General features: G+C 50.6%; 4 protein-coding genes across 4 annotated transcripts; all 4 read right to left on the reverse strand.

Annotated features, from left to right (window-relative positions):
- Positions 1 to 27162: 27162 nt before the first annotated feature.
- ADAM33 (ADAM metallopeptidase domain 33) lies at positions 27163 to 59257 on the reverse strand. Its single transcript, XM_054172270.1, has 25 exons — positions 59067 to 59257; positions 56188 to 56270; positions 47962 to 48038; positions 45542 to 45617; positions 45018 to 45094; positions 44226 to 44412; positions 43432 to 43497; positions 43239 to 43310; positions 42573 to 42739; positions 42380 to 42464; positions 41492 to 41634; positions 39302 to 39479; positions 38681 to 38770; positions 38290 to 38485; positions 37791 to 37899; positions 37073 to 37277; positions 35076 to 35153; positions 33566 to 33674; positions 33095 to 33245; positions 32382 to 32472; positions 32152 to 32154; positions 31206 to 31451; positions 30149 to 30312; positions 29374 to 29391; positions 27163 to 27995 (listed from the first exon to the last, which is right to left on the reverse strand). Exons 1-25 carry the CDS (start codon positions 59188 to 59190, stop codon positions 27944 to 27946), a joined length of 2847 nt encoding a protein of 948 aa, XP_054028245.1. The 5' UTR covers positions 59191 to 59257; the 3' UTR covers positions 27163 to 27943.
- An 8173-nt stretch (positions 59258 to 67430) lies between these two features.
- LOC128898436 (centrosome-associated protein ALMS1-like) lies at positions 67431 to 74686 on the reverse strand. Its single transcript, XM_054172253.1, has 4 exons — positions 74507 to 74686; positions 74228 to 74291; positions 72347 to 72446; positions 67431 to 67521 (listed from the first exon to the last, which is right to left on the reverse strand). Exons 1-4 carry the CDS (start codon positions 74616 to 74618, stop codon positions 67477 to 67479), a joined length of 321 nt encoding a protein of 106 aa, XP_054028228.1. The 5' UTR covers positions 74619 to 74686; the 3' UTR covers positions 67431 to 67476.
- On the reverse strand, positions 74636 to 107008 carry ALMS1 (ALMS1 centrosome and basal body associated protein). The gene is made up of 13 exons (XM_054172092.1): positions 106814 to 107008; positions 102798 to 102912; positions 99803 to 102005; positions 96881 to 97040; positions 95190 to 96584; positions 94341 to 94471; positions 88049 to 89789; positions 87239 to 87364; positions 82819 to 84014; positions 79055 to 79172; positions 76886 to 77008; positions 75388 to 75632; positions 74636 to 74677 (listed from the first exon to the last, which is right to left on the reverse strand). Exons 3-13 carry the CDS (start codon positions 101699 to 101701, stop codon positions 74636 to 74638), a joined length of 7176 nt encoding a protein of 2391 aa, XP_054028067.1. The 5' UTR covers positions 101702 to 102005; positions 102798 to 102912; positions 106814 to 107008.
- Positions 106971 to 120497, reverse strand: LOC128898417 (centrosome-associated protein ALMS1-like). The gene is made up of 6 exons (XM_054172093.1): positions 120384 to 120497; positions 111644 to 111769; positions 109335 to 109530; positions 108649 to 108712; positions 108283 to 108367; positions 106971 to 107015 (listed from the first exon to the last, which is right to left on the reverse strand). Exons 1-6 carry the CDS (start codon positions 120426 to 120428, stop codon positions 106971 to 106973), a joined length of 561 nt encoding a protein of 186 aa, XP_054028068.1. The 5' UTR covers positions 120429 to 120497.
- Between the last annotated feature and the right edge of the window lie 11207 nt (positions 120498 to 131704).

Here is a 131704-nt window from a genome sequence, read left to right on the forward strand (position 1 = left end):
TTTTGTAATAGGAATGGTGAACGGTACGCATTTGGTACTTGTGGGTGGTTAATACATAGCGATTGTGCTAAGGTATGAAGATTTGTTATTTAGAGTTTTGCTAAGTTTTGTAATAAGAATAATGAATAGTAAGCATTTGGTATTCACAGGTACTTAGTACATAGTAATTGTAGCAAGATATACCTACTTAGTAATGAGTTCAAATTATAAGATTTCTTTTCGGTTCGAACCTTAGTTGTGTGCCTTGGCATTTCAAAGGAGCTCCATGTAATATTGTAATAATGTTAAGGTTTGTAGTGAATAGGTATTCATTTTCTAAGGTATTCTTTAGCTAATGTAAGGTTTTTAGATTTCTTTCTTAGACATAGACTACAAAAAAAAAAGAAAAAAAAAAAAAAAAAAGAAAAAAAAGGGTGTGAAAAAAAAAAAAAAAAAAAAAAAAAAGGGGTAACAAGTGCAAAGAACAAAAAATTTTAAAATGGTAAACAAAAAGGTGACAAGTGCAAAGAAAAAGTTTAAACACACGAAAAATAACAGGTACAAAAACTCTGGATACAAAAAATAGAGTACTAAATAACAGAATAAAGTACTGAATACCAGAATAATAAACAAGAAGAGCAACAGTAAAAATAAAAATATTAAAACCAAAATATGACAAGCTAAAAAATCATAAGGATTGCTGACAAAATAGCTGTTAACAAAAGCATAAGAATTGCTAGTAATTAATAAAAAATAAGGATTATCAAGACTACTAGATTAAAACAGAAATTCTATAAAAAAAAAGGAAGACGTCAAGAAAGTTAAAATGCACAATAATAATAAAAGGAATTAATAGAAAAGCAGGTTACAAAATATAATAAAAAAGCAAAGATACAAAATAAAAATAGAAAATAGATTAAATGAACTAAAGATGCAAAAAAAAAAAATAAAAAAAAAAAATTGAAGAATATAAGATCAAATAAAATAAAGGATTAAATACTGGATTAGAAAAAAAAAAGGGGTTAAAATAAAAGGTGATTAGAATAACAAATTAAAATACAGATTGAAAGTTACAATGACAAAATACAAATAATAATTAGGAAAGTAAACAAGAAATAAATTTTAAAAACAGATGACAAGTAGGTCGCCTCAAGCTTTCTTTCCTGCTACCTGTGATCATCGCAATAAACAACGGCAGAGGAATCAAGACCATGAGGACACAGCATCTCCCATGAAGCTGAACATCGATCATCTGGGATCACAAACGCCATTCAGAAGAATGTACCATGGCACCATGTGAATTAGGACTGAATATTTTGGTTGTTTGATAACTTTGTCTTCTCTCTTGTTAACTAGGGATAAAGTTTCATCTTTACATTTCGCCAAAAAAAAAAAAAAAAGGGGGGGGAAAGAGAGAATACCCCCACAGCAGAAAAAATTAGCTCATGGTAACCCTAGCAATGACCTCAACGACTGTCACGATGATCCAAGACGTCAACAGAAAGCATCTAACTTCTGAGTGTCGTGACTGCTTAACTGTTGTGTGAATGTTAAGAGATTAGAATTACTAGGATGAGCAAAACCACCTTATTTTGTATAATTTTATATTGGGCAAGCAATGAAGCTCTTTTTGCTCTTGCTGTTTTCCTGCAGATTTCTGTCTGTGAAGCTAGAGCCTGGCCAGATCTACCTTTACAGATTAAAGAAATCTTGCTGCCATTAAACAGTTGATGATTTTTGACCATCCTAGAGAAAATAAAGATGCAACATACCCCTAAAGCAGATTGTAAAAAATAGTGCTAAGGATTGCATTTGTGTCTTAATCTCTGTGTGCAATGTGTTCAGGCATAATCAAGTCTTCTCTGTCAATAAGTGAAATGTAAAGACTGGAACTATTAAGATCTAAGTTCTTCTTTACAATGTCTGTTATCTTTGACCATGGATTATGCCAACGCTGTTAGAACATTCTAACTAGTTCAACTTAAGCACCGTGCCTTGTATGAGTGACATGGGCCAACATGACAGGCAGTAATAAATTTTGTTTGAGCTTATAGACAGTGGGTTATACAATTGATAGAAGTAGTTTTAAGGTTTTTAGGTATCATTGTATTAATTTTGATTATTGATAAGCCTGAATGTATTGTGTAGAGTTATATAAGGCCTTATTTCTATTAAAGAAAACGGGGGAATTGTTGAGGAATGGCTTGTAAAGACATGGTTCTATGGAATTATGGTTTGAACAAGAGCATGTAGGCCGCACTCCATCTTGTTATTTACTGCTCACAGTAAGCTAGTGTGTTGATGCAGCCAGGCCACCGTGGCCTTGTAGCTGTGCTTGCAGCTGCCTGCAAAGGATAACAGGATACCAAAGCAAGGTCACTACGCCCTTACAGGAGATAACAAGTAAAGAAGAATGTAAAACAGAATTCTTGTGATTATCTCATCAGGATGGGAAAGCAGGATGTTTAACCGCAGAAGGTGGGATCGGCAGCTAGGCTACTGTATATAAGAAGTGTCTGATGCTCAATAAAGTTGGATTTCGTGGATCATATTGATCGTTGCCGACCCCTTCTTGCGACATTTAATGAGCCCACATCCACCATCCAGAAGACCTCAGCCACTGCACAGATCTATCTGGCCTCATGGGGTGCCCAGGCCTTAAGTGACATGCAAGAAACAAATCTGAGAAAAGGGAAAGCCTAAGAAAGAGCTGCAAAGCTCATGTGCCACCAGGATGTACAGCACCAACACCACACCAGGATATGCACCACCACCACCACACCAGGATATGCACCACCAACATCACACCAGGAGATACAGCACCAACATCACACCAGGATATGCACCACCAACATCACACCAGGAGATACAGCACCAACATCACACCAGGATATGCACCACCAACCCCACAACAGGAGATACAGCACCAACATCACACCAGGAGATACAGCACCAACACCATGCCAGGATATGCACCACCAACATCACACCAGGAGATACAGCACCAACATCACACCAGGATATGCACCACCAACCCCACAACAGGAGATACAGCACCAACACCACACCAGGATATGCACCACCACCACCACACCAGGATATGCACCACCAACATCACACCAGGAGATACAGCACCAACATCACACCAGGATATGCACCACCAACCCCACAACAGGAGATACAGCACCAACACCACACCAGGATAAGCACCACCACCACCACACCAGGATATGCACCACCAACATCACACCAGGAGATACAGCACCAACATCACACCAGGATATGCACCACCAACCCCACAACAGGAGATACAGCACCAACACCACACCAGGATAAGCACCACCACCACCACACCAGGAGATACAGCACCAACCCCACACCAGGATGTACAGCACCAACACCACACCAGGAGATACAGCACCAACACCATGCCAGGAGACACAGCACCAACCCCACACCAGGATATGCACCACCACCACCACACCAGGATGTACAGCACCAACATCACACCAGGAGATACAGCACCAACACCACACCAGGATATGTACCATAAACACCACAGCAGTGTCAGGAAAGGACAAGAAGCAGAGACATGACCATAAGCACAGAGGCCAGCACCAAGGGAGCCAATTCCACCTCATGGGTTGGCATCTCAAGAAGCAGATCACCCGTTGGTCACAGATTTGATGTTAGGTAAGGGTTTGGGGGAGCTTCTCTCAGCTTTGTAAGGGGAGCCTTTGGGATCTCTGTCTTACCAGGTGGGTCTGGACATTGTGGGGGTCAGGGCTTTGGCTGCCTGGGGCACCTCTGAGTCACTAAGCTGGGTGGGGTCAGGCCAGTGGGTGTCCTTGTGCTGCATTCTGGTGCCTCTGACATCAGAAAGGACACATCACAGGGGGGGAACCAGTAGTGGCAGTGGGCAGCAGTGCCCCAGTGCAATTTGCTGCAACAATGACTGTGAGTGCTGGGGGAGGCTGGGCTGGCCAAGGGATGGGGTAGAAAAGCAGGTCGCTGGGGGCTGGGGGTGTCACCCTGCATCAAGGGAGCAGACATGATGGGAATGCCTTGGGCAGGGCATGCTGCCACTGCCACCAGTGCTGGGCACAGACCTCCCTGTCTCTCTCAGCTGCCTGGACCCTTCCCCTACCTGGCCCCAGATCCCTGCAACTCCTGTGCCCACTCCACTCACCACCAGCTCCCTCCCTCCCAGACTCACTGAACCCTTAGCTCTTCTTCCTCCTGCAGGTCATGCCTGCCAAGCTGTTCCTTGCTCTGCTCCTGCACTTTCTCATCCTACACCCACGGATGGTTGGGTATCATCTGGATGAGGCCACGCTGGACAGAATGAGGCTGCATGAGGAGCAGCTGAACAAAGAACTGACTTGGCTGCCACAGGAGCTGCAGCAGAGGAGCCAGGCACCAGTGACCCTGGAGAGGATGACCCGGAGGCAGACCCCGGCGGCCTGGGGGGTCCTGCTTGCTGTTCTCTTGCAGCAGTTTTCTTTCTGGGTCATTATTGCAATCCTGCTCCTGCCTATCAGGTACAGGAGGCATGATCCAGACGCAGCCAGCAGCGAGGAGGAGAGCTCTGACGCGAGCTCAGGAGAGGATGAAGATGGTGCCGATGAAGATGCTGCTGATAGGAGGCCTCCGGTCAGGCTTTCTGCGAAGTGCATCCTCATCAGAGTGGAGAATCAGGACTTCAGGAGACAGGTAGTGGAGCAGCTCCACAGCTTCTGAGAGCTCTTGCAGATGGCTTCATCCTAGTGCTGCAACCAGCCATGGGGGTGGGCAGTGCCTTCAAAGGTTGGAGCCCCTGTGAGGGAAGCTGCTGGCTGCCTGCTTGCACTCCTGAAGGCTGGCCCCTCGTGTGCCACCTGGAGCTGGGCACCACAGCGGGGTGCTGGCACGGAACTCCACGTGCATGTGGAGCTGGAGTGCACCTGCCCAAGGGAGCAGCTGGTGGACTACATGCTGTGCTTCCTCCCCCATGCAGAGGTGCAGAGTTGCCCCCTGGAGGGCTGGCCACAGAGAGCTGTCCCATTCCACGTCTGTGTGTTCAGTGGGCTGCAGGTGGAGAAGCTGCACCCCTAAACACACCCCAGGGGGCTGCTGCCACAGAACCAAGCACACAGAACACGGAGAAGACACTGCTCAGCTGGCAGTGGGAACTGCTGCCAGGCTTTTCCTCCACAGCAAAAGCACACTCTGGGGAAGAGGCAGAGCCCCACGAGGCTGAGGAAGCTGTTGCAAGGAGGCTTGTCTTAGAGCCGCCCATTATCACCCCAACAGTCACTGCCCTCACCTCTTCCCAGAGGGTCCTCTCCTGGAGCTTTCCTCTGTGTGAAGTTGCCAATAAAAGGTGTTTGAAGAAACGCTGCTCTGTGGCTGTGCAGGCACTGGCTGCTGGCTGCTCCTCTGCCACCTGATCTGGTGGGCTCTGGTTCCACCAGTCCTGTAACTAGGGCTGCCTGACCCATCTGTGCTCCAGATTGGAGCAATGGGAAGAATTTGTCCCCTCCACAGGTGTGCATGTTGCCTGTGTGCCATTGGAGCCACCTTATGACCTTAGGAGCTTCCTTATGACCCCAACAACATTGTGCTTGGGTGACCCCCATGATGACTTACATCAGCTGAGCCTTCAACATGTTTCTCCTCTGAGGTACTCCTCAGCTATAGCTTCTCTTTCATTAGATGCTTTCTTCCAGGCCCCTATCTTCTTGTACACATTTTGTAACCTCTGACACCTGACAGTGGTGGAAGGCCAGTGCTGGATCACTTGTTTAACTGTCTAGGCTCATGTGTAGCTGACTAGGATCACTTGTTTAACTGACCAGGACCACTTGTTTGTTTAACTGACCAGGGCATTTGAGATTTGGTTCTGAATTACTGGGGGAGATGACTGGGGAGAGTCTTGCACACCCATTAAAAGGCTCAGCCCCTAAGATCCCTGAAGAATGGAATGGAATGGAATGGAATGGAATGGAATGGAATGGAATGGAATGGAATTAACCAGGTTGGAAGAGACCATCAAGTCCAACCTGTCACTCAACACCATCTAATCAACTAAACCATGGCACCAAGCACCCCATCCAGTCTCTTCCTAAACACCTCCAGTGATGGTGACTCCACCACCTCCCTGGGCAGCACATTCCAATGGCTAACAACTCTCCCTATGAAGAACTTCTTCCTCACCTCCAGCCTAAACCTGCCCTGGTGCAGCTTGAGACTGTGTCCTCTTGTTCTGGTGCTGCTTGCCTGGGAGAAGAGACCAACCCCCACCTGGCTACAACCTCCCTTCATGGAGTTGTAGAGGGCAATGAGATCTCCCCTGAGCCTCCTTTTCTCCAGGCTGAGCAACCCCAGCTCCCTCAGCCTCTCCTCACAGGGCTGTGCCCCAGACCCCTCCCCAGCTTTGTTGCCCTTCTCTGGACACCTTCCATCAACTCAACGTCTTTCCTAAACTGAGGGGCCCAGAACTGGACACAGGACTCAAGGTGTGGCCTGAGCAGTGCTGAGTACAGGGGCAGAATGACCTCCCTGGAAAACTGGTGCTAGGGGTCCACAATGACACAGAGCAGATGTTCAGCTGCAGGAGCCCTACCAGAGGATGGCTGTTGTGGTGCCATCCACCCCCCACTCTGGTGGCCTATCCTCACACACCACCCCACAGGCTGAGACCTGCAGGCTCTAGAGCCAGACACTTCCCTGTGACAAACCTCTGGCACATCTCAGAGCCGACCTGACCTCCTCTCACTAACCCTGGTCACATCTTTGTGCTGACATAATCTCTCCTCATTTTCATCCATTATCAGCAGCGGCTGAAAGAGTCCTATTAAAAAGCAACTTTGTGCACGTGTGTGTGTGTGTGTGTGCTCAGAAGATAAATGTAATCACTGCCCCTGATTGACTAATAAACTCCTTTCTAGAGCCTGCTGATTATTCCTATGGAGGTGAAACCATGCTGATGAATTAGCAATGGATTATTAGAGCACTCCTGTGTCCTGCCTGCAGGGCTCATTTTCCTGCTGAGGTGAGGTGTGTTTACCAAGGCAGAGATTCGACTCTCTTATCTTTGCCTCCTTGTTTGCAAGAAAATAATTCACATCTTCCTCTACCAAACTGTGCTCATGGATAGGGGAATGATTGAAGGGCTGAGCTGGCTCCACAGGCTGGGAAAAGGGCTTGTGTAAAGAATTGCATCTCAGCTCAAACACAAGATACCTGTTAAGCAAACCAACAGCCAAGGCAGGCAAAGCAGCTCCCTCCAAGCTCGAGTGGCATCTTTGGCTCTCCTGTTTGCCAAGCAGACTTTGAACATGGAGGTCAGAGATGTCATCTGGGCTTGTGTAGTGATAGGGTGAGGGGCAAAGGCTTTAAGCTGGAAAAGGGGAGATTTAGACTGGGGATTAGCAAGAAATTCTTTACAGTGAGGATGGGGAGACATTGGAACAGGTTGCCCAGGGAGGTTGTGGGTGCCCCCTCCCTGGAAGCATTCAAGGTCAAGACAGGCAGGGCCTTGAGCAACCTGGGCTGGTGAGAGGTATCCCTGCCCACAGCAGGGGGTTGGGACTGGATGATCTTCAAGTTCCCTTCCAGCCCAAACCATTCTATGATTTGATGCAGTGGCAAGGAAGCATAACACTGGAGGGGAGGTCAGCTCGGGTGCCAAGGCTGTGGGGAGCCCCAGAGCACAGCTAAGGGAACCCAGAGCAAGATTCACACATAGGTGACCCTTTGAGACCAAAACAAGGAACATTTTCTCCTGAGACCAGCAGGCACATACATATATTCACCTGCTCTAGCTCTTCAGGGGCAATGAGACTGAGCATGGACACCCAACTGTGAGTGGACAGGACCAGAATGACCAGGAGGACAGGGCTGGTTAGGGAAGACATTGAAGATTGATTTGGCAATCTCTGGTCTGCTTGCAGAACCATGGGAAGCAACAGGGCAAAGCCCACAGCTGCCAGTTTCCTGCTCCAGCACAGCCTTGATATGGAGTTTCTGCCCCAGGACTGAGCACCTCCAGTGCTGAGCAAGCCAAGGGAAATTCAAACCCTTTCCATTCCCTTTTTCTGAGCCATGTCTGGCTCTGAGCTCACCCTGCTGCAGCCATTTAATGGATGTTGTGGGTGAGTTGCTGAAATGATATTTTACAGAGGGTTCCTTTCCCACTCAATAAATTATCAGCATTTATAAGGCCCTAAATCAATGCTAAAGCTGTTCAGCCTCTTTCCATGTCTTTCCAGGGTATGTCAAAAGCTTTTCAGGCTTCACCTCTCTCAATTGCAGTTTTGTCATTGGTGCTGCAGTGCTTGAATGAGCTGTGCCATGAGTGACCACCTGGACCTATCCTCAGCCAAGTGCTTACAGGGGATGGTGATGAGGCCAGGCTCTGTGGCTCAAGTCACCTGTGTCCCAGCACGTGTCTAAGTGTCAAATTCCCTCTCAGTGTTTGCCCCCAGCCCAGTCTCTCAGTGCTGGAGCTGGAGAAGGCTCCCCGAAGCAGGAGGTCAAATGAGAAGAGAAATGGTAGAGAATATGATGTGGGGAATAGCTAAGCACCAGCTGTGTGGAGAGCCTGTGGTTCAGTTGCCCATTCTGGATCTACCTGGCTTGGCTGTGTGGAAGGACCAGTGATCCAGGATGCCTCAAGCAGAACCAGAGGATGCACCCTCCCCTTGCTAGCCCGTGAACATGACAGCATTTGCATTTAGATGGGAGCAGTTACCAACTCAAATGGCCTTTTGTCACCACACAGCTGCTGCACCCAGCTGCTCCTCCATGCAAAAAGGTCCCATATGGTTGTCACACGTCGGGGCCCTGCAGTCCTTTGCTGCTCTCCTCCATTCAGCTGAATAAAAGTGCTGGGTGGAAGTGCCAGAGAGCAGCAAGATTTCCCTGCAGAGGCCTTTCGTGACTCTGTGATATCAGCACCACAGCTTCTGCTGACACACTGCAGTGTGTTAGAGGGGGAGGCTGCATGCAGACCCAGACCCTTCAGTGTCAGCCTTTCTGTGTGGCCTGGCTGCTTGATTCTGCAGTCCAAGTGTCACAAGAGACACAAAAGGCTGTATGTTATCCATAAGGTCACCGTGCTAAAAGGTGTAAGTCTTCCAGGGTCTACAGTTGTCAAGGGTTCAAGCCAGGCAGGCCACTAGAGGAGTCCTAGATGCTCTCCATGAACCCCCCTGCCTTCCCAAGGGGAAGAGAAAGGGAATAAGGGAGAGAGAGTGATGGGGTGGGAAAGAAACTAAACCGGTTGGGATGGAAATGAGAACAATCCAAGGAAACAGAGACAAAGAGATACAAACCAACATCCAACCCAACCCCTGAAGGCAATGATGGAACTATTGTCACCACTGATTCAGGAACACTTGGACTGGGATTGAAGACAGAAAGGCAGAGTCCTCCTTTAGACACCATCCACTGAAGAAGACCCTGGTGATGCCTCAGCTTTCTCCTGAAGATGACATCCATGGGCTGCAATCCCTTGGTCAGTTGAGGGTTACCTGTCCTGTCTGCTTCTCCCTGCAAGTGCCAGCTCTGACTTCCTGCACCCCAGGGTGGCACACAAGCTGTGGCAGTGCCTTTGGTGTGCCCAGGACCCAGTCTCAGCCAGAGCCCTTCTGCAGCCCAGCCCTTGGCAGGAGCTCTCCCCATCAGCTTCTCCCTGCTAGGAGCAGCCCCTGGCTGTGCAACCCTGCCCTGAGCTGCAGAAAGTGCCTCAGTGAGCAGAGCCTGAGCTGAGAAGTCAAATCCCTGAGCAGGATTAGTTCTGGTCTAGTTCAGGACACCTAGAAGCCCCCTCTCCAGGAAAATCAGACTGTTTAGCACCCAAGGAGCCCTTCTGCACTGATGGCTGGGGGGTTCCCAGTGGGGAAGGACAGTCCACTCAAGTGTAATTGAGTGTCAGGTCCTTCAGTGATTTGAAGCATCGTGGTTCCACCAACACCCAGCAGCAGCAAGCTGTTGGGATAGTGCCAGTTTACAGCAGGGAGCTGGCCCTGGATCCAAACATGCATTAAATCTCCCTTTGGGTGACAGGATTTTATTTAACATATGTTCCTCCTTGACACAGTTTGGTTTATGTGGAAAAGGATTTGCATTAGGAGCATCAGGAAGAGCAGCAGATGGATGGCAATGACACACTCAGCAATGGGTCTGCCCCCTGTGCTGGAGGCATCGAGACTGGTTAGGGCTCTGGGCTGAATACATCTCCACACTTTGCAGGCAGGGCTTGTCTAGGTTTGGGGCTCAGTTGCCAGTGAGCATATGAGTCAGGTGTGACTTCCACTGATGATGATAGTGCAGTCAATTCTTTCCCTTCCCACAGAAAAATGGTACTGTTCTCCCCCTGTTTGAACAGGGCCTTTGCAGGAGCTCTCCTTCCCACGGCTCAAAGCCAGGGAGGGAAAGCCCACATGCTCCACCTTCATGGCTTCAGGATATCCTTACAACCAGGGGTCTGACTTCCAGCCCCCCTATTTTTAACCTGAATTAACCTTCCCAAGAGGATTTCTTTCTTAAGTGCTCCACTTAGGTTTCCCAAGGCCCTTCTTTCTGTCTTTATTGGGCACCAGGAGCCAAGATTTTAGCCATTTCCAGGTTTCCCAAGCTCCTTTCCTGCCTCACATGGGAGTTTGGAGAAACCACTCTTAGCTCAGACATCCTTTACTTGTATTTTTTCTTGCAAAGATTGCAATAAAACCTTTTGTGTGGGGGAGGAGTTTTAAATCCTCAGCCCTTGCAAGGGTTAAGAATAAATCACCTCTGGGCAGCCCAGCCACTTACTCCCAGAAACCCATCAAGGCAGGACCTGCTGCCAGTGCTGGAACATATTTGTATCCCACTGTTCCCAGCCATGTGGCAGGTGATTCTTAGTCACAATGAATTTGCTTGGCTCCTGCAGGACTGTCACCTACTGTTTGCTCCAGGAGCTCAGGAAAGATTGCTGGTCCGAGGCAGGGCTTGAAGAGCAGAGCTGTTCATTTGCCATCTTGCACAGGGTGCCATCGCTTTATTAAAACCCAGATGAGCCTGACACCTTGGTGACAGAATATAATTACCCTGACCAAGTGCCTTGACACCAAAAATTAGGCTAAATTGCATTATTTGAGAGGAGCAGACGGGAATGCTAAACATTTACCCAGGGAAAGCGCTCGGAGTGCCGCAGTCCAGGACTGCCATGGCACGGCAGGGCACCTCCTGAGGGAAGAGAAGAAGCCACAGCTGAAACTCCACCCCTGGGGGGTCAAGTTGCTTTGCTGGGAATAGCTTTGTTCCTCTTCTCCCAGGCAAGCAGCACCAGAACAAGAGCACACAGTCTCAAGCTGTGCCAGGGGAGGTTTAGGCTGGGTGTTAGGAAGAAGCTCTTCATACAAAGAGAGATTGGCCGTTGGGATGTGCTGCCCAGGGAGGTGGTGGAGTCACCATCACTGGAGGTGTTTAGGAGGAGACTGGATGGGGTGCTTGGTGCCATGGTTTAGTTGATTAGATGGTGTTGGGTGATAGGTTGGACTCAATGATCTCAAAGGTCTCTTCCAACCTGGTTAATTCAATTCAATTCAATTCAATTCAATTCAATTCAATTCAATTCAATTCAATTCAATTCAATGCTATGCTATGCTATGCTATGCTATGCTATGCTATGCTGCTATTCTTCTACGCTATGCTGTTCTGTTCTATTCTATTCTATTCTATTCCATTCCATTCCATTCCATTCCTCAGACACAGCAGGTTTGGAGGTGCTGGGGTAGAAGATCCAGGTTCTTAGTGTGGAGATGCTGGGGTAGAATCACAGAATCATTTTGGTTAGAAGAGACCTTAGAGATCATTCAGTCCACCCCCTCTCTGACTCTCCCAAGGCTGGTGCTAAACCAAGTCCCTCAGCACCACATGGCTTGTGTCCTTTAAACACCCTCAGAGACAGGGAAGAAGATGGAGCAAGGCAAGGAAGAAAATGTGGGAAATCTTCACATAGCAGCAGACTCTGTCAACACCCAGCCTCAAGAGGCAGAGAGAGATCTGCAGATCCCAGCAGAGCCAAAAGCTGGGGAAGGCAACTAGGTCAGGAGATGGAAGTCCTCTGCCCAGGGCTGTCTGCCACCAGTGGCAGGCCTGCAGATTTTTTCCTCTAGGCGAGGCTGAACTCCCTGTGCCTGTGCTCAGCACAGCTGCCCAAGCAAGCCCTGACCCAAATCACAGCTTAGTTTGAGCACTGCTGAGCTTTAGCAGCCTGAGAAAGCCAATGCCCTTGCCAAAGCTTCATTTCTGCCTCAGAGTCATCTTGCAGTTGGCTCCAGCGATGAGCAGAGTGAAATCCATGCTGACATGTAACCTATGCCTTTCCCTGGACAGCAAGTGGGTCACAACTTGGATCTTTCTAGTGGCACTTTCCTGAATGCTTTCCAAATGGTCCATGTGCTTTTGGAAGCCAGGGCTTGATATTCACCACACCATGTCAACAGTTTTGAAGAAGGGTGGCACATCTGGCCCTCTGGATACTCTCTTGTTGCATGCCCAAAGGTCCCTCGGGACTTGTCAGCCCCATCCCTCACCTGAACCACCACCAGCCAGAAGCCTCTGTGAAATTAAAACAACCCAGAAAACCCAGGGCAACTTCTGGAAATGCAAACCCAAGTCCAAATTGGAGCAGCTTGGGCAATTTCTGCACACTCTGGAAGCAGAAATGCAAGGAGTGTTTAAGAAACAGCTGGGGAGAAAGCAATCAAGAGGACAACAACAACAACCAAAAGAGAGAGATGTGGATGTGAAGGGGGGGAAAAATATAAACAGCTTTGGTGTGCTGGAAACAGCAGTGGTTTAGCTGGAAAGAGACCCCCAAGAGAGCAAACAGATGATGTTTGCTTGGGAGGAGAGAGGAGGAAGGAGCATCAGAGGGAAAAAAATATAGCAAAGAGATGGAGCCGGGGAAGGAGAGCGAGAGGCACAAAACAAGCAGGGAGAACACAAAGCAGTCATTAATTAGAGGAGGAAAGAGAAATAACAGGCAGCAAATTGCAGAGAGCATTGGCAATTAGCAGCAAGGAATCCATTCCCTCCTGCACACAATAGGCACCAGATAAGAACATCCATTCCAGGGTAGTTTGCTGAAGTGTTGCTGGAGGGCAGGGAGCCCAGCGGTGGGGCAGTTGTGCTGGCACTGCCTGTCAGAAGCAGGAAAGATTTGTTATGAGAGGCAGCAGCTGGCTTGGGTGCAGGACACACAAAGAGAGAGGAGAAATGTGGGTAGCAAAGGGGGTTCAGAAAAGTCTTCCTGGTCACTAACAGGCTGAATACTCTGCAGGATGCATTTGAGATGCAGGAAGATCAGGCACACTTCAGATCACACTTGCAACAGATGCTAGGTGTCCTTAGACCAATCTTGACATCTAGAGCAGTGCCCCAGTACAGGTTAGGTGTTATCCTGCTGGAAAGCAGCTCTGCAGAGAAGAACTTGGGGGGTCCTGGTGGACAACAAGTTCACCATGAGCCAACAATGTGCCCTCATGGCCAAGAAGGCCAATGGGATCCTGATGGGTGTGTTAGGAAAAGTGTGGCCAAGGAGAGTGAGGTCAAGGGAAGTTCTCCTCCCCCTCTACTCTGTCCTAGTTAGGCCATAGGTGGAGTCCTGAGTCTAGTTCTGGGTTCCCCAGTTCAAGGGAGACAAGGAATTACTGGAGAGAGTCCAGCAGAGGCTACAGAGATGCTGAGGGGCTTGGAGCATCTCTGTGAGGAGGAAAGGCTGAGAGCCATGGGGCTGTTGAGCCTGGAGAAGAGCAGCCCCAGAGGGGATCTGAGCAATCCTCAGCAAGAACTAAAGGGCAGACTGGATGGGGTCAGACTCTTCTTCTGGGAAACAAGTGACAGGATGGGAGGAAATGGCCTCAAGCTATGCCAGGGGAGGATTGGGTTGGATATCAGGAACAACTTCTTTACTGAAGAATGGTTAAACATTGGAAGATGCTGCCCAGGGAAGTGGTGAAAACACTGTCCCTGTGAGTGCTCAAGAAACGTGTAGGGACATGGATGAGTTGTGGATTTGGAACTGTTAGGTTAACCATTGGACTCAGTGGTCTTGGAGGTCTTTTCCAACCTTGATGATTCTCTGATTGTGGGAAAGGAAGAGAAGGGAAAGGAGCAGACACAGGATCTAGGATTCTAGGATTTGAAAGATCCAAGAAAGGAAGAAATTCTTCATAGAGAGAGTGATTGGCCATTGGAATGTGCTGCCTGGGGAGGTGGTGGAGTCACCATCACTGGAGGGGTTTAGGAGGAGACTTGATGGGGTGTTTGGTGCCATGGTTTAGTTGATTGGATGGTGTTGGATGATAGGTTGGACTGGATGATCTCAAAGGTCTCTCCTAACTTGGTCTGGTCTATTCCATTCCATTCCATTCCATTCCATTCCATTCCATTCCATTCCATTCCATTCTACTCTACTCTACTCTACTCTACTCTACTCTACTCTATTCAAACAGAGTTCCAGCCCCAGTTCAGTGCAGTTTTGCTCTCTAGGGAGAGCACTGCTCCCTTGCCATTTCTTATCCTCATCCTGGGAATTAATGGAATATCCAGGAAAACTCTCACATTTCCAACCCAAGCAGTATGCCTTTTTGCTTCCCAAAAAAGCAAACAAGCAACTTTCCAGCACTTACAAATGAGAAGAACCCCACTGAAGCCACGCTGAAACAGCACAGCTGATTTGGCTCCTGAATTTCTTGGCAGAAACCCAAGTCCTTCTGTTGAAAATTTCATTTCACTTTTGTATCAATATTGTTCTGGGAGGGAGAGGAAAGAGTGCTTGGAAACCAGAGTTTTCTCAAGCAGCCCATGGTTGAGGCTGGAATAGACCTCTGAGATCATCAGGTCCAGCCTGTGACCTAACACCACCACACCAAACAGACCATGGCACTAAGTGCCACATCCAATCTTGCCTTAAACACCCCCAGGGATGGCAACCCCACCACCTCCCTGGGCAGCCCATTCCAGTGCCTGGCCCCAGCATCACTGCTGACAATGGTTCCATCATTGCCATCAGGGGCTGGATATTGGTTTGCATCTCTTTGTCTCCATTTCCTTGGATTGTTCTCATTTCCATCCCAGCTGCTTCAGTTTCTTTCCCACCCCATCAGCCTCTCTCCCTTATTCTCTTTCTCTTCCCTTTGGGAAGGCAGAGGGGTTCATGGAGGGCTTCTGCCTCTTCTCTAGTGACTGACCCAGCCCTAACCCTTGACAGCAACACAAACCAGATGTGCTCTCCTGCTCTCTGCCCCCAGCATTGCTGAAGACCCCAGCTCTGCCTCCGGAGCTGAAGCATCAGTGGGAGCGTGGGAGCCAAGCCGCGGGGACGGTGGCTCTCATTTTCATTCCAGTTCAGTCCCACATCCTGAAGAAGCAAAGCCACACGGAGGCACTGATAGTGGATTTCATACAGAGTAATCACAACACAATAATATTCTCCCCAGTAACCATCCTGGCAGAAGCCTGGGAGGTGTTGACATTATTTGCATCTTTATTGTTCCTGAGCAGCAGAGCAATGATGCTGCCGTGTTTTGACTAAACAGACCAAGAGAGATGTTTTGTTGCTTCCTTGAGTGTGGAAAGATTAAGCCCAATTACACATTCCCTCCATCTCCCCCCTCTGTTCACACAGATCCTGCCTTTGCTGGAATTGCAGGAGAAGCCTGGGAGTTATTTAGGGTGGGCATTAGTGGAGAGCATCATCTGCCTGCAGTGGAGGGGAATGCCCCCTGCCAAGGAGCCTCACTTTGTCCAGAGGGGGTAGGAGTGGTTCATGCCATGGGGCCTCCCAGCCCCACTCCATCCCCAAACTGCTGTGCCAGCTTTAGCACATCCAGACTGCAGGCTGCCTGGTTTCAAGGAGACCTTGTGGGCCTCATGGCATCAGCTTTTGTGCTGCCTGAAAAGAAAAGACAGGAGCTTGTCCACAGCACTGCAGGAGCATCCAAGCAGCAGAAAAAATTACCTGGTTGCACCATGGGAGGTTTAGGTTAGGCATGAGGAACAATTTCTTCCCCACAAGGGTTGTCAAACCCTGGAACAGGCTGCCCTGGATGGAAGCCCTATGCCTGGAGAGATTTAAAAGCCATGTAGACAAAGAGCTGAGTTTTCAGTGGTGACCTGGCAGTGCTGGGCTCACAAGTGGATTCCATGATCTCAAAGATCTTTTGTGATCTAAATGATTGCATGATTCTAAGGCTCCAGGCACCACCTCCTCGTGGAGATCACACATGGGCCTGCAGCATGGCTGCATCCGCAGCACCTCCTCGAAGGACAGAGCAAAACCAAGTGCAGTGCTGAGCACCCGGTCAGAGGATGAGTGTCCATCATCAAATCTGCTGCCTTCCAGCCCAGAGGGGACCAGAGTCCAAAAGAATCCCTGGGCAGTGGGCTTTGCAAAGCAGACCACATCATTCCTTCCCCCTGCTCCTCGCTTTTTTCCTGTGTACATCCTCAGACAACTCAAACCTTTGCAGTGCCTTTGCCAGGGAGAAAATTACAGTGTCACTCTAGCTGTCAGGCTTTTGGCTTGGCATGAGCAAGCAGCCAGAGGAGGAGGAGAAGGAGGAAGAGCAGGGGCAGCAGGGAAGGTGAGGGTGAAGGAAATGAAGAGGAAGGTGAGCAAAGGTTTGTGCAGTAAAGTGAGCAACAGCTGCTGCTGCAAAATGCAAGTGGCAAGGGGCCAGCAGGAAGGATGGATTTTGCTCTCTGCCCTTCCCACCTGGAGGGAAGGAGAAACCCTTGGTTGAGGATCTGAAAGAGAAAATTAAAGTCCAGGTGGTGAGGCTGACTGAAGGCAGCTCACCTTGGCCAAGAAAAGATGGCACCTGCTCTCCTCCAGTTCACACAGCCCTCCTTTGCCACCCTCTAATCTGCTTCTGGGGGGGACTGGGCAGTGAAGAATCTGCACATGGCCCCAAGCTGGAGCTGCAATAAGGCAGGATGGATGGGTTTGGTAGGGCAAACCTGGGCTCAGGAAACTGATTGCCAGCCAGCCTGGCACCTCTCCACCTTTCTCCAATCCACCAAGTTGGGCATCTGCTCACAAGCAGGTCAGAGCCCCAGCTTCAGAGCACAACCCTCATGTGCACACAGAGAGCACCAAGGGATGGTGACTCAACCATCTCATCTTGGCAGCACCTGAAGCCTGGCAGTGCAGCTGATCTCCTCTGCTAACCTGCTCCTCCATCTCTGCTAATGCCCTCCCTGAAGGACCATTCCCACAGTCCTCATGAGCTTCCTCTCCACCAGCTGCAGCTCCTCAGCCTCGGTGGGGGGAGACTATTAGACCCACTGTGTAAATAGCACTCACCCACCCACACATCATGAATCTCTCTTGCCCTGAGCAAGGCAGAGCACAGCCCCATTTCTTTATGACCTTCCAGGTGATTGATTTAAGCTCCTGTCACCCCATTAGGAAAAGAACTTTACTAAGGCTTACTGCATGGCAGCAGCTGCTCCTTTTTCCATGTCAAGACCTCCCCTTCCACGGTTTGCCCCAAAAGTTTCCCTCCATCCCTCTTTGTCTTCCAAAGGTTTTCAATCTACAGGTTCCCCAAGGCTTTGTGGTTTTCTGGGGATCTGAGCAAGATGCCCAAGAAAGGTAGGTTCAGCTGGGAGGCCTTTATAGATTTGCCTTTTTATTGCCTTTTTTTTTTTCTCTTACCTTTTTCATTTGCCTTTTGTTACCTAACAATTCTATGACTGACTCTGGGACATGCTTGATGGGGATTTGCAGAGAGAAGGCTTGGAAACTCTAGTTGCAGGTGGCTCCTTGTCTTCTTTCACACCCTTCAAACAGGCCAGGTTTTCAGTGGAGCTTCCCAAACCCATGGCAGGCTCCAGCTGCACCCACCTGACAGACAGCTTCACTTTGTCCTCATCCTTCAGCTATCAGCTTGACCGACCTCCCTCCCTCCCTCTGCCTCCCTGGTGCCCTAGGAAGGTAGGAAACACAAAAGCAGTGCGTGTATGCTCCCCATGGCATTCCCTCCAGAACTTGGACCTCTCTGAGCTGCCTCCCACCCCACAAAACCAGAAGAAAGGTCCTTTTCTGAGGGGGAGGGCTGGCTTTGGCTGCTCCAGCACGACATGAGAAGCCAAAGATAGCTAAGGGTGTTTAATGGCTCTCCAGGCAACGTGGCCACATGCTGCCAAGACTGCTTCATTCTTTTCTTTGGAGGAACTGAGCTGTCACCAGTCAACATTCCTTTTTCTCACACTTCCCCCCAGATTAAGTAAGAGCAGGAACAGATACTGCTGGGCTTGGTTCTCCTCTCCAAGCTAAGACAGAGAGTCTGCTCAACTCTCCCAGCTGCAGCCACATCTCCAGCTAGGAAATCAATCCAATTTTCCCACAAAGGGAACAGAAAGATGGCTAAAAGTGCTGCCAGAAGCTGGCTATCACTAAGCAAGGAGGCACAGAGACAAGGACCAGATTTAGTTCCCCATCACATCAGCTTCTTCAAAACAAGAGAACACTTGGATGATGTTCAGCCTGGAGAAGAGAAGGCTCCAGGGAGATCACAGAATCACCAAGGTTGGAAGAGACCTCAAAGATCATCAAGTCCAACCTGTCACCACAGACCTCATGACTAAACCATGGCACCAAGTGCCACATCCAATCCCCTCCTGAACACCTCCAGGGATGGGGACTCCACCACCTCCCTGGGCAGCACATCCAAGGGCTAACAACTCTCTCTGGGAAGAACTTTCTCCTCACCTCCAGCCTAAACTTCCCCTGGTGCAGCTTGAGACTGTGTCCTCTTGTTCTGCTGCTGGTTGCTTGAGAGAAAAGACCAACCCCCTCCTGGCTACAATCTCCCTTCAAGTACTTGTAGACAGCAATAAGGTCTCCCCTGGTTGCCTTTCTGTACCTGAAGGGGCTGATCAGAAAGCTGAGACAGACTTTTTGGTAGGACAAGTGCTGATTGTCTGAAACTAATAAAGGGAGATTCAGACTAGAGAGAAAGACATTTTTCACACTGAGGGTGTTGAGACCCTGGTGCAGGTTGCCCAGAGAGGTGGTAGATGCCCCATCCCTAGAACCATTCCAGCTCAGCTTGTTTGGGGTTCTGAGTAATCTGCTCTAGTTGCAGATGTCCCTGCTGACTGCAGGGGGTTTGGTTGATGACCTTCATAGGGCCCCTTTAAGTTCTGAATCCCTGGAGCCTTCTCTTCTCCAGGCTGAACAACCCCAGCTCTCAGCCTGGCCTCACAGCAGAGGGCTTCCAGCCCTCCCTGCATTGCTGTGTCCTCCCTTGGCCCTGCTCCAGCGGGTCCCTGTCTGTGCTGAAGACTCCAGAGCTGGCCCCAACACTGCAGGGGGGGGGGTCTCAGTAGAGCACAGCAGAGGGGCAGAATCCCCTCCCTGCTGGCAGACAAACCAGCAAACCCTTCCCTGCAGAAACAGGACTTGAACGGCAGCATTCTTGGCGGCATCAGGGACGGTGGTTGCGGGACAGGGGAGGTGGTGAGAAAAGCTCTGTGATTAAGTGATTGAACTGAAGAAAACCATTCTTTGGGACCTGTCTGGAAGGTGTACTTTTCAATTTTTCCCTGGCAAATCACTTGAACAAAATGAGTCCATTTTGTTTGCTGGGGAACTTCTTTCCATTTGAAATAAATGCTTCTGTGGTTTAAACTGAAGCGAAGCAAGGGAAATGTTGTCTCAAACAGAGACACCAAACTGTTTGGGGGGTGGAGGAAAGAGTAAATTGAAGCTTTTCCCCTTCACAATTGTCTGGTTTGGTTATTGCAACCCAAACAACAGACCAGGCTCAATAGAAAACCACAGCATGTCGCAGGTGACCCCAAAGTGCTTTTTTTTTTCCAGAGTGAAAAAAGCTGCAGGTGAAAATGTTTCCCTGGCTCCAGCAACAATGGATTCATGAGCAGAATTGGGATTTAAAGCTTGAGCCACACGCTTTAATCCACTCCCCCCCCTGCCCCCAAACCCTGCCAAATCTGCTTTCAGCAGGACCAGAGTGGAGGAGAGAAGAGGGGGCTGGGGAGGAGGTGTGCAGAGAAAGCTGCAGGGGAAATAGAAGAGCAGCCTGAGAAGGCTCTGGCATCCACTTAGCTTGAAAATGAGAAAGCAAGCAGCCTAAGACCAGCACAATTAGATCCTGAGCATCACAGACCTTTCCAAAACTGAAAGGCAGCAGGGGGAATTAATGGGCACAAATGCAAGCCAGTAATTAATTGATAAATGGCATTAGAGAGTTTCTAAAGAGGAAAATTCCAACGTGACTTATCTTCCCAAAGGCAGGAGACAATTTCTCGCTCCTTTCACCTTGCAGATAAGGGCAGAGCACAGAGATCTTTCAGTTCTGAGGCTTAAGAGGGCTCTGGAAGTGGAAGACAAAAAGAGGAAGGAGAAAGTCCCATGAGCTAGGAGAAACTACCCAGGGGGCTGCCACTGCCTGAGCTGCCCAAGCCAGAGAAGAGCAACCTGCAACTCTTCACCATCAAATAATTCATAGAATTATTAATTATTGATTGCTAATTCCTCCTGCAAGGGTGAGAGCAAAGTGAGGAGAGAACTGGGAGCAGGAAGGAGGTACATCCTGCTGCAAAGGCAATGGGGTTATACCTTGGAGGGAAGAGGGAGACCCAAGGGCTGGCCCACAGCTTTCTGCACAATGCCCCTTCATCTTCCTCACCAGGCAGTGGAGCAGAGCTGCAGCGTGGGGCCACTTCTGTTTGCTGCAGCTGCAACCTCCCAGCCAGCACCTCCAGCAAAGACAAAGCCCAGCTGTGGGCTCTCCATCCTACTGCTCCCACAGAAAGGTCTCCACTCCAGCCAAGATGCTCAAGCCAATGCCCCCCACAGCCAACCTGCAGGGTCTACAATCTCCTGAGGGTCTAAGTCAAGCAGCTTTGTCACCACAGGTGCCCAGCAATTCAGCAATGGCTTGTTTCAAGGCTGAATAAGTCTAATAATTGAGACACTTCCCTCCTGCCCTGCTAGGCACTTAATATTAACAACCACATTGAATCCCTAGGCAGGACTGACTGATAGATGGGAGCCCATAAATTTCAGTGTCCAAATGTAGATGTCTGTGCTCCTGCCACAGCCAGTGGAGAACAAAGGCTCCTGAAGTTAAGCCTCTTGTGCCATCTGAGATGCCCACAGGTATGCAAGACATCTGCCTTCTAGGAAGGGCTTCTTGTGATAGGACAAGAGGGAATGGATTGAAGCTTGAGGAGGGCAGATTAGACTGGAGATTAGGGAGAAATTCTTTACAGTGAGGGTGGGGAGACCTTGAGACAGGTTGCCCAGGGAGGTTGCTCCCTGGAGGTGTTTGAGTCCAGGTAGGATGAGCATCACAGGTGCTGGAATGAGATGATCTTTAAGGTCCCTTCCAGCCCAAACCATTCTGTGTCCTTGGCTTTCCCAACCCACACATCATCACTGATCCCATAAACTGGTGATGGTGAAGCAAGGCCTGTGACTGGAACTGCATCAAGGATTTGCCTCCTCCCAGAGCAGTTCCCCCCATTCCTAGTCGGTCTGGGCAGCAGGCAGAGAGAGAGCAGCTCAGCAGCTATTCATTCTTGTCAGGAAAATGGCTGTAATCTCCAGCCAACACATCAAACCAGTTCAGCAAAACCCTGCACAATTGCCATGAGCTGAACCAATAGCCCCCAGCCTCATCCCTGGAACAGGTCACCTGCTTAGCAAGGAAGAGCTGAAATCATTCCTTGGACACTTGTCCTTGTGATGGCTTTCCTGAACTCTGCCCACAGCAGAGACGTGGCCTTGACATTCTATTAAAACAAGAAGGCAGGGGAAGGGAGAAGGAGGGGTGAGCTGGGTGTCCTTGAGGTCATATAGCCTAACAAATCAGGGAGAAGCCATTAGCGCCGCGGGATGACAGGAGGCAAAGCCAGGCGGGGCGCTAAGCGCCTGGCCGGAGCCACCAGCCGCCCCCCGGGCTCTGCCAGCCTGTGGGGGCAGTGTGTAACCAGCAGGATCGTTACGCTGCTGCAAGCCAGCCAGCTCCTGCTTCCACCCCGGGCTCCGTTTTGCTGCTCAGCAGGGATCGAGGAGAGAAGGAAGAGTCCACCTGGCATCACGTCTCGCACAAAGTCTGCTGGCAGGAGAGTGTGACCAGCGGCTGGAGGGAGGCTGTCCTTCCCCTCTGCTATCGTGAGGCCACATCGGGAGTCCTACAGCCAGCTCTGGCCTCACCAGTCCAGTTCTGGATTCACCAGTTCAAGAGAGACAGGGAACTGCTGGAGAGAGTCCAGCAGAGGCTATAAAGCTGCTGAGGGGCTGGAGCATCTCTGTGAGGAGGAAAGGCTGAGAGCCCTGGGGCTGTGGAGGCTGGAGAAGAGCAGCCCCAGAGGGGAGCTGATCACTGCTCAGCAAGAGCTAAAAAGCAGGGGGCAAGAGGATGTGGCCAGACACTTTTCAGTGGTGCCCACTGGCAGGACAAGGGGCAATGGGCACAAACTAGGAGACACCTTCTTTGAGGGTGCTGGAGCACTGGACCAGGCTGCCCAAAAGATTTGTGGAGACTCCTCTGGAGTCTTTCAAAACTTGCCCTAACACAATCCTGGGCAATCTGCTCTGGGTGTCCCTGCTTTAGCAGGATCTCCTGGGGTCCCTTCCAATCCCAACCATTCTGTGAGACTGTGGGGGGAAAAAAAATCGTGCCAGGAATAATCTGAAACTCAAAGAATGATTGAACTTTGTCTTGCAGTTGTGGCTTTTTCTTCCTGGAAAGGGCAAGCAGGGGGAGGAAATTCAGCAAAATGAAGCAGAAGCAGGGAAACAAGTAATAATTGGGAAATTCACCTTTCTTTTCATGCCCAGGAGAAAACTGGGCTGCTTTTGCAAGCTGTGGCAGAATGGCTTTGCAGGTTGTACTCTTGACATTTAGTCACCCCAAGTCCAATGGAGACCAGGGACCTCCAGTAACATATTGCCCAGGTGGCATCTTTCCCTCTGTCCTGTGTGTTAGACCTGATGTATGCACTCAGTCCAGGTCCTGCCCTAGCAAATACATGTATGGCTGGAGGGCTTTGCACAGCAGGAGCAGTCTTGAAGGAGCCACCATGTAAGAGCAGCTCTGGAGACTCTATTTTAGTGCTCCCATGGTAGGTCCTGTTCTGCAGCTCTAAGCTCTGTCTTGCCCTTCCCCTTGGGTTTCCAACCCTCCTTCATGTTAGCAGAACCTTGCTGCAGCTCCAGCAGGGTAAATTCACACCTGCTAGAAGGCTAGTCCAAAGGCTGTACCAAGCTGATCCAGCTGGGAGTGGTACAGAAACAGGCTGCTCAGGGCAGTGGTGGAGTCCCCATCCCTGTGTAGATGTGGTGCTGAGGGCCATGGCTTAGTGGTGACCTGGCAGTGCTGGGTTAGTGGCTGGACTTGGTGATCTTAAAGGTCTCTTCCAAACAAAGCAGTTCTTTGATTCTGTGACTGTTCATGAAAGAAAGGAGCCTTGCAAGGGTGCCAGCATTTTCTTGTCCATCATACACACCACTGAGCACAAGTGAGTGGTCAGTTAAAGGAGACACTGGCACCAGGGACTCCTAATCTAGACATCCAAACATACCTCTTAGACCATTCCCACACTACTGTTGTCTATGATAACTTAAGGACTCTCTTCTTTTATCTTCTTCCTTCCTTTACCAACCATGGCCAGAAGCAGAAGGGCCAAAGAATGGACCATTCTTGGTTGAGGAGAGCCACAGAGATGAAATACATTCCTTCTGAGTCCCAAGAGCTGTGTCTGTGCTGCTGAACCGAGCAGTGGACTGAACTGCAGCCGCCCAGTTGTTAGCCCTCCCTGAGATGTTTGCCCTCAGCATGGAGCACTTTATGCTTCTTGCATGGGTCAGCCACTTATGTGGTCCATGAATCACCCCAGCAGACAGTTTGCTGATGGCCACTTTGTTCTGAAGCTAGGAGAATATAATAACGCAGCTGAAAACTGCTCTGTGCCATTGGCCTTGGGACCCTCAAAACGTTCCCGAGCACATTTTAATCTACGAGCAGACAGGACCACAGCTCCTTGCTCTGCAAGCCTGGGGATCACACAGTCCTCAGCCACTGGAGGTTCTTCAGACTGGAACAGCTTCTTCATTCATTTTTATGCAAACCCAATAAAGATGAAATTATCTCTTTATGACAAAAATGTCATCCTATATCCATTTCTTTAAAGCACCTTCGGGTACTAGGGTGGTGGTAATAGCACTAAACAGCCCTCTGTCCTTGGGTGAGTTCTCCAAGCAAGGACTCTCCACACAGGAAAGACTCCAGTCTGGAGAGGGCCACAACAATGATCTGAGGGCTGGAAGCCCTCTGCTGTGAGGCCAGGCTGAGAGAGTTGGGGTTGTTCAGCCTGGAGAAGACAAGGCTCCAGGGAGACCTTCTGGTGGCCTTTCACTGATGAAAGAGGCTGATAAGAAACCTGGGGAGAGACTTTTTATCAGGGCCTGTTGTGACAGGACAAGGGGTGATGGTTTAAACTAAAAGAGGGAGATTCAGAGCAGATAGAAGGAAGGCTTTTCACACTGAGTGTGGTGAGACCCTGGCCCAGGTTGCCCCAGAGAGGTGGGAGATGCCTCATCCCTGGAGCCATTCCAGGTCAGCTTGTTTGGGGCTTTGATCAGCCTGCTCCAGTTGCAGATGTCCGTGCTGGCTGCAGGGGGGTTGGACTGGATGAGCTTTAAAGGGCCCTTCCAACCCAAAATATCCTCTGCTTCTGTGATTTAAAACAGAAAGGAAAGTTGGAGGAGGGAGAGCTGCATCCTGCTTTGACACTGCTGGCACCAGTGCTCCATCTCCAAGCTGGCTTTGTACTTCACAGAGCTGGGACTTGAAAGACTTCACTTCTTGAAGAAATGCTTGGAAATTAGAGAGACAAGACACCAGCTTTAGGCACCACTTCAGTGCCAGCACTCAACAGGACCTCAGCCTTCAGCGTGTGTGCCTGTATAATAGACATTTATTTCTCTCCTTCTCCCCGTTTATGCAGAAGTTTCTGATGCACTGAATTAAAACCAAGCTGTGCTTTACACTTTGGGGGGTTGATGGGCCCATTCTTGGCTCCAAGGAGAGGACTATCAGCCCCTGAATGGCAGGAACGAGTGGAGAGAGCAGTCGCCTTCTGCCAAAGACAAATAAAGTGAGAGGAAAGCAGAAGCCTGGAAGATGATGAATGGTTCAAGCTCCTCTGCTGCAGGAGCCTCTTCATTAACTGCTTCACTGCCTTTTTATTTTCTTTATGTTTTTTCCCTTTGATTTGCTTGTTTCCTTTGGCTCTCTGCTTGCCTCTGTCTGCCTGCAGATCTCTGTGTGCCCAGCAGTGTGGTGTCTGCCTGCAGCTGTCTGGCCCCAGTTCGGGCAGCCGTGCCCTCCATCTCTCCCAGCCCAGGATGCAGCACTGAGGACAATAAAGAAGGTGCTGGGGTTTATGGGCTTACATCTCACGCCAGCAGTGCTGCCTCCCAGAGGGCACAGCCTGCCCGGTGTCAGGACACCCACTGCAAACCCAGCGCAGGCTCGGTGCACCTCAAGCTGCAGCCTCCAGGGAGGCAGAGAGGACACTTCTTGGCCCAAGATGACTTCCCTGGTGTGCTCCAGATAAGCACTCCTCTGACATGTCTGGATCTTGTTGGAAAATGGACATCAGATTAGCTGGACTAAAGAGATGGACCCATCTTGTCTTACAAGATGTTGCTGGGAATTGAAAGCCAGGTTGCTCTCTCTCCAGCACGTAGAGTGCAAAGCCATTTGATGTAGACATGTTCTCCTGAGCCAGCCAGCAGGTTGGTGTCTTCCCCATTTCAATGTCACAGACTCTGCCACATGGATAAAAGAGAAATGTGCACATGAAGGGATTGCTCAAACCACCAGTGAAGCACCAGCCTGAGCCTCTCAGCCTTCACTCAAGAGCTTGCACATGTCTCTGTCATCACGGCTCCAGGTCCTCCTTTACCTGACTGGAGTGGGGGGAAACCAGTAAGGCCCAGCTTCCCAGCTTCCCAGCAGACACAGCATCTTGTGGATGCTTTTGTGGCAAGGCCAATGTCAAAAATGCAGATGGACTAAAGCAGACTACAGACTCACCTCTGCTCACAAGACAGACGTGACTAGGAGTTGGGCTAAGCAGCAAGCACCCTGAAACCCCAAGGGGGTGAAGGTAGAAGTGGTCTGGTCCTCTGTCCCACACCCCCTCCCTCCAAGCCTTAGGGAGACTGAAAGACAAATTCAAGCAACAGCTGGGCCCATCATGCACATCCCAGAGCCCCAGGTTTCAGTGAAATGACTGAGACAGGAGCACCACCACAGAGACCTTTCTTTTTCCCCAGGCACATGCTGTCTGAGCAAGGCTGATAGCCAGGAAGGTGCCTTTGATGCTGAAGATGCAGCATGGTGAAGAGCTGCTGCTCAAGCCTGCAGTGGAAGCTCCACTGCAATGGACTCAAAGCTCAGGAGACTCCATCAGGGGCACTTGGTGACTTCATGCCCAGCTGAGGCTTTTAATGGGCTTGCAGGTGATGGGGCAGGGCAGAAAGAGCAAGGAGAAAAGCCGCTCTGGAAGAGCTGCTCCTCGGATGTGGCAGCAGCAATTTCAAGGCAGAGCAGAAGGTTTCATGGTCACCTGCTGCCACCTAGTGCCAGCTGGACAGCGCAGAGCCCTCCCCGGGCTCGGAACCGAGCCAGTGCCCAAGCCATGCCCATCTCACGGACCACAAGCCACGTCCTGACAGAAGGGACCAGCAGAGGCTAACAGAAGGGATTTCAAGGCTAGCAGAAGGGGTTCCAGTGGTGTTTGCACTGGTGGGGCGGCAGACTTTGGTGTCTGAAGGCTCAGGGAAGCTCTGAGCCAGAGAAGAGGCAGAGGAGCCAGGGGACAGTACAAAGCCTTTGTTTCGTTTGGGGACCTGACAGAGCCGCACGTCAAGTCACAGCAAAGCGGCACCGTATGGAACTGTGCAGGTCAACAGCACCTTTCATCTGAGGATTGTAAAGCCCTTTCAAGACATGAGTTTGTAAAACCTCACAACACCCCTGTGAGGTAGGTATGACCCCCCTGCTCTACAGAGGGGGGCACTGAGGCACAGAGAAATGCGGCGGCTTGGCCGAGGCAATGGGCAAGCCAATGACACAGGCAGGAGGACTTCCTGCTCTTGATCCCAGCTCGTGTGTTAGCAGCTCACAGAGCTTCTGCTGGGCTCACTCCATGAGCAGGGAACATGCAATGTTTATGGAGGGCTCCCAAGCCCCTTGAAAGCACCCTGGTAACCAGCTGCCACCAGCACTTCAGATGTTAAATGGCTTCCCAAACAGCTTCTCCTTCCAGGTACGGCCCCAGGACTGTCACTGCTTTGTCTTGTGCAGGCAGAGAAGAGGCCAGGAGGAGCCTGAGAACTTGGGTCCTTCATGGAAATGTCCCAGCACTGTATGGCACAGTCCAAACTGGCAACCATTTATCTCTCATGGCAGGTGTCTCCCCGGAGGCAACAGCCAACATTGAACTCTGGTGGTGGGGTCTCACCAGGCCTGGAGGAGGAGGTAGCTAGAAGGATATTACCTGGCTTTCACTGCCACTGTCAGTGTTGGATGTTCTCCTGACCCCACATCACCCCAGCCCATGTGCAATGTCAAGAGGAAAGTAGAGCTGGGGGGATAAACTGGCAAGGAAATGCTGCCAGGACCTGTGGTGGAGTCTCCGTCATGGTCACCCCACCACCAGCCCACCCCAACTCTTTGTTATGTCATGGTACCAATTGCCCTTCTCCTCCCCCCCACCACTGCAGTTTTTGTGCTGAAAACATCATCTGTCTTATAAAAATAGTCCTCTGGTATCAAAAGGCAAATAAAACAAGAGAGGAACAAAAGACCCCTGTGGCCAGCAGCAGTGCAAATCAGGAGAGCCAGCTCAGGAAGGATGGGCTTAAGGTGTCCTTGGTTTGTCACTTCTTCAAGGGGAAGGAGCTTGACTGGACTTTGATGGCTGGGACTGGCCTGAAGCAAGAAGAAAAAGAAAGGGGCAACTCATCTGAGTGCAGAGACCAAGCATCTACCACCTCCACCACAACCACCCTTCCACAGCTCAGAGGAGACAGACCAGTCACTGTCCCTGAGACCAGAGGGCACCAGTGCCTGGCATGGCCACCCATGGCATGTCCTCTCTCAAATACAACCCCAAACTATTGCTTTGTACCCACTGTGGGGTACAAAGCAGAGGAGTGGGATCAGATGATCCCCAGGGGTCCTTCCAGCCCCTCGCCATGCTGGGATCCTGCAGTTCTGAGGTGGTTGTCTTTGAGGTACCCTCAGAACCCTGACAGGATGCAGAGTCCACCAAAGCCTGGGGTGGCACTGGGCAGCAGCAAGCAGTGAGAACTGTGAGCCCACCAACTGTGAGCACCACGTCCCCCAAAGGGGTTACTGCTCTCAGCCTCCCCAAAGCAGCCAGGGAGACTCATGCACTACCAAGAGATGTCACCAAATCAGCCAACCCCCCTACAGACCCCAGAGGCCATCTGGGCATTATGAAATCTCTCATCTCATCCATCTAGGGAACAAAACCCTTCCCTGGCACTCTCTTACCATGCTGGTGGTGTCAAGTGACTAATCCAGACCAGAATATGGGCACATCCTGCTCCCTGGCACAAGTCTGGCCAGCCACGGGCATCATTTCAAGAGAGGATGGCCAGGGACTGCTCCTGGTGGGCAGCAAGGACTAAACTAGGGCCATCTGGAGAGGGAGCTGAGCTTGGCTGCTGGGGTGTGCCAAATCTTTCTCTTTAGAGACTACAGGCTTGGCTTTAGCTACTGGATGAGATGAGCTACAGGGATTGAGCTGTGCTGAGAAATTCAGGGCCATGTTCAGCCTCTTTGTGGTGGCAACTACAAAGGTGTAAGAACCTGAAACAACCCAAGAAGATCAAAGCTGTAATTAGCAAAACAGACCAGCTGGGGATGAGGGCCAGCTTCAGACCACCATGGTGCCATCTCTCCACGGCTGGCCAGGGCCCACAAGCCAGGCTAGCAGGAGTGGATGGAAGCACAATGCCCTGAGGCTCCACTAACCTTCTTCCAGAGGATTTAGCAGCATAGCAAGAGCTGAAAGTAGCAGTGACACTGTCCAGGACTTGGACTGAACCTCTCAGCTCCAAACTGGGGAGCCCATGTCCTCCATTCCCTTGGACACAGGTGCCCAAGCCCTGCAATTGCTTGGCTCCCCAGAAGGTCTACATCCTGCTCATCTAAGAGCCTCTGGGAAGGGTGACACTGAATCCTGTCTCCTGGATCTCATCCCAGTGCTTCACCAAAGGCCATCCCCTCACAAGCACCAAAGATCATCCCACCACAGCCCTGCATGGTGTCTGTGACTCACCTTTGAGGTGGCATTGGTCTGTAGGAAGGAAAGATAGAGCATCAGTGTCCATCCCATCATTCCACTGTCCCCTTGCAGCTCACCAAGAGCTCCCTCTGTGATGTGGGGCATGGGGCCATATGTACCCACCAAAGGATGGCATCTCCTTTAACCTGTAAGGACCTTACAAGACCCAAAGTGCCAACCTTGGTCACTGCTGGTCAATCTTGGCCAAACCCCATGGGCTCCTGGCAGGTGAAGGCATGGCTGCAGACCCCAGACACCCCCAGGACCCTCACTCAGCTGGGCAGGCTCTTCCCCTGCACCATGCAAGAGGGAGCATGGGCACAAGCTTATGTGTTATGTTTTAGGCTCCCCACCTGAACAAATACTTTGGTCATGGTTGTTCCCTAGGTTGTAGCATTTGGGACATCTTATTTCCTTCTACATCCTGCTGCTGCCCCTGCATGCCCATGCCCAAGATCCCTGACACCCTGCAAGTCAGCTGCCTCCAAGCTGCTGGGCTTCAAACTTCCCTGCAGCTGCAGCAGCAGGTCCACACCTGCACACCACAGAGCATTCCTCCTGCTGCTCAGCAGCCAGCCTGACATGCACACACCAGCCACACCAGGGAGGAGCAGGAGAAACCAAGGTCATAGTGAAGCCACCACAGCAAGCAGAACAGAGCACAGCACAGTGACAGCTGGCATGTCCCACCCAAACGTGACACACAGGTCACCAAGCTGTGTCCACCTGCAGGAGCCCAGGAGACAGCTCAGCTCCTCTCTCCACTTACTTTGATAGCCTGGTGGGGTGGCTCATGGCACTTGTACTGGATGCCTTGAAGTTGGTAGGAGGGACCATGACCAGCAAGGTCTGTCCATGTGCAGCAGGCAGCTCTTTGGCCAGAAGAGGACTTCCAGGAAGCGGTCGCCGGGGAGGCTGATGCTTTGGGACAATCTGGGACACATAGGATAGGATAGGATAGGATAGGATAGGATAGGATAGGATAGGATAGGATAGGATAGGATAGGATAGGATAGGATAGAATAGAATAGAATAGAATAGAATAGAATAGAATAGAATGGAATGGAATGGAATGGAATGGAATGGAATGGAATGGAATGGAATGGAATAGAATAGAATAGAATAGAATAGAATAGAATAGAATAGAATAGAATAGAATAGAATAGAATAGAATAGAATTAACCAGGTTGCAAAAGACTTTCAAGATCATCGAGCCCAACCTATCACCCAACACCATCTGACCAACTCAACCATGGCACCAAGTGCCTCAGCCAGTCTCTTCCTAAACACCTCCAGTGATGGTGACTCCACCACCTCCCTGGGCAGCACATCCCAATGGCCAATCTCTCTTTCTATGAAGAACTTCTTCCTAACATCCAGCCTAAACCTGCCCTGGCACAGCTTGAGACTGTGTCCTCTTGTTCTGGTGCTGCTTGCCTGGGAGAAGAGGCTAATCCCCACCTGGCTACAACCTCCCTTCAGGTAGTTGTAGATGGCCATAAGGTCTGCCCTGAGCCTCCTCTTCTGCAGGCTAAGCAACCCCAGCTCCCTCAGCCTCACATCATCCTTAGAGGAACATCCAGACACCTCCTACTAACCTCTCTCCTCTGCTGCAGAGCTGAGAGCCCTCAAAACAAGCAGCAATAACACCCAAACGACCTTAAAATCTTATCTAATGAGCTTTCTTCACCACTGAGACAGACTCATCTCTCAGGATGCTGTGACAGCTCCTCAATAGTGCCCAACCCAGAAGATGCACAGGCAGCCAGCCCCCAGGGAATGTGTCTGGGTGTGGAAGGGAAGCACAGCCAGGCAGCAGAGCTCACCAGTGGGGTCCTCACAGGGCTGCAGGGAAGAGGTTTCTTCGGAGGCGGCAGCTTAGCCTGGGAGACCACCGCTTTGGTGGGGACCAGGGGAGACTTGCTGACTGGTGGGGGTGGCCTGGCAGGCTTGGGGTCTCTTGGGCGTGGAGGGATGGAGTGGGGAGCCGGGCGAAGAGGGTGGACGACGTTGACAGGCTGGGAGCCGGGCTGGGCAGCGCTGGGTTTGGGGGGGAACGCGGCGTGCGTTGCCTGCAGGGACGAGAGAGGCATGGAGCAAAACCTTCAGTGTGCTTTGCTGGGTGCTGAAGAGAGGATGTCCCCTCGAGGCCTGGGTGCCAGGGAGTCACAGGAGGAGCTCTGGGTAGCTATTCCACTTTCTGGGACCACCGCTTTTCCCACCCCACCCACAGGCTGAAGGTGTTTGCTCCTCATTAAGCACACCGGAGCACACAGGGATGGGAAAGGTGCTGGGTTCAGGAGCTCTGGACCAGCTCTGGTTGCCACCAGACTGAATTTCAGAGATGGGAGGTATCATCCTCTCTACCCTGCTTTCAGCCATGGTGGCTATGCCCAACCCCCCTGAATTGTTCCTCAATTCCAGCCTGGGCTTACCCATGCCTAGGTCACCAGAGCTGACAGCCAGCAGCAGGAGCCTCTGCTAGCCCAGACACCCAGCACAGAGCCCCTGCCAAGCCTGGCCATGGTGATTTTATGTAGTAAAGCCCTTCTCTCACTGTTTTATGAGAGGTTTCTGGCAATCACTGGGGTCTTTCTGAGCAGGTAGAGCTCAACAGACTCCCTTCCAGGAGGGATGTATACTACCAACCAAGAGCCCACAGTGCAGACACAACCACCAGCATGAAGCACCAGCTGCTTGCCCAGTGGCTAGAGGGAGATGTTCCTGAACATGAGGAAAATCTTTGCTGTGAGGGTGCTGGAGCCCTGGAACAGGCTGTCCAGAGAGGTTGTGGAGTCTCCTGCTCTGGAGAGATTCCAAACCCACCTGGACATTGTGATCCTGGGCAACCTGTTCTGGGTGTCCCTGCTTTAGCAGCGGGGTTGGACTGGATGATCCCCAGAGGTCCTTTCCAACCCCCACCATGGTGTGATTCTGTGATGTGATCACCCACACGTATCCAGGCCCCAGGGGAGGGAAAGCAAAGGTGAGTTATTACTTACCTTGCCAGTGTGGCTGGAGGTGGAAATGTTCCTCAGGGTGAAAGCAGCTTTGGGAGGGCCACCAGCTGACTTCCGACCGACGGTTTTGCTCCTGCCCAGGATCACAAAGGCAAATCAGAGATGGCTAAGAGACAGCAACCATTTTTGCAACAGCTGCTTCACAGAATGCTGCACATCAGCAGGATCCTGCCTCTGCTAACAGCTTGCTAACAGCCAGTGCTGGCTGAGCAGGCGTGACAAGTCTGTCTGGAGATAATGAGGGTAATGAAGGAGGTTGGTTGGGTCTGGGTTGCCTCTCTCTTTTTTTAACTGAGATTATTATTGCAGGGGCTCTGAAATCCTGAGGAAATTGCAGGGAACATAATGTGAATATCCAAACTCAGCGCTGCCTTAGAGCCCTTCCAGCTCTTGCAGCCTGCTAGGAGCAGAGCACAGGAAAGCTCCCCGGTACAAGGCCACCTTCATCACCACTCTTTTCAGCTGTCCTGTCCAACTGATCATTGCTGTACTCTGCTCAGGGGATTGCTGAGAGCCTTAGATTGCCCCAGGAGAGAGCTCTTCACATCTGAGCCAGGTCTCACATCAGTTTGAAACAGACCCTGTGCACTACCAGCTCCCCCACAACTGTTCCTACCAGGCCAGTGGCAAGAAAAGAAGGTGCCAGGGTTTCACTGGGTCCTCAAGAGAGCAGGGATCTAGGGTGCATCACCCACCTGTATGTCTCCTGGGTCCTCCTCCTTATCTCCTTTATCCATTTGTTCAGCAAGGAGTTCTCCCGCCGGTACCAAAAGTAGATGATCATCCCCAGGGTGGGGAGGAAGAACAGGAAGATGACCAGAAGGGTTATTAAGATGACTCCATGAGCTGGGAGGGAAAGCACAGAGATGAGTGCAGGGCTGGGAGAGCCAGCAGGCTCAGTCTGCACTCACCCATCCCCGGTCACCCAGGCTAGAGACATCATTGCTGATCATAGCTCCAGAGGGGGAGCAGTACCGTCCAGTGGCCTTAGACTAGAACAGGTGGCCACCAAGCAACCAGATGGGGCCACAGGCTCTGAGTCTGCCTGAATGGACCCAACCCAGAACACCTGGGAGAAGAGCTGTCAGCAGCTTTATCTCTCCATCTCCCCTTCTGCTGTCATGGCTGCAGCCCCCCCAGGCCCCGGACAAGCAGTCAGGACTCACTGTCGCGCTGCACAGGACCGCTGTCCACACTGCCCCCCAGCCCTGGCTTCTCACAGTAGGGAGGAGCCCAGCCAGCATCACAGTGGCAGTTCTTGTTGCTGTTGCAGACCTGCAGAGAGAGAAAGAGTTGGAGACCTCAAGGGATATATGGAAATGATGGTCTGTACTGTGGGGATGAGAGCAGCTAGCCAGTGGCAGCAGTCCAGGCTGAAGGAGCTCAAGCCCTGCCACGATTCATCCCTTGACCATCAGCTGGGCTGTGTCTCTGTACCTTCCAATCTATGAATGCAGTCACAGCACCATGGCATGGCTTGGGCTGGAAGGAACTTCTAAAGGTCATCCAGTCCAACCCCCTGCAGTCAGCAGGGACACCTGCAAATAGAGCAGGTTGCTCACAGCCCCAGACAACCTGATGCTGAGCACTTGCAGTCATGGGGCATCCTCAGGTTCTCTGGGAAACATGTTCAGGGTCTCACCACCCTCACTATGTAACATTTCTTCCCTCTCTCCAGCCTAAATCTCCCTCTTTGAGTTTCAAACCATCACCCCTTGTCCTGTCACAACAGGCTCTGATAAAAAGTCTGTCCCCAGCTTTCTGATCAGCCCTTCAAGCACTGAGAGGCCACCAGAAAGTCTCCCTGGAGCCTTCTCCAGGCTCAACAACCCCAGCTCTCCAGCCTGGCCTCCTCTGGTCTGCTCCAACAGGTCCCTGTCTGTGCTGAGGACTCCAGAGCTGGCTCCAGCACTGCAGAGCAGAGGGGCAGAATCCCCTCCCTGCCCCTGCTGCCCACACTGCTGGGGATCAGCCCATGCCGTGGCTGGCTGTGGGCTGAAAGTGCACAGTGCCAGCTCATGCCCAGCTTTTCACCCCCCAGCACCCCAATGCAGGGAGCTATTTTATTGCTCATACTTTTCTTTTTCTCCTCTTTGCAGAGCCCTTGAGACAAGTACCTTACACCCTCAGTTCCCACAGTGCTCACCCAGACAAGCCCGATGCCCTTAAAACTTCTAGGCCAGAAGTTTGTCCAACCTCTTCCCCTTGGGAACTTCCCATTTAAACCAAAGCATGGCTGTTGCCTCATCTGACACAGCTCTGCATCCTGCAGAGGTCAAAGCCTTGTGGCCTTTAAGCTTTGGCTAAGGGTGGTTCCTGCTGCTCACTGAACCACTGCCCTGCCTTGTTGCAGTCCCGGTTGTGTTTCCGACTCTTCCTTTGCTCTCAGAGGGAGCAGGCACCTGCTCTGAGTAACAAACACTCTCCAGTTCAAACTGGACCCTGATCCAAATTTTACAGCTGGTCCTTACATCACAAGTGATCTTATTGCTCTGAGCTGGGAAATGGGGACCCAGCGACCTCAGCTCGGTCTCGCCCATCGCTGACGCACCAGTGAGCTATGGAAAGCAGGTGCCCACTGTGTTGCAAGGCTCTTCCCCACGGGAGGCACTTGGTTTTGCTTAAGAACCTGTGCTCATCTCAAGAGCTTCCTCTAGGGCTCAGGCAGTGACTCACCCCGTGGCCATTGCACTGGGAAACACACTTCTCCAGCTCAAAGAGGGAGGCGTTCTGGCAGCGCCGGTCCTTGCAAACCTGAGAGAGCCAAGAGCCTGAGATTAGAGCAAGAGGAGAGACAGGGGCGGGGGCTTCAGAGATCCTAGAATCATGGCATGGTTTGGGTTGGAAGTCATCCAGCCCAACCCCCTGCAGCAACAGGGACAACTAGAGCAGGTTGCTCACAGCCCCAAACAGCCTAATGTGGAATGGTTCTAGGGATGGGCTTCTACCACCTCTCCAAGCAGCCAGGGCCAGGGTCTCACCATCCTCAGTGACAGAAATTTCTTCCTTCTCTCCAGTCTAAACCTCCCTCTTTTGGTTCAAACCATCACCCCCTGTCCTGCCACAACAGGCCCTGGTAAAAAGTCTGTCCTCATCTTTCTGATCAGTCCCTTTAAATCCTGACAGGCCACAAGAAGGTGTCTCTGGAGCCTTCTCTTCTCCAGGCTGAACAACCCCAACTCTCTCAGCCTGGCCTCACAGCAGAGGGCTTCCAGCCCTCCCAGCATTGCTGTGGCTTCCCCTGGTCCCACTCTAACAGGTCCCTGTCTGCTGTGCTGGGGACTCCAGAGCTGGCCCCAGCACTGCAGGGGGGGTCTCAGCAGAGCAGATCAGAGGGGCAAGAATTCTCTCCCTGCCCCTGCTGCCCATGTTGCTGGGGACCAGCCCAGGACAGGGCTGTGTCTGGGCTGTGAGTGCTCAGTCCTGGCTCATGTCCAGCTTTTCACCTCCCAGCACCCCCAAGTCCTTCTCCAGAGGGCTGCTCTCCATCCCTTCTTCCCCCAGCCTGTGCTGGGGGATTGTCCCTTCTCAGGAGAAGAGCCTTGCAGTTGGCCTTGTTGAACCTCAGGAAGTTCCTACAGGCACACTTCCCAAGCTTCTCTAGACCTCTCTGGGTAGATGCCATCCTTCAGGCAGGTCAGCTGCACATTCAGCTTGGTGTCATCTGCAAACTTACTGAGAGTGCACTGGATCCCTCTATGCCATTGATGAAGATATTAAGCAGCACTGGTCCCAGTACAGCCCCTGAAGGACACTCCTGATGGGAGTCCTCTGGCAGGCTGCTGTCCATTGGAAAATGCAGAATGGTTAAACTGCACTGTCCCAGGTCAGTGCATCTCACTTCAGTTTGCAGCAAACCTCTGCCACTGCCCATGCAGGAGGGTTCAGTGGAGAGCAGCCACCACCACCCCCATGCCCCTCCCCTGACAACCCATCTGGCAGCTCTTGGAGAAGGCACTTCCCATTTGGCTCTGAAGCACAGGCACCAGCCCAGTGAACCAAGCCTGCATTTCCAAGCCAGCTCTCCTTCCTCACTGAAATGTCACCATTTTGGCCTTCCACCCCACGCTGGGAGGAAATGTTCACAACTAAAATACCAAATGGCAAAGGCCACATCTCCACAGCCAGCTCTGCCTGGTGTGCATCCCTGCTACCTGCTGGGCTTCTGCCCCTCCTCAGCTGAACCAACCCTCTGCGAAAGACTTGGAGATGGAGAGTGACCCACACCTCCAGACTTTGAGACATGGGAGCTAACTCATCCTGAGTTAGCAGCACCTGTTTGGATCTGCCATCTCCACTGCTAGCACAGCTTTCTCCTAGGAAACACCTCGTTCATGGGAGGAAGCCTCACCCAGCAACTTCTGGGGCATGCAATTCTTGTTGAGGTTGCTCCACAGTGCATTGAAGAAGTAAAGAAGCACAAAGGCCAGAGAGAAGAACTTGGTGGCCTACACACAAGCATCTGGTGATATTGTGGTGAGTTGAGGCTATGCCTTTAAAGTTTAGTCCCAGCTGAGATGTCTGCAGGGCAATGTCTGCAAGTGCAGAAGAAACGAGACCCCAGGGTCCGGCAGTAACTCAGGCAAGAATCACTGTGCACACGAGCCGGGACGAGAGCCAAGGAGGTGATCTGCTGTAGAAGACTCCAGCCCCAGGAGGAGGTACTCACTCACCATCCCATCTCCACATTTGGTCCCTGTCATCACCAGGCCTGGGTCAGAGAGGTCTTCCTCGTCGTCCTTCGCCGTGTACATGTAGGTGCCTCGGCACTTCACCTCCCGCCCGTTGAAGCGGATGGTGGTGTCGATGGAGACAGTGTTGGTCCCTTGAGGCTTCTTAGCTGAGCTCTGGCACTGGATCTTGCCACACATAGCATCCCTGGCAGGGGGCACAGCCACAGTGAGGGAAGGAGATGCTGGTCCTGCCCGTCCCACCATGGCCTGCCCCACTGCCTGCTGGCTGAGCTGCCCCTGCGCTTATGGCCCTGGGAGGTTGTGATGGGAGAGGCTCAGCAGGTTCAGACAGGACACAGCAAAAGCATGGACAGGACAGAGAGATGCTGGAGGGAACAGGCAGGGGAAGGACTTCTAACATCCCTGGTGTGGCTGGGAATACTGGAGAGCACACGCTCCCTAAGCAGCACCTTCTGCTGATGCTGCCTGATTTCCATTCCCGGGCTGAGAGGGGATGCACAGGGGGACACCAGCAGGGCTGGGGACTGAGCCCGGGAAGGAACTGCTGGCTTCCTCTGGTCCAAAACCCAACTGGACAGAGGGGTGACTCCAGGAGGCTGAGGTAAGACCCTGCCAATCCCCTCACAGGGGTGGGCAGTGGGGGGCTGTGGGTGGGGGAGGAGGAGATGGGGCAGCCCTGGGTGCCAGCTGCACCTACCTCTTGTCACACTTCACGTAGCGCCCCTGGCTGTCTTTGCCACAGTTGCCGTAGGTGTTGCCAGCCATGTTCACGTCCTGGAAACAGGCATCTGGGGCTGGCCAGGCACCTGCAGAGGGGGAGGAAAGGTCCGTGTGGGATGGAGAAAGCAGCCAGCAGGGAGAAACACCAAAAACAGGAGCATCAGCTGGATGCTTATGGAGAAAACACTATGAAGAAGTCACCCAGAGAGCTGCTGATGCAGGTGCAGGACCAACAACAGCACAAGAGAGGTGAAATTGCCTTTGGCCCAGGGTCTTGAAGAGCTTTTGGGCCCTGGTGGACAGTTTCCCCCTGTGCCTGCTGCAGGTTTCCTGGGGGTAGCCAGGACATCCCCTCCATCCTCTCCCCTCCAGCCCCATGGGAAAGGATCACAGAGACCCTACATGCAGACACAGTGCTGAGACCCAGAGTGGGTCCTGCTCTGGACAGGGGTGGCAAAGAGGCTGAGAGGGCTCACCTGGCCCCCAGAGCTGAACACACTGTTGGTGGTGGGTCATGCACATGCCGTTGTTGCAGTAAGCCTCGCCGTAGGCACAGGATGAGCCATCCAGCAGGTACACATTGGCTGGGCAGTAGGGGGAGGCACCTGTGCAGTATTCTGGAAGGTCACAGGACCCTGCTGCTTCCCTGCAGACAGTCCCAGCCACCTTTAGCTGCCACAGGAGGGGAGAGAAACAGCTCTGAGTGGCAGCAATGAATTATGGAATCATTTGGTTGGATAAGACCTTTAAGACCTTTAAGATCATTAAGTCCAACCATTAACCCAGCACTGCCAGGTCAACCATGGTGAGGGCCACATCTTCCTGTTCAGCCCATGGGCATGGTGAGGGGCATGGTGTGGGGCTTACCTTGCAGCTCTGGCAGCAGTCACCATGGGCACATTGGGCCCCCACCTTCAGCGTGCAGTTGTGTGCATTGCAGCATGGGTTGGTGCACTCCTGCGTGGGGAGAAGGCATCACCACAGTCAGTGAACCAGCCCGGGTTGCTCAGAGAGGTAGTAGATACTCCACCCTTGGAACCATTCCAGGTCAGACTGTCTGGGGGCTCTGAGCAACCTGCTCTAGTTGCAGAGGTCCCTGCTGACTGCAGGGATGTTGGACTGGATGACTTTGAAAGGTCCCTTCCGTCCCAAACCATTCTCAGACTCCACTGCTTCCCCTTTGCTGCCCCCAGCCCTTTCTCCAGCTGTCACAGCACTGCTCTTCTCATCTTGTCAATGGGAAACTGAGGCATTGGGAGGGATGAAGATGACCTGAGAAATCTAGGCCAAAGGCAAGAAGAAAGTCAGGCCCAGGTTAAATGGATTTAGGAAGGTGGGGCAGGGAAGAGCCCTTGAGATGAAGCTCCTGTGGTCCCCAGTAAACACCTTTTCCTTGGGAGCAGCCCTCGGCACATGCTCCACACCTCGCCAGCCAGCAGCTGAGCTGGAAACCTCTGCTGGAAAACGGGGCAGCACTCAGCACTGTACCTCCACCTCCCCGCAGTCACAGTCTTCTCCTTCCTCCAGAAAGCCATTGCCACACTTGCGTCCCACCACCAGGTCCTTGGTGTCAGGCAGGTTGAACAGACACATGCCACCTCCCTTCTGGAAGTAGTTCTCCAGCTGCCTCTTGCTGCAGGAGCTGAACACGCGAGGGAAGGGATGTCTGCGCAGGGGACAGATGGAGACGGCTTGGAACCGGGGCAAAAGGGAGCAGGAGAAGGTGGAAAACCACACTAAGGGCTGGGAAATAAAGACACTGCCAAGCTGGCACAAACCCTCCCAAGGGCAGAAGCCAGATGCACCTCCAACCCCAACTCACACAGCTGAGTTCCAGACTAACAACCAGGGGACACCGCCCTGAGCCCAACTATCCTCCTGAATGGTATGAGGTGGAGGAGCAGAGCTGCTGGACACCACCCCCAGAGCATCAGCCCTCCAGCAAGGGGGGCTGGAGACCCACATGGTCTGAAGCTCAAAGCTCAGGAAGCAGCCATGCCTGCAGCCTCTGCCAGCACCGTGCTGGAGTAGGTGTCACCTCCGTGGCTCAGCCCTCTGCACATGGGACACCGCAGACCCTCACTGTCATAACCACATCTGCAGGGCCAGACTGCTCAGGATGTCTGCTAAATGCTTGCCTCTGAGCACTGAACCGCTGATGGGAAATACCCTCTTGGGGCTACCTAAATACCTTGGAGGCTGAGACAGAGAAAAATCCCCTAAAAATCAAAGAAATATGGGAAAGAAACACAGGGGGGAAAAAAACCCCAAACCCTCATATTAAATCTTTAAAGAAATATGGGAAAGGAACAGCAAAAAAAACAACCCCAAACTCTCATTAAATCATTAAGGAAATATGGGGAGGGAACACCAAAAATAACCCCCCAAACTCATATTAAATCATTAAAGAACTATGGGAAGGGAACACAAAAATCCTTCATATTAAATCATGGCTTAGTTAGTCAGGAGGTGTTGGGTGACAGGTTGGGCTTGATGATCTCTGAGGTCTTTTCCAACCTCGGTGATTCTTTGATTAAAGAAATATGGGAAAGAAACACCAAAAATCCTTCCTGTTAAAGCACTCACAGAGGCCTAAGCAGATAAAAAACCCAAGCAACTCAAAGCCTAGAAGGCTGGACATGAGGAAGAAGTTCTTCCCTATGAGAGTGGTGAAGCCCTGGAATGGGTTGTCCAGGGAGGTGGTTGAGGCCCCATCCCTGGAGGTGTTTAAGCCCAGGCTGGATGAGGCTCTGGCCAGGCTGATCTAGTGTGGGGTGTCCTTGCCCATGGCAGGGGGGGTTGGAACTGGATGATCCTTGTGCTCCCTTCCAACCCTGACTGATTCAATGATTTCTCTCCTGGCCCAGCTGGCCCTTCCTGTAAGGAGCTGGAGCAAGCCAGTGATGTTGTAAAGCTCTGAGTGTGGTTCTGTAATTTTGCACAAGTTCATGTTTTGGGGTTGTTTTTGTGTGTGATGCATAAAGGAGGAGGAAGCAGAGAGTAAGAGCTGTGTGTCTCTCTCTGCTTCAGTGCTGCTTTCATTTCCTCCTCTCACTGAAACAAACATTTTCTGTCACATTAGGACATCTCGCTGCTGAGATGACACAGAGGGCTTTGCCTTCAAGTAATTTTGAAGTCTGGGGGAAATCTCTCGAGCTTCAGGGAAAGCTCTAAGTCCACACAAGTGATGGGAGGGTGAGCAAATAGACACAGCCAGTGAGCTGGCACACGAATGTGCAACTAGGGACAGGCTGAAGGCAACCAGAAGCATGGATTCTGGAATGTGGCCAAAGAAGAGCTGGAGAAGGACCCTGAACCCAAATCTGATGAGGAGCAGCTGAGGGAACTGGGGTTGTTCAGTCTTCAGGAGAGGAGGCTGAAAGGACACCTCCTCACCCTTCTACCGCTCCCTGAGTGGAGGTGTGTGCCAGCCTCTTCTCACACGCAACAAGTGACAGGAGAAGAGGAAACAGCCTCAGGCTGTGCCAGGGGAGGTTCAGGTGGGATATTAGGGAAAATGTCTTCACAGAAAGGGTTCTCAGGCATTGGAACAGGCTGCACAGGGAGGTGGTGGTCACCATCCCTGGAGGATCCCCCCTCCCCAGCCCACCCAGCTGCACACAGCACCCCCACGAAGGGAATGATCCAGAGCCACGTCCCACCCCCACCAGCACTTACCCGGTGGCTGCTGCCATGACACAGCCTCCCTGCTCGGGGGTGGCCTCCACGCAGCAGCCTGTGCTGTCGTGGCTCATGCCGAAATTGTGGCCGATTTCATGGGCCATGGTGGCAGCGGCTCCGATGGGCTGCTCCGAGTGGTCCTGCGTGGGCGTGGGGGATGCATCAGCACAGCGGCCAGGAGCAGCGCGGAGGGCTGATCCCGCGGCAGGGAGTGGGCTTGGGGCGATGGAGGGACCACGGCATCCCTGGGGTTGCAACTGGATCCCATGGAAGGGAAGGAAAGGGGGACGGAAGAGGGCTCATGGCAGAAGTAGGGTTTGGTCTCCTAAGTGTCCTGCATGGGACTGTTGGGAAGCTCTTACGCTGATGGTCTAGTGGTGGACTTGACTGTGCTGGGTTAACAGTTGGACTTGATGATCTTAAAGGTCCTTTTCAACCTAAACCTGGGGCCTTGGGAGGCACATCCCAAAACTCAGAAACCTTGGTGCCCTATGCCACCACCCTGCCTATGGACCACCGGCTGCTAGGGTCACCATCTTACCCTGGAGGAGGGTAAGAGTTATCTGGGGTGGAGATGACCCCACAAAACCAGGGAACAAGCAGGAGCTGTGCAATATGAAGGGCAGACACAACACAGGAGATGCTGCTGCTAGTTGCAAGGTGGGGGCATGCATGGGGCAGGAGACATTTAAATCAGCCCTTTCTCACCCTCTGTAGTACTTGGCCAACATCTGAGAGGGCTAAGGGCCTACTAGCATCATTCTTTGCTCTCAGCCTACATCCAAAGACCAATGCCGGGTGGCTGGTCCTCCAAACCCATGAAGAACCCCAGCAAGATGGGTTGGCAATGGGAGAAGCACTGGGGGAAACCCACAGCCTTCTTACCACGCTGACACCCCCAGAGTTATCCGTGCTGCACATCCCCTCCAGCGGGGCCATGCCGATGGTCGTCCCCCTGAATGTCTTCCCCCTGCCCAGAGAGGAGAACAGAGGCACAGTTAGCACTCCAGGTTTGGGGACCCTGCTCCAAGCTGGGAGCCCCCCTGCCCTGAAGTGCCCAGGTCCTGTGGGTGCTCACGTCAGCAGCTGGGCATTGTCATGCTTCTTGCGTGACCTCAGCGCCTTCTTCCACTGCAGGAAGGCCCAGAGCGTGGCGTTGGCATCGCTGGTCACAGCACACTGGTCCCGCTCTGTCCACACCTCCAGGCCAATCAGAGCCACCTTGATATTCAGTGACCTGTAAAACTGCAGGGAGGGGACAGGGATGGAGGGGACAGGGACTGGCACGCACTGTCTGCCCTCCATCCCTGTCAGGGCATTTCAGCCCGTGGGGCTCCATGCTTGCCCTCCAGCTGGGTGACTCAAGGACATACTTGACCTGGATCCACCTGAAGCATGAGCTCTACAGACACCTGCATGGGCACAGGAGCCACTCAGGGTGGCATGATGCCATCCATCAGCTGACAGTGCCTGAACATGTCCCTTCTTCCTTCAAGGATTCCAGGACTGATCCCTATTGCCACAGCAGGACAACAGCCAGCATAAGCTCTGCTGCTGCAGCTCAGCTGTTGGGTGGGAAAGCGTTTTCCACCACATGCCCACATCTGACATCTAAGCTTCCAGCCCTAGTGACAGGAGGCCAGTCTCTATGGGCCACTAACAGGCTGGCCCCACACTCAGGTGGTTTCATATGCACTGGGGATGATGGAGGTGGTCACCAGCACCAGCAGTTCCTTCTTGTTACCTTGTCCACATAGTTTGCGATCTCCACGATGCGCTGCTTGGTGTGGCCTAGGTTGAGGTTCTGGTTCCTGTACTGCAAAGAGATGAAGAGTCACCAGAGGAAAACCAGGAAGGGAGGGAGATAGGTCCTGAATTTTCAGTGGAGGACACAGTTTCTGCTCCCTCCCCCCCCACCCCCCTGCCTCAGCACTCACCAGTGTGTGATCAGCAACAATGAAGAGCTCCATGTACTTCATGGTCCTCCAGGCATCTCTCTTTGCCTGCAAGACAGACTTCAAGGCTCAGAGAAGCAAAGGACAGAGAAGGGCAGCCCACAGATGTGGGCATCTCAGGCTTTTCAGACACTGCAGAGCTGCTCAGGCAGAACAGTCAGGAGGAGAAACTGAGGCACGAGGAGATAAGGAAAAACTGAGTGGCTAGACTGCAGTTCCTAAAGTCACTGCACATCATGGCCACAGCACACACTCCCCCTTTGAGGTCTTCTGGCCCAACTCAGACCAGGTAAGTTGATCTTATTGTGGCTTCTCAGTGCTTAAAGGGGATGATAAGAGAGCAGGGGACTGTTATGACAGGACAAGGGGTGACAGTTTGAAACTAAAAGAGGGAGATTCAGACTGGAGAGAAGGAAAAAATGGTTTGCACTAAGGGTGGTGAGACCCTGGCCCAGGTTGCCCAGAGAGATGGTAGATGTCCCATCCCAGGAACAGTTCCAGGTCAGGAGGGAAGAGGCTCTGAGCAACCTGCTCTAGTTGCAGATGTCCCTACTGACTCCAGGGGGTTTGGACTGGATGACCTTTAAAGGTTTCTTCCAGCACAAACCAATTTGTGATTCTATGACCACACAGAACCTTCACATCCCCTCTGCCTGCACAGCCCTGCCCAGGTGCCAGGGTGACCGCCGCAAGCTGCAGACATTAGGAGGGGTGCAGCCACCCCAGCTCCCAGCCCCCTGCCCCTCCACAAGCAAAGGGCTCCAGGATGGACCTACCCGGTGGTGCAGTGGCTGGAAGAGTCGAGTGATGTCAGCAACGGTGCTCCCAAAACTGCCCCCGTGGCCGCAGGTCCCACCCTGGATGGGCAGGTGCTCTGCTCGGTGGATGATGTGGTGGCCTGGCTCAGGGCTCCCCAGGGGTTTCAGGTAGTAGCTGTTGTTGCTGCTCAGCACTATCAGTCCCCTGGCAATGGAGAACAGCCCTCATGGCTCCCATGCTGCTTTTACTCCAGCTTCCCAGTCCCTGCTGAGGCCTCTCAAACTCATTGCACCTCAGCCTGATGCTTCCCCAGGGTGGTGGATTGACCCTAAAACTACCACAGCCAGGGAGCAGGCAGACAGGAGCTGGGTGCCTCTGCCAGTCCAGCCCTGGGAGCTAACACACCCTTAGCATTCAAACCTCTCTGCCAGTCAGGCCATGTGAATGTGGGATGGCAGCTGGTGCTTGAAGAGGGCAAAGCTCACTTTGGAGGTAGCCTCTGTGGGGGTCTTGCCTCCTCCAGAGCATTTCCTTGAAGGCAGCTTGTGCTGCCAGGACAATCATGGAAACATAGATGCTGTGGATTCAGGAAAACAGCCTTTCCCCTCTGTGTCCATCCCCATGGCCAGGTGAAGGATGGGAGAAAAGGGAGTGTTGGAAAAGCCAGCCCAGTGAAGCACCTAGAGCTGGGCTTGCAGGACCATAGGTTCTGCTCCAGTAGGAGGTCCTTACAGAGAGGAATGGGGTAGCTGGATCCAGCCCTCTCTTCATCAGCCCCACAAGTGCCCCCACCCTGCACATCTCCATACCGTATTCCTGAGCAAGTGCTGAGGACAACCCAGGAGCCACCATAGCCCTTAACGTGCCCATGGTAGTAGCAGTGGTCCTGGAGAGAGGTGATGGAGACCTTCATTAGAAACCACCCCTGCAGCAACACACCCCAGGTGCTCCAGCCCGAGCGCACCCCGGTCTGCATGCCCCAGGCAGAGCAGCGGCGGCAGGGAACGGGAGCGATGGGTCCGGGAGGCTGCCGGCTACCGCGGGTCAGCCAGGGACACCGAGAGCCCCGCGCCTGGCTCGGCAGCGCCTTGGACGGCTGACAAGTGGCCGGCGGAGGGCCGCCGGGGAGCGGAGGGCGGCGGGAGCCCGGCACTGCCTGTGTTTATCTCCCGAGGTGCTGTCCGCAGGCCAAGAGACACAGCAGCGGCGTGCGGCCGCATTCCTGCCGCGACAGGCGCCGGGATGCTGCCAGCCGCAACACCGCGGCGCGCCCGGTGCGGCTCTGCCTTCGCCCCAGCTGCCGAAGTACCCCGAGGGACGGAGCAGAACCCACCGTGTGGTTGGGGGCCACCGTCACGGGCTGCCCGTCCCCGCTGTAATGGGTCTCGGTGTAGCCCGGTGCCAACAGCCTGTGGAGAGAGGAGAAAAGGGTGAGGACCTGGAGCTGCTTTGGGTGTCCCAGAGCAGGGGCACGCAGAACCTCTGTGCCCAGCCCTTGGCAGCTATGCAGGGCTGACCTGTCCCAGTGGATCCCCTTTGCAGCCCCCCTGGTAGGGCTTCAGGCAGTGGAGGAGCTGGCAGCGTGACCATCACCAGGATGGAGGGACTGGCAGCACAGCCTGATGGTTGTGCTCTCCACCACCACAGAGGAGCTGGCCCCTGGCCAATGTGGATGTGAATTGCAGTCCATACTGCTTTAAGTCTTTATGGGTCTGGGATGGGGACTCAGCTGCCCACACTGGTTCAGAGGCCATCTCACTACCACTGAGGACAAGCCGCCAGGCAGGGTGACAGCATTTCCATAGGGACCAAAACTTCCCTAGGGACTACCAAAGTCCCCAAAGAAAACCATCTCAGAAGATGGCATCAACCCTGCACTCAGGGTCCAGCTGAGGATGTGGGAGGTTTGGGGTCTCTGACACAGCTACTACACCCTCCAGCCCTGGAAGCCCAGGACTTCGCCTCACTCATGGCACAGGAAGGGTGATGCTCCCAATGCAGCACACCAAGGACAAGGTGAGAGGACCCCAAAAAGCCAGAGCTGATGGTGAGAAAGCTCAGGTTGCTCTGAGCAAAACCTGCTCCCACCCTGCCTTCGCCCCTGTGCCTCAGCTCCCCCACAGCTGCTGGCCATCTCCCACCGAGGCCAGTCCTGGGGCAGCTCCTGCTGTGGGGAAGAGCCAGAGCTGAGCTTGCAACTGCTGAGTGTGTGGGGCTGGGGGTCTCAGAGAGCAAATAAGGGGGACTGAGACTGAAATGACCCCACAGGTGGTGGGAGAGAAGAGAAAGGGTTGAGCATTGCCCACACTATGGAATGTGTGGGCAGATGCCAGTGTGATGGGTACCCCACCACAAGCACACAGGCACCGTGGGGATGGCAGGTCCTCTGGGGGACAGTGTGCATGCAGGGGTCTCAGCCACCCAGAGGAGGACAAAGTAAGGTTGGCTTTACCCCTGCCGACAGTCTGACCCTGGAGGTGTGGAGTTTGGCCCCGTTCCAGTGGTTCTGTTCTGCAGCAGCAAACAAACCCAGCAGCCGGTCCCAGAATAGCCCTCCCGCCTCTTGCTTTCTATTTTGCAAGCAGTTTGGCCCCCAAAATGTCACTGTGGGCATGTTCCTGCCTTCCCAGCCCGCCTGTGAGTGGGTGCCTGACACCACTTAGAGCAGAGAAAGGAGACAGGAGCTCCATCTGGTTCCTGGAAAAGGACCTGTGGGCAGTCTGGCAAGACAAGTGTCCAGCCAGCACGGAAGCAGATGGGCAGCTGGCCATGCTGGATGGGGACAGGCTGGCTGAGGACACTGGAGAGGCAAAAGTCTCAATGCCATCCATGCCTGAGGAATGGAGGAACTAGGAAGGTTGAGCCAATCCCCCAACCATAGCCACCAGGGATATTCTTCACTCCTCCTGGCCACACTCACCCCTTCGGCACAGCAAAGTGGTACCAAGGCAGAATTAGGATCATGGGAAAACAGATCAACATCTCCAGAACTCATGCACCAGCTAGAAACAAGGCTAAGCTTTGCACATGAGCTTGCAACCCCCACTTTCTGCCCTGCTCCACCATGGGACCACCTAGCACCAAGAGGGACCACAAAGGGACAAATGCCACAAGGTCTCAGGTAGAAGGACAAGAAGAGCAGGGCAGGAGAGGGAGATGATTGCTCTCCTTGCTCCAGCCTTGGCACAAGGGGATGCCAGGCTGGGTGAGTGTCACAGGGGACAGATGTTGTTGGCACCTGCAGCCAAACCAAACCAACCAAGAAGCCCAGAAAGGGTGGAGTGAGGCCACATGGCAGGGTCACCCAGGAATACTGCCAGATAGCCAACCCCAAGAATGAACCAGCAGAAGAGCAGCAGAGGTTTCCCAATCACTGCCAGCAGTCAGCATTGCCCACCACAATCTCAGGGGCCTCAAGGACCTCTGAAGAACTCACAGGATCAGCCCTGTTGGCAGGTTAACAGCCCCCATCCCACCCACCCTCTGCCCAGCACTTCTCCAGCCCCTGAGCACCCCACACCACCTTCACCCATGCCATGTCCTGCACCGTGGCATCGAGCCAAGGCTGTTTCCTGCACACCACAGGTGTGGGCAGCTGAGAAAGGACCATTTCAGCAGCAGCCAGCAGGAAGCCACGACAGGCCACCCCTTCCCTTGTGGGCAGGAGGGCTGGGACAGGGCAGCCAGGACACTGCCACTGCAGGTGGGACCATGCCAGACACTCAACCCCCCTGCCCCAGTGCCAGCACTTACTGGTTCCTCTCCAGCACCAGGACAAGCTCTCTGCCCTCAGCCATCACGGCCACCTTTGCCCGGGCAGGTGCTGGCACCTACAGAGGAAGCAAAGGAGGGATGGGGTTAGAAAGGACAGCCCAGGATGCTGCCAGCCTCTGCCACTGTGGGACCTGCTGCTCTCTTAGCAGCACAGAGAGCAGGGGATGCCATGGATTTTGAGCCCCAGTCCAGTCAGGGAAGGCAGGAGCTGATGTTCCGGTTGCAAAAGCATAGCAGAAGCAGGGAGAGCACCCGAGGGTAGGGGGGAGTGGGGACATGGGGAGTGGGACCCCTCCAAGCATCCCCAACCACTCTACAGGGGACATCCCACACTGACACACACCAAGTGTCTCCTCCTGACAGCTCAAGTCCCCTCAGTTCGAGATGCTGATGGGTCACAGGGCACACTGTGCTCTTCCCACTAGACACCGAATCCTCAGCCCATCCCTGTCCCCAGCTTCTTCCTCTGCTCCCCAGCTCAGGGCACATCCCAGCCTTCCCTCCATGGATCTGCTCCACCTAACTCCATCCTGCACCCCAAGCCCATGGAAGTTGAGAAATAAACTCCTCTGCTGGATTTCCCAGCCTAGCAGGGGACAGAAGGGGATTCACACTGGGACAGAAGGTGATTCACACAGAGGTTCACCCCACAAGGCCAGGGGTGAGGCAGCAAATCCAAACGCTGCTGGCAGCTTCCCCAGGGAGGGGCAGCAAGAGAGAACTGATGTGGGACATGGGGTGAAGAGCATTGCCACAAGGATCCTGAGCAGGGCCTCTGTGTGCTCCATCCCTGGGCAACCACAGAGGTTGCTCAGGGAAGGTGTGGATGCCCCCACCCTGGAGGTGTTCAAGGCCAGGTTGGACCAGACCTTGAGCAACCTGGGCTAGTGGAAAGTGTCCCTGCACATGGCAAGGAGGTTGGAACTGGATGATGTTTAAGGTCCCTTCCAACCCAAACCATTCTGTGATTGATCCCACCAGAGATCCTGAGTCAGGGGACAGGACCTCATCCCCTGCAGAGGCTGGTCCCTGGGTGGGTCAGCACCTGCCTGCACCCCTGTGAGGGACAGAAATAAACAGCAGCCACCCACCCCACCCCCCCGGCAAAAGCAGCGGGGGGCAGCGAGAGGAAGCGACTGACTCAGCTTCCCCAGGATGTCAGTGGTTTTACTCACTCCCTCACTTTGGAGGGTGTGAAATGGGAACCCCATGCAGGGGTCCATGCCAGCATGGCTCATCTGCACGTGACAGGATGGGCTGGAGCCCCGAGCCGCTGCCCTCCTCTGATGGCCCCGCATCCCTTCCCTGGCTCTGGCGCTGGGGACACTGAAAGCGTGGCCCTGTCTCTGTTCATGGCCTGGCTGGCCCTGCTGGCTCCCTCTGCCTTGCTCTGTCCCTCCCCATCCAGGAGGGATGCAGGGAGCAGGGCAGGCTGCCAGCCCTCAGCACCATGCTTAGGATCCATGGTGGGGCCCCAGCATCCTGGCCATGGTCTGGGGAAACCTCCTGGAGGGAAAGGAGAGAGGAAGAAGCTGTCCCTGCAAGGCTCTGGTTTCAGAGCATCTGCTCTGAGCATCCTGGGGTGTTGCAGTTGGTCACAAGGAATGCAGCAGGGTGCAGGTAAAGTTGGGTGATTCCCAGCTTGGGCTAAAACAGAGGCCAGATCCAGCTGTTCCCTCTCATCTCTGTGGAGATGGCTGTCAAGGCTCCTTATGGAACCCAGTCTCCAATGCATGCCCAAGGCACAGGGGAGACTGGGGGACCTCCAGCCTGGCAGCCCCAGGGCCACCTTCCAGGGACCACCAGGCTTATAAGGGGCAGCATCACATGACAAAGCATTTTGGGGTGCAGGACAGCTTGGTACCACTGCTGCTGCACCCCAGGACACAGGGTTTGTGCTCCTGTGATGGGTCTGCCTGCAGGTCTACCCCAGACAGCTCCATGGATGGAAGTGCTCCATTAAGCTGCTCAAACTGGCCTCGGGGAGTTGGTAGAGAGCTGAGATTGGTCTCTTCTCCCAAGGAACAAGCAATAGGATAAAGAGGAAACCATCTCAAGTTGCAACAGGGGAGGTTTAGGTTGGACATGAGGAACAATTTCCTTCCCCCAAGGGTTTTCAAGCCCTGGACCAGACTGCCCAGGGCAGTGATGGAGTCCCCATCCCTGGAGGGATTTCAAAGCTGTGCAGATGTGGTGCTGAGGGCCACGGTTTAGTGGTGACCTGGCAATGGTGGGTTAACGGTTGGACTTGATGATCTTAAAGGTCCCTTTCCACCAGACAGTTGTGTGACTTGACTCCATGATTCTCACCCCAGGCAGACCCGTGGGGCTCCTTGTGGCCACATTTCCCGCGGGCAGGGAGGTGCTGACCATCCCATCCCGTGGCCTCGTGGGGACATGGTGTCAGAGTCAGGCCAGCCAAGCCCTCCCCCCCATGCCTCCAACGCTATCTTCCCAGCTCCAAAAAAGGAGAGCAGCCACAGTCCTTACAACAAACCCAACCAGCAGTAAAGCAAGCCCAGCCCGAGGCCCGGCCGCTTCCCGGCCAGCCCCTTCCCAGCCAGCCCCTTCGGCACGGCCATGGCCACGGCCCCCAGCTCCCCGTGAGGGGCCCTGCGTGGTGCAGGGAGGAGGAGGCTGGGGCAGCTCGCTCCCCTGCCTCAGCGCTGGTGGGAACGGGCTGTATTTTTAGAACATGATCTTACACAAACAGCACTGCCTGGCCAAACATGGGCTGCACGCTTTGCTTGCCATTTCCCTTCTTTCCCCTTCTTGCCCTCCCTCTTTTCAAGCCGGTTTCTCCCCATCTCTGATCTCCTGCTCCCTGCAGCCCCTCTCCCCCTCCTCCTCCCCCTCCTCCTTCTCCTCTCCAAGGCCCTGCCAGCTCCTTCCCGGTTTTGAATTCCCCAGCAATTACTCCCTGCATCGATTTAAGAGCCGTAGCTGGCAGAATGCTCCTTCCCAGCTGCCGTCTTAAAGGGACACGAGTGTGGGCAGCATCCACCGGCAGCTCCCCGTGCAAGCACCAGCCTGCCTCCCCGGCTGCCAAAAGCTGCACAACAAACCACTGCCACTGGGACCTGCGTCTGAGCCCTGCGAGGTGATGCACAGACTCAGAGAACCCTTTTGGTTGCAAAAGACCTTTAAGATGGTCAAGTCCAGCCATTAACCCAGCACTGCCAGGTCACCACTGAACCATGCTGCTCAGCACCACAACTGCACAGCTTTGAACTCTCTCCAGGAGTGTGGACTGCACCACTACCCTAGCCTAGGGCTTGACAGCTCTTTAGGGAAGGAAATTGTTCCTGATGTCCAACCTAAACCTTCCCTGGCACACCCTGAGGCTGTTTTCTCTTTTGCTCTCACTTGCTCCTTTGAAGAGGGGACCAACCCCGACCTGATTCCAGCCTTATTTCAGGAAGGTGTGGAGAGCCAGTAGGTCTCCCCTCAGCCTCATTTCCTCCAGGACAAACAGCCCCAGGTCCCTCAGCTGCTCCTCACTGCTGCTCCTTCTACTCCAGACCCTTCAGCAGCTTGGTTGTCCTTCTTTGGACACACTCCATGCCTCAGTGTCCTTCCTGGAGTGAGGTGCCCAGAAATGAACCCAGCATTCAAGGTGTGGCCTCACCAGTGCTGAGTACAGGGGGACAGTCACTGCCCTGGTGCTGCTGGTCACACTGTTTCCAGTGCATCACAGACTGCCCCCTTCCTTGTGCCTCGGTTTGCCCCAAGAGCACATGGAGAGGCTGTGGGGAGTTGGGGACTGATCCTGCTATCATCTGGGAGGGGCTGGAACTTGCTCAGCCCCTGAAGAAATAACAAGCAGTAAAAAGAAGGAGAAGGGGTGTGCATGCACTGCTTGTGCCTGGTAGGAGTCAAATAACTCGGCTCCAAGGCCAGGAGAGGCTATTGCATTAATTAATTAACACTGATCTTCATGCCTTGAGCCTAATTTGCATACAGCTGCCTGCCAAGACATTGTGCAACAGAAATAAGCAGGGATCAGCATGATCCTATTATTTTCCCGGGCTCCAGCACCATCCAAGTCCCCAGCACCTTCTCAGGCTCCAGTATCTTCTCCCACCTACAACCTGCCACCTCCTTTACCCAGCAGCCACAGAAAGGACACACTGGTCCCTATCACAGGCTGCAGGAACCATCTTCTCTCAGCCCTGGCTGGATGTGGAGTTAGTGGCCCCTATCCAGGACATCCCAGCAAAGCCAGTCCCACCAGGGGCTGGGCTGGGAGAGGCAAAGAGCAGCTGGGATGAATCTGCCCTGGCTGGGACCCAGCCCATGAGCATCCCAGCAGAGCCACTGGGCCAAGCTCCACTCTATTTTTCTTTCCCAACCCACTGATCAGAAAAACCACAGGGATGTTTGCAGAGGAGCTCAGGCCAAGGCTTTGCCTTGTTCTGTGAGGGGAAAGACAATCTCTGTTTGCCCACAGCTCCCAGCCAGCCTCCTCACCCAGGCTGCCTCCTCCACCCTTGCTGGGAAGCCCTCGGAGAGCAGCTCGGCCAGGAGCAGGCTCAGGCAGCATTGAGCTCCTTGAGAACTCACTGGTGAAACCAAAATCAGGAAGCCACACTCAGATCACAGCCTGGCCATCTGCTGGGGCAGGTCCCACAAGCCTTGATTTCCTAAGCAGGCACACACAAGCCTGGATGCAAGGAGGAAGCTGGGGATTAGGGTCGCCAGGAGATGCTCCGCAGAGGATTTAGTGATGGGTTCTGCAGCTGGAGCATCACAGCTGAGTCAGGTCCCCAGACAGCTGGATCCAAGTAGCAGTCAGGGTCTGAAGAGCACAGCCTGGGCACTGTCTCACCTTGTCCTAAGTGCACACCAGGATCTAGATTCAAGAGTGCAAGGACAAGTCTCATGGTCCAGCTGCCGACTGTGAAAGCATCCTGGGGACAGGGGTGTCAGGGGAACCAGGACAGCCCAGGCCATGGAGGCAGAGTCAGGATTTTGGTTGTTTCAAAGCAAACTTGGCTCAGGGACCACAGTGGGGCTTGCTCAGTCCTGCCACACCTAGCCAAGGGAAAAAGGCTTCCCTGCAGGAAACAGATGGCAGAAGTGCCTGTCCTCAGCACCCCAAACCGTGGGCGGCCCTCTCCTCTCCTCCCTTCCTCCTCCGGAGCGGGGCTGTGACCCCTCACGTGTGTGAGGGTCCCTGGAGAGGGGCAGTGCCACAGCGCTGGGGGAGGCACAGGGTATCACATCCCAGCTGTGACCAGAAGGGCTGCTCCAAGCATTGGGCAGAGAGGATGAAGGGGACAGCCACAGCCACCCCCAGAACAGGGAGGCACTGGCTGCTCCAGGCACCCAGCAGACAAGCCCAGGGGTGAGAGTGGGTGAAAGGATGCTCCATCAGTGCCAAGCTGTGCTCCTGCATGGGGTGCTGGGGGAAACCCAGAGGGAGGCTGAGGGACACTTCTACCCAAATACTCCTCAGCCCTTGTGAGTTACAGGATCACAGAACAGTTTGGGGCACCCACAGCCTCTGAGCAACCTCTGCCAGTGTCTCACCACCCTCACTGCAGGACATTTCTTCCTCGTGTCCAATCCAAACCTACTCTCTTTCAGCTTAAAAGCATGGCAGAAAGAAACCACGCAGGGGAAAACTATCACAGAGGGAAAGAAACAAGGCAGGGAACACAACAGGCTGCTCCACAGGCTGGGTGGGTCCCCAGGGTGGGGACAGGAGCTTCCCATGCCTCAGGGTTGGACACCAGCAGGACACCCAGGCCAGGATGCTGGGTACAACCTCCATTTCCAGCTTTGAAGAGCTGGAAAAGCCCGTGGTCAGCTCTGTCAGCCTTCAGCCTGTGCCCTCAGCCAGGGGGAAGGAGTGGGAGGAGGAGGATGCTGGATCCCACCCCAGGCGGGTGGTGACAAGGGAGCTGTTTGCAATCAAGGTCCCCACGACCTCCTCTCCAGCCTCTCCGAAATAGCTTCCATGTGTGCCAGGAGCCACCGAGCCTGCAGAGAGCTCCCCAAACAATGGGAGAGAGGAGGGTGAAGAGGGAGGAGGCAGAGTCCAGCCTCACCAGCACCATGCCAGCCCTCACACAATGGGACCACAGGGCCACCACCACCCTCCTCCTCATCTTCCCACTGACTCGACCTCACTCCTCTGGGAGGAGGTAACGGAGATGTGGTGAAGTCCCCTAAAGGAGATGTGGTCTTGTCCCCAGGGACCGTGGCACAGGCCACCCCTCAGCATCCCACCCACCATGCAGAGGAGCAGCTCCCAGGGAAGGGATGGAGGAGCCTCAGGGTGGCCACCACACTTGGACCATCATTCCACATGCTCAGATGCTGTCTCCTTGCAGCCTCCTGCCTTGAAGGCCAGCCGTGCCCAGCCAGCGCAGTGGGCTGGCAGCAGTCTCCCGGCTGCCTTTCTTTCCAGGATCTTTGCTGGAGAGCAGGAGGAGACAGGGCAGGGATGTGGTGGACTAAATTGTTGCTAAAAATACCCACAGCAGCAGTTCTGGGCTGGAAAGGGACACCGAGGATCTGTCCGGACCCTGCTTGTCCCTACTCCATCCTTTGGCTGCCACCATCCTTCCTCCACAAACTCTCCTTGCTCCCAGCTGCGACCACCCTCCCTCTCCCCTCCTTCCTCCACTCACTCCGAGGAACAGGAGTCTCCTTGTTTCAGGCTGGCTGGAGCCAGCAGAAGCAGAGCAGATGCCAGGAAACAGGCCAAGGCCTGCCCAGACATCCCATCCCCAGCTGGTGGCCGTCCCAGCCCCACCAGCCCTGGCACCCCCCGGGACTCCCCCGGTGTGCCCTGAGCCGTGATCCGCACTCGCCCAGCGCCACTTTGGGCAGCCAGGGTTAGCAAGAGTGCAAATAAAGCTCCTGCTGCCACACCTTCCCCAGCCTGAGAGCCCTCCAACCTAAATATAGATGACCTGGGGCTGCTAGGAAGGGAGGGGACATTTCTGCAGGCTGGCCACAGCATCCCCAATGTGATGGGCACAATTCCCAGCAGCTGGCACCAGTGGGAGCTGCCAGTGCCCTTGGGAAAAGGGATTGCCCGGCCCCTCAGAGGAGGGAGAGCAGGACAAAGCCCCTTTCCACCTCGGGGCCAGAAAGCAGGGCTGACTCTGCCTTTGGGATCTCCTGCCTGGAGCAAGGAGATGTCAGTTGGAAGCCTCTCAAGTGGCTTCAAAGCTGCATGCTCAGTCCCTGCTCCAGATAAGATGCCACCACAGAAGCTCACTTCCTAACACTGAGTCTTCTCAGAAGTGAATCTGCTCAGCCCCAAAACACAATGGTTTTCTGCAGCCATCCACATCAGTGCTAGTTGTGCTGGGAAGTGATTTGATCTACCCTGAAAGAGCCCACAGTCCCTGAGACCCTCCCAGCTGTTGGGTACAAGGACCAGCTGCTACGGCTGATGGGCAGCTGCACAGTCAGTTGACCCCAAAGCCAGGCAAGTCACCAAAGCCACGCAAGACTCATCACAAGCATCTCACAAAGGAGATTTGGAGCTGATGGGGGTGGGCAGAAGGCTGTGGCAGACAGCAGAGCAGCCCTGGGAAGCCATATCCTTTCCTCCCCACAGCCCGTGCCCAGCTTCTCCACAGTCTTCCCAAAGACATCACTCTTACCCCCTGCAGCTCCTGCCCTTTAGCTAACCCTTGTGGCCAAACCATCAGTCTGACAAACTGCCTCCAGCTCCTCCCTACAGCTCTTATTCCTTCCTACTGCCTGGTGATAGAATCATAGAAAGGGTTGGGTGGGAAGGAACCTTAAAGATCCTCTAAAGTTCCAACGCCCTGCCACAGGCAGAAATATCTTCAACTAGATCAGGTTGCTCAGAAGCCTGTTCCAATGTGGCCTTGAACACTCCCAGGGATGGGGCTTCCCCAGCTTCCCTGGGGACCGCTTTAGCATCTCACCATTCTCACAATGAAGGCCACCTTGCTTTTATCTCATCTGCATGTACACTCTTTCACTTTAAAGCCACCACTCCTCGTCCTGTCAGGAGTTAAGACCACATTTAATCAACTCACTGCTGCATCCTCTGCTTCCCCTGTTCATCACCTGAACAGGGGGATGGGTCCTATGAAACTCCACATCCTGCTCGTGGGACCTGCAAACTTGGCATCTCCCAGTCCCACCACAAAGACCTCTAGGTGCAGGAGCCAGGCACACGGTCCAAGGGACAACAGCCATCTTGGTCCTTACCTTCTCATCCAGGCTGACAGCTCGTCTGGTACGGCCCCCAAGGAGCCAGTGTGGGGTGACTCGCTCTCCGTGGGATGGTGGCCCTGGGAATGAGAAGACCTGGTGAGAGCATGAGCAGACCTTGCAAGGCCCTGAGAGAGGGAGCTCCTCTGCAGCTACATCAAGAGAGAAACAGGGGGATGGGACAGAACCAAGGACTCTGGTCAACATCCAGGGCCACCATCCAGGGTGTTTCTGGAGAGCAGACACCAGCATGAAGCCAAAGCATCACCCCTGGTACAGGTCAGCACCCTCAGCACTGGCCCAGCCTTGCCTGGGAGCATCACTGCCCAGCCAGGACCCAAACCAGTGACCTAAATCCCCTGAAATCCACTCTGAAGAAGTAGACAGCACGTGGGTGGCACCACCATGGCCCCACTCACATCCCAGCCATCACCAACCAGCCCAGGGCAACCCCCACCAAGCACCCCAAGAGCACCCCAGCCCCAGGAAAGGGCAGGGGATGTGCAGGCTCATCCTCCTGCCTGCTCCACCTCTCCTGAACCACACAGAGGGTTTTTTGGCTTTATCCTTTGCCACCTTTGGTACTCATCATTGATGGGCTGGGGAGGCATGGTTTGATCACCTCTAAGCCCAGCCATCACCTTTCCAGCCAGGGCTGGGCTGGAGCAGGGAGCAGAGGAGCTAACATAGCTGCAGCACGTCCCGGGTTCCTCTGAGCCGTGCCAGCTCCCCAGGGCAGTGCAGGACAAGCAATTCCTTGGCTCCATTAAAGCCAGCCAGAGACAGACTTCCGAAGATGTTTGTTATCCCTGCGCAATGTGGCTGCACTGAAGGCAGCGGCTACTGATGACCTAAGCCTGGACCACAACAGCAAGAAGCCAATAACATCTGAAGGTGCCACAGGGAGGGGATGAGGTCTAGCTGAAATGCCAAGGCAACGCTGGACCACTTTGCCAAGCCAAATGTTGTCAGTGAAAGCTTGGATCTAAGAAGCCTCCCCCAGCAAAGGGCAAAGGTGTTCACTGAGGGAGTGGAACAACAGAGCCTTATGGCTTCATCATCTCGTAGGATTGTTTTGGTTTTCCTCCTGCCACGACTCCGGGGGGATTTGGCTTGAGGAAAGATGGAGTTATTGAGCAGTAAAAAGAGAAAAATATTGGCTGGGAAGTGCAGATGGAGGGTTTGGTGTGCTGGAGCTGCCCAGCCCAGCCATGTCTGCCCCACCAGGCCCCAGGCCGTGCCGGCACTATCGCACAGTGGCATTTAATCAGCCTTCATTATATATAGCATGCCATCAGATTCCGGGAATAACTGCAGATAAGGTGGTGGCACCAGCCCAGCTTCCTTCTCTCACCTCCCTTGACCCTCCCCCCTCCCCAACCCCCCCATCATTCCCTTCCCCCCCCCCTTGCAGCCCTACTGCAACCTTATTTTCTGGTGGGGAAACTAAGGCACAACCACAAGGTGCCCTGCCTTCAGCTGCTTTGCTGCCTTCCCCTGACTGAGCAAACGGGGCGGGGGGAATCCTATTTCCCTCCTTAGCTGGCTGCCACGGAGGGAGCAGGGCAGGAAGAGGCTGCCTCTCCCGGCTCGCTGCACAGCCCTTCTTTCTCCCACGCTGTCTGTGGAGAGGATGGGATGTGAGGGGCGCTCGTTCTGCTGGGATTACTGGGCTGGGCTTCGGGCCACGTCGTAAAAGCCTCGGGGTTATTATATTAAGCTTCTCGCTGTTTTGACTGCAGCTTTTGGTGGGAATCAGGGAGACTCAGAGCATGAGACACAGCCTTAAAAATCTAAGTCAAATAAACTCGCAAGCAGCGCAGAGGGGGCTTCCCACCCCCTTCTGTCTTTCTATTATTATTATTTTTGCCTGGAAAACACACTCAGCCCCGGCCCTTTCTGGGAACACTGCCTGGCTCTGCCGTGTGGGCTGCCGGCACCGGTGTGACTGGGCAGCCTCACGTTCTGGGGGATGCCCGAGCCCAGAGACGAGCCCCACAGCATCCCCAGGCTCCAGCCGAAGCCGGCAGCTTTCCCATCTGCTCCTTCCATCCAAACAGAGGTTTCTGGCTCCCACCACTCTTCCCCTTCCTCTCCCAGCTGCATGGCTCACACGGGTCTGTCTTGGAGTTGTCGGAAAACTTCTTTTCAGCAGCTGCCGAGACCCCAGCGAAGCTCGGATGTGAAAAAATCGTGATTAAAAAAAGGGGGGCTTTGAGGGGGCGCCAGCCCCAGCTTCTTGGAGAGGTTGTGGAAGGAATTAGTGATGGAGAAGAAGGACTACAGGAGCTTGAACCCCAACCTGACAACCCCCACCCCCATTTGAAAAGTGATGGGAACCTCTGGGGGAAATAATGCACTTCCTCTACAGCAGGAGCAGCCACGTTTCACCCCAAAACATGCCGCAGCAGCACCACCGCAGCCAGGCACCTTCTGAGGCGCCAGAGCCGGGACTGTTGTGGGGACCCAAGGGAGATGTGGGATGAGGCGGCGAGGGGTGTCTTTGCCGTTCGGGGGTGCTGGGGATAAGGAGCCCAATCCGTGCCTTCTGTCGGAGGGGGGGCCCTGGCTGGTCCCACCGCTCCCATCCCGACCAGACCATATAGAGTCATGGCGCGGAGTCCTGCCGGCCCCGGCAGCGCCGGGATGGGGCTGGGGGAAACCCACCGTGGGGGGGATGATTTGGGGTTTGGGGACATACCCCCAGCAGAATGAGGAGCCTGAAGGGAGGAAGCGCTGCCCACAGCCCCGTCCCAACACAGGGACGCGACCTTCCCTCCCCCTCACCCCCAAATCCACATCCACGCTGCAAACCCCGGAGGTACCCCCACCCCATGGACGAGGGGTGCGCCTCCCCCTCTGCCCCCTCCTCTTACCTTGTGGTCCAGCACCATTCCCCTGCCCGGGCAACAGCAACAACCCCAGGGTGAAGATGCGGCTCCCCCAAAAAGCAGCCAAGCCCCGGTGACCGGAGGGCTTGCGGGGGGCCCGCCCGGCCATGCCGGCTCTCCCCGGGGTTGTCACCGCCTCCGCTCCTCGCTGACGGCCCTGCCTTCCCCTCTTATGCTCTCGGGTCCCCTCCCCTCCGCCCGGTTTCCCCCCGCCAGCCCCATTCACTCGCCCCCCGGCCGGCCCCGCTCGCCGGCGGCCGGAGCCCCGGTTCCCGGCTGGGCGCTGGGCTGGGCTGGGCTGCGGGAGGAGGGAGGCGGGGAGGGGGGGCATTGTTCGCCTTTATTTATTGCTGTGTTTCTTGGCCCGGCCGGGCCCGCTTAATGAAAACCAGACCCGAGGAGAAGGAGGAAAGCTGCTCCCAGGCTCCCCCCGCCGGGGCAGCCCGCAGCAGCCGCGCCAGCAGCCGCCGACCCCCGCCCCGGGCTCCCCGCTGCTGCTTCGCCCCCATCCCCGGGAGGGGAAGCGAGGGGGCAGGGGCAGGAGTTTGGTGGGTGGGAGCGAGGCAATGAAATAACCCCATCGGCCCCACCAGGGTGACAGGCAGGGATGCTTCTGCAACCCTCCAGGCACCCCACACTTGTTATATTGTCATTAGTGTTTTTCTCGCAGGAGATGGGGGCCAGCATCCAGCCCCATCATTACTGTTCCACCCTTTCTTTTTCCACCTAACAGGAGGGATGAGAAAGGCAGTGAAATACCCCCATCCACCCACCCCCCACCCAGGGTGACAGGGCAGAGACACCTCTGCAGCTCTCAATGCACTCCTCAAATTGTTACTATTATTATTAATATTAATATTAGTCCTAGCAGGAGATGGAGGCCAGCATCCAACCTCCTGAATTACTATTATTTTTCATTAGTATTATGTTTTTAACAGGAGTAAGGGAAGAAAGCAATTAAATAACCCTCTCCATCCATGCCTCCATCCCTCCCTCCCTCTCACCAGGGTGAGGCAGGTCAGAGGTGCTTCTCTGACCCTCACATTGTTATCAATACTGATAGATTTTCCACCTAATAGGAGGTAGGAAAAGGTAATTCAAGAACTCCATCTATCCATCCCTTCCCTTCCTGCCTTCCTCCCTCCAAGATGGGTTGGAGATGCTTCTGTGACCCTCAATATACTCCACAGTTGTTTGTTGTCAATATTACTAATATTGATTTGTTTGTTTGCTTGCTTGCTTGCTTTTTAAACACACACTCAGCACCTTCCCTGCTTCAGACAATTATCAAGTCATAGAAGCTATGAGGTTGGAAAAGATCCTTCAGGCTGCTCCCTTCGTGGGGTCAATGCAGCTCAGCATCACCTCACTCTCACCACAAGCTCTCCCAAGCAGCTACTGCCCATTCTGGGCCCTGCAGACTCAACAGAGCCCTAGGAAGGACTCTCTTAAGCTTGAAGATGGTCTCCTGCTAAAGCTGACCACAGAAAGGTTGTGCAGCTCCCCACACCTCCACGAGAAGACAAGCGCTGCAAAACAGAGAGTCACACCAAAGGATAAACCTGTGGAAGAGTGGTGAGAAGCCAAGGACATCGCTGTCCCTCCCCAGATCCAGGCAGCTCAGTGGAAGCTCAGCAGAGCAGCTGAAAATCAGCAGCCTGGCACACAACTAGGAGGGATTCAAAAGCATGAGAGGGCTTTCAGCCATCAGGAAACCATCATCAGCGAGGCCCAGAGGGACAAGCCTGAGCAGAGCTCCAGAGTGCTTTCCAAGAAAGGGCAGCTGGTGGCCAAGACTGCCACGGAGGGGTGAGCCAGGGGAAACCCTGGGCAGCCAACAGGCTCCAGTCTTCCCCAGCACCCCATCAGTCCCAGCATAGCTTCACCATTACCGCATGGTAAGGGACAGTTCTCATTCCTCCACTCTCTCACTCAGGACAGACTCCTGAAGGCAGTGTGGTCTGAAGCTGAAGGCAGAAGTCTCTCAGCTTCCCACCAGCACAGAGACCCTGAGCATAGCTGCTGGCCAGAGAGAAATGCACGGCCCTGCACGGGGCTGGGGGCTATCCAGAGCAGCTTATCAAAGGCCTTTTTGTGCAAAGGAGCAGGCATCCCTCCTCCTCATCACTTGATGGCTTTGCTGACAAAAGCCTCCAGAAGCTGTGGCACCCGACCATGGTCTGCAGCTGGGTCGCACAGCCTGCCAGCTGAGCCCCAGCTCAGGGACTTCTGCACCCTGGCATCAGCCAAGAGCAGCACGTGGGAAGCAGGGGTGGGAATCACTCACAGCTCTGGAATTAGAGACAGGAAGAACCCTTGGGTATCTCTTTTCAGGGTGCTCCTGTCATCCCAGGCACTCACTCTTCATTGTCAGGAAGGAAGCAACCAGCACATCAAGCACACAAGCATAGGAGGTGTGATCAGGAAGACTGCAGGTAGCCACACTTTGAGTCTTCCACTGCTTCACAAGCACAACCTCCATCCCTCTCAGCCTGCTATGAGGCTTCTACAAAGGTCAAGGACACAAGAGTCATAGAATGTTTTGTGCTGGAAGGGACCTTTAAAGGTCACCTAGTCCAGCCCCCTGCAGCCAGCAGCAACCTGAGCAGGCTGCTCAGAGCCCAAACCAACCTGACCCAGAATGGTTCCTGGGATGGGACATCTCCCACCTCTCTGGGTGATCTGGGCCAGGGTCTCACCACCCTCACTGTAAAAAAGGTCTTCCTCCTCTCCAGCCTAAATCTCCTTTTTAGTTTCAGGCCATCACCCCTTGACCTGTCACAACAGGCCTTGATAAAAAGTCTGTCCCAAACTTTCTCGTCAGCCCCTTTAAGTGCTGAAAGGCCATCAGGTCTCCCTGCAGCCTTCTCTAGGCTCAACAAGCCCAACTCTCTCAGCCTGGCCTCACAGCAGAGGGCTTCCAGCCCTCACATCGTTGTCACGGCCTCCTCTAGCCCCACTCCAACAGGTCCCTGTCTGTGCTGTGCTGAGGTCTCCAGAGCTGGCCCCAGCACTGCAGATGGGGGCTCACCAGAGAGGAGTAAAGGGGCAGAGTGCCCTGCCTCGCCTTGCAGCGTGGTACAAAACAGCTCTAGGCCCTTTACAAAAACTTGTGCCCTGACAGACACACAAATAAAGTCTCCTTAGACCAAATGTCACACAGCCTGCTACTGCAGTGGCTGCACACAATGCCTCTGGAACTTAACTCCCCATGCAGAGGGGCTCAGGAGGCACAGCTGCTCCTCCAGATCCAACTGGTGAGTCTCAGAATCCAAGAGTCTTACTCGTCTCTGGAGGAAGGTCAGGGCTGGCTGCTCAGCAGATGACTCAACAAGGCTTGGCAGGGGCCAGCAGCAAGCCCCCCGTGGCAGAGTGATTCACAGGACATACCAAGTCGAACTGGGGCGGAGGAGCCAACACAGCTTGGGGAGAGGGAGCTGGAGCTCCTCTTTGGGATCATGGAGACGAGTTTGAAGTAGCTTCTAATGGAGCTCAAAGGTGACAGGGCTGCAGCATTTGGCTATGTGAACAAATTTAGAGTCTATTAAAACCAGCTTCTTCTTCCCCATCAAGACCTCTTACAACTGTCCTCATCAGCGTGGAATTTGAGTCCCTTCCAGAAGTGCATTCATCACCAGGGCTTTCATTTGTCATGAGGAGGTCACTCACCCTCCCACAGGGGCTAATTTGGTCTGGAGAACTCAGTTTATCTGCTGATGGAGGGAGGACAACGTTAATAAAAGTCTGACTTCCAAGCCATGCTCGTGTGAAAGAACCTCTGCCTGCTCCACTCAGAGCAGCGTGGCTGAAGGCCTTCCCCAAGCCCACGGCCAGCATGGGCAATGCCTTCACTTGGCAGGAGTGCAGCTGCCCAGCTGGCCCACCACTGACTGCAGCAGAAAGGAAGCAATCCATTTGATCTTTACTGGATTCAAGTTTGAGCTGGGCTCACAAACAGGAAGTCATTTCCTCATCAGGATATCGTTTCAGAAGTGAATTATAGACCGGGATGCTCCCATGGGGAAGTGGAAACTCCTGTACTCGGCACTGGTGAGGCTGCACCTCAGCCAGCAGGTTCAGATTTGGGCCCCTCACTCCAAGAAGGACATGGAGGTTCTGGAGCTTGTCCAGAGAAGGGCAACAAAGCTGGGGAAGGGCTTAAGTCCTGTGAGGAGCAGCGGAAGGAACTGGGGTTGTTCAGCCTGGAGAGAAGGAGGCTGAGGGCAGACCTTCTGGCTCTCTACAACTCCCTGAAAGAAGGTCAGAGCCAGGTGGGGTTGGTCTCTTCTCCCAGGGAACAGTATCACAGTATCACCAAGGTTGGAAGAGACCTCAAGGATCATGGAGTCCAACCTGTCACCACAGACCTCATGACTAGACCATGGCACCAAGTGCCACGTCCGATCCCCTCTTGAACACCTCCAGGGATGGTGACTCCACCACCTCCCTGGGCAGCACATTCCAATGACGAATGACTCTCAGTGAAGAACTTTCTCCTCACCTCCAGCCTAAACTTCCCCTGGTGCAGCTTGAGACTGTGTCCTCTTGTTCTGGTGCTGCTTGTCTCAAACTAGATAGACATGCAATAGCATGACCACATTCTGTGGGGAGCAGCTTCTTCCAAGGAAGTCACACACCTCACCCTTGCAACTGATTTCCATGGCAATCCTTCCAGTGATGCAAAGAGATGAGGCAACATGTCCCAAATCACACCTGCTCCAGCTCCTCTCACATCCCCTCATCACTGCCTGATGTGGCAGCCCTCTAACTGCAGGCTGGTCCTCCATGGGAAGGACTCCTGAACATCCACCAAGAACCAGAGGACTTACCACGTCACTACAGAAGGTCCATCAGGATGGAAATTACAGCACAGAAAGTAGAACTTCGTGGAACTGATCACAAGAGAGGACATGGAAGGTGCTTCTGAAGGGCAAACAAGACTTCTGCTTTGAAATAAGGAACCTTCCAGAGCATGAAGTGTCTCTTCACATCCCTTTTCACTGTTGTCTTGTCCACCACACACACACACAGCCACGCCTCCCAGCTCACGTTCAGTCTGCAGGCAGTACATCTGCAGTCATTCTATCTACTTGATGATGACCAAGGTACAGGTGAACAATGTTCAAAGCTGCTTTCAGTTTCTGGAGACAACTCAACAGCTGTGCTGCCCTCACCCACTTTCTGCTGTAGCAACTGCCACAGCTGGCCTCTTGGTGAGACTCCAACGTGCGTTTGGTAGCTACACAACAATCACTGTGAGGAGTGCTCAGGGCAAATGCTGATCACAGAACATTTCTGGTTAGTTCAGAACAGAAGCCTGCTCCTGTAGGGTTTGAAAAAAAAAAAAAGAAAGAGAGAGTTCTGCCTTCCTTAAACTCCCAAAGATTTGCAGAACTTACCCTAAAAGTCTTTGTGCAGCAGGGGATTAAGAGGAGATGACTCCGCTCTGGAAGCAACACAGACAAACGTAATCTCTGGAGTTTTTGGAAAGAGGTTTTGCTGGTTGGAACCAATGAATTCAAATGTCAGCAGCCTCCTTCCATAGAACTATAAACACTGGATGCTTTGCACCCAGCACAAGCTTCTTCTGACCCAATGACAACAAGCAGTGGTAGTGGAATGGGTGTGAGTCAGTTTCGTTAAGGCAGATGATAGCAGGGCAGGAGGCTGAGGAGGAGATTTGCCTCCTTTAAACCTGGACCTCATTTGCAGTTCTCAGAAGTTGCAGCTCCTCCTGATTTCATCCAGGACTGGAGGTACTCTCTGCTGCAGGGAGAAAAGGCTATCTCATACTGCACCTCTACACACTAGGTGCCAGGGACAATCTCTTCCAAAGATGGGTTGTCAAGGCCTGGCCTAGGGTGCTGAGGGCAGAGGTGGAGTCCCTATCCCTGGAGGGGTTTCAAAGCTATGCAGATGTGGTGCTGAGGGCCATGGTTTAGTGGTGCCCTGGCAGTGCTGGGTTAAGAGTAGGACTCAGTGAGGTTAAAGGTCTTTTCCAATCCAAACAATTCTGTGATTCCCCAAACCTTCCTTTTCTGTGTGTGCAAGAAGAACGCTGCTGTGCAGCACTCCAGAAAGCAGAGCACAGACTCTTTGTGTGGCCTGAGCCCAGTGCACAACACACAGGCACAGCCTCCAGATCACACATCCTGATGTATGAAAGCCTGCCCAAACAGAAGATTTTTAACAGAAGCAAACACTTCTCCCTTAGCCAAGGCAGAAAACCACCACCATGTTATGACCAAACGAGGAGTCACAGCTACAGGGCACTAAAGCTCTCAAGCTGCAGCTCTGACAGTTCCCAGGACAGTGACTAGTGGCTTACTCTGGCAGCCAGTGAATGGTTTTAAGCAGGGTAAAACCTGACAAATTTTGCAGCAGCAATTTGTTTTGAAAGGTTTTACAGTGTGTAGTTTCTGCTTTGATGAGGATGGGTACTCCAGGCAGCTGGAATGGACTGCCTCCACCCTTCCCCACTCTGCTCTGCACCACTCAGGCCATAGCTGGAGTATTTGGGTCCAGTTCTGGGCTCCCCAGTCCAAAAGAGACAAGGTACCACTGGAGAGAGTCCAGCAGAGGCCACAAAGATGCTGAGGGGCCTGGAGCATCTCTGTGAAGAGGAAAGGCTGAGAGCTTTGGGGCTGTGTAGCCTGGAGAAGAGCAGCCCCAGAGGGGATCTGAGCAATGCTCATCAGTACCTAAAGAACAAGGAGCAAGAAGATGGGGCCAGATTCTTTCCAGTGGTGCCCAATGACAGGACAAGGAGCAACGTGCACAAACCAGACAGCACTACAACAAACCTTAATGTAGTTTCCTGTAGCCCTACTGACCTTCATGGGACTCTCATTATTCCCCAACATGTTAAGATCTGATTCGTTACATCCCAAGGTGAACTCCACAGGATGCTGGACCACAGCATCCACCCCTGGATGGCTTAGCCAAGGAGTGAGACAAGAAGTTCTTGTAAGTTCTTAGTGAAGACAAGCCCAAGTCTCTGAGCTGTGCCTCACCTCCCCAGAACTGGGTGCTGCCTTACAGCTGTTCCTTGAACAGAATCACTCTGAATCATCTTTACAGAAAGAGGAAACCGAGCAGCCACTTGGTTATCCTCAGATGTCTTTTCCTGTTTATAGGTCGCATGAACTCCATGGTGATGAAAGGAAATTGAGCCTTCAGGCTGCTGCCACCAAAACCCACTATCTTTACATTTCATCTTTCACCACTCTGATGCTAGTTAAGTGCACAATGAAGCATCCAGTCAGAGGGGCTCCAATCTAAGGGAAGGCCTTGGCTTAAAAATTCCCAACAGCATAACACTTTCTCTGAATAGTCTCCCCTGGCTCATACAGAAAGGCAGCAAAGCAAGTGACAGGTGAGTGAAAGGTCACAATTGCCCAGCTCTGACAGTGCTAACAGTGTCCAGTCCAAACAGCCATTAGTCACCTGCTGAGATCTGAAGTTCTGTGCTGGGCAGAGTAAGAGGTGATTGGGGAATTAGGGGCCTGGAGCATCTCTGTGAGGAGCAAAGGTTGAGAGCCCTGGGGCTGTTGAACCTGGAGAAGAGCAGCCCCAGAGGGGATCTGATCAATGCTCAGCAAGAGCTAAAGGGTGGGGAGCAAGACGATGGGGTCAGACGTCTTTCAGTGGTGCCCAGTGGACAATGGGCACAAACTGGAGCCCAGGAGGTTCCATCCAAGTAGGAGGAAAAACTTCTTTAGTGTGAGGGTGCTGGGGCCCTGGAGCAGGCTGCCCAGAGAGGCTGCGCAGTCTCCTCTGGATTGATTCCAACCCCACCTGGGCACTGTGATCCTGGGCAAGCTGCTGTGGGTGCCCTGATGTAGCAGGGGGGGTTGGACTGGATGATCTCAGAGGTCCCTCCCAAGCCCCACCACACTGGCATTCACAACCACAGCTGGTTTCATTGGCTGTTGCCCATAGGGACAGCAGAGATGCAGTTCACAGACGCCGCCAGGTACTACAAAGTGATCTGATGTTGTTTATTTAAGAGAGGGGGGGTTTGCAGTACAAAACCTCACCAGGAAATTCTTACACTGTGATGGGAGATAGAAAAAATAAAAATCCTTGTTGAAAAACTGATCTAAAAATAAATATCAACCCTGCTGTTGCCCTCAGGTAGCCATAAATACATCATGAACCAGGAGCTCCCAAAACGCTTGTGCTTTGGAAGCACAAAAGACCACTGCAGAACAATAAAAAAATAAAAGCCAGTCATTTAAAAAAGTGTCATTCATATCAAATCATTGATCCTTGAATATCTTCAAAGTAGGGGCAAGATGGGTACCAAAGTGAACACCACAACATGCACCGCACAAGCATTTACTGGTCGTCATCTCCTCCGCGCTGCCTCCTTCACTCGAAGAGGAGATGCTGCTCAGTTCCAAGGCACCTTCCTCCCTAAGACACGGTTGGTGATTTTCTGAAAGAGAAAAACCAAGTGGCAGAGGTGAGTGTTCATCCTCAGAAAAGCACAAACACAAAGGCTGAGGGCACTGGAAGACACAGAAGACACAGAAACAACCACGTAAATTAGGACTCTTCGCTGCGGTGGGAGGGAAGAGCAATGGCTGAAGGAGAAGAGATTAAAGGAGTCTGCAGCAGGTGAAAAGGGAATGGTGTACTGTGTCCAGTTCTGGGCCATCAATTTAAGAAGGATATTGAGATACTTGAACATGTCCAGAAAAGGGCAAGGAGGCTGGGGAGAGGTCTGGAGCACAGCCCTGTGGGGAGAGGCTGAGGGAGCTGGGGGTGTTTAGCCTGGAGAAGAGGAGGCTCAGGGGAGACCTTATTGCTGTCTACAACTACCTGAAGGGAGGTTGTAGCCAGCAGGGGGCTGGTCTCTTCTCCCAGGCAACCAGCACCAGAACAAGAGGACACAGTCTCAAGTTGCACCAGGGGAAGTTTAGGCTCGAGGTGAGGAGAAAGTCCTTCACAGAGAGCTGTTTGCCATTGGAATGTGCTGGATGTGCTCTGAAGATCATCCAGTCCAGCACCCCCCCTGCTACAGCAGGGCACCCACAGCAGCTTGCCCAGGATCACAATGTCCAGGTGGGTTTGGAATCTCTCCAGCCAGTTCCCTGTCTCTCTAACAAATACTATGTGTCTTTGGAGAAGAGCAGGACAAAGACCTTTGGTTAACTCATCACTAACAGCAGTGGGCATGGCACAGCCATCACCTGAGGAGACCTTTTGCATTGCAGAGATGAATGCAACATGCAGCTCAGCTCTTTATGCACACACACAGACACAGACTGAGCATGCAGTGTGCCCACAGCACACACAAACCACACACAGTGTCCAGAGTACACACACAGCCCCACACTGCTTGCCCAGAGACACACACACACCCCACACACAGTGCCCACAGCACACACACACCCCACACACAGTGTCCAGAACACACACACACACACCACACACAGTGTCCAGAACACACACACACACACCACACACAGTGTCCACACCACACACACAGTGTCCAGAGCACACACACAGTGTCCAGGGCACACACACACACCCCACACACAGTGTCCAGAACACACACACACACACCACACACAGTGTCCAGAACACACACACACACACCACACACAGTGTCCACACCACACACACAGTGTCCAGAGCACACACACAGTGTCCAGGGCACACACACACACCCCACACACAGTGTCCACACCACACACACAGTGTCCAGAGCACACGCACAGTGTCCAGGGCACACACACAGTGTCCAGGGCACACACACACACCACACACACAGTGTCCAGAGCACACACACAGTGTCCAGAGCACACACACAGTGTCCAGGGCACACACACACCCCACACACACAGTGTCCAGGGCACACACACAGTGTCCAGGGCACACACACACCCCACACACACAGTGTCCAGAGCACACACACAGTGTCCAGAGCACACACACACCCCACACACACAGTGTCCAGGGCACACACACAGTGTCCAGAGCACACACACACCCCACACACACAGTGTCCAGAGCACACACACAGTGTCCAGGGCACACACACAGTGTCCAGAGCACACACACACACTACACACACAGTGTCCAGAGCACACACACACACTACACACACAGTGTCCAGAGCACACACACAGTGTCCAGGGCACACACACACCCCACACACACAGTGTCCAGGGCACACACACAGTGTCCAGGGCACACACACACACCACACACACAGTGTCCAGGGCACACACACACACCACACACACAGTGTCCAGGGCACACACACACACCACACACACAGTGTCCAGGGCACACACACACACCACACACACAGTGTCCAGGGCACAAACACACACCACACACACAGTGTCCAGGGCACACACACACCCCCCACACACAGTGTCCAGAGCACACACACACCACACACAGAGGAAAAGCAGCAAAGCTGCTGACCTGAATCTCAGTGTGGAATCCATCCCCAGCACTTCACAGAGCCTCAGAAAGGCTCAAAACACCCCACCCCACAAAGCCTCCACAGGCCCTTCTGCCACCTCCAAAGCAAAGGCAGCAGTTAGATGCTATCTCCCCTCTTTGTTCCACCTCAGGAAGCGACCACAGAACGCAGAGCTCTCGCAGGTTGCCGACAGGGAGGAAGGTGCAGCCAAGGGGATGAAAAACAAAGGTTAAACCCAAAGCAAGGCAGCAAGTCAGGTGCAGCTCAGCTCCTCAGCTCCAGAAGCATGTGCCTTCTCCTCTGGGGCAGTGACACCCTGTGGTCCCGATCTCACACAGGCTCTGAAGGATATGGTCCAGTCAGAAATTAAATGATGGGAATGTATTCTTTTCTTTAAGGGCTAGAGGTCAGTACATAAATTCCTAAGCTTGTTATCCCCATTATGGAGGTTCCCCCTCCCTGCTCCCTGTTTACAAAAATGATTTGAATCTGATGGAAAAGCTTCAGTAATGGGAGCCTCCTCTTCTGCAGGCTACACACCCCCAGCTCCCTCAGCCTCTCCTCGTAGGGCTTGTGCTCGAGGCCTCTCACCAGGGTCATTTTATGCTCTATGTGCAATTAAAAGTCCAAACCCAAAGGGATACTGGGACAGGTTTTGATCACCCTGTGACAAAAATAACTTTCCTCTCCTAATCAAGAGAAGTATTTCATGACTTCAAAAGCCTATGCAACCCTCCACCACTTTCTAGCACAGGAATTTTGATGTTTCCAGTTATTTATAAGCTCCTACTGCTTCCTCCCAAGGATCCATCCTCACTCAGTGCCCACAAAACTGTTATTTCATTCTCACTTCACTCCCACAGACAGACTTTTTAGCTGACAGGACAAGGGGTGATGGCTTGAAACTAAAAGAGGGAGATTCAGACTAGAAAGAAGGAGAAATTACACTGAGGGTGGTGAAACACTGGCCCGGGTTGCCCAGGGAGTTTGTGGTAGATGCCCCATCCCTGGAAACAATGAAGGGCAGGCTGGGTGGGGGCTCTGAGTAGTGTGATCCAGTTGAAGATGTCCCTGCTGACTGCAGGTGGATTGGAATAAATGGCCTTCAAAGGGCCCTCCCAACCCAAACAAGTCTATGATTCTATGATCAGCAGTTCACAAACTTGCCACTATGAGAGATACTCAGACCACAGTTTGGGTACAGATGACTGAAATGCTACAACTCCAGCTTCCATGCAGCTTTAGGGGAGCTTTTGTACCAGGCCTTTTCTTCTCCTGTGTCATCTTTGGAGTCATTCCACCAAATCTGTGGCTCTTTTCTTCATGCACAATCAGATCTGCTTAGAAACTGATGCTCTCAGCAACACATTAACCCAAATCTAAACAAACCATTCACTGTATTTACAGCTACTCACAGCATCCTCAAGGAAGACAAAGATTACAATATTTACTGCACTGAATCATCAGCCCCCTTCTAATCAAAACCACACTTGTATACAAAAAAATCTGAGCTGATTCCCCCTCTGCTTCCAGCTGACTACGCTGCTTCAAGTCAAAGCCTGCCAGCATTCATTACCTCTTAAGACCTTACTGTAACTGCTTCTGACATTCTCAGACAGTGAAAAAAACATGCCCTGGATATACCCTACAAAAGCACAGCAGCAAACTCAAGTAATTCTAGTGGCAAATACCCACAATCAGATTAGGAAAGTATCCTGGATATCACATTGCACTGCAAGCCTTGATTCTTACAATCCAATTACTGCTCTTTCCAACAAACTAACTGTATTACTCCAGCTCTGACAGGACAACTCAGCCAGGAAAGAGCTGCACTGCTGTAACTCAAGTGCAAGCTGAAGATGCAGAGGTCAAAAAAGAAAAACAGAGGACCGAAAAAAAACCCCAAACACCCAAACAGTTTTCATCTTCAATGCACATCCTTAAACTACTCAGGTTTACAATGCAGTTTATTGTCTGCTGCCAAAGCTCTCCAGCAGGTTACATTTGATGGAGTATGGGATAGTTAAGGAGTGAGAAGGTAAAGCTCTAGAAGCTCAGTAGCTGCATTGCAAATTGTTGTTTCTCACATTTTAGTCCTCACCAAGCTGCAAAATGAACAGTTAGAACAGGAACAGGCTGCCCAGGACAGTGGTGGAGTCCCCATCCCTGGAGACCATGGAGATGTGGTGCTGAGGGGCATGGTTTAGTGGTGACCTGGTAGTGCTGGGCTACTGGATGGACTCAATCTTTAAAGGAGTTGTCCAGCCAAAATGATTCCATGATACTAGCAAGTCTTAAAAGAAAGTCCATGAACAGCTCACAAAGTGCTATATTGGTCAGGTTTGGAGCTGCACTTCCCAGAGGGAACACACTTCATCAGGACATTAATCACATTCCTATATATAAACTGCTACTGTTTGCTACATAAAATACTCAGCTTTCCTCCTCAGAGATGCTCCAGTCCCCTCCTCACCTTTGTAGCCTCTGCTGCACTCTCCCCAGCAGCTCCCTGCCTCCCTTCAACTGGGGAGCCCAGAACTCCATGCTGAGGCCTTACTAGGGCAGAGCAGAGGCAGGGGAGAACCTCCCTACACCTTGTGTACGTACTGGAAGGATTTCAGGTTAGGAAGGGAGGGTTTTTATTCCGTGTTTGTGTAAAGCTTGACTACTTTGATTAAACGCTAACAGATCCCAAACACCTAGAAGCTCCAAAACACCACCAGGGGGTTAACATTGAGTAAGTACTACTCATAATGCTGGTGGCCTCAAGCAAAACAAATCCTGAAGTGTAGCAGCACAAGTGCTTGAGCAGCACACCCACCCTTTTGTAGAGCTGTGCTCTCAGGCGGTACGAGTTGTACTCCTCTTTCCTCTTCTCCTCCTCTCTTCTCTTCCGCACCTCTGGCAGCTGCTCATAGATCCTGAAGTTTAAAAACAAAAAGCTGACAAAAGTAACTTGGAAGGAAAATCCTGGTATCAAACCCCATCCTCTGGTTTGTCTGTGAAAGGCTACTGCCCAGCCACATCACAGAAAGGTTTCTCTGAGGGGCAGTGCTGTCACACAGGGGAAACACGGAACGGCCAGCAGCTGGGACACCGGAAATTCCCACATCCCACAGTGCCTTTCTCTGACAAGCAACACCCTCCTGACAGCAATGTTTAGAACTTTCCAATGACCATGCAGCTGAGGGATCAGCCAGCTGCAGCAGGAGAAAAGACTGAAAGCCCTGGAGTTGTTCTGCCTGCAGCAGAGCAGCCTGAGAGGGGATCTGAGCAATGCTCAGCAAGAGCTGAAGGGCGGGGGGCAAGAAGATGAAGCCAGACTCTTGCCAGTGGTGCCCAGTGAAGGCACAGTGGTCACAAGTTGGAACCCTCTTTTTCTGCTCTGTCTGCAGCTGCACTTAGGTCATCTTTTCAAAAGCTGCCACTACCCACACTAGCACTACAGAAAAGAGGAAAGAAATCACATTGGGATGGTTATTTTACTCCTCTTATGCTTTGCCAGAAGGTATCAGTGGGTGCCAGGCCTATGCATGCAGCACCTCCAAGGTTTGGGGTTCTGCTTCACTACCACTTCACCATTCCCTAAAGCTTTCACTGTTTGAGGGCTCCCCTTAAAGAAAGCCCAAGACTCACCCCTGACAAACCATCTCACAATAGAGATGTTTAGAGCAAGGAATGGGCAATGCAGAATTACAGGGAAATCAACTGAAAATTGTCCTCATTACCTCTAGCTGATTTGCCATCAGAAATTCCATTTATAGCCTCACAGAGAGAAAGAAAAAGGCTGCTGCACTCATTAAAGGCGTGGATTCCAAAAGAATGGTAGGGAATAAATTACTTCTCAGCTCAAGCTGAGAGCTGGAGCACGACAGCAGCATGGACACCAAGTATGAGTACCTGAATCAGGCTCCTCAGAAGTCCTGCTGACCTGGGTTATTAGGAAACCAGAGGCTCTGCTAACATATCAGTTCAGATACATGGATCTCACAGCCCAAGTGACTCAAACTCAAATCCTTCTGCTGCAGCTAAACCATGTGGAGATGCATTCTCTGGGAAACTGGGGGATTCAGCATATTTGCCATTTCTGCCTCCTCTCTAGCCATGCCCTAAAAGTCCTTCTAAATGCCAAAGGCTACTGAAACAAAACATTCTTTTTGGACTCTGCCAGCATGAGAAAGCTTTCTATAGAATGTATTGCATATCCCAGGAGATATTTTGTAGAATCCCAGTGTAGCTGGGAACAGAAGGGATCTCTAGAGTTCATCTAGGCCAACCTCCTCCTCATGCAGGCCTAGCTTCAAGGCTACCTCCTTTGCCTTTCAACCTTGAAATGGATGCATCTTGAAATGGATGCAGATTCTGCACCCCTCTGGGCCTTGGTCCAGCACATCACCACCCTCCTTGCAAAAAAATCCCTTCCCTCCAGTGAGAAGTTCTCCTCACTGTAACCCACCACCACTGCTGCTTGCACTGTCACCGTGCACCTCCAAGAAGAGTCTTCCTCTGTCTTCTGTAAACCCTCTTCCTGGATGATCTTAGAGGTCTTTTCCAACCCAAACAAATCACTTGAGTGCATAGATCTTGACCTGAAAATGCTGACTTATCCCTAGCACTGAATGCCCTGACTGCAGATACAACTCTCCCACCTTCCCTACCCAGGTGCACTCACCCACCTGAAACAAACTGTTCTTAACCTTACCGTTTAGATCTCTGAACCATTTCACTCCTTGGAACTGTTCTTCTCTTTTCTCCAACCAGAAGACCTAAATGGAAAATTTTGAGGGAAGAGAATGGTGAACAAGCCAACTTCTCACAAAGAACCCCACTGCAGCAATCTGAGTCCTTTGCAAGCTATGGATCCTTACAGACACTAATGTCCAATAACTGCAGCACTTCCATTGCAAGCACACAAACAGCCTTAGGTGTTGTGTGGAGATTTTTCATTCCTGTGGAACAAAGAGCAGAACCATGAAGCTACCTCTCTCAGCCAGCAAGTGACTTGCATTCCTGTAGCCCTTTCTCTTCTCTGGAGGATTAAAGAGCTCTTCTCGTTCAGCCTGCAGTACACTCTGCATCTTCCTCTCCTCCATCACGAGCTTCAGGTGTTTCACACGCTCACCAGAACGGGAGATGAAATCAGGGCGATGCGCTGCAAGAGCCTCCTAAGATGAGACAACACAGAATGTGTTCAGCTTTGGACTGCTCACGCCAAGAAAGACACTCAGGTGCTGAAGCATGTCCACAGAAGGGCAACAAAGCTGGTGAAGGGTCTAGAGCACAACTGGTTGAGAATTGGTTAGGCTGGAGAAGACCTTTAAGATCAAGTCCAACCATTAACCCAGCTCTGTCAGGTCACCACTAAACCATGTCCTTCAGTACCACAGCTACATGGCTTTTAACCCTCTCCAGGGATGGGGATTCCAGCACTGCCCTGAGCAGCCTGTTCATAGTATCATAGTATCAGTCAGGGTTGGAAGGGAGCACAAGGATCATCCAGTTCCAACCCCCCTGCCATGGGCAGGGACACCCCACACTAGATCAGGCTGGCCAGAGCCTCATCCAGCCTGGGCTTAAACACCTCCAGGGCTGGGGCCCCAACCACCTCCCTGGACAACCCATTCCAGGGCTTCACCACTCTCACGGTGAAGAACTTCCTCCTCACCTCCAGCCTGAATCTCCCCACCTCCAGCTTCACTCCATTCCCCCTGGTCCTATTACTGAGATCCTGAGAAGTCTGCCCCCAGCCTTCTTGTAGGCCCCCTTCAGATACTAGAAGACCACACACAGTTGGTAACACACAGTCAATCAAGAGGAACAAAAAGCATTTCAAGACTCAGTGTGTCCTTCCAAGACCTTTACCTGCAGTGTGAGCTTCACAGGTGGTCGCGAGGACCTGCTCCCAGCATGTCTGTCTGGTGCTGCTGGCTCAGTCATGTGGCTGTGCTGCTGCTCTTGCCAGTTCTTCTCTCTGAGAGGCTCTCTCCAAGGCTTTATGCTGGTCCATGGTTCAAACCAAGATGGACCAGGACCAGAAAAGGAATTGGAATGGTTTTCTTTCCTAGACTCAGCTTTTAAGTCTCCTGCTTGGATGACCCACGAAACGCCTGCTGAGATCACAGAAGAGAGCGAAGATTTGTAGACCACACCTCTGCCCATTTTCCATCCCCATCTGCAGCCCTTGGTGCCCAAGGTCTTAGCTAAACCAGTCAGTGGCCTAACACTGCAACAAACCCTCACTTCAGTTTACTAATAGGCCTCTGTGACAGACATCTTTGGCAGTTTCACAGAGTTCCTTTGCCAAGTGTCTGCAGATCAGCAGGTTTCCATCAAACAGCACTTCTGGGAAAGCACAAAAGGGTTTGGTGTGCAAGTCTCTCTCTCTTTAGAGAGAGAACAGTTACTTAGGAGCAATCTTAAGTTTTTGAGGAACTTCTGTGTTGTCCTTTTGATTGAGCTCTTTCAAGATCAAGTGTTTTACAGCTTCCAAGCATTAGCTGTGTATCCAAGAATTAGATTACTCACAGCTTACACACACAAAGGGATTTGTCTACATCAGCTGGGACTCTGAGCAGATATGCTCAAGTTTCTAAATTAAACCCGGGTGACAGAGAATGACTTGTCCCTACAACAACAACAACCACCATGACTAAGGAAAATAGTTTTAAATATTTAATCATGATGTTCTGAAGACTGACAGGAAATTAAAAGGAAAAAAAAGCACCCAAACACCACCAAGCCAAGAGGCTACACCAGCAGCCCACAAATGCAGCTCCAGCTAACGGAGGCACTTGGGTCCGGTTCTTCTGGTCCCACAATCTTCCCTCAACTCTTGCTCTTTGAAGGCTCAGTACCTGAAACATTAAGTGCACCTTAGAGTGACCAGTTCCTCAGAGCTTAACACAACCTTTTATACCTTGAATACCAAGGTGAAGCATCTACATCATTGCCATCTCATTCATCTTTCCTTGCCTTATTCATTGCTGCTTCTTTACAGGCTAGGTTGCCTCTCTCAGCTTGATTGAAAATGTCATAACAACAGAGCACTAGAGAGTTCCCTTGGCATCCTGCATTCATTTAAAACCCATTTATTAAAACCAGAATAGGAACTGACTGTCCTAGTAACAGACCACTCTGTGTCCCAGCTAAACCTGCTCTCGCATTCTGCTGCTTGCTGGTGAGATGGAGAGCTTTGCCAGTCTGCAGAGAAAGTGCATTTGGAACTGACCTTGTGGGAAATGCAGCCTGCTCCTTTTTGTCCTTTTCTCCATGAGAAAATTGCCTGGCTGTCCCTTCTGCTCACCCTGGCTTCCTGCTGCCTGGTGATCTGTGACCACACCATCTGACTCTCCTAAAATACCTTCCACACGATGCCAGGGTTCCTGTGGCCGTTGATTTGGCTGGCTGGGTCTTGGGGTAGGAAAAGTCACACCAACATCTCGAGTGTTTTTCTTTGTGGCACTGCTCACAATCTCCAAGTCTCCTGTGGTGGAAAAGAAAGCAGGAACATCTTTTTCCAGAGCACCTGGAAATGTTTCAACCTCAGCACGTGTGGCATGCACAGTTCAGGGGACGAGCCTCAGTTGTTTACTTTGAAGCTGAAGGATCACTTGCTTCACCCACCCTTCAAAGGGCAAAATCCTTTGGGTCCCCACTTCCAATCCAAGGAGAATAGAATAGAATAGAATGGAATAGAATAGAATGGAATAGAATAGAATAGAAAAGAATAGAATAGAATAGAATAGAATAGAATAGAATAGAATTAACCAGGTTGGAAAAGACCTTTGAGATCATCGAGTCCAACCTATCATCCAACACCATCTAATCAACTGAACCACGGCACCAAGCCCCCCATCAAGTCTCTTCCTAAACACCTCCAGTGATGGTGACTCCACCACCTCCCTGGGCAGCACATCCCAATGGCCAACCACTCTTTCTGGGAAGAACTTCTTCCTCACCTCCAGCCTAAACTTCCCCTGGTGCAGCTTGAGACTGTGTCCTCCTGTTCTGGCGCTGGTTGCCTGGGAGAAGAGACCAACCCCCCCCTGGCTACAACCTCCCTTCAGGGAGTTGTAGAGTTTACAGTGATTCAGGCTTGTTACTGTATGATAATCTGAGTAACAGCAAAGAGGTGGCAAACAAGCACCCCAAGCAAAACAAGCAGATACAGATAGATGGAAGGTGAGAATTAAACTCGAATCAAACATGCCCCTGGCTGTGAACCTGAGCTGACTCTCAGAAGAGCCAACTTCCAACCTGCTGCTGAAAGACAGAGGTCAATACATAGCTTCCCATCTTGGAACTGCAGGCTTCTTTGGAGCTGCTAGTTTACTCAGTGTGTTCCATCCAAGCCTGTGTTTTAGCTGTAAAAGATTGGTTTGTTCACAGCACCACAAATATTTACAGAAGCACCACCACAAATATTTCACAGAAACATAGCATGTGGAAGGTTTCAGCTAAGGTGTAAAAAGCCAGAATGTCATCTCCAAAACAAGCCATGGAAACACTGCTCTGACTCACTCCATGTGTACATGGGGGGAAAAAAAAAGCCCAACCCAAACCAGTAATAAATAAATAATTGATATGGCTGATGAATAAAACAAAGCCATGACTCCATCTGATGATGGGAAGCTGGCATGCAAATGAAAGCTACCAAGAAACTGATTATTGCCAGCAGAAATGCAGGAGTGCAGCAGGCCAGGCCCAGCTGCTGTTTTAAATAGAATACAGCATCCAAAACATTTCCTAAGAATACAAAACACTGCAGTTGCCTTCTGAAGTAGCATCTGCCTACAAAATGCAGTCTGTGAGGAACAGATGTCTTCAGAGAAAATAATACAGAAAAAAACCCAACAGTGAGTGCACCTTTGCTACTGAAGTGGATCAGAAGCTTCAGTTCATAAACCTCTCTAAGTGAGAAAACCAGTTGCTAAAGCAGACCAAGAGAGAAAGAGAGTAGCTCATTAATTCAGACAGAACATCTTCATTTAAGAGCATCTGAAGTGAATTTAAAGAATCCTGCTTGTGCATACCCCTCAGGAGAGGCTGAGGGAGCTGGGGTTGTTTAGCCTGAAGAGGAGAACTCAGGGGGGACCTTATCACACTCTACAACTACTGACGGGAAGTTGTAGTGAGGTGGGTGTCAGGCTCTTCTCCCAGACAACTTGGGACAAGAAGAGAGGGCATGGCCTGAAGCTGCACCAGGGCAGGTTTAGGTTGGATGCTAGGAAGCACTTCCTCGTGGAGAGGGTAATTAGACACTGGAATGTGCTGCCCAGGGAGGTGGTGGAGTCACCATCCCTGAAGGTGTTTAAGGAAAGATTGGATGTGGCACTCAGTGCCATGGTCTGGTCAGTGTGGTGGTGTTAGGTCATAGGCTGGACTTGATAATCCCAGAGGTCTATCCCAGCCTCAATGATTCTGTGATTCTGTAATTCTCACCAGAAACATGCAGCAGACTTTGGTTTCCAAAGAGGTGAGAGGCAGAAGCAAACACAGAAAAAGATGAGTCTGGAATTCAGCCACTGACCTGCTTGGATACCTTTGTTCAGCATCCTCCGTGTCCGCCGCTTGTTACTGAGAGCAGAGCTTGGCCCCCAAGAACTGCTGCTTGCAGAAGTGGAATCCCATGACATGGAGGCTGCATTCTAGGGAAAATAAATGAAAAACACATGCCAGGGAAGAGAAATTCCTGAAATACCAAAAGAAATTAACAGAAAATGGGTTTCAAACAGCAAGAAAGCTCTAGTCATCACTCTTGACCTGCTGTACATTGGTTCCATTATCATTTCATGTTTAGCACAGGCTGAGCAGCGCCTCTTCCTGCTGTGCCACACTGCAGCCAGCCTTCACCTCACCTTCACACACCAATGCACCTTCAGCAGCCTGGCAGAGTAACAAAACCACGTTGGTTCTGGAGGCAAGAGCTTGCTGAGATCAGGTTCCACACAGTGCTGAGTGTCCCTTCCAAAGCAGTGCATTCCGTGAAACCCTCCAACTCCTTGGGCCTAACTTCATGGAGTCCCCATCCCTGGAGGGCTTTAAAAGCCATGTTGGTGTGGTGCTGAGGGGCATGGTTTAGTGGTGACCTGGCAGAGCTGGGTTAATGGTTGGACTTGATGATCTTAAAGGTCTCTTCCAAGCAAAATGATCCTGTGATTCTATGGCAATGTGGCCAGTCAAGACAAGCTTAGATAAACCCTTTGCTGTGGGCAAGATCCATCTGCTGGTTGTACTTCCACAGGAGACTGCAAATGGTAACAGTTCTGCTTTGGAAAGAGGGAGAATAAACATCCAAACAGAATGCTGGAGTCCTACCCTCTCACCCCAAAAGCCTTTCAAGGCTGCTAGGTGTCTTAAAAGAGGAACAATGCTGCTTGGTAAATTCAGAGTGTACATTCTGTATCATTGGCATCAAAGACCAAGCTCCTTTCAAACAGGGGGAATTCTCTCACCCTGGGGATGGCCATTAAACAAAGTCCTCCAGGTGGAGAAGATGAAACTCGGTGAAAACAGGAAGCAGAAGACAGGAGGTAAGAAAATGGCTTAGGCAAAGCACTGGGTGAATGGTGAAGATGTGAAACCAAACAGAGGTGCCAGCATCAGGGCTGTAAGCAGCAAGAAGCTTGTTACAACAAATTAACTCCAGTGTTAGAACATGCTATAACTTCACAGCCATTTAAAAAGGAGCATACTCTGTGTCATGCAGCTGATCCACCAGCTTCTTGCTGCCATTAAAATACAGCAGAGGTTAGTGCTTTATTAACAGCAATTAACCCACAGTGCTTCCCCAGGCTTCAAACCCAACCAAGCTCTGCAACTCCACTGAATTTAGTTTTTAATTATGAAACAGATTGACTTTTTTTCCTTGGCTCACAGCAATTAGTATCCTATTAGTAACTCATAATGCCAACCATGCTGGAAATGAACAGAGGCTTTTTTTATTACCTCTTTATTGCACCTCTGCTGACACCACTTCAATGCTAAACAGAATTTCATTTCAACATTCAAGAGAGGCCATTTTTGGTCTGATGCATGCCAGCAAGGATTGCTTTTTGAGCTGCAGAAAATAATTACAGCTCCAGTTGAGTGCCCGAGACAGAGGTAGTAGATTTGGGTCTTCTTTCAGAGAACAGAAGCAAATTTAAATGTGAGCTGAGCAAAAGGGGAGGGAGTATCAAGCAAGGCAGAAACCCCAAGATAAGCCATTGACATCAGCCTGCAGAAATAAATACCAGCAGTGAATATTGACAGGCACATTCCTCCTTGGGCTGGGAGATTCAGTGCAGAGCTTTCGAAGCTGAACAGCACAACCTTTAGCTGTGTACCTGCTACCAGATGGCAGCTTGAAGAGTGCTTTACAAAGAACAGAAACTGGAGGAGATAAAACCCTTCTGGGATGGGCTCTATAAATAAATTTTTTAAAGCTGTAACCAAGTTTTCTGGAAGCAGAGCTGACAATAAGCTGCCATAAAAAAGCTGAGCTACAAGATGCAGCACTTGCTGGGAAGCCTGGTGCAGTAGTTGCTCTAGGAATAGGGCTCCTGCTATAAATAAACGTCTCTGAGCCACGGGTACTTGCAACTGAAAAATAAACAAGCAGGGAACTGCTGGGGAGGGTCCAGCAGAGGCCACTAATATGCTGACTGGAGCATGTCTGTGAGGAGGAAAGGCTTAGAGCCCTGGGGCTGTGGAGCCTGGAGAAGAGCAGCCCCAGAGGGGATGTGATCGATGCTCAGCAAGAGCTAAAGGGTGAGGGACGAGAGGATGGGGCCAGACTTTTTCAGTGGAGCCCAGAGAACAGGACAAGGAGCAATGGGCATAAACTGGAACCCAGGAGGTTACATCTGAACAGGAGGGAAAAATTCTTTGCTGTGAGGGTGCTGGAGGCCTAGAGCAGGCTGCTCTGAGAGGTTGTGGAGTCTCCTTCTCTGGAGAGATTCCAAACCCACCTGGGCTGCAACCTTTATACCAATTCTATTTTTCCTTTAAATAATTATTACTAATAAAATAATCATTAAAAGAGTTTTAAAGCATTCTCGTTCTTGGAAGAGTCTGTTTCTCCCCCAGACATCTTTCAATGGACAAAGAGCCTGAGTTTGAGCTGCTTCTATTGAAAAAGCCCCAACTCATTTGAATAAAATCTCTCAGTAATGATGCCAACCCCAATTTCTTCCCACAATAACAAAGCAACAGAAGTATTTCTCACTTATTCCAGTACTCTTCAGCATTGTGGCCTTCCAGTATCTGAAGGGGGCCTACAAGAAGGCTGGGGGCAGACTTCTCAGCATCTCAGGTAGTGATAGGACTAGGGGGAATGGAATGAAGCTGGAGGTGAGGAGATTCAGGCTGGACATGAGGAGGAAGTTCTTCCCCATGAGAGTGGTGAAGCCCTGGAATGGGTTGTCCAGGGAGGTGGTTGGGGCCCTGTCCCTGGAGGTGTTTTAAGACCAGGCTGGATGAGGCTCTGGCCAGCCTGATGTAGTGTGAGGTGTCCCTGCCCATGGCAGGGGGGTTGGAACTAGCTGATCCTCGTGCTCCCTTCCAACCCTGACTGATACTATGATACTATGATTAAAGGAGAGCAAAATTCTGTCATTTCTTCCTACACCCACCACATCCAAGCCCCCTTTCAGGAAATTAACTTTGATTTCTCCTCCAAAGTGCAATGGCCAAATTTCACTGAAGCAATCAGAAGGATTTTCTCCACCTGAAAACAGCTTTGCTCCAGAGAAGTCTTTTTGAAAGGGCTGAGAGTTGGTCTCTGGGTAGTTTTAAACTGCCAAATACTGAAGAAGCTACGAACCAGCATTCCCCAAGACAAAACAATTGCAACACTGAAAGCAGACAAGCACTAAGAAAATCCAAACCATCATGTTCGTTTTTTTATGAAAAGGTCTCTAATGTTGCCCAGAGATATTTAGGGAGCAATATGCAGTCAAAATGTAGCACCACTGTCTGGAGGATTGGTAAAGCACAGAACCTGCAGGTAACAAGAAAAATCAGAGACAGAAGGATCATGCTTCCCAAGGCAGACAAAGAGAAGAAAGGCAAAGAACAAAAGGAAGCAAAGCACAATTGATGTTTGAAGGTATTTTCATCTCATCTTTATTCCTGGAAAGGCAGAGAGAGACTTGTTGCAGCTACTTAGATCAAAGACAGAAGCCACACAAACAAGAGCCTGTGGGAAATTCAGAATGGTTCTCCCAACACCAAACTCTGCTACTGCACAGCAGCTGAAGAGTCGCTGCTGCGGTGAGGCATGACTCTCATCTCGTCTGACCGAGCACCTACCTGCATCTCTTTCCTCTTCCTGTGTCTCTCAGAAGTAACCTCTGGATGTTCTCCACCCACTGTGTTGCCACGTCCCTCCTCCCGCTCCTCAGAGCGACTCTTCTGGAGGCTGATGGTGCAGTAGAGCTGGGAGAGGCTGGAGGACAGCCGCACTCTTTCACGCCCAAAGGCCCTGATCAGCCTGGCAGTGTCGATGGTGGAAACGGAGCTGCTCACCTCGCTCTGAGGAGACGTCTCCAGCTCCGTGTGGGTCACCACATCTGACTCCGAGATGGTGGAACTGATGGTGGTGCCATGATCCCTGCTCAGCCTGGCCTCTGAGGAAGTGTCACTGGGAGTCTCCAAGATCTGCAGGTGCTCCAGAATTTTATTTGTGTGGTGAATAATTTCCTTTCCTGCCCTGCTTTTCCTGAGCTCAACAAAGTCATTTTTCTCATGGGTGAGATGTGCTCTTTCTTCAACATGTGTTGCACTAGGCTCTGAGGTCCCTTCAGCCATGCCCTTTTCTGGCAGTCTTGTTTTCTTCTGTTCTCTTCCCTTTGTTTTCTCTCCAGAAAGCCTCTTGTCAGACGTGGTTGGCGTTAGTGTGTGCTTAATGGGATTCTGAAGGACCCTGGCCAAGCGATCGAGGCGTTCAACAAGGGTCAGCTCACCATTCCTCCTAAAATCACGGTGCTGGTGTTTCTTCTGGCATTCCAAAAACTTGACCCAGAGTTCATCCAAGCTACCACTGGAGTGAGCTCTCTGTCTCGGTGCTGGCTCTCTCTCCACCCTCTCCTTAAGGCGAGTTGTTTGGCTACACGGCACAGGGTAATTTCTAGCTGCTTTTTGCCCCGCTTCCCTTCTGCCGTGTTGATGTAGCTCCTGCCCTGGTGTTTTACTCCCCAAAGACGTGCTGCCACTCAGATCCTCAATCTTGCTGTAATCTGCTTCTGCAGTGAGTGAAAAGAATTCATCTTCCCCACCTTTCTCCTGCCGAGCAGAGCAAGCGCGCTGCTGCCGGCGGCCTTTCTTCCCACGCTGCGGGACACACCGTGAGCAAGGCCTAGGGCGGCCAGCACCAGAACTGCTTTCTGACGGCTCACTGTTTGATGGGAAGGAGCTCTCACACTGGGGTGTTGGATGATGAAGGCAGGACTGTGCAGATTTGAAGAGTGGATGAGTGGTTTTCACAGCCTTCGAAGGATCTCTGCGTTCTGGGAGAGAAGAAAACGCTTTCAGTTTTGGTCACTTTGCAGCAAGGAGCAAACGGCAAAGCTTAGACAGGATGGTTTCCCACCTAACACCTTCCAAGCACTTCAAAGGACTAAAAGTGGCAATGCAAATGAAGTTTCAGCATTATTCAAACTACATCACTAATGTTCTCTGTCCTTTGCAACACAGTACCCAAGAACATACTACATACACAGCTCATCACCCTGAGCAAACTCATGGAGTCCCAGCATGGTGGGGGCTGGAAAGGACCTCTGCTGATCATCCAGTCCGGACTCACTGCTACAGCAGGGTCACTCCCAGCAGGTTGCCCAGGATCACAATGGCCAGGCAGGTCTAGAATCTCCCTAGAGAAAGAGGCTCCACAACCTCCCTGGGCAGCCTGCTCCAGGGCTCCAGCAGCCTCACAGCAAAGAATCACAGGATGTTAGGCATTGGAAGAGACCTCAAAAGATCATCCAGTCCAAGCCCCCTGCCAGAGCAGGATCACCTAGAGAAGGGCACACAGGAACACATCCAAGTGGGTTTTGAATCTCTCCAGAGGAGACTCCACAACCTTTCTGGGATTTTCCTCCTGCTCAAATGGAACATCCTGGAGTCCAGTTTGTGTTCCCACTACCCCTTGTTCTGTCCTGGGCATCACTGAGAAGAGTCTGGCCCCATCCTCTTCACCCCCTGCCCTTTAGCTATTGATCAGATCCCCTCTGGGGCTGCTCTTCTCCAGGCTCAACAGCCCCAGGGCTCTCAGCCTTTCCTCCTCACAGAGATGCTCCAGGCCCCTCAGCATCTTTGTAGCCCCTGATGGACTCTCTCCAATAGCTCCCCACCTCTCCTGAACTGGGGAGCCCAGAACTGGACACAGCACTCCAAATGTGGCCTGACTGGGGCAGAGGGGCAGAGGAACCTCCCTTAACCTGCTGGTTATATTCTTAGTGCACCCCAGGAGACCATTGGCCTTCTTGGCCCCAAGGGCACATTGCTGCCTCATGGTGAACATTTCCATGGGGCTGCTTTCCAGCAGTTTGTTTTTTCCCTGTAGTTTTTTACACCTCTTCTCTTCTCAGCACACTGTGGTGCAACATCAAGACCATGAAGAGCGTATCCAGACCCAGTCTCACTGACTCTCAAACTGCAGGAATTAGTCTGTCCATACAAGGTCAATGTTTATATGCCCTTGTAAGAGGATTCCACCACATCCTCCTGACAAATGAGAGAAGGCTTGGGAATACTAGGCAGAAGTTTTGCTATTTCTGTAGTTTTAAGAAGTTCCCAACAAAATGGAAGGAATGCAAACAGGCAAAAAAGAAAAATAAGGTTATATAGAGAAACTTGGGGGGGGGGGGGAAAGGCCCTACATAACTTGAATAATTTAAGCTCCAGACAAGCTCTGTGGGCAGAGGTAATCTTTTATTAGACCATCTAAAAATACAGTTGGAGAAGTCAGGGAAGAGTTTAGGCATGCAAGTGCCTTCAGACTTGCTTTCATTTCCAACTGCACAGGATGCTTTATCCAAACATTGTTTCTCCTTACAGCTGTGCTCTGGCCTGTGTCTTTAGACCACTACAGCCACAGAAAAATCCTGTTAGATGGTTTTACTTTAACACTGCTGTTGCCCTTTCAGTTTTACCCAGGCTATTCAGAAAGGCAGCAATTCCCTGATCCCTGCTCCAGTGTGACATTCTGTTTGGTACTGCAGACTCCTGGGCCTGCTGTGACAGGATGAGAGGTGAACTCTGAAACTAAAAGAGAGAAGATTTAGAGTAGGTGACAGAAATTTTTCACACTGAGGGTGATTAGACACTGGCCCAGGTTGCCCAGAGAGGTGGTAGATGCCCCATCCCTGGAAATATTCCAGGTCAGGTTGGACAGGGCCAAGCCTCTCAGCCTGTCCTCACAGCAAATGGGTTCCAGCCCAGTGGCCTCTGGACCACTAAACTCTCTCCTGTGAAGAAAAATTATCTTCTGGGAATACCAAAATCTCTCCATTCTGAAAAGAAAAGCTTCAAAGAAAAAAACCTTCTAAAGTGAAGAATTAAAATCATCGGAAGGCATCAGAGAATGGTTTGGGTTGGAGAAGACCTGTAAAGGTCATCCAGCCCAACATGCCTGCAGTCAGCAGGGACATCTTCAGCTAGAGCAGCTTGCTCAAATTCCTATCAATACATCAGCACTGCTCTGTGAGGTGACCTTACCCCAGGCATCTTGAGCTGCCTGCTTATAAAGGACAACAATAATCACACTGAAGCACTCCATAAAAATCTGTTTCATTAAAGGACTTCATAGAACAGTTTTACTGATACTAAGAGAAAGAAAAACCCCAGTCCCTGTTGTGTGGCTGCCTAAAAGAGAGCAGGAGCTGAGCCATACCTGTTCCTGGTCCCAGCCCTCATTACCAGCCACAATTATCTCCTTGCAATTAGCTCCCTCTCTAATACAGCACACGCTGCAAAACCCTGTGCTGAGCCCTGAACAGCTTCCCTGAGCAATGCAGAGCTGCCTTTAGCAGCGGTGGCCACCACCCAGCAATCTGCTGCTCGGAGTTACTTCTGTCCAGGAACACGATGCAGCAGGCAAGGCAAAAGAAGTTGATGAATCACAGAGCATTATTTCCTCCAGTAAATGAGGAGTGTTCTTTGCTGGGAGATGGGAGTCACGTGGGAAAGAGGTGAAGATGTACTTTAAAGCACCATCACAAACGATATTCCTTATAGAAAGGCTTTGCACACTGGAATCCCCAGAGGAAAGAAATTCAGTCCTGAGAAAGCCATCATCTGAAATGTCTGCTGCATGACACAGATGTTTCAACATGCAGGCCCAGCAAATTAACACAAAAAAGTGGGGGGAAATGCACATAAACAAAGGAACTAGAAAAGAGAACTAGCAGCAGTATGAAAGAGTCCAAACTGAATTCCCAGAGGAGAGTAACAAATTATCAAGCTGTAAGATAGGGAAGCCTTGAGTCTTTTCACTGCCAGGGTGAACTTCCAACATCCCTTTGATGAAAGGAATTGAAACCACAGCCTTCAGTCAGGACCTGTACATCTTTCTGTCACAAAGTGGTGTGGACATGAACAAAGACATTTTTCTGTTACAATCAATGGGACAGAAGAGTTCTGAGAGCAGCTGAGATGCTGCTGCCTATGAAACAGACAGATTTTGATCCATCCATTACAAAAGTCTTTTTGCATTTGGCAGATAATGAAGTACCTGAGTGAGAGCTCTCCACACTGCCTTCTGACCCAGCTGCAGGCATTTTGGATCTTGCCTTCAGATATGGAACATAATACATCCTGGTGCTTCCCAAAGGCTTGTAGGGCAGCAGTATGGGCTGAGCTGTGGGGAGGGAAGGCAAAGCAGGTCACACAAAGCAAGCTTTCACCCTGTAATGCAACTGAAAAGCAACAATTCACAGCATGGTGAGGTTTGGAAGACCTCTGGAGGTCTAGTCCAACCCCCCCTGCTAAAGCAAGGCCACCCAGAACAGGTTGCCCAGGATCACAGTGTCCAGGCAGGTTTGGAATCTCTCCGGAGAAGGAGACTCCACAACCTCTCTGGGCAGCCTGCTCCAGGGCAAAGGCATTGAGGGGCCTGCAGCATCTCTGCAAGAAGGAAAGGCTGAGAGACCTGGGGCTGTTCAGCCTAGAGAAGAGCAGCCTGAAAGGGGATCTGACAATGCTGATCAATAGCTAAAGGGCAGGGGGCATAGGATGGGGCCAGACCCTCTTCCATGGCGCCCAGTGACAGGACAAAGGGCACAAACTGGAACTCAGGAGGTTCCATCTGAATGTGGGAGAAAACTTTCCTGTGTGGGTGCTGGAGCCCTGTGGAGTCTCCTTGTCTGGAGAGATTCCAAACCCACCTGGACATGTTCCTGTGCAACCTGTTCTGGGTGAGCCTACTTTAGCAAGGGAAGGTTGGACTGGATGATCCTCAGAGGTCCCTTCTAACCCCAACCATTCTGTGATTCTGTGAGGAGCTGAAATCCCACAGCCACATTGAAGACACTGAGTTGCTCACCACTCTGCCTCAGGAGAGAAGCAGTCTTGTTCAGGGTCGATGCTGCATTGCTGGGAGGCTCCTGTGCCTCTTGGGGAGATGGCTGGGGGACAGGCTTTTCACTGTCTTGTGAATGAACATAGATTTCTGATGAAAAGGTGAACTTCTCAGGGCTTTCTGTTGTTATCTGGGTGGTAGCATCAGAAGTACTTTTCTCAGTTTTTGCAGGGGCTGCAGAGTTGGAGATGTTCCTCAGGCTACCTGTCCCTGAGCCCAGAGCAGTGACTTGTGGTCTCTCACCGCTTTTCAGAGGCAGCTCTTGCCCTGCTGTGACTGGAACAGAGGGAAGCAATAGGCAGGGATCTGCTGAAGACACTGGTGTTGGGAGAGGTGAACACCTTTGATCTTCTGGAATAAGGCCAGCAGCTGATAATTTAGGAACAGTTTCTATTACAGTTTCTGGAGTTTTTGAAGTCACTGGTTGGGTATTAAGCTCAGGTTCATCCCTCCATCTCCTCTCGCTGTCAGTATTCACAGCCCTGTGCAGCTCTGGGCTACTACACTTGGAAGAAAGGGTGATGTGGACACAAGAGAGAGCTCTCTTAGTTGGTGATGAAGGTACAGATGAAGTGGGTAAGATGTCATCTGCAGATGAATGGTGAGACAAACCCATTTGCTCTCTCGTGGCCTCCTTCTGAAGGAGAGGAGCTTCACCAGGACTTTTCTTCTTTTCTCCCAGTAACTTAATGTGGCTCTTCAGCAAATCACTTTGGAGGGCTGCATCTGAACCTTCCAAGCTCCCACACAATTTGCTGTGTCCAGGTGGGCTGTGTTTCTCTTGCTGGTAAGAGTTTGTAGAATGGGATTCGTCAAATCTCTTCATTTCTTGACTCAATCTTGTGTGGCAGTCAAGCCCCACGAGTCTGGCACTGTGCCTGCCCAAAGCAGTCACATCTTGAGGCAGAACATCAGATCTTTTTGCACTCAGGGTCTGTCTTTCCTCAGCATGGATGCTTACTGACAAACAGTCTGTTTCTTGATGAGCTCCAGCTCTGTTCCTGTCAGCAGAGACATGATGAAATCTGTCTTTCTCCGCAGTAAAAACATTCTCATTAGACACCGAGCCAGCAAGCATTGGACTTGAAGTAGGACAGCTCTTAGCTTTCTCCCCATGTTGTTTGCCATGGCTCTCTTCCTCAGTGCTAGCAGAGTCGGGTTCCAAAGGCTTGATCCCATCAAGACCATCTCTAGAAAGACTGCTGCTGAGTGCCACGGGAGTCAGCGGTGACTGCAAACGCTTTCGGGATGCAAAGGTGATGGAAGTGATTTGCTTAGCTGCATCCTCACAGCGTGTGTCCATGGACAGCTGCTTCTGTGCTGCTGAACAGGCTGCTGTGTGTGCAGCAGAAGCAGCTGCAGACCTCACTCTGCACGTGTCCCATGCCTTCTGCAGCGGTGGGGGAAGCTGAACAGCATCAGGGTGACTAGTGGCAGCTGCCTGCCGTTGGTGGCAGGTAGGTGACTGAAAGGTGCTCACAGATTTGAAGTGCCTGTCCTTCAGCAGGCAACAGTCAGCAGGATCAGCTCTGGGTAATGGCACAGATTGTCCTAAGCTCGACTCTGCAAGCTCCTTACTCCCAATGCCTTGTGGCTGGTTGTCAGGTTGCAATGTTTTGTCACTTGGAGCTTTGAAATGCTCTGTGTCCTGCTCCTGGTTATGGCTGAGCTCAGAAGCAGCTTTCAAACCACGCATCCAGGGATGCTGAAAAACACACAAGAGTTTGCATAGGTTAAGTGGACAACACCCTGCCCTCACTAGAAGCTGGACTGCAGAAATCACAGAAATGCTGCTGCTGTCAGTGACTAAGAGCCTGTCATCATGAATGAGTCCTCTGGAACACATCTGTTAGTGGGACTAATTAAAACTTCATCTTATCTTAAGTGCCAGCAAATTAGCTAACAAGGTTTTGATGCTATAAAACCCAGCAGCAGTGACATCTGTAATGGAGCCCTGGAGTTTTGTCAACTATCAAGTTGTAACTTTGCTGCTTAGGGTAAGTTGTAAATAATTCTTCAACAGGACTCCAGGCTCTGGAGAGCAAGAATAAAACTTCCTCCCTTTCTCTCAGTTGCCTTCAGATGTGACTGGCCACTGCCACGAGGTTGGTTCATAACATACAAGGAACAATGGCTGTCTTCTGAAGGAACATTCACCACCTCAATTCAGGAAGATCAAAGGGACATGGAGAGACACCCACACTGTTAAACCTTTGTGATTCTAGTGATGGCTTCAGTCCTTAAAAAGATAGCCCTGGACCAGGCTGCCCAGAGAAGTGGTGAAATGAGCATCCCTGGAAGGATTTAAAAGCTGTGTAGATGTGGTGCTGAGGGACACAGTTTAGTGGTGAGTTGGCAGTGCTGGGGTAGTGATCTTAAAGATCTGCTCCAACCAAAATGAACCAAAGTGAAATGAAGATTCCCATTTTCAGCAGGCTCTCCAGTCCTCATTTCTTCATTTTCTCCTGTACCTCAAACCACACTTCACCATCCAAAAGAAGTCTCAACACCAACACTCAGCAGTAATTTATCACACCAGGTACAGACAATGCAAACAACACATGCCACAGCCCCTCAGCAGACAAAGGTTCACACCACACTCTGAGCACAGTCATCAGATGGTGTTGCCTTTCAGCTGCCTATTAATGAGGCAGATCACTGACACTAATGCCAAGAGGATGGGGCCAGACTCTTGTCAGTGGTGCCCAGTGACAGGACAAGAGACAGTGGGCACAAACTGGAACCCAGGAGGAAAAAATTTCTTTGCTGTGAGGGTCCTGGAGCAGGCTGCCCAGAGAGGTTGTGGGGTCTCCTGCTCTGCAGAGATTCTAAAGCCAGCTGGCCACTGTGATCCTGGGCAGCCTGCTCCTGGTGATCCTGCTTCAAGCAGGGGAGTTGGAGTGGATGATGTCCAGAGGTCATCTCCAAACCCCTACCATGCTGGGATTCTGTGAGATGCTGACAGGTGATCTTTGCAGCAACTTACTTGACTGGTGTAAGGAAAAGAGAGTTTGGAAGAACAGAAACATAAACACCCCTGGATTAAAGAGCACACTACAAACCAGAGAATAAAAGAGCACACTCCCAGATGCATGCAGAAAAACTGTTCCTCTAAGAGCACAAAGAGAAACCTTTGCAAGTACATCTGGGAAAACCTTCAAGTTCTACTCACAATCATTTATTACTGCCAGCCTTGATCAAGAAATACAACAGATTCTGCCCTGAAGCACACAAAGGAAACTACTGTCTTGTACCATCAATGCTGTGCAGTAACAACTGAGGCACTAACCTTTGAAAGCAGCTGGATCAGCTTCAGAGATAGGAAGATTTATCTACACACTGAGACTGCCCTCACTGAAACAGGCACTAAGCAAAGCAGACATCATCCCAGGGTTAGTCCTGCTCCTGCCAGAACAGCACACCACACATCACACAGCATGCTGCAAGCAGCTCCCCTGACATGATTTCACCCCCGTGCTGTTGGACAGGGCAGTTTAGTGGCAGAGGACTACCAAGGTTCTGGTTGTAGTCAGGAAGGGGTTGGTCTTTTCTCCCAGGCAATCAGCACCAGAACAAGAGGACACAGTCTCAGGCTGCACCAGGGGAAGTTTAGGCTGGAGGTGAGGAGAAAGTTCTTCACAGAGAGAGTTGTTAGCCATTGGAATGTGCTGCCCAGGGAGGTGGTGGAGTCACCATCCCTGGAGGTGTTCAAGAGGGGACTGGATGTGGCACTTGGTGCCATGGTTTAGTAGTCAGGAGGTCTTGGGTGACAGGTTGGACTTGATGATCCTTGAGGTCTCTTCCAACCTTATTGATTCTATGATTCCACAGCAGATTTTCCATCCTTTCTCCATCACAGATGCCATTAGCAGGAAATTATTGCAGCATGGTCTGAATTATCATCCTAAAGCAGTACTTTTCTGTGGCTTTACCTACTCCAAGCAAGTCAAGTAGTTTATCTGGCTTCCTGTTATTTCTTATAGCCAAGAGGGACAACATGGGACTGCAGAAGAACACAAGGACACAGAGCAGTCCTGTGCCACAGTATGGGTGCTCCTGAGACCATCTCTTCCCTAAACCACATAGCATGGCCTGAAGCAATACACAGCAACTCCTACTACAGAAAGTGAGCACAAAAGTTGCTATAAACTCCTCTTCCCAAGGCTTTCACATGTTTTATTGTGCTTGTTATGTGTCATCTTTCCAAAAAAGCTCTGTATGGCATATGATCCACCAGAGATTGCAGTGCAAATTTAGAGCTACAACTCGCTGAACTTCCTGAGAAAGTGAGAAAGAAGGAGGAGTGGAAAAATACAGCATATACAGTACAGAAAGGGAGAACACTCAGCTTTAGGTTGGATAGTACAATACATTTCTTCCCTGAAAGGGTTGTCAAGCTCTGGACCAGGCTGCCCAGGGAAGTGGTGGAGTCCTCATCCCTGAAGGGACTGAAAAGCCATGTAGATGCGGTGCTGAGGGACATGGTTTAGTGGTGACCTGGTGGTGCTGGGTTAAGGGTTGGACCTAAAGGTCTCTTCCAACCAAAGCAATTCCATGATTCTATCCACAGCCTTTGTCTCCTTCTCCTCCTGAAGAAGCTCAAGGCACTGCACTTTCTCTTGCCATGAAGGGCCAGTTCAGACCCTCAGGAAGAGCCAGTATGAATACAGAAACATCCTATGTCAAGAGTTTTGTGTTTGCCTGTCCCTGAGCATTTCTGCCAGGCTTTGGTGTTCATCAGAGGAATGTCACAGCATGAGCAGAGAGTTTCCCTCTTGTGCAATGGATGAGCTGCAAATTCTACAAGAACACTCCACAAAGAACTGTGAAGCAAACAGATTCACTATTAAAGGGCTGTTGGCTTCACTGAAGAGAAAGCAAAGCAAATACAATTCAGTTCCCATGGGTCACTTGGCGACCTGGCAGTGCTGGACTTGTTGATCTGAAAGATCTCTTCCAATCAAAACAACTCTGCCTCTATGATTCATAAGCCCTGCTGGCTGATAGAGACATCTTCAAACTTCAGTCTTCATACTGAATCTTCCCTTATTTGGGCCACTCTTCAGCTGAGCCCTGGAGTACATGTTTGGAGCCCATTTGTGTGCATATGTCCCAATCACCTCCCCAAACACTCCGCTCAGCTAGAACTTGAGAACTCACTGCGATGATGCTTTTTTAGTGCCTGTTAACACATCACCAGTGACAAACAGCCACCAGATACTTGACTATCTCACAAGATGGAATGATCTTTACAATCAGAAGATCAGAGAGCAGAACTCTCCCAAGCTGTCCTGCTCCCTCCTTGCGTTTTCTTTCCGGTGGTGTTTTGTTGTGGGGTTTTTTCTCACAGACAAGTTTCACATGCTTCCTGCAGCAAACAATAAAACCTCCAAGTGGCACATCCCAGCCCTCCACTTGTCACCCATAAAAACGAGAAGCAGGCTCTGAGCTTTGCAAAGAGAACATTCATCATGAGCCTTGCATGGAAAGCCCTAAATAAAGATGATGGTCTGATGAAAGAACAGTTTGCCTGAGCGCTAGGAACAGTTTGTCTTTCTCAGTCTTTAAGGCTTGGGAGGAGAAAAATATCTGCTGATAAGCTTTGTTCTGTTCTTTGCTCTATAAATTCAACAGGTATTTCACTGGACAGTTTCCATTAACTTTAGAGCAGATTAGTTTGTCAGCAACAAAACTGGCTGCACATTTTTCCACGGAGCAGTTTTCCATCTGTGTTTTTCAGTGACATTGTTTTGCTTGGAGGGAAGAACACATTCATCTCAAGTCTAACACAAAAACCTACTCACCGCCATTCTGCACATTCAATCCCATTTTTTTATCTCAAATTAAAGCTGCTGGGAGAGCAAAAAATATTTGCAAGATGAAAGCAGAAAAGTTCTGTGGCTGACCTAAAGCAATTTCTTGGAACCGGAGACTCTCGGCGTGGTGAGGGTTGGAAGGGACCTCTGGGGATCATCCAATTCAACCTCCCTGCTAAAGAAGAGTCACCCACAGCAGCTTGCCCAGGATCACAAGGACCAGGTGGGTTTGGAGTCTTTCCAGAGAAGGAGACTCCACAACCCCTCTGGGCAGCCTGCTACAGGGCTTCAGCACCCTCACAGCAAAGAAGTTTCTCCCTCTGTTCAGACGGAACCTCCCGGGTTCCAGTTTGTGCCCACTGCCTCTTGTCCTGTCACTGGGCATCCCTGAGAAGAGTCTGGCCCCAGCCTACTGACCCCACCCAGAGCCTGTTTTGTACCTTGGCTAGTGCAGATTTCTGGGCACTCTGAAGCAGCTCTGCTTTTATTTCCGCTATCCTTCGCTGGTCCTCTTCATTCCAGTCCGACAGAGAGTCCTCGGAGCAGCTGGCCAGTCTGAGCTTCACCCATGCTACACAAACAACATCAAGCAGAAAGCAGGTCCCTTTCCATCATGTATGGTAACAGTTTCACAACTTGAAATCAAACCTCTGCTATGCATTTCTAGCTCCTGTCACCACTTGCTGCCATGTTTCAGAAGGGAACAAGACCTCCATCAAAACCCAGAGCTCCTGGACTGACCAGGAACACAGTTTAAGATAGGGCTTTTGGACTTTTCTTTGGAGAGAGAGGTCCAAAAGCCAGTGCCTGGTTCTGCCACCTTTACAGCCTCTCAAGTCAATGCTCTTGAACACAGTCCCTTCCCAAATTCTTAACCCTGCACACATCTAACAGCTGTGTGGACAAAACACTTTGTGTCAGTGCTAGGCAAAAGAGGGCATTCAAACCGGGGAGGTCCAATCCTGTCCCTTTCTATCATGCTACAGAAGCTACATTTAGGCCCTGTCCCATTAAAGCTTATCATTAGCAAATGTAATCACAGTATCACAAAGGTTGGAAGAGACCTCCAGGATCATGGACTCCAACCTGTCACCACAAACCTCATGACTAGACCATGGCACCAAGTGCCACATCCAATCCCCTCTTGAAGAGGAGGTCCCCCCCTAAAACCAGGGAGAGGGACTCAAATGACCTCAGAAGTTCTCCTACACCCACAGCCCTTCATTTCAAAGCAATCCCTCAAGCATGCAGCTAACCCAAGACTTGTCACAACTGAGACAGGTTGTTACCTCGTGATTTCCTCTCCTCCTCATTCGTGCTGCTCAGCATTTGGGTTGTGTATGCCACAGGTGAGCCACTTCTCAGCAGGTTTTTGACACGGGCTGCTAGCGAATCTCCACTGCTGCTGTCATCGCTCTCTCGTGGGCCTCCTGCCTTGCTCCCGGCTGAAGCAGCTTTAGACAAGACACTCTGGAAGCCTTCTGGGACATGGGTGGCACTGGCTGGAAGCTCAGAGGAAGGAGGATTCCTCAGAAGGCTTTTGACACGGGCAGCCAGCGAGTCCCCACTGCTGCTGTCATCACTCCCTCGTGTGTCTCCTGCCTCGCTTCCAGCCACGCTGCCTTTGGACAGCTTGCTCTGGGAGCCTCCTGCAGCCTCAGTGATGCTGCCTTGGGGCTCCAAGGAAGGAGGATTCCCCAGCTCTGAAGCTCTTAGAGTGCTGACCTCACTACTGCCCTTGCTTTGTGCAAGACCCGCAAGGCCAGGCTGATTTCTGTCTGCGGTGACACTGCTACAACCTTCTGGCTCAGACCTTCCTACAGATTTTGCTGTCCTCAAGTCTTGGCTCATTTTCCTCATTGTGTCTTTACTGTTGTGCAGACTGAAGTCAGAATTTTCCTGCCTTAGACTGCATGCTTTAAAATTCAGAGGCCTTATCACCAACCCCTCTTCTGGCATACTTCTTTGGGTTGTAGTCTCATCCCGTGACAGTATCTTCTCACCCTGAGGGATGCTGTCTTCCACTAACCTGGAATCTTTGGGGCCATGCTCCTTGCTAATCAGCACCAGGGGAGACTCACCAGCTTCTCTAGAAGGGGCAGAGACAGGCTCAACCCTCATGCCAACTATATCCTTCACTTCTGCCAGCAGCTTATGTATCTCTTGCAGTGCACCAGATCCAATCACAGAATGACTTCCTTGACTCTTATTTCTCTTACTACCTAGACTTGAACTTTGTGATCTTCTGTCAACTTCCCTCTCACTTTTAAGCCCAGGCAAAGAGCCATCAGTCCAACTCTGCAGGCTCCTATTCACATCTTTCAACTCCTTTTCAGCCAGCAGATCCTGAACACTATTTGCAAGGAGCATGGGATCCTGTCTATCTGCATGGCAGCTGGGTGGAACAGACTGGAGCTGCTGGCTCAGCTGGGCTGGTTTGGAGACAGCCAAACACTCTTCCTCCCACCGTGTGGAAAGCAGAGCAGTTGTCTCTGGTTGGTGCCTTGACACACTGCACTGGCTCACTGGTTTGTCTCCAAAGGACCTTGAGAAGTGAGGAGAGAGTTCATGAGGTGACAGAATATCAGAGCCAGCTTCTGAATTTGTTGGTGCAGACATACTGAGAGTGGAAGTCCCAAAGTTAAAGCTTGTTTGGGTGATTTCAAGTGCTGACAACATTCTGCCTGCAAAGGAACAGAAGATTCTTTAAGTCTGGGGCTCCAGAAAACAGCTGCATCAGTAAAGAACTCTTGGTGGGCAGGGAGGGAAGAATTCAAATACTGGGAAACTGGTTTTAGATTGAGACTTGAACTAAGACTTCCATAAGAACTGTCTACTGAAAGAATATTTTCCATCTAGGCCAAGTATGGCTAAGCTTGTTTCCTACCACTGAACATCACTTGAGGGGAAACACTACCAGGCCAACCTCACAGGTGAGTTGGAAGCTCTGTGCACACCACAAAGTCCTCCTTCCCCTTACCTTGTGGCTGTGGAACAGTCCTGGCCAGTGTGTCAGTGGAGTCCTTTAGTGTTCTAAGTTCTGAAGGGGAGAATTCAACTTCCCTGATGGGTCCTCGGGGGACAAACGGTGTCAGGATGGTTCCAGGCGACTGATCAATGCCAAGGTTACGAAGGTAAATCTGGCAAAAGAAGAAACAGGCAAAACATTTGGGTTTGGTAGCAACTCAGAAGCAGCTGCAGGAATGGCAGTGGTAGTGAGAGCTTCTGCTTGCACTCACCAATAGTTTTCTCCTACTGCTCTCCTGACCTTTTCTTCCTCATGTGCCCCAGATGGCAGCTGGCAGTAGCCTGCTCCCACCAAAGCAGTGTTCAGCCCTTGCCACGGCATCCAGAGACTATGGAAGAAGTCAGCAAAGAAGAGGCCACAAATCCTGTGGCCATAGCCAACTGCTTATAGTGTTTGTACTCAAATGGATGTTCTGTACTCTGTCTGGTACCTCAGAGCAGACTGATAAGCTCCAGCCTCATCTTTTTCTGTGATGGCACTTGTCATTTTAAAGAGAACACAAAGGTGTGGTTTAAAAACCACTTTTTCTCCCCAGATGATTGCTGCACAGAAAATATTATCATAAGAATCACAGAATGCTTTGAGTTGGCAGGCACCTTTAAAAGTCACCTAGTCCCAAGCTTCCTGCAGTGAGCAGGACCATCTTCAACCAGATGAGGTTGCTCAGAGCTCTGTTACACTATCCAAGTGTAACTTCATTAACATTAAACAGAATCACAGAATCACCAAGGTTGGAAGAGACCTCAAAGATCATCAAGTCCAACCTGTCACCACAGACTCCATGACTAAAGCATGGCACCAAGTGCCACTTCCAATCCCCTCTTGAACACCTACACAAAGCAGTTAGAGAAGCCAAACAAAAATCATCCTCAAAACCTACAACTCTCTGATATATTAGGGAAAACGAAACCAGCTCTCTCTGTGCACCAGCCAGGAGATTGGCAGTTCAGACACACACAGCATTGTTCCCTGTATTAACATGTCCTGGAAGCTGGAAGAGTCTTGGGAAGGTTAAGAGCCTACCAAAGGCCAGCTAGGAGCTCCAGAAGAAGTCATTTCTTCCCTTTCAATACAGCATTTCAGTTTATATACAGACATGACATGAAGAAGAAACCAGAAACAACAAAACTTGCCTTGACTTAACCACCTGTAGGGGCAAGTTGAATGTCAACTCTTCTACACCATGTCCTAAACTACCTGACAAAATGAAATAAATTACTTCAGAGGTCTTAGCCAACTCTATTTCCTCTGATTTTATTATAAGCCTCCATATTAATAGTCATATATGTGACCTAATCTCCTTTACCTTGTCAGTGATTGATGAGAGTGGAATTCCTCAGAATTAGGACTGGAGAACATGCCTGCTTACAGTCAGTAAAAGAAAGAGGTAACAGACAACCTTCACAGCTCATGAATTTCAGCTCAGATCTCCTCCCTGCAATATTTATATTTGCTTCATTATGTATTTGCAAAGACAACTGAGAGAAGAGTGCTTCTAAAACACAGTTCCAAAGACCTAATGATGACAGGAGTCATCTTGTGAGAGGAACAGCCACTTACTCAGAAGGTAATTACATGTTCAGTATTAACATAAATCTGCATTTCATTTTCTCTAACACTTAGCAGCTAGCAGGATCGTGAGCATGGCTGCCACAATCTGCCCTTCATTCTCATCAACCATCTTCAGATGGGGAAGGGAGGAATGAAATCTCCAGTAGCCAACAAAGAGAGCAAGGAGGAAAAGATGCACAGAGACTCCAAGCATCTTTATGAGCAACATACAAAGAATCAAGAACTTATGCCTTGGATACTGGAACAAAGTGAACAAGCAAAATGAGTATTTATAGAAGGCAAAAAGGCAATTTGATTTGCCAAGGAGTTCTGTGTTGGTTTTGCTATTATTGCAGATCCGTGGGTGTGTGAAGTTCAGCTCTCTCTCCTGCAGCCTAACATTCCCTTAGTCAGCAGTTGAGTCTCAGCCTCACGTTTGGCTAATTATAACCTGAGCTTTTGAAATGAAAGAACCTGGGAGATAAGAAGTGACTTTATCAATGCTCTGCTAAGAGAGCCACAACCAAGTTATTTACAAGTCTTTCATCAGACAGGTTTCCCTTTTTATCACTCTGTCCTGTTCCTGTGTAATGTTCCAGCAGCAGCAGCAGCCACCAATCTGTACATTTCTCTTGCATTCTGTTACCATGAGACTATCATCTAGGAAAAAAAAAAGCACCAAAAAAAGCTTTCCCATACCCAACCCTTGCTTTGTTGACACCATCACAGAATGCTAGGGGTTGGAAAAGGACCTCAAAAGATCATCCAGTCCAACACCTCTGCCAGAGCAGGATCACCTAGAGTACACAGAGTCATAGAATCAATAAGGTTGGAAGAGACCTCAAAGATCATCAAGTCCAGTTCAGGTGAAATATTACCTAAAAGTTATTTTCCCACCTCTGTATTTAAGAGAAGCTGATTTTATATCATGGATGAAATTCACCAGAAGCACAGGGCAGTATAAAACCAGTTCATTTAGTCTGCAGTGATGGAGACCCTACCAGAGCCTCTTAAAAAGAACAGTGGAAAAAAGACAGGGGGTAACTCTGAAAGCAGAGGATAAATTAGAAGCACTTGTAATGGGGCCTGAAAGAATTTTTTGGCCTTACATAACCCACATATTGGTTCATATTTCTAGAACTATCATGTGGCAGGTTCTCAATACAATAGGATAGCAGAAACTAACTCTAAGGACACTGGTGTCTCCTGCCTGTGACACTTAATGTCCCACTCACCCTGTGACAGCCAGGCCAAGTGCACTCCCATCTCTTCAGAATCAAAAGGTAAAGGAAGCTTACAGATTCTTGATAGAAACTAACTTACTGGGATCCTTTCTTCAATATTAAGCTCTTCTTTCTCTGGAGTTCCCAAAGAAGCTGCTCCAACAGGGATGAAGTCATCATCTTTTGCACTGGGGAAGAAGTGCTTGGAAGACACTGCAGAGTACCCTGCAGAACGTGAAGCCCCATGGCTACTCTCCCCAGAACTCACAAGAAGATTCAAACTGTCTGGAGAAATATCACCAAAATAGTCCATGCAGACACGGCCAGGAGGAATATTTAGGTTGTGGGACTGATTTTCAGGAGCATCACAATTCTTCTGGCCATCAGTTGGCAAGTTCCTCTCCTCTCTAGGGAGCTGAGCAACTCCTTCACCGGAAACAAACACATTTGGGTCTGAACTTGGTCCTGTACTTTCTGCATCTTCAACCTCAGCTGTGGACTTCTGTACCAGGGAGCCTCCTGAAGTGTTTTCAGGCACTCTTAAAGCATCACTTTTTTCTCCTAAAACATCGCTTTTTTCATTCAGAGGCTGCACTGCCTCTGTTGAGTTTGGTGGTGGAACAACTCCAGCCAAGGCCATGTTCCAGCTGCAAACATTGACAGCGTTGTCAGACTGAGATCGAGTCAGAGGATGGTCATGCAGCAAGCTTTTGCTGTGACAATGCAAACTTCCCAGGGAACCTGTCTCTCTAGAGGAAGCCCCAGTATCATCTCTGGGGTCTCTGCTGCTTTTCTGTGCTGGCATCATATAGTTTGAAGAACTGGCAATTGCACTGTGGGCTTTCCTTCCAGGAGAAACTCCATTTGGCTGACATGGAGTCACTGCATCAGGTACCTCCTCTGGCTGGCTCACGTTCCAAGCCCTCACCTTTTCTATGGAACTAAGAGATGGGAGAGACTGAATTCTTCCACTGTGAGGATATTTCCATTTGAAGGACTTAAAGTGTTCACTCTCCTCCTTCTGAGCACACTGGAGTGCATGTTGCTTCTCAACAGATACAGGTGTGCTGGCAGAGGACCTTCCAGAGGTTTCTTCATTTAAGCATGGGGAAGAGGCCTGGATATCTGACTTGATCACAGCACCACCAAGTTCTCCTACCTTCATGTTTTTCTTTAGAAGTACCCCTGGAGTAGACTGATAGCTTGGATGAGGCAGGTGTACTGAGAAGGAGCCATCACCAACAAGGTTAAAGGAAGGGGAAATGCCTGTGACTGTATAGCCCTTTAGGATGGAAACACCTGAAATAGTTAATTCGCTCCTGCTGGCTTCAGGTTCTGCTTCCACAGGGGCATTCTCCCTGCATGAAGGAGCTTCCATATCACTCACAACTAGCTGTTTAGGTGCACAGTCACTGGTGGTTGTCACAGCAGGGATAAACTCCTCCTTCTCAAATCTCCCTGTAGAGGATGGTGCTTTGTGGTGGCTGAGGAAAGCCCCCTTGAGTTCTTCGGTAGCAGCCATGAACTTCAAGCTTTCAGAGCCATTTAAATCCACTCCATGTTCCCTCCACATTCCTTTGCCCATTCCAGAAGTCTCTGCAGAAAAAACATCTTGAGCATCTGGATTTTCACAACTGTCTTTCTTCAACTCATCAGATAAATTATTGGACAAATCAAGCTCAGGAACCTTCACCTCTTTTTGCAGCTCCTCCGGCTGCCTCACACACCTTTCGGACTCACTTTCAGCCAGTTTTACCTTTCCCTTTGGCATCTCCCTCTCACTCTTTTCTGAGTTCTTAGTCAGTGCTGTTTTACAAGAGGAGTTTTCTGAAGATAACTCCTCATGCCTCACAGAACCTTTTTCTTTCTCTGAAAGCTCCAAACCAGCAGCTGGCACATTGCTGTTGCAGGAGAAGTGTTCACCTTTCACAGATGCGCTACAGCTCTGCTTTGCCAGAGGAGCTTCCACTTGGCTCAGTCCATTGGCCTTGCTTAGCATCACCTCTGAGGTGGAGTTTGCTAAGCTATCTTTTGTTTGGAGAATCGATGCCTCCTCATCAGCTCCATTCCTGCAGCCTCCATTTGCCTCCTTGCTCACAAGCAGCTGTCCAGAAAGTGGGGTTTGCTGAGACAAACAACCACTACTACTGGCATCACAAGGTTCCAGGGCTCTGAATGACAGGGGATGCTGGGACAAAGGAAAGCTGCCACTGGGAAGTTCTGCATCTGTCGGTGATACAGCTTCAGGGAGGTATGAAGGCTTTGAGTGCTGCTCAGACACACCAGAAACATCAGGGACTCCTCTGCAAGAGAGAAGAGAAGTGAATTTCTGATCATATTCTCATTTCAACATCCACATTCTCTGCTTTAATATCAAAGGCAAAAGTAGAACTTGACTCAGACAAGGAACTGGGGTTATCAACCTACACATAAATACATCCCCTCCACAGACAACATGTGATGAAAGCAAGTCCAAACAGTATCAACCAGCCCTACCTACTGCCTAACAAAATAAAGGTTTGAAAGTAGCATTAGTTTATACTTAGCACATCAGGATTGTCCAATCTCTTTAGGACTGAAGTATTTTTTACTAACAGGATGTTCATTAGTTAAATATAGGAGCTGCTTACACACATACATAAATTTGCAAGTGCTCTTCTGGTTTGATTATTTTTTTCAATATAAATCACGAATCACAGACTGGTTTGGAAGGGACCTTTAAAGGTCATCCAGTCCAACCCCCCCTGCAGCCAACAGGGACATCTGCAACTACAGCCGGTTGCTCGCAGCCCCAAACAACCTGACCTGGAATGATTCCAGGGATGGGGCATCTACCAGCTCTCTGTTTTCCTCAGGTACAGCAGGATGATAAGTTCAGAAGAGGCTTATTCCCTTTTTTCCCTTGTTCAAGCTCTTCTGAAGGCAAAACAACAAGATGAGTAGAACTCATGGCAATGCCTTTTCTCTATACAGAGTAAATCACACCCTCACCTTCGTTCTGTGACCATAAAACTGTAATTATTGAATTATTAAATACAGGACAGTTTTAAGCCAATTCAGTTGCATTCTCATGGTACCAGGTAAATTTATCCTACCTTAAGGGTCTGAAACTCGTTTCAGATTGCTGGAGAGGAGTCTCATCTGAAAATCTTTGGCCTTGCAAATACCTCAGCAGCGGCCGGCGGAGAGAAGATTGAGTGTCCTGAATGCCTGTGAAAAAATACAATCATAGAATCAATAAGGTTGGAAAAGACCTCAAAGATCATCAAGTCCATCCTGTCACCCAACACCTCATGACTACTAGACCATGGCACCAAGTGCCACATCCAGTCCCCTCTTGAACACCTCCAGGGATGGTGACTCCACCACCTCCCTGGGCAGCACATTCCAATGGCTAACAACTCTCTCTGTGAAGAACTTTCTCCTCACCTCCAGCCTAAACTTCCCCTGGCACAGCTTGAGACTGTGTCCTCTTGTTGGTGCTGGTTGCCTGGGAGAAGAGACCAACCCCCTCCTGGCTACAACCACCCTTCAGGTAGTTGTAGACAGAATAAGGTCTCCCCTGAGCCTTCTCTTCTCCAGGCTAAACAACCCCAGCTCCCTCAGCCTCTCCTCACAGGGCTGTGCTCAAGGCCTCTCCCCAGCCTCGTTGCCCTTTCCTGGACACCTTGAAGAGTCTCAATGTCCTTCTTAAATTAAGGGGCCCAGAACTGGAAACAGTACTCAAGGTTTGGCCTAACCAGTGCTGAGTCCAGGAGCACAATGACTTCCCTGCTCCTGCTGGCCACACTATTGTGTTCTTAAATAACAACAGCACAGGAATAAGAGCTTGCCAGGCAACCCTTCTTTAAACTGTTCTGCCAACTAATACAGCCTTCAGGATCCAAAGCCATGCCAACTGCAGTGAAAATGATGTCATCCTCTGCTGGAACGTGTTCCCTCATCTATTAAACTCAGCTTTCTTATCATGTGTCAAATGCAAGCTTCTTCTCGTGGCTCTGACATCTCTCACTTGAAATTTAAACTTCCTTTTGCCCACATCCCTAACCTTTCCCACCAGCACCTCCCATCAGGATTGCCATGCAGTCTGTACACATCAGAGGATGTCCATGGGCTCCTGCCCAGAACACCATCTATTTCAGGAAGCAACAATCCTCACTCCAGCCCTTCCCAGTCTGCAGGTTGCCTTACATTGCAATTATAGCAAAGGCTGCAGAGAATCTTTGCTTTAGGGTTTCAAGAGACAAGTCATTATAGTAAGATAATGAAAACTTCAGTCTTCACAATTATAACAGTAGCACTGTCTACTGCTGCAGTAATAAAAGAAGGCAAATGGTCTCCTAGGCTAAACTCAGAAGACTCCAGCAGGTCAAGGAAGGTTCTCCTGTCCTCCTGCTCTGCCCCAGACAGGCCACATCTGGAGTACTGGGTACAGTTCTGAGCTCCCCAGTTCAAAAGAGACAGGGAACTACTGGAGAGAGTCCAGGGGAGGCTGCAAAGATGCTGAGGGGCCTGGAGCACCTCTGTGTGAAGGAAAGGCTGAGAGACCTGGGGCTGGTTACTGGAGAAGACTGAGAGGGGATGTTCTCAATGCTGATCAATAGCTAAAGGGCAGGGGGCAAGAGGATGGGGCCAGACCCTTTTAAGTGGTGTCCGGTGATAGCACAAGGAGCAATGAGCACAAACTGGAGCCCAGGAGGTTCCATCTGAACATGAAGAAAAGACTTCTTTGTTCTAAGTGTGTCAAAGCCCTGGAGCAGGCTGCCCAGAGAGGCTGTGGAGTCTCCTTCTGTGGAGAGATCCCAAACCCTCCTGTGACCCTAGGCAGCCTGCTGTGGGTAACCCTGCTGTAGCAGGGGAGTTGGACTGCATGATCCCCAGAGATCCTTTCCATGCTGGCATTCTGATCACGTGTTTCTTTGTTCTCCAGGCTGGCTGGCACATCTTCTTTCAGTTCACTGATTACAGAAACAAAAGGAAATACTCTATACCACAAGATTAAAGACAGCTCCAAGGTGGTATCTGGTGAGTGCAAATGCCCACATGAGCACAATGGATGCAGAGGAAATGACATCCAATCCACTGGTAGGTAAGCTTTTATTTTAAAGCACACATAAAACAAAGCCATCTCTCCTCAGGAGTATGACTTTTGGAAGCAGAATTCACATTGATTTAATTTAGGTTCATTAGTTTTCAGCCACCTCAGACAAGCTACACTCAGCATCACTTACAAAAGCCTAATCACATCAGAGAAGATGACCATTATACACCAAAAGGAACCCCACATAAAATCAAGTTTACATTACGTCAGCTTTGTCCTGAGGCTTTCTCCAGCCTGTATTCAATCACCCACTGAGTGGTATCCAACCACAAGATGACCTTTCTGATTCATTTTTAATTTAATACTTCCAATTAACAGCCTTTTAATTACTTTAGGACACTATGCAGTGAGAGGCTAATTATTTGGATAGAAATAATCCTCCAGCACACAGCAAAGCTGCCTCCAAATTTGGATGCCCCTTAGTTCCACCTCACCAGTTAGCTAGAAAAATAATAAGGGCTTGCTGGATGGAGTCTCAACCATTCCCCTCTCTCTCTGCAGCTGTCCCCACCACATGGCCAGCCTAATGTCTCCAAGAGGAAGCCAAATTTACACTTTAGCATCTGTAGGACAGATGGCACAAACATGCTACAGCAAATGAAGTGGGGTTCTTGGGTTTTCAAGCACCCAATACTGCTTTAAAGCCACCCTCTCCCCATTGCTTTATGAGATAAAGGCACCACAGCAGTCCCCTCTCACTCACACTTTGTCACCCTTTGTGATATCAAACAGCAATGACATGTAAAAAAGCCATTGTTCTTCTTAATATAGAATAGAATAGAATAGAATAGAATAGAATAGAATAGAATAGAATAGAATAGAATAGAATAGAATAGAATAGAATAGAATAGAATAGAATAGTCCAGACCAGACCAGACCAGACCAGGTTGGAAGAGACCTTCAAGATCACCCTGTCCAACCTATCAACCAATCCAACCCACCTAACCAACTAAACCATGGCACCAAGCACCCCATCCAGTCTCCTCCTGAACACCTCCAATGATAGGAATAAATTATATTTAGATAGCTAGATCTTAAAAATTTAGCTACTGCTGAGTAACTTGACAAGCTGAGGTGTTCTGGGGTGCATTAAGATTGGACTTGATGATCTTTGAGGTCTCTTCCAACCTTATTGATTCTATGATTCTATCATTCTAGGATAAGATGAACGTGACCAGCAGATCAAGCAAGGTTCTTCTCCACCTCTGCTCTGCCCTAGTGAGGCCACATCCGGAGTACTGGGTTCAGTTCTGGGCTCCCCAGCTCAAGAGAGACAGGAAACTACTGGAGAGAGTCCAGCAGAGACTACAGTGAAGCTGAGGGGCCTGGACAACACGATCCTGGGCAACCTGATGTAGGTGACCCCGCTTTAGCAGGGGGTTGGACGGGATGATCCCTGGCATCTCATTTTTAGTCAGACAACAGAAGAGGGAATTCAGCTCTTCTGAATTTCAGCTTAACTTCTGTAGCTTGAAACCACATTTCCATTCAAAATGAAAATCCAAGTGATTAAAGAAGAAGCTGCTCTCCAGTACAGCCTGCCTGTGCTGTCGTTGTAAACGAAGAAACAAAAAGAGCCTGAGGGAGGGAACTGGAAGTAATTGGGGGGGGAGGGGGGAAATGAAGGGGGGAAAAAAAGCTGTCAAAGGCTGCCAAAAATAGATCTTGCCAAACAATTTCTTTTAATGTGCCTACACATGTATTGATAAGATAAATGTGCATTTACACTAATATACACACATCACAAGTCACAACATTTGGCTGACAAATCAATGCTTTTAATTTAAGTACCACTCAACATTTGTGTTAAGAAAGTCAAGCCAGCACTCAAATGGAAGAGACATGAGTTAGTGCTCCCCAGGCAGAACTATAAACAGGAAATCCTCACTGCATGCAGAGTCCCCACAAGAGCTGTCCTTGTCCCTGCACCACTGGCAAGCCAGAAACCCCACCCCAGTTCTCCCAGAGAAGGCACACAGGCAAGGCAGGTATTAGCTGAGAAATAATTACCTCACTGCACAGACCATTGATGAACGTGAGCCAGTGTGTGCTCAGGTGGCCAAAAGCATCCTGGCTTACATCAGCAATAGTGTGGCCAGCAGGACCAGGGCAGGGATTGTCTCGCTGTACTGGGCAGTGGTGAGGCCACAACTCCTTCCTCAGCTTCTTACTTGTATTTCTGACCAAGAGCCTTTGTGTTTTCCATCTCCACCTGAAGCAGGAAGGAACAGGCCCAATCTCACCCTCCCAGAGAGAGATGTGTTTTCTCCTCCTTTTTTTTGCAAGACAAGAAAGCTCTGGTGCAGCTGAAGCATAATCATCTCCATTGCCAACTTTACCATCACATTTCAGTCTGAACAACAAGCTGACCTGATTGAACTGATTCACAACGTGGGTTTGGCCAAGGGGATGCAGCAGGACAAGGAAAAGCCACACTCTTCCTTCATAGAATGGGGGTTGGAAGGGACCTCTAGACATCATCCAGTCCAGCCCTTTACCTAAAGTGAGCTGCCCAGGACCACAATGTCCAGGTAGGTTTGGAATCTCTCCAGAGAAGGAGACTCCACAACCTCTCTGGGCAAGCCTCATCCAGGGCTGCAGAACCCTCACAGCAAAGAATTTTGTCCTCCTGTTCAGATGGAACCTCCTGGGCTCCAGCTTGTGCCTACTGCCCCCTGTTCTCTCACTGGGCATCACTGAAAAGAGTCTTGCCCCCCACCCTTTAGCTATTGATCAGCATTGAGAAGATCCCCTCTCAGTTTTCTCTTCTCCATGCTAAACAGCCCCAGGTCTCTCAGCCTTCCCTGGAAGAAGAGATGCTCCAGTCCCCAGTTCACCAGCACACTTTAGCTAACCAAATATACTGCAGAAGTGTACCCTCAGACCCGGCTCCCTTGGCTTCTCCAAAGAGCATTCTGGTTGCACTGTGTAGCAGAACTCTGCTGTAGGCTGACAGCACCCTACCCTCCCCAGAGGTTTCCAGTCAGAACTGTGGAGCTGATCACTGGCTTGAAGCAGATGACTGACAATGCAGGGAAAGCAGAGTGAGGGGAAAAAGAAACAGGAAAAAAATACAGAGGAAAGAGAGTGGACAAGATTCACTGCAGCCACATCTTGGTGGAAGCCCTCTCTCCCAGCTTGCCACTTGCAGCAACCTGCAGAGAGGATCTGTAAAAGTACCCTGAGGGAGTTCAACAGATGCCATTTAACTGGGGTTGCTCAACTGATTATTTTTTTATCTATAGATACAAAATCTCTCTCCAGTCCTACCAAACACCCTGTCGCCAGCAGCTCTTCCGAGCCGTGCAGCACACAAACTCTAATGCTTTCAGGAGCCTTCTTCAGGATGCAGAAAGATCATGGCTCTCATAGTTTGGATGCTTGCAATGATTTAGAGGCTCATTTGCTCAGACATAACCTAGGTTTTGCAGGCAGAGGAGCAGGTGCTCAGTGCTTAAAGCAGCAAGTGACGTCAGTACATCACTCTTGGAGCATCTCGTGTCAAAACAGTAATTCTTCCTGCTGTCGCTCTGAAGGTCAAAAGCTTCCTCACAGTTGAAGTCACTGAGCAAGCAGAGCTGGGCATGCTACTTTATCTTACAGCCTGCTGACAATTCTGAATGTCAGAGTCAAACTGCCATTTGTGGAAGGTAAAAAAAGAAGGCAAAACAAAAACAAACCCTTCCTGGCTTTGTCAATCTGTTGCACGGTGCAGCAGGAGCAATTTCGGTACAACTGGCACCGCGATTTCCACCTCCCCCTCCCTAAATGAGACTCCAAACACTTTCTGAAGAGAAGAAGGAATACATTAATACCACAGCTTATGTTTCTCCCTTCCCTCTCACCTTTTCTCCCATATCTGGAAATTTAAGTGCATATACAGCAAGCCTGTAGCTACTGGCACACTCTCTAGAGAGCACCAAGGAAAACAGCAGCAGTACAGAGAATTCTTCCATCTCTGTGTCACGCTGAAGAGCCTTGTGCTCTCTCCTCAGCTCCAGCTGTGTTGAACACACAAACCTTGGCAAACAGCAGCTATTTTTTCTTGATTAAATGGCTCCTAGTTTAGCAGATTACAAAATGTGGACAAAAGAAGTGTGAGGGAGGTGATTCTCCCTCTCTGCTCTGCTCTCATGAGACCACACCTGGAGTACTGCATCTAGTTCTGGTGCTCCCAACACAAGGACGCCAAACTGCTGGAGCAGGTCCAGTGAAGGGCCAACAGATAATCAGAGGGTTGGAGAACCTCCCCTGTGGGGACAGGCTGCAAGAGTTGGGGCTGTTCAGCCTGCAGAAAAGGCTCAGGGGTGACCTTAGAGCAGCCTTCCTGAAGGGGGTCTGCAAGACAGCTGGGGAGGGATTTTTCACACAGGCTTGTAGTGACGAGAGAGAATGGACTGAAGCTTGAGGAGGGCAGATTAAGACTGGAGATTAGGAAAAAGTTCTTTACAGTGAGGTTAGGCACTGCTATAAAAGGAAAAGTAAAATCCTAATTGCTTAGCAGTCAAATAAAAGGCATCTTTGAACATACCCAGCAGTAACCCATGTGCTATGTCTCCAGGATACTGCCTTCTAGATGTTTCTGCTGAAGGCAGGACTCCTTCTTCCAGTGTAGGGAACTCTGTCAGGTCACTTTTATCACAAGTCAGGCCAAGCTTTGTTCCTGAGGCAGCAGTTAAATTGCTCCCATCCACTTCTGGTGCAAGCTGGCACCATGACTCCATTCCCTAAGATAAAGTGGGGAGGAAAAAAAATGTGGTGAAGAATCAAGAATGTTTTAGGACATATTTCCAAAGGACATAATGACTAAGTTGTGGAACGATGGAATTATTGCTTCTAAATCAGTTCCTAAGGTAAAAGGATTACAATGCTCTATGAACTGCTGAAATCCAGTCAGATCTTACTGCTACCTGAGCTGTCAACATCCACTATCGATCACCAGGCTCCCATCACTACTCTGAAGCTGAGCTCCATCTCCACATCCCACCCCTGCAGAAGACTTTCAGCAGGATCCTGAGCCGATATGGTTCCTGCCACCACATACTACAGATGGTTTGCACTGTGCAGCTGGGGTACAGAAGGGTTTCCAATCACACAGAATCCCAGCATGGTGGCAGTTGGAAGAGACCTCTGGGGATCGTCTAGTCCAACACTCCTGCTGAAGCAGGCTCTGCCATAACAGGTTGCCCAGGTGGGTCTGGAATCTCTCCAGAGGAGACTCCATCACCTCCCTGGGCAGCGTGCTCCAGGGCTCCAGTATCCTCACAAAATAAGAATTTTTTCCTCCTGTTCAGATGGAACCTCCTGGGTTCCAGTTTGTGCCCTTTGCCCCTTGTCCTGTCACTGGGCACCACTGAAAAGAATCTGGCCCCATCCTCTTGCTCCCCACCCTTTAGCTCTTGCTGAGCATTGATCAGATCCCTTCTCAGGCTGCTCTTCTCCAAGCTCAACAGCCCCAAGGCTCTCAACCTTTCCTCCTTACAGAGAGGTCCCAAATGCCTTCGGCATCTTTGTAACCTCTGCTGGACTCCCTCCAGTAGTTCCTTGTCTCTCTTGAACCGGGGGAGCTGAAAACCATACCACATACTCCAGATGTGGCCTCTCTAGTGTAAAGTAGACTTCCAGGTCCTCCGCTCTGTGGAGCTGTTTTCCAGCAGGCTGACCCCTGACTTGTACAGGTGCAAGAAGCTATTCCTCCCGAGGGGCAGGACTGATTTGTTTTTAAAGGAAGTTTCTAGTTACAGCTAATGCCTGAGAATCCTCCCCAACTCTTTGGTACATTTTAAGGAGACTTTTGGCTCACACTGAGTTCACATCATTCATTAAAAGAATTTGCATTGGGATTACTGGGGAAGTAATTAAACAGAGAAAGTTTAATTATAGGAGAGGAACAGGCCAGTCTTCAGTGCAAAGAATTAAGAGTACCAACCATTTGTAAGGCAAACCACTATCAGCAGCATGCATAACATATAAAATTATTACCTTTATGTTACCATGAGCAAGAAAGTGTCCTTGTGAAGTGGCTGCAGTACACCACTAACCCCTGCTTACCAGCTGCCAGCTCTTTTACCTTTTGAAACCTTACTGAGATACCAAGAGCTGCTTTTCACACCAGAATTTTGCTTCACTTTTTTCCACAAGATTCTTAAAATCATTTGGAAATAAACTTTTTTTAGCAAGCCTGCCTTTTCAAACCATCAGTGATCTGATGCAGTGAGTCATTAAATATTAACAGCAATTAAATATTTGACAGCATATGCACCAGAACTTCTATGGCTGGATCACGATGCGAGTACAGCTTTCCTCGATCATGTATGGATCAGGTCAGGAACATGAAGGTCTAGAAGTCAGATTTTACATCAGCTGAGCTTGGCTCTAACAGCCAAATCAGCTGGGTTTATGCAGACAGATCTGATGACTGAAAAGGCAGGAGAAGGGTGAGGTTATAGCAGTTCACAAACTTAATGCAGCCCCTGTGGCAAGGAAGAAAGCATCACCCTGCAAAGCATAGAAGGCTGAGAACCAGGAAACAGAAAGGGGAAGGAAGGGGGAGAAAAATACACAAATAAACTAAAAATTTGTATGAATAATCACTGAACTGTTTGGGACTCAGTTCTGAATGTCAGATGTCAAAAAGCGTTGAACAAGACTATGGTGGGTGGTTTGTCAGAGCTCACAACAGCCCTGTTCTGCTGATCCAAGATACAGAAACCCAGACTTTACAGGTCAAGGACAGCAGAGGTCTAAATGATACAGGCAGAGCACTCCATGTAATTTTCACTCACATCATTAACCTTCACCCCCAAGCAGAACAGAGCCCAGCACAAATACCCAACTAACAGCAGTTTGCTGACGGATGGCTTCGCCAAGGGAGATCCCACTGGTAGCTGAGGCCTGGGTATCGCTGCTGCTGCGGCTTAAGGACTCCTCCTTCCAGCCACGACGTGGTGGAGTTGTTGCAATGGGCTAAAAGAAACAGCACGGGGGTTTAAACCAGAAAATGACTCCTTGGTGTTTCAGCATGAACATAGTTAAGTAATGGACCATGAAAAATGTAAAACAAATCATCCCCAGCATTGGAAGTTGAGAGTCTACCTCAACATATGTAGACACCCAGAATCCCAGGGTGGTGGGCTTGGAAGAGACCTCTGGGCATCATCTAGTTCAACCCCCCTGGTAAAGGAGGGGCACCCACAGCAGCTTGCCCAGGATCACAACATCCAGGTATGCCTGGAATCCCTCCAGAGAAGGAGACTGCACCACCTCTCTGGGCAGCCTGCTCCAAGGCTCCAGCACCCTCACAGCAAAGTTTTTCTTCGTGTTCATGTGGAACCTCCTGGGTTCCAGTGTGTGCCTGTTGCACCTTGTCTTAACACCATGCTGAGGGTGGTGATACACTGGTTCAGGTTGCTCAAAGAAGTGGTAGATGTCCCAATCCTTGTGAACATTCCAGGTCATGTTGGATGGGGCTCTGAGCAATGTGCTCTAGTTGAAAGTGTCCCTGGTCCCAGCACAGGGGTTGGAGGAAGCTGTGTTTAAAAGTCCCTTCCAACCCAAACCATTCTGTGATAAATGAAAGCATGATACAGCTTTCTACACAGGTCAGCACTGCCAATTACATTACCTGGACTGGCAAAAATATTTTTGTCCAAAGAGACTACACCACTAGGAAGATGGTTATTACTGACCAGGTGCACACCACATCTATGAAACCAGGACTCCACCAGGCAGAAACTGCTCTTCCAAATTAATTCCTGCCCAAAATAATTGTCTTTGGGCTTTCTGTGGGAACTATAGATAACAAGTGTAGCTTGTAAGTGTGCATTCAATCTCTCCTGCATTCCCCTAGATCCTATTGTTCATACTAATCAAGTCATCAAAAGCAGCAGTGCTGAAGCCTACGTGACAATAACTCTGAACGTGAAGCATTCCAGGAGCTTTTTGGTAATTTAATTAAGGTTTATTATTGACTAGTTGGGTTTACAATATGCAGCTTGAAAAAAGGGCACTTTTATTAATCCAATTGGACACTAATAGCATTAGGGAAGGGACCCAGAGTGTGATTAGAAAACTAATTCCAGGAAAAAAAGGTGCTGATTTGGTTCAGACAGGCTGAGCAGAGCTAACTGAGTGGGATGAGTAACAACAGCCTGCGAGGTGCACACCACGAACAAAAGACTGCACAGCCCAACTGTGCACGTTACTCTTCATCCTCCCCTTTACACTGACCTCCTCTAAAATCAGTTAATTACTCATCAAGCTGCCAGCCACTGAAATTCAAACCCTTTTTTATGCTGCTACAGTTGCATTGCAGCCTTCCTTTACCCTCCCTACCTGCCTGCAGAGGAGCCACTTAGCATGAAAGGAATTCTTCAGTTCCCAAAGCCTACTGCTTAACTTGCTTTCAGAAAAGGAAAACACAACAGCTGACTGGCAACATGAAGAAAACAGAACCAAGATAATAACTTCATTAAACCTTCAAGCCAAACATTGAATTTAAACCTCTTGCCTGGGCCAGACTTTTGTCAGTGGTGCCCAGAGACAGGACAAGGAGCAATGGGCACAAACTGGAACCCAGGAGGCTCCATCTCAGCAGGAGGAAAAACATCTTTGCTGTGAGGGTGCTGGAAGCCTGGAGCAGGCTGCCCAGAGAGGTTGTGGAGTCTCCTTCTATGGAGAGATTCCAAACCCACCTGGGCATTGCAATCCTGGGCAAGCTGCTGTGGGTGATGCTATTTTAGCAGAGGGGTGGACTGGACGATCTCCAGAGCTCCCTTCCAACCTCCACCACTCCACGACTCTGTGATTCCATCCAGTCTGAAACACACCTGAAGTGTCACAACTTTGCATCTAAATAAGCTTCTTCTACCTGTAGCTCATCCCTCAATCTTTGACTGAAATATATTATAGAATGAACCACAACAACAAAAAAGCTGAACTCCCTATCAGCTAAAGTCAGCTTTCTTGAGCAGAGAATTTAGTAAGTCTTGAGTATAAGGGGATGAAATGAGAGTGTAGAATCATGGAATTGTTTCAGTTGGAAGAGACCTTTAGTATCATCAAGTCCAACCATTAGAAGGATAAAGTACAACAGAGTTCCCACTTTGAGGAAATCTCAGTCCCAGAAGTACTTCCTCCTCCCAAACGTTCCCTTAGCACTGACAGGTTTCAAACCCTATTCATTTGCCATCAAAATTTGGAATAGGGTCACCCAGTCTTATTTTGGGAAAACAGAGCCCGAGATGCAGACTTCTCAAGGAGAAACTGGTGAAAAAATGCTAATGAGTGATGATGCATTGGCTACAAATAGCAGTATTTTAGAAGATTCAGAGTACAGTTCTATCCAGAGCTACCAAAGGCTCAGAAGAGCAGGAAAGAATCAAAGCAATATTGCTACTACTGACTACTTCCATAACTCCTTCCAGCAGACACCCAAAACTGTTTCATAAACAACAATTCACAGCACCACTTTACAATGCACATCATAAATACTTATCCTCCTTGAACTAGGCACAGAGAAGTGTACAACATGGCAAACCTGGGGCCAGTCTTGTTCAACATCCTCATCAATGACCTGCATGAAGGGAGGGAGTTGTTGATGATATAAAATTGGGAGGATGGCTAATACCCCATCAGGCTGTGCTGCCATTCAGCCAGACCTGACAAACTGGAGAGTCTCAGGCAGAGCCTTTCTGCAGCCCAGCCCTTGGCAGGAGCTCTCCCCATCAGCTTCTTACTGCTAGGAGCAGCCCCTGGCTGTGCAACCCTGCCCTGAACTGCAAAAAGTGCCTCAGTGAGCAGAGCCTGAGCTGAGAAGTCAAATCCCTGATCAGGCTTAGCTCTGTTCTAGCTCAGACCAGGACACAGCACTGTAAAGGAACCTGGCATGGCATTAGCAAAACACCCCTGAAGGAAATAATCTCTCCTTTTCAAGGGAACCAAGTCACTGGGAGCTGCAGGGCTGGCAGCTGGAAGGAAGCAGAGACAGAGCAGCACATTCTGCTTCATTATTTCATGTTTAATCCTCATACCAAAGAGCAATATTAAAGCAGAAATCTGCCAGGCAGCAGCACCGTGTGTACCAGGGTACTGGGGACACAACAAAGCAGTTGTGAGGAAGAAATAAGTTAGGATTTAGCAAATTAGTATAATCATCTCTCAGGGCTTCTTCCACCTAATTAAACTCAAACAAAGAAAATGTAACAAGGTTTTTCTTCCTGCGAATCCAATCCATCAGAAGTTAGCTTTTGGTGCTAAACACAGAAGGAGAGGAAAAGACAAAAATAAAGCTGAACAACTACAGCCACCCACACACAACACTGCCATTAACTTCAGTGCTTGGCATTCTTAATTGATGCTGCAGTTCATTGAAATATTAACATGTCTCAGGTTTGAACTGTTGGAAGGTTGAGTAACTAAGCTTAGCTCTCCTTATTCTTTCATCTCAGTAGAAATATCATCAATAGAACACAGCACAACAAAGAAAAAGATCTGGAGATTTATGGGGAAGAACTCCCTAGATGAGTATTTCTATCAGTCTCCTCTTCCCAAAGCAGCAGCAATACACCCTGATTTTCTCCCAGCACCTCATTTCAGCTCATTTCTCCCTCTTAAACAGCAGCAGTACTTGGCCAGGTTAATTCAGTGTAAATCTGTGTTCCAGATTCCTTACCCATCTCAACATGCAGCTGCAAAATCACCAACCCTGCAAAAACAGGCAATGAAGTTCAGGACCAACTCTTCCAACATCACCAAGCATTTACACCAAATTAAGGTGCTAGAGGTGGACCCTACTGAGCTTGCCTCTGCTGGATTTCATCTTGCTAACTTCAGGATTTACTTCTCCCCATTTTGTCAAGACCATTCCCAATTCAAATACCATTTTCCAGAGCATTTATCACTTTCCCCAGCACAGCCTTATTTACTGGTTTTCTAGGTCTCACCATCTGCTAATCCTCCAATCCATCAATGAAAATTAACATGAATGAGCCACGAAAAAAACCATCATGAATTGTACCCAAAACACCTTCCAAACTTCCTGTATATTTTCTTAGTTCATCCCAAGATCCAAAGTTCTTCTAAGATCACAATACAATCATACTCCACAACTACCAGACCACACACCCACTCAAAGATGACAACTGAATGGGTTTGAAATCAATTGACCTTACCAATCACACTGGGTAGTTTCTTGATTTATTTCAAGTGGTTTCATACAATCCCTGCATGGCAGGGGTTGGAAGGGACCTCTGGAGATCATCTAGTCCAACATCCCTGCTAAAGCAGGGGAACCCACAGCAGCTTGCCCAGGATCACAATGGCCAGACAGGTTTGGAATCTCTCCATAGAAGGAGAATCCACAACCTCTCTGGGCATCCTGCTCCAGGCCTCCATCACCCTCTCAGCAAAGAAGTTTTCCCTCCTGTTGAGATGGAACCTCCTGGATTCCATTTTGTGCCCACTGCCCCTTGTCCTGTTCTCTGGGCACCACTGAAAAGAGTCTGGCCTCATATTCTTGGTCCATACCCTTTAGCTCTTGCTGAGTATTGATCAGATCCCCTCTGGGGCTGCTCTTGTGCAGGCTCAACAGCCCCAGGTCTCCCAGCCTCTGCTCATCAGAGAGATGCTCCAGTTTCTGTTAGTTCTAAATTCTTGCATTTCTGTGCTTTTACCACCTACTCTCAGTAGACAAACAAGCAAACAGAAAGCCCACAATTAAGGAATAATTGCACATTTTGTATTCCAGACCAGCAGCACAGATTTCCCTGCCTGTATTCACAGTGGGTTCTGTATGCAGATGCAAAAAATGCCATGTCCTACAAACCCATAACTGGACCCAAAGGACATGTGACTGAAATCCTTACACTGGAGGTTTCCTCACAGCTGCACAACTTGGACTACACACTAAAAGCTTCTGCTTTTTATTTGTCCCATATTTCATGTTCCAAAGCAGAAGCAAGCCAAGGTGTGAGCTCCCTCCCATCACCTGGACCAGCAGTGCAATGCAAGCCTCATACCACTTGGAGTCAGCAACCCACTGCTGCAGGGCCAGGTCTTCCCCAGCTGTGGGCAAGGGACAGCAGAACTGGGAGAAGAAAGAGAGCAACAGGGAGAAACAGGCAGAAACAGGCACGTACTTCCCTGTTAAAATATGGAATTGACAACTGTGGCCCTGAAGATTAAGAAACCATGTTACCAGAACACAAAGGTCATGGGACACACTGGCTTAGACCTACCTGCTCATTTCATGGGGCAATTATTTCCCTGAATGGTCAAGGAAAAGCAAAGCCAACTGTTGTGCAGAAGCACTCCAGAGGTTACAGGCAAGCTCAGAATTCCCTTAATGCATCTCACAATAACCCAATAATTTCATTTATGGGGGGGTTTATGGCCTGTATCAACCTTACTGTCTGTGTCAGAACAAACAAAAGTCTCATTCAAATGCAGAACAAGATTTTATAGCAGTGATATTTTTTTCCTGGCCAGAAGCCCAGTACCACAAATCCAATGAAAATTTCAGCATTTAAGCCCAGCTACTGAAAGGAAGGAGTAACAAAATTCCCATTGCCTGCACATGGTTCAGCACCAGAAGCTCATTCATGAACACAGCAGTAAATGATACTGATTGCAAAAACATTATTCAGAAAGATGTGAAAATGGTTTGGTGCTGCCAGGAATGAGACACAAATTGTTTCAGCTGTACCTTGGGTGTCAGCCCAATGCATGGCAGGCCTCCTTCACTGCTGCAAAGAGCAAGCTGTCAACTCACATTCAACTTGCCAGGCACCAGCTCCTCAGGCTCTTCTCTGAAAGGCCACCAGTCAAGGGATTTTCCTTCTCAGTGAGAAGGACTCAACATTTTTCATAGCTAAAGCTCATGAGATCACCCTTGGGCCATGAATCCACTTTGCCAAGGTCTCTCTGAACAGCAGTCCTGTCCTCCAGCACATCATCCATGATCTCCAACTTGCTGCCATCCCCAAACTCCATGTGGATGCATTCAGCCTGTTCACCCAAGCCACTAGTGATACCATTACACAGCATCAGCCCAAGGACTGACTGAGCTAAGAGGAACATCCCTGGTTAGCTGAGTAGTCTAACTGAACAGAACAACTCTCCAGGTCCTCTTTCCTGTCCTCACTGAGGAGAAGAAAACAAACAAACCCAAAGTACACAAAAAAGTGTAACATCAAGCTTTTTCCAGTCATCACAAGTATCTCCCACTCATCACAATCTTGATAGAGGGAGGCCTTTTGTGACACCAGCCAGCTCCACTCAGATACACCTTGTCCAGCACAGGGTGTAGTTTATCCAAGTAGTCCTTTTCTTGAGCCTCCACCACGCCAGGCACCACCTCTCACCCACAAGCTCTTCTACCAGGCACAGAATAAGATGATGGAAATGAAACCATGGGTTTATCCCATTTCTTCCCAGCTGAATCTGGATTCCTCTTTCTATTAATTCACAACTAAGCATTTTTGGGTTTGTAGAACAGCTCAGTTAGAAGGGACCTCAAAAGACCTGGTCCAACTCTCATGGGAAAGGGAGCCCAGAAAAGAGCCTAATTTCCAGTATTAAAAACATACTGAATGCCTGTGTTAACAGTGCCACAGGAATAGAACAGCTAATAATCCAAACCATTAACTTCCCTTCAAGCATCAACCTCTTATCTGCTTCTTGCAGATTCTCCTTTCTGTGGCAAAGTGTCCCACAGAAGTGTCCCTTCACTGCTCACTGTCCAAATCCCAACTCCAGCAGGAACATTGAACAGCACTCTTAAATGCTTTTCTTTAATGAGAAGGTCAAATGCTTTACATTCTCAGTGCCAGATCACTGAAAAAGCACCGAGTGTCCCCTGACTTTTGATTTGTTTGTTTAGATCGTACTTTGAAGAGCTGTAAGTTGTACTTAAAACTCAAAGGACAGGCCAGAAAATGCTCACTCCTTTACCATTTCCACACTGAATTACCACTGAAAGGCACCTCTGCCAGCAGAGACCATAGTTTGATGCTTCCACTCAGCTTTAAAGAGGAAAGGGGAAGGAAAAATTTCTGAGCTGCAGCCATCAACTTGCAGCATTTAAGAATGAACCTTGGCTCTGCTCCCTGTGGTATTCCCAGAGCTGAGCTCCCGTTGTCAGAGCAGCAATGAAACCACAGTGCAAAACAAACGCGGGGAAGGGAGCAACAGCTACCAGAAACCAACAAAACTCGACACCAGAAATGGATCACAATAAATGGATGCAGTGAAGGCAAAACGTGAAGTGGGAGGCAAGTTCCCTGGTCTATAACATCACATACAACTTAGAACCATAACATTAACTGTGAAACCTGTCTGTAAATCAGTTTTTGAAGGAACTTCACTTCTACTTGACTATAGGTAAGTACACATAGCAGTGCAAGAACCCTCCCCCTTCTAGTCTGTGACAAATCAGCTTTCCTGACAATAAAGGGCGAAAGTTCTTCAGCAGAAGGCTTCTGGAAGCCGAGTTAAGACTGAGCTCCCACATTCACGTGTTCCTTAAGGCCACACTTGCCTGCAACATTTCATATTTATTCACATGGCTGTTTCCACTCCTTGAGTGTTTATCATTTGTCCTGCAAGACTGAACCTGTGGTTCTTCTCAGGCAATGTTTGCAGAAATTAGTATCACTATTTGTCATTTGTCTGTTGCACCTCCGAGCTCCTTCAGAGCTCTGGGACCTTCTAACTTTTCATGTTGGGTTGTCCTCTTCATGCCTTCCCCCGTGCAGAACTGCAGATGTGACATCCAAAACCGCCTTCAGATCCAAGTGCACGATGTTAGCCGTTCCAGCACCCTGCACAAAGATGCCTCGCAACAGTTTGCGAGAGTCAGAACCTGTGCAGGTACAGCAAGCCCTTCACGCTGATGGAAACAACCATCAGAACAGAGGGACAGCTCAGGCCAGCTGCCAGAGCAGTGCAACACCACAGGAAGGAAACTTCCCAACGCGCTCAAGTTCACAACGACGTGGATTCCAAAGCGTGGGGGGTGGCAGGATGTGATGGGACACCCGTGACCTGCAGAGATCGCCTCTCCCCCACCTCCAGCACCGTTGTGAACACAGAGCAGTGCACACAGCCGTGTACAAGTCCTTCCAGGGCATGAGTGGCTCCACGGGCTGCTCCAACTTTCCAGGAGGATCAGTGACCAAGCCACTGCACCCACCGCTCTCCGGGGCAGAACTAGGCACAAAGGGAACAAAACAATGACAGATAACCCTCCTCCCAGACGGGGAGGTTTACAGCCACTCTTCTGTCAGACGAGAAGGCAGGGGACGATTGGAGTTCGGATCCGTTTTCTCCGGGGCAGAAGGGAGCAGGGGCTGAGGTCAGTTCCATCCACCCTTCTTCTGGGGCAGAACCAGCCGGTGACAGCTCCTTTCCAGGGCAGAGGCTGAGACGAGGCCAGATTCCAGCCGGTCACACCCCCTCCCCAAGGCCCGAGCCGGCGCTAGGGGCTCCTCACAGATCCGACAGCCTGCCAGCCCAGCCGATCCGATCCGCGCCGCCCCAGCAGGCCGCCTGCCCGAAGCCCTCCGCGGAGCCCCGTACTCACCGGAACCCTCTCTTCTTCCTCCTCTTCCTCCTGTCCCGGCTCCATGACAGCAGCCCCCCGGCACTTTCCTCCTCACGGCCGCGGCGGGCCGGCGGGAACGCGCCCCGCCATACTGCGCTCGCGCGGCCGCCGTGCCCGCCGCCGTCGCCAGGGACTCGCGGCCGCCGCGCGCCTGCGCCGGGACCCGCGGCCGTTGAGGGGCGGGACGGGCACGGCGCCGCCGAGCGGCGGAGTTTTGGCGCGCAAAGGGCCCGGATGAGAGCGCTGCGGGGGCGCTGTGTGCGCGCACAGGCGCGGGTGGCACAGCGCGGGGCTGAAATTGACTGAGGAGCGAGAGGGCGAGCGGCGGGGCGGGGGGACAGGCTCTTGGTGCTATCCAGTGACAGGACAAGGGGCAACGGCCACGGAATTCAGCACAGGAGGTTACCGGTACACACGAGGAAAAAATTCTTTGCTCTGAGGGTGGCAGAGCGCTGGAGCAGGCTGCCCAGAGAGGTTGTGGAGTCTCCTTCTCTGGAGGCATTCGAAGCCTGCCTGGATGTGTGCCTGTGTGGTTTACTCCTGGTGATCCTGCTCTAGCAGGGGAGTTGGACCAGGTGATGAGAGGTCCTTTCCAAGCCCCACTGTTCACGCAGTCGTAGAATGGCTTTGGCTGGAGACAACCTCTAAGATCATCAAGTCCAACTGTCAGACTAACACCACCCTTACCGTTAAACCATGTCCCCACGTGCCATGGCCATGCGTCCCTGGGACACCTCCAGGGACAGTGACTGCAGCACCTGCCTGGGCAGCCTAGTCCCATCCCTGACCACTCCTGCAGCAAAGGAATGTTTCCTGATATCCAACCTGAACCTCCCCTGGTACAATTTCAGGCCATTTACTCTCATTCTGTCACCTGGTAGTAGAAGAGACTGACTCACCTGGCCCCAGCCTCCTCTGAGGGAGCTGTAGAAGGCCAGGAGGTCACTCCTCAGCCTCCTCCAGACTACACAACCCCAGTTCCCTCAGCTGCTTCTCACAGAGCTGCAGAAGATGCAGATCATTGATCTGCCACAGTACTGATGGTCCTTCCCCCACAGCTCGAGAGGTATGGAGGAGTGAGAGAAGTCTCCAGGGTCATTGACTGCAGCTTCACGATCCATGTTGCACAGGCAGAACACCATTTAATCTTCCCTAAAGTTATTGAGCTCCTTCTCAAAAGCAATTAGGCTCTTCTGGTGTTGGTATCAGCGATATATCCAGCTGTCCACATGAATATTGCTCCAAACTGTCCACCTCTCTGCATAGGAGACGATAAATAACTGCACCAGTTTTCATTCTCGACTAAGCAGACGGAAGCTGAAGTAGAATGAAAAATAAAGGCTCCTGCATGTGGTTTTCTGTCTCCTGAGTTATTTATTCTCCTAGCTAGTTATCTGCCATGTACCCAATGCATCACCTCCCAAAAGGCAGTGTGTGTTCATTTTTGTCTGCGTTGTTGCTGCAGTGAGCTGGGTGCTATTTTCCAGCAGCAGATAAATCAGAAGGCTCAAGCACACCAAGGCAAAACATTCCTTCAAGTGCTGACAGGGAAATGCAGCTCTACATCCAGACCCCTCTCTGATTACAAACGCAATTAAACCTGCTGGTCCCAGCCTATCCCACTCCTTGTTTATGCACACTCCCAAAAACCACCACCTCATCATTCACGAGCGAGGCTGGAGAAAATAACACATCCCAGGGTGCATGCTTGGGGCACCAGTGTGAGGAAGAGAAGAGGTAGCAAATAACAAGCAAGCAGCACTGCAAGGAGCAGCGATTCCGTGCTTGCTTTCCCCGGGTAGTGCGAGGAACAGCCTGCTCCATTTCAGTGCTATTTTCCCTGAATGACAGCGGTGCCAGGGAGAGCAGGATTTAGCCTGCACGTTGTAGCACTAATAACAGTTCCAAATGTCACTGGTGAGAGAGCTTGCCATTTGCTTTTCTCTGCTGCAAGTGACTGAAGGGCTCCTCTTGTCGTACAATAGAGAAACTCTGTCATCTCCTTTATTTTTAGCAGAGCGATTCGCAGGCGGAGGGGGGGAGGAGGAAGGGGTTTCTGAGTGTTTATCGCTTTACACATCACACAGGAAGCTGCTCACATTCTTTATTAATTTTGCTAACAATATCCAGAGACTTACTCAGTCTGAGATGTGGCATGCTAAAATCCCTTCCAATAAAATGTCACCTGAAATTAAAACTGGAGAAGAATCGTAAGGAAAGGCCGTGGCTGTGGCAGCTTTTGAAGGCAAGATGAGCCTGACCCACCCCACCTGCTTCAGCTTCCCCAAAAACTCTGCAAAGCCTGTTGGAAAGGCTTTTGGAAGTGAAACATCCTATGTTAAAACCCAGAGATGAATTAATGTGCTAGGTCCAGAGAATCTAACATCCAGGCGTTCCTCGTAACTGCAAGCATCATGTGAAAAAGGAGTATTTAAAACTCAAGGCCTGGCTCGTGCCAATGATGTGTGAATTGCAAAGCTTTTGACCCAGAGATTCTTTCTACCTGGCAAAAAAAAAAGCACCCAGGCTCTGGATGTGACCTCAGGGAAGTGCTTGCTGAAAGCAGAGCTACAGTACTGTGAATATTAGAGCCTGTTAATGAAGAGTCTCCTACCACAACTTATCACAGAATCCCAGCATGGTAGGGGTTGGAATGCATCCCAGGATCTCATTGACCTTCTTAACCACAAGAGCACATTGCTGGCTCATGGTGAACTTGTCCACCAGCACTCCCAGGTCAACCCCTCATCTGGTGCAGGGGTTCATTCCTCCCCAGTACAGGACCAGTTTGCTTTTGTTGAACTTCATGAGGTCCCCTCCACCAAACTCTGCAGCCTGTCCTGGTCCTGCTGAATGGCAGCACAGCCTGACAGGATGTCAGCCACTTCTCCCAGTTTTGTATCACCAACAAACTTGCTGAGGGTCCACTCCATCCCTTAATCCAGGTCATTGATGACTATGTTGAAAGAGACTGGACCTAGTCCTGACCCCTGGGACAGCAAATGGGATACCAGTGAGCCTGGGAGGACAGAATGATCTACAAATGTTTGTGGCATCTTCAGCTACTGCACTTTTTAAGTTGGGCTGATGGTTGCCTTGCAGTTCCTAACAAGGTATTAGGATGACAGAATGGTTTGGGTTGGAAAGGACCTTCAGAAGACCTCTTCACATGCCAGTGAAATTCTAACCTGTTTTTAAAGGATTTTACTGAAGATCTAAAGAAATTTCAGGCTGCTGGGTTTGGATGTGCTGAGGCATTTGGAAACTCATGGTTATTGGAATCTTGTCCAGTTGGAAATTATGGGGATGTCTTCCCCAAAAGGCTTGTCAAGTCCTGGACCAGGCTGCCCAGGGCAGGGGCCAAGTCCACATCCCTGGAATGGCTTAAAAGCCATAGAGATGTGGTGCTGAGCAACATGGTTTAGTGTCCCATGATAACCTGACAGTGGTGAGTTGATGGTTGGACTCAATCATCTTTGAGATCTTCTCCAACCAGAACGATTCTATGATTCCTTGATCAATAGGATGTTGTAGAAACTCTCAGCTGTGTCTTTCTCAAGAACACTCAGACCAGACAAAGCCAGCTCTGCCTCTGTCTTTTCTGGATTCTGACTGAACAAATTCAAGTGGCTCAGTGGGAGAGATCCAGCTAATGTCTACCTGTAGTCTTGGTTAAATAAAAAGTGGAGGAAAAAGCAAAGGAAGTGAAGATAAATTGTGTCAGTGGGCAGAAGGGTGGGCAGCAAGGAGAAAGAAGAGGAGACAACTGCTTAGGTTGGTGATTCAATTAGGGAAAGGCCAGTGGGAGTGCTCTGCTCAGAGAAGAGCTGAAATGTGTATGGAGTAGTGCAAGGGAAGGAGTTCAGGCTGCAGATGCAGGACATGAAACCGGCTATTAGGATAACAAGGATAATAATGAGTTAGAGCTCATGACTATAGCACAGGCACCAAACACATGGAAATGAAGGCACGAACTGGGAGGCTGCTCTCTGAGCTGTGGTTTACTGGGCTGGAGAAACAGGAGCTGGAATGGATGGAACAGAACCAGAGCAGGTCAGCATGACTTCAAAGAAAGCTGGAAGGAGATTGTTCTCCTTGCTGGCTGTGATGGCACTAGCAATCTGCCACAATTACTGAAATTCTGTTGGGAAAAGCAGCAGGCTTTATTAGCTGATCCTGTCTAAATCAGATTGAGGGATAAACAGAATCTGGGCTTAACTGCTGTTTCTGATCTGAAAGAAGAAAATAGGGATTAAACCAAGAAGACTATTTAGTGAGGTAAAATGATCTCAGGAACCCGGATGTGGCATCACTCCAGCACACCACAGGCACCCAGCTGGGGTATTTAAGTTGGGCTGATGGTTGCCATGCAGTTCCTGACAAGGTACAGGATCACAGAATGGTCTGGGTTGGAAAGGACCTTCAAAAGATCATCTAGTTCCACCCCCCTGCCTAAGGGAGCGACATCCTTCACAATCCTTCAGGTTGCTCCAAGCTCCATCCAACCTGGTCTTGAAAGCTTCCAGGAACAGGGCTTCTACCACCTCTCTGGGCAACCTGGACCAGTGTCCAGCCACCCTCATCACAAGAAAATGATTCAGCATGCCTAAGAGCCACCCTCTGAGGTTATCTGGTTCCTTCCAGTGACCCCAGAAGATATCTAAAAGCCTAGGTTAGGTATTCTTAGGTAAGATGCCCCAAATTAGGTTAAATAGACCCACATTTTCACAGAATCACAATAGGGTTGGGATTGGAAGGGATCTCTGGAGATCATCCAATTCAATCACCCTGCAAAAGCAGAGGCACCCACAGCAGGTTGCCCAGAATCACAATGTCCAGACAGGTTTGGAATCTCTCCAGAGAAGAAGACTCTACAGCCTCTCTGCACAGCCTGCTCCAGGGCTCCAGCACCCTCACAGCAAAGAAATTTGGTCCCATGTTCAGATGGAGGTTCCAGTTTGTGCCCACTGTCCCTTGTACCATTGACTCTGGACACCACTGCCCCATCTTGACTCCCACCCTTTAGCTATTGATAGCACTGATCAGATCCCCTCTGGGGCTGCTCTTCTCCAGGCTCAACAGTCCCAGGGCTCTCAGGCTTTCCTACTCACAGTGATGCTCCAGGCTCCTCAGCATCTTTATAGCCTCTTCTGGACTCTCTTCAGTAGTTCTTTGTCTCTCATGAAATGGAGAGCCCAGAGCTGGACCCAGCACACCAGATGTGGTATTGTTCTGGAGACCCTGTATCAAAAGACTCTGGACTTAAGTGAAAAGCAAGCTCTAAGAGTGCTGGGAATAAGAGAGTGATCAGGTTGACTCTCCAGTGAAGAAAGCTTTATTTTATGGGTCAGAAAGCTTAGGGTGCAATCAGGAGTGTGAAGGCATACCTGGGATGAGAAAAGGGACCTCAATGCCTTCCTCCCAAGGCGCAGGTGATGCTGAGCCCCCAGCTTGAAGCAAACTGAGGCCATTTCTCATCAGCCTTTGTCCAGTGACCCAGAGAATGCTCCTTATTTCCACCCTGACCAACAGCAGACAGCGCAGCTCCTGCAAGTATCAGAGCCACAGCTTCAGGGCTGGTGTCTTGACTCACATCTTATGCAATCCTTCTCCTCCCCAGGAAGCAAGAACGAACCTATTAAATCTGCCCACACAGCGTCTCTAATGCCTGCGCTGGAAGTGGTAGGAAATTGTGATAGATGTATGGAGCTCTTCCCCAGGTTCCAAGCAAATCAAGGGAAAGTTCCTTCGGAAAACTGTGCAGCTAATTATGGATTTTCCAGCTGTGATAATGTTTGGAAGTCTAAGTCTTTCTTTAATTAAATCTGAGGTTTACGACTGAGCGCTCGCTTCTCTGCTAGGAGTCTGTAGGGAGTAGCCTTTGAATTGGTAAATCAGCTGCCTGAACAAACCACTTGTCAAGCTAAAGCCTTCCCTTCTTGGAGTGCTGTGCTAAGTTTAAACAAGAAAATAAATACGTGGATTTAGCAGGGATGAGAAGTGACAAACTGGCAGCGCTGTGAACTGGAGGCTTTGCTTCAGAATAGCTCCTGCGGTGCACTTTCTGTCTGTGTCATCCCACCAGAGTGCTTCTGCTCTGACAGTGGAGTCGTTTGCACTCCATCACCCATTCAGACCTTGCATTCCGGGCTGCTCGGGGCTGTCAGAAACACATTCATCTCCACTGATTGTACCGGTGGCTTCTAGGCACTTTGGACCTGGTTATTGCAGGGCCACCTTGTTCTTCAAATTGATCTTCCTGATGAAATCTGCAGTAGCAACAGGGCCCGTGGAGGACAAGGCATCTTGGCTTCATGCCTGAAATATTGTGGAGTCTACTTCAGTTACCAATCTGCCTTCTTCGGTAGCAGGCTCCTGAGTCCATCCACCACACCAGTGCCCTCATGCCTTGACATTCAGGGTATTTGAATTACAGTCTCTACACAGAAGTTTCTGCATGTGGATGGTGTATTTAACCCCTCCACAATGGGGTGGCAAAGCAGGATGGGATCCAGTCGCCTAAAACTAGCTTCTAGTTCAATCTGATGTACTTCCATACCTGCCTGGGGCTTGTGGGGGGAAGCCCTTCACCTTACTGCAATAACAGCTTTCAGTGATTCCTGACACACTCCACTGCTGGAATGTGGGTATCTACTCTAGGGTCAGCTCAATCACTCTTACACTTTGCTGCTCTCAACTCTTGTTACCTACCCACGGCCATCTAGTGCCACCTGAGGTGTAGCCAAGTGCCCAAGACATCCATGCAGAGCTGGCAAATCCAGCACCAGACCTATGGGAGAGCTGTGCCCTTATGGAAATGGAGATGTGATACCACTGGGCATCTCAAGCAGCACCTGATGCCTGTTTGGCCAACAGAACTGATCCTCAGATTTTAATTGCCTGTAAAGGGAGCTTAGCCACCTCATTCAGATGCAGGTGTTCACATGTGCACATGCTTCTTGTTTCAGGAGCTCCAGTCTTGTGCTTGGAGCTCTGCATTCTCCAGAGGAGCCACACACTCAATGTTCTCAGGAGATGTTTTCTCTCATGGTAGTTTCTGAAGCAGCCTCCTCTCTTTCAGCATGGACCACAAGCCCACAGTCAGTTTTCCCATGACATCCAGATGACTGATATTAATGAGTTATCCTCTGTCTGGTATTAAGGATTATCCTCTGTCTGGTTCAGCCCTCTCGCCTCTATCTTATCTCCACTGTCCAATCTCTTCTACCTCTGCCTTTCTTTCCCACTGCAAGGCAGCCAAGCTTTGGCTCATCCCCAATACCATTTTTCTGCTTCCCTGTTCAGACCACAGAATGTTTGGGGTGGGCATGCACCGTGGTGGTTATTGGAAGTTCTGTTCTGCAGTATCTGAAGTTCTACAGGCTTCCTAATCTGAGCTCGGGTGTGTAAGCTCCCTTTATTTGTGAGGGAAAATCATTCTCTTTTAGGGCATGAGTCAGCTGATCTCTTTTAGATCTCTATTTTGGGATGAGATAAAGCATGCCCTCGAAGATTCTGTTCTTCTGGGTTGGCTTTGAAGGGAACCCAAGGTGACTTGTTCAAATGGAGATAATCTGTGCTAAGGAAGTCTATCTTTGGTCTGATGAATTGCAACAGTGACTTCATCCATTAGATATTCATCCATTAGGTATTCATCCATTAGGTATTCATTCTTTTGAGTACATTCACCCAGTCTCTAGTTCTGCTACCTGGCTACTGCACTGCTAGACTCTTGCAATCATTGTATCACAGAAACATTTTGGTTGGACAAGGCCTTTCAGATCAAGTCCAACCCTTAACCCAGCACTGCCAGGTCACCACTAAACCATGGCCCTCAGCACCACATCTACATGCAGTTTTTAAAGCCCTCTAGGGATGGGAATTCCTTCACTGCCCTGGGCAGCCAATTCCAGTCCTTAACAACTCTTTCTATGAAGAAGTGTTTCCTACTATCCAACCTAAACTTCCCCTGGTGCTACATGAGGCTGTTTCCTCTTATCTTGCACTTTTCACTCCTTGAGGTTCACATTCTTCTTTGCTTTAGCAGGGGTTTGGACTAGATAATCTCCAGAGGCCCCTTCCAGCATCTGCTGTTCTGTGATTCTGTGAAGCCACCTCTCTGCCAGCAGTGCCAACCTTCCTTACCTCGGTGCCAGTGTGCAGACAAGCACCTGCCTGCTCTTTCTCATGCCTCTTGCTGCATTTCACTGATTCCTGCAGAAAGCTGCCTAGCAGACCACTGGGGTGCTGAGCTGACTTCCCGTCATGCTGGCTGACATTGGATCATTGTTTTCGTGCTTTCCTCCATCTGTCTGCTCCCATCTGTTCTATCTTGCCTTATCCTCACACCGTAGCCCTTGCAAGACAGAGGCTGTCCTTTTTATTTCTGTCTGTGGCTCAGCCTGGCCCTTCTCTCTGAGCAGGGCTAAAAGACATCTGAATGAAAAATGTGCAATAAAATTCTGGCTTATTGGAGCCACAGCAACGAGTGCCTAGCTTTCAGCTCTCCTGAGAATGAAGACAGGCATTACCTTTGTGCAAGACCTGACCTCCCCAACTCCCCTCCAGGGGTAACCAGTGTAACCAGCATGTATAGGGAGGTTGTCCTCCCCCTCTGCTCTGTCCTAGTGAGGTCACATCTGGAGTGGTAGGTCTAGTTCTGGAATCCCCAGTTGGAGAGAGACAAGGAACAGCTGGAGACAGTGCAGCAGAGGCTACAAAGATACTGAGGGGCCTGGAGCATCTCTGTGAGGGAGGAAAGGCTGAGAGCCTTGGGGCTGTTGAGCCTGGAGAAGAGCTGCCCCAGAGGGGATCTGAGCAATGCTCAGCAAGAGTTAAAGGGTGGGAGGCAAAAGGATTGGCCCAGACTCTTTTCAGTGATGCCCAATGACAGAACAAGGGGCAATGGGCACAAACTGGAACCCAGGAAGTTCCCTCTGAACATAAGGAAATATTTCTTTGCTATGATGAGGTCATAACCCCAGAGCAGGCTGCCCAGAGAGGTTGTGAATTCTCCTCCTCTGAAGAGATTCACAACCTGCCTGGACATTGTCATCCTGCTCTGGGTCACTCTGCTTTAGCAGGGGGGTTGGACTAGATCTCCAGAGATCCCTACCGACCCCTACCATACTGGGTGTCAGGAGACTCCCTCACTTTTAACAACCTGATCAGCCTTAGGTTATTTCTGCTGTAATTATGCAGCTAGACTGCTAACATCCAACTGTAGTTCATTTTCAGACTTGGCTGTGAAAAAGCTGCAACCAAACTGAGCAATTTTAATTCAAGCAAATTAAGGATTCACATTTAGAGCCATAACTAAAATCCTACAGATCACACACACACCATCACACACACCCCCCTGTGAACTCCAGGGTCATCTCCTCCTCACCACTGGATGTTCTAGAGCATCCTTCTTTCCTGGTCTCTGCCCATTTGCAGGATTAGTCATGCTGTGAATGCCTGGGAACGTACAATGCTTAACATTTTGTTTCTTTCTGACTTCATGAAAGGGCTTTTTTGTTACTTTACTATTACCATGCAGCACAGTACAGCACAGCACTATTTTTGGATAGAAACCTTTAAAATTACACTTTGCCAACAACAAAATATATATATATATATAAAATAAAGAATAAAATCAAATCAGAGGCCTGCATGAGAAACTGGCTGTTGAAATGCTCATTCTTCAGCTTCAGATTGAGCACCAGAAGCTGGAAAAGATTTTCCTCTTAATCATATTAATGAGGCTTGGGTGATTATTTTAGGAAGAGGTGCTGCCAAGCAGGCTCTCTATTTCAGAATGCAGTGGCATCAGAAATTAAATGTGGCAATTAAAAGAGAGCGTGCAGCAAACAGCAGATGTAAGGAAGGTGATGTGGTGAGGTGGGAGCAGAAGGGTAAGAAAGCTGCAGAGCGCCAAGTGTGTGGTTTGGAGGATCCAGGCGGCCCAGCTGCTCATGCCCAGCACAGTCAAGAAGGAAACAGGATTTCCATGAAAGGAAATTGGAATGATCTTATCACTAAGTGTTGTGCTACCTTGATTTTTTTTCAGTGCTGATGCATAGAAACTCGACCAAGTCTGGATACCAATGTACTGAAGAAATCTTCATCATAAAAAAAGGCATGATGATCCCTGAGGTCCCTTCCAACCCTAACAATTCTGTGATGCTATCAGCTGGAGGTGGGGAGATTCAGGCTGGAGGTGAGGAGGAAGTTCTTCCCCATGAGAGTGGTGAAGCCCTGGAATGGGTTGTCCAGGGAGGTGGTTGAGGCCCCGTCCCTGGAGGTGTTTAAGCCCAGGCTGGATGAGGCTCTGGCCAGCCTGATCTAGTGTGAGGTGTCCCTGCCCATGGCAGGGGGGTTGGAACTAGATGATCCTTGTGGTCCCTTCCAACCCTGACTGATACTATGATACTATGATCTTTGTGTCTCATTGCTGTAAAAGCCTCAGGCACAAAAGAAAAGATTTGTGTGAGACACTGTCCAAGTAGAGGAAGGAAATCTTTGCTATCAGAGAATCATAGAATGGATTGGGATGGAGGGGACCTTTAAAAGTCATCCAGTACAAACACACACACACACACACACACCCAGTCAGCAGGGACATCTGCAACTACAGCAAGTTGCTCACAGCCCCAAACAACCTGACCTGGAATGGTTCCAGGGATGGGGCATCTCCCACCTCTCTGGGCAACCTGGGCCAGGGTCTCACTGCCCTCGGCATAAAAAGTCTCTTCTGGTCTCTCTCCAGCCTAAATCTCCCTCTTTGAGTTTCAAACCATCACCCCTTGGCCTGTCACAACAGACCCTGATAAAAAGTCTGTCCCAAAATTTCTGATCAACCCTTTTAAGTACTGAAAGACCACCAGAAGGTCTCCCTGGAGCCTTCTCTTCTCCAGGCTGAACAACCCCAACCCTCTCAGCCTGGCCTCACAGCAGAGGGCTTCCAGCTCTCAGATCATCTTCACGGCCTCCTTGGACCCACTCCAACAGGTCGATGTTTTTCATAGCTGGGGATCCAGAGCTGAACATGGAGAGAGAAAATTAGCCTTCAGAGCTGTTTGCTGGTTCATATGAAGAACGATCACCACTGGGGAATAGTAAATGTTTCCCATTGGCAGGTTTCCTTCTCACAGCCCACAGCTCCACAGGAGGGTGGCAGCCACTTGCTTTGCCTAAGCTGAGTGCCAGCCTTGGTGAGGGAAAAGATATTCAGGTCTCAGCTATCATCAGTTCTAAATCATTTGTGCCCCTTTCGACCTGCAGATTGGATTCTGCTTCATTTTACAGCGTGGTCTCTT

Source organism: Dryobates pubescens, chromosome 23 (assembly GCF_014839835.1).
Source record: "Dryobates pubescens isolate bDryPub1 chromosome 23, bDryPub1.pri, whole genome shotgun sequence".
In the NCBI taxonomy this organism is placed as follows: Eukaryota; Metazoa; Chordata; class Aves; order Piciformes; family Picidae; genus Dryobates; species Dryobates pubescens.

Excerpts from the sequence above, each read along its gene's own strand:
- ADAM33 (XM_054172270.1), bottom strand. The coding sequence starts at position 59,190 with ATGGCCGGGCGGGCCCCCCGCAAGCCCTCCGGTCACCGGGGCTTGGCT. Across the intron at positions 42,740-43,238 it reads TCGCAAACTATGTGGACAAG|TTTTACAGGTCACTGAATAT; the intron begins GTAACAAGAAGG and ends CCCTCCCTGCAG. Across the intron at positions 32,473-33,094 it reads AGGACCCAGGAGACATACAG|GAGCAAAACCGTCGGTCGGA; the intron begins GTGGGTGATGCA and ends GATCCTGGGCAG.
- LOC128898436 (XM_054172253.1), bottom strand. The coding sequence starts at position 74,618 with ATGGAGGAGAGGAAGATGCAGAGTGTACTGCAGGCTGAACGAGAAGAG. Across the intron at positions 74,292-74,506 it reads TCACTTGCTGGCTGAGAGAG|GTCTTCTGGTTGGAGAAAAG; the intron begins GTAGCTTCATGG and ends TTTTCCATTTAG. Across the intron at positions 72,447-74,227 it reads ATGGTTCAGAGATCTAAACG|GATCTATGAGCAGCTGCCAG; the intron begins GTAAGGTTAAGA and ends TTTAAACTTCAG.
- ALMS1 (XM_054172092.1), bottom strand. The coding sequence starts at position 101,701 with ATGCTAAGCAAGGCCAATGGACTGAGCCAAGTGGAAGCTCCTCTGGCA. Across the intron at positions 89,790-94,340 it reads AGAAATCTGCACTAGCCAAG|CATCCCTGGATGCGTGGTTT; the intron begins GTACAAAACAGG and ends TGTGTTTTTCAG. Across the intron at positions 84,015-87,238 it reads TGTGGAGAGCTCTCACTCAG|AACGCAGAGATCCTTCGAAG; the intron begins GTACTTCATTAT and ends CTTCTCTCCCAG.
- LOC128898417 (XM_054172093.1), bottom strand. The coding sequence starts at position 120,428 with ATGGAGCCGGGACAGGAGGAAGAGGAGGAAGAAGAGAGGGTTCCG. Across the intron at positions 109,531-111,643 it reads CCATCCGTCAGCAAACTGCT|GGAATGGAGTCATGGTGCCA; the intron begins GTTAGTTGGGTA and ends ACTTTATCTTAG. Across the intron at positions 108,368-108,648 it reads TTCCAGATATGGGAGAAAAG|TGACTTCAACTGTGAGGAAG; the intron begins GTGAGAGGGAAG and ends CTGCTTGCTCAG.